The sequence below is a fragment of the Myxine glutinosa genome, chromosome 1 (genome assembly GCF_964187855.1).
Source record: "Myxine glutinosa chromosome 1, kmMyxGlut1.1, whole genome shotgun sequence".
Lineage (NCBI taxonomy): Eukaryota > Metazoa > Chordata > Myxini > Myxiniformes > Myxinidae > Myxine > Myxine glutinosa.
Genome location: NC_136261.1, coordinates 212651984 through 212781438, shown reverse-complemented (window position 1 = coordinate 212781438; position 129455 = coordinate 212651984). Strand labels below are relative to the sequence as shown.

Sequence of the window (129455 nt, the reverse complement as noted above, 5' to 3'; positions counted from 1 at the left end):
TGATGTGGTCACGGGTCCGGGAATGGGTGAGTAGACGGGCAGCGGAGTTCTGAATGTATTGGAGTTTATTGGTGATTGTTGAGGGTGAACCATAAAGGAGGCTATTGCAGTAGTCCAGACGGGAAGTGATGAAGGCGTGGATGAGGGTTTCTGCAGCCACGGAGGAGAGGGATGGATGGAGACGGGCGATGTTTTTCAGGTGAAAGAAGGCTGTCTTTGTGATCTGTTTAGTGTATTTGTCGATATACATATATATAATATATATATGTATTATATACACATATATATATATATATACATATATATATATATATATACATATATATATATATATATACATATATATATACATATATATATATATATATATATACATATATATATATATATATATATATACATATATATATATATATATATATATATATATATATATATATATATTATATATATATATATATATATTATATATATATACATATACGTATATATATATATATATATACATATATATATATATATACATATATATATATATATACATATATATACATATATATATATAATATATATATACATATATATAATATATAATATAATATATATATATATATATATATATATATATATATATATATATATATATATATATATATATATATACATATATACATATATATATACATATATACATATATACATATATACATATATATATACATATATATACATATATATATATATATACATATATATATATATACATATATACATATATACATATATACATATATATATATATACATATATACATATATATATATATACATATATATATATATATATTATACATATATACATATATATATATATACATATACAGTGGTACCTCGGCTTACGAGTGCCCCAACGTACGAGTTTTTCGGGATACGAGCCGTCGCTCGGGCGGTTTGTTGCTTTGGGATACGAGCCGAGATCCGATGTACGAGCTCAAAAAATTTATTTTTTTGAATTTTCCGGTTGTGGCTTCCGGGTTCCGGTCACGTGGTTATCTTGCCGTGAAAGCATCTCTGCTTGGATATAAAACACGCAATCGTCGAAATACATGAGCGAGGAATCTCCTTGCTCCAGCCGGTGACGTCATCGGCGGGGATCCCCGCCTCCAGAGTGGCTGGTCACGTGACCGCCAAAGCGTGTCGCGCGTGCGGGTATAATGAGCTACACCTGTGGATCACGTGACCACGGAAGCACGCCTCGCTTGAGAGGCATGGCTTTCGGTTTGCGTTTTGCTTTATAAGGCGCGATAAATGGGCTTTTGAGTGTTAGCGGTTCATGGCGTTGACGGTTCATGACGGTTCATGACGGTTCATGACGGTTCATGGCGTTGACGGTCAAAAACCCATTAACATCAATTTTACCAGGCACTGTACAGTAAGTACAGTGGACACCAAATGCACGGTGGAAGGCTAGAAGTAGAAGATCGTCCAAGACAAGTGAGAATAAGCCATACTTTGGAGATGACGTCATTCGCTGGTCCGATAACCAAAGATGTGGTATAAAAAAACCAGGTGAGCTAACAATGCAGCAATGAAGGAATTCGGCCAAGGCACCGGCACACAACGACCTACCTACATCGAAAGACTCAATGCCAATGGTGACAGAAGCCAAGACGGCCGGCTTAAACACCGCCGAAAGACCACGGTTGTACCAACTTACGATGCAGAACATCTTGCACTTAATATGATGACAACAGGTGCCATCCTCTGACGTACCATTACAGGTACAGGTACAGTACACGTGAGCACAGAGCAAAAGTTCACTGAAACCGAGATTAAGAAAAAAGAAAAAAACACCTCGTGGTCCGTGCTCGATATCCGAGTTTCAATCTTTTCAAACACATGATGCTCTCGGTCACGGTATCTCCTGCGAGCTGCTTCTCCTTCAACCACACAAACAACAACTTCTCCATATCTTCATGGATAGAGGTCCGGAGCTTTGAAATAATCGTAAATAATCGTAACGCCCTTGGCTGGCGTTATAGCCTTTATGGACTCCTTCTGCTTCAAAATCGTACATATCGTAGAAGGAGTACGATCGTACTGCCTCGCCAAGTCGACAACACGCACACCTCACCTGGCATGCTCTTCTCCTCTGCTTAATAAAACCAGTTTATTTCTTTACATTCTCTTGTATTATGTACAGTATATACGAGGTCGTGCTTGTTTATACATTATTTGTTATTTATAAAGTACATTTTTGTTATTTAAAAGCACCTAACAAAAAAAATTGGTGTTTTTTTTTTGAGGCTGCAACGGATTAATAGCATTTCAATGCATTTGAATGGGAAAATTTGCTTTGACTTACGAGCGATTTGGCTTACGAGCTCCGTCACGGAACGGATTAAACTCGTAAGCCGAGGTACCACTGTATATATATATATATTATACATTTATATATATATATATATATATATCTATATATATATATATATCTATATATATATACATATATATATATATACATATATATCTATCTCTATATATCTATCTCTATATATATATATATTATATACAGTATATATATATATATATATATATATATATATATATATATATATATATATATATATATATATATATATATATATATATATATATATATATATATATATATATATATATATATATATATATATATATATATATATATATATATATATATATATATATATATATATATATATATATATATATATATATATATATATATATACATATATATACATATATATACATATATATATACATATATACACATATATATACATATATATTAGGGTGGTCCAAAAAACATCGATCTCTCCGATTTTGATGCTCTACTGGATTATTGTTAGAAATGGTCTAAAACATTCACCCACCAAATCTTTTCGCTCAATTCCATCTACAAACTCATACACACTTCAATTGAAATATGGCGTTTTTCACCAAATTTGGCTAAATGAGAACAATCCAATAGCAACCTAGGTGGAAAAAGTACATGCACTTTAGTACAAAAAGTACATGTACTAAGCCATTTTGTGGTTCATGACTTTTTGCATGCGCATTGCGCCTGTGAGTGTGAAATCATCATGGTCGAAACATGTTTGACAATGCTTGAAACATGTTTGAAACATGTTCATACATGTCTGACTCATGTTTCAACCATGAGGACTTCACAGGGGTATGTACCATCAATGACATTATTTAGGGAAAAAATATTTCTAAAGCCTTTGTAAGCCTTTCAACATGGACGATTTTCATTAAAATTGACCAAAATGACAAATTTATATGTTGAGTGTGTATGAGTTTATAGATGACTCAGATGCAAAATATTTTTTGGGTGAATGATTTAGACCATTTCTAACAATAATCCAATAGAGCATCAAAATCCAGATAAAAAAGTGATTTTTTTTGCATTTTTGGACCACCCTAATATATATATATATATATATATATATATATATATATATATATATATATATATATATATATATATGTATATATATATATGTATATATATATATGTATATATATATATATATGTATATATATATATATGTATATATATATGTATATATATATATATGTATATATATATATATATATGTGTATATATATATGTATATATATATATATATATATATATATATATATATATATATATATATATATATATATATATATATATGTATATATATATATGTATGTATATATATATATATATATATATATATATATTCTGATACGATGTGGATCATACTCGGATAATATATTCTGAGATAGATAACACCATCTAAGATCGCTGTGTTGTGACACTATCTGTGTTGACAGTTTAAACAACACACGCTAAAGATATTAGGTGTGTGTGTGTGTGTGTGTGTGTGTGTGTGTGTGTGTGTGTGTGTGTGTGTGGTGCGTGCGCGCGCTTTCTTTTAAAACAAACTCTTCTGCATGACTTTGAAAGGCTAATAAGTCTTGTGACAGCAAATTAATATTCATAGGAGAATAACTTGTTTCTCACAGGATTTCTTGAAATTCACCAAGAAAGCCGGTTTACCAACAGAAGAGCTTGAGGTACACTTTAATTATCAAAGGAGTATTAGCAAATTGGACTTATATGTTACTGTTTGCTGGTATTTGGAAAGGGCTTGTAGATTTTCTCAATGTTTACTTTTTAATTATTTTTCTTAAAACCAGCTTGTGTGCATACCTTATCAGATTTAGTATACTAGAAACAGCCACTATCTGTGGGTTGGATAGGGGTGCGCGGCCATGTGGATGTGCACACTATGTGGATGGCGTTAATGTTCCTTTTCTTCTTTAACGGCCACAATTATTCCCACGTTCTACTGGGGTTAGCTGGGAGAAGCTTAGCCAAAGTCTTTCACGAACCGAGTGGCCACGCCTGACATTCGACTACGGTTAGGACAAGAATTTGTAATTTGGCCATGGTGCCGGCAATAACTCACCTACTCATCGCGAAAGACACCGTTGGATCTTTAACATCCACCAATTAATGCCAGTAGACAGGATGTCCAGTTTAATGTCCATCCAAGGGAAGGCACACACACTGATGAATCACCCTGCCTGTGAGACACCAGGATGACAGCTTAGAGGAGAGTGTGGGTACTTCAACGCTATCCTGTAAGCCCAACACACTCGCTGAGACCTCTCATCACGTTTACCCTTCTGCCCAGACCCCTCGAGTGCCAGCACTTTCCTCAAATTTTCCCTCACACACCTGTCCTCTACCACACATTATATATCATGGGTCATACGTCATGGCGTAACTTGTGTGTACACGCGGGCCAGGCTTAAGGAAACTGTACCCATGAAAGAAAAAAAAAAATTATCCTTGGATGGCCGCACACATTATAAAGAGGGTGAAATGATAGCAAAGTGGGAATTTTAATCCAAGATGTAGAAAAGAAAAGAGAGGAAGACAAGGAAGTTAAATAACTAACTTGACACATGGTCCTGGCTTTCGCTAATTGGGCTTATACGGTGCAGACATCTTAATCTGATCGACACATAATTACGAAATAATTATTCAACAATAATAACCCTTCCATCCCTTCGGCCTATCATGGGCGATCTCCGTATTACAGAATGCATAACCTGTCTGCTCGAAGATTAACAAGACAATTACATAAGATAAGAGATTTACACACCTGCATCCCCATAATTACTAATATGGATTTATTTACTGTGTGGAGGTGATTAGTAATTACGAACAATGTTAAACCGGATGGAAAGAGTTTGCAAACATTGACATGACACATTGACACTACCACAGAGTTCAAAATGTAAAACGTGGTTCTGAAAGTTACATCTCCTGCTCTCACGGGTCCGTTGTATTATCATACTAAAATACGCCATTTAAGTTGCTACAACCGCAGCTGTCCATCTGTTTGATGAATTTTTGATGCCAATACATTCCGTCCTTACTTATCCAATCTCAACCAAACTTGAGAGGATGACGAAGGGTTACATAATGAAGGTTGTAGCGCATTCATTTGCCTCCCTCCCCAAAGGGGTTTTCTCCCCCGAGCGAGTTTTCCCCACCATTGCCGTCAATGGGGTTGCATGTTGAGGTGTATGTCAATGTTAAATTAGCTTTATCGTGGTGTTTTCTCAAAGAAGAAGATTTATCGTGGCGTTTTTCCAAAGACGCTTTTAATAACAAAATTAGTGATAATCTCATGTTATTAGTGTTATTACAAAACAATATTAATACTAATAATGTCCCACTTCCCCCAAGGCGTTTTTCCTGCAGTGATAACGTGTATAAATAGCTTGTAGTTATAATGGCGTTTCCGTGAGAGCAACGGCTTCTACAGGAAGTAAAACTATTATAAACCACAAACACATATGCTTAGCTTTTTAAACAGTCGCTAATGCTCTTTATAACACTAAATGAAGAAATTTGGAGGAATCCCGACATCCGTGAAGTAAGGTTTACTTACAGAACTGAGCGAAGATCCACTGTACTCTATATAACCCACATATATTGGGAAATAACATGGCCCTTTATTCCTCTACCGTGGCATTTTTCGTAGCGAACTTTTGAAACTCGCTCCTGCTGTTTGATACAAAAATGAAAGGGAGGAAGACCGGGATGTGCTCATTTACCAAGCAGCTAGCTTGTGCTTGCCAAGCCAGCGTTCCTTAACGGTTTTGAATGGAGTGCTTGCTCGAATGCTTAAATCACTTGGCGATCTCTCCACAACAAACTTGGTAAATGAAGACACCCAATGTTCTTGAGACCTGACCATAGATCGACTGTAATCTATATACCCCAAAGAGGAATGCCCCTTCCTGCCCCTCCCATAATCAGCAGGTGTACTTGTAATTTATATACAGTACAACCAAATGGAGCATAATAACGCTTTTTAGGTGTGTCATTTGGCACCCCATCCACTTCGCACTTGTGGAGGTGGCCCTGTCAGCCCTGCCATCATGACGCCTATGGTCCTCAAGATATAAGTTATAAACAATCCATATACATTCCACATATATTCTGATGGCTGGAGAAATCAGACCGGCAATGGAATACATTATTTATGTGTAAAGACTCATTTAAGCACCTTTATTAGCTAAAGATCATTGCAGCCTATCTAGAGGCCTAGCAAGTCGAGACGATTCAAATCCGTTAGTCTATGGTCGACCTGATAAGCATAAAATGCCTCAAGGACATCGGGTTTCTTCCTAATATCTTTCCGTTTAGTGTTAAGCAATAGTAGCGACTGTTTAAAAAGGTAATCATATGTTGGACAGAATTGACTGAAATGTTTGTGGTTATAATCGTTTTTACTTCCCTTAGATGTGCCCCACAAAATGCCACGATAAGCTATATATACACCTTAAGACGGAGTTCGTCCAAGGGGGAAAACCCCCTTGGGCAGTGGGGGGAGGGCAAATTAAGTTGCTACAACCGCAGTTGTGCGACCCGCTCATCCCCCTGGAAAGTTTGGTTGAGATGGGATAAGTAACGACCGAATGTATCGCAGTCAGACAGACTGACAAATCGACACCAAATTGTGTACTTTTGTATTTGAGTTTTTGATGCTCATATACTGTACATTCACCACATACTAGGCACGGATCCAGGAAATTTAAAGTATGTGGACCGGGGGCTTTAGGGTTGTCAGAAGAATAATATTGTTCATTGGAGTGTTAAAATCCATAAAAAAAAGTGTTAAAAAGTGTTAAATGGCCTCTAAAGGGGGGAGTGTTAAAAGCATTCTTATACTTAAATGCCAATATCCAGAAAAATCGCACCAAAATTTCCTTATCACTTATTGAGAATGAAGAGCATGCACCGTTTTGTCACTCTCGACCAATTTTATCATGAAAGAACAGTTTTGCTCAAAAAATAAAGATTATTTAAAATAAAAAACCTTTTCGGTCATACGTTGAGGAGGCCCAAGTGAAGTCGATGGTGGTCTAGTCCCAGCTACTCAAATTTTAATCCAATCTCAGGTACTCAAATTTAAATCCAATCTCAGGTACTCAAATTTTAATCCAATCTCAGGTACTCAAATTTAAATCCATTCTCAGGTACTCAAATTTAAGTAACCAATATTGTACTCAAATTTAAGTAATCAATATTATACTCAAATTTAACTCAAATTTAAGTAAATAATTTAAGTAACTAAATTTAAGTAATTCAGATTTGAGTAACTCAAATTTAAGCAACCAAGTAACAAATATTGTAGCAACTATGGATGATGCAACTCATTTATGATAAACATCTACTACATAGAACCATAATGAGGACAGATGAGTTAAGCATTTCAATTTTATGTGAGTGTAATTGTTAGGGAAGTCTCTTGGTGGACATAGTGAACAGAAATAAATATGAAGGCGAATAACACAAGATTTGTGGCAAGATAATGAAGTGCTACAATCACACCCTTGGACACAAAGCTGGATAAAATATCGAGAAAATTGTTGGGGAGACAAATGGAGCGATTTTACAGAAAATTAAGTGGTCAGGGAGTAAGTTAGTAATTTTACAGCTAAAAACGAAGAGTTGTAGTTCAATGTCAAAGCTTATATGCAGTACTGTAAATCTGAACCTGAAGAAAAAGACATAAAATGTCATAGCCCCCCTGGTTTTAGTAATTTGGCTGTTCGGAGTTAAATCCCGTCAATCGCCCATATTTGGTCGGATTAAATAACAAAATCTTCTACATATGTATACTCCAATGCCAAGTGCCTTTCTTTGGCAGAATGTAAAGTAATGCCTCTCTTTGTGCCAAGTTTGAACAAAATCAGTCCATGCATGTCGAGAAATGGTTGGGGACACGTTTGAGTAACAAAATGGCTGCCAGTCGGCCATCTTGAATCTGATATCGAAAGAAAATGGCGTGCCTATGTAAGCGTTCATTATTTATCTGTGTGCTAAATTTGAACAAGATCGGTAAATGCATGTCCAAGAAATGTTTGAAGACGTGTTCAACGTCGGGTTTTTTATAACTAAAATGGCCGCCAGACGGCCATCTTTGATCGCATCACGAAACAAAATGATGTGCTCATGTGTTCCGTCATATATTGTCTTCTTTCCAAGGATAAACAAAATCGGTACATACATCTCCGAGATATGGTTGCGGACGCACGCATGCACGGATGGACGAGACCCAATCCATAAGCCCCCGTTTTGGACTAAGTCCAACGGAGGCTAATAAAGTTTTTGACTGCCTTCTTCCCTATTGTATGCCCAAATCTTCTCCTCCCCTCCTTTTCCTCTCACTGCTTTCCTTCCGTCAAACTATTTTGCTCTAATTCACGACCAGCTCTATCCCTCTCACCAGATTCACATAATCATCTGCATATGTAACATGTATTTGGCCCATTACTTTTTTTTCATCTGCAACCCCTAATTACTTCCGCTACCAAAGGTGGATGGAGGTTATGTTTTCACCCCTGTCTGTTTGTCTGTGAACAAAATATCTCAAAAAGTTGTGTACGGATTCGGACGAAATTTGTCAGAGATGTAGCGTATGTGACAAGGACGAAATGATTACATTTTGGTGAAGATCCGGATTCGGATCCGGCTACTATAATTTTTGAAGTGATTCCTCACCATTGGGAGATTGGGCCAAAAACGATACATAGCAGGATATCTCAAAGTTGTGGACGGATTTGGACGAAACTTGGTGGACCGGTTGGGTGTCTGTCAAGGACGATTCGATTCGATTTTGGCGAAGATCTGAATATGGATTCGGATATTAAAATTATTTAAATTTTTTTAATGATTCTTCACTATTGGGAGATAGGGCCAAAAACGATACATAGCAGGATATCTCAAAAAGTTATTGATGGATTTGGACGAAACTTGTTGGACATGTGTGTGTGACAAGGAAGAATCTTCAATTTTGGTGAAGATCTGGATCCGGATGCAGCTAGTATAATTTTTAAGTGATTCTTCACCATTGAGATTGAGTGATATGGCCAACCAGGCAGACGTTTGCTCTCTACTGAGTGCCGTTCTAATTTATGATGGATTTGTAAGCTTACATCATTACCGAAGGTGCAACACACTTCGTTTGAGTTGATGAAAAAGTGTTATAAGTAATAAAGTTTGCCTTACAATGTTCCTTTTGTTATTCCTGGCAGCGAGCAATCCAGGTGATGTGTGTTGTGCCGAAGCAATGTAACGATATGATGAACGTTGGAAGGCTGCAGGGATTTGAGGTACGCAATGACATTGCGCACGGTCTTTATGTGACTTGGTCCATCTTCAAATATTTTCATGTTCTTCCTATCCCATATCCCCCATGTATTTTCCATTAAGCGGAAATACAACAGTAATTTTCCTCTACTGATTGATCATTATTGAGGCAGGAATCTGTTAGAAAAGGCTGAGTTGTTGCCAACTATTGACTCCGGAGGTCCTAGTTGACATACTTGGAAAGCCATGTAGGTCACGTCATAGAGGCAGTCGTAACAACTGAGCGGAATTTCTGGATTCTGAATGCCAGCGCTATCAACTGGATCTCCCCGTGCTAGATTTTCGTCCGAGAATATGCCCCAGCCGATGGATTCAAAATCACACAATTCTAAAGCAAAAGGCACAAATTTATTTTGAACTGTGACTGCAAAACTAATGTTGTTGGGAAACATGAGAAGAAACCTGTTGAAAAAACACAATCAAATAGCAGCCACTTGACTGGGGTCACACAATGCATCAATGATAGTCGGTCCCAAAACTAATTTGATAAATCTCTTTCTAAAGCCAAACTATACATTTCCTTGACTCAATTGTCTATTTTTACACAGGTTCTTATCACTTCCACACATTCAAGGCCACACGATACATTCAGTACAAGGAAAGCAACGGACTTGGGAGCTATTTGGTTTCACTGCCTACGACTTTGGTGTTAATCTTTGGTGGCTTTCTGACTGTCCATTCTCTCAAGAAAGTTTATTCATGGAGCTGCTAGGCACAGGGAAATGGCCGATAAAAGTGGAAGGCCCTGGTTTAAAGGGGGCATGCACCATGCAGAGATGAGTAGACACGATCAGTGCAAAGGAGTTTATGGACTGTGGAAGATGGTCACCAGATATGTGATGGACTGCACCTCGACCCCCCTCCAGCAGCCTACCTAGAGGCCCAGTAAGTCGAGACGACTCAAATCTGTTAGTCTGTGGTGGACCTGATAAGCATAGAATGTCTCAAGGACGTTGGGTTTCTTGCAAATGTCTTTCAGTTTAGTGTTAAACAATAGTAGCGACAAACAAGGATCACACCGCAATGGTCTGGTCCGTTCCCTATGTTCAGCACACCCCTCGATCCATGCACCCAAAGGAAGAGCACGCTAGGCACTTGATGTCCGAGGCGTGAAAGGCAGGAAGTGATCACCCGGCTTCTCCGTCATAGGCCGACTCAGTGGTGTTCCTCCTCTCTGACAGGTTCACATTGGGTTCAGTTTCGCTCCTTGAATCTCTCCCTCTCACTTTCCGCAGCTTATTTTTCCTCCTCTTCTCTCCTTTTTTGTACTTCACCCCGCCTGTCTCTCTTAGGAGGAAATAATTCTCTCAAACAATTCAGCTCTCCCGAAAACAAGCTCATTTACATCCGGCGCAACAGAAAACAATACAAATCTACTCTAACAGATCTTGTGACTCTCTGTTCCATTTATATAAAAAGTAACGCCTTCCTCCCTTCCTGGAGGTGCAACAATAATTGTCTATTAGATGGGACATGATACACTTTAATATATCTTTTAATCTCAGGTTATTTTGTTAGCTGTATTTCCGTCTCTTCCATTCTTGACAGGGAAAGGTCATGGCTCAAGGCCACCTCCTGCTGCAGGACATGTTCCAGGTACTCGAGGGGGAGGGTGGGCTACTCACACGTAGCAAGGAGCGGCGGATCTTCCTCTTCGAGCAGATGGTTATCTTCAGCGAACAAGTGGAAAGGCGACGTGGACCTGCCATTCCAGCATATCTCTTCAGGCACAACATCAAGGTTGGACTTTCGTGAAGATGCATTATTCATGGTCTGGTTAAAATAAATTGGTACAAGCTAGGTTTGGAGATAATGGTTAGTTGAATGGCAAAGAGAACGGATAGTTTGAGGGAGCAAGGTAAGAGGAAAAGTGGTAGATGACGGTTGAGATGGGAGGATTGTGTTAGGAGGGATATCAAAAAGGTGGGGTGGTTGAAGGGTGAGAGAGTTGGCTGAAGACAGAGGGGAGTGGAGGATTATCGTGGTCAATGCAGGAGCTTGGTGCCATTGGACCTCAGCCCTTATAAGGCAAGATTTAAAAAAAGAGTTGGTGATCGTCCCCGCCCGACCCTACGAAACACACCCGACCCGAAACTTTTTTTATTTTTTATTTTGAAAAAAATCATTCAAAAACGATCTTTTCACAGTCAAATTTGGCGCCGTCTGCACCGCATGCTGCGCAGTGCGTGCTGCGCAGTGCATGCTGCGCAGAGCGTCGCAAGTGCCTCAGGCAACTTCACCCATTTTACGTTAGCCATTCATGGCGGCTATTGTGTGAGCTTTTTCCCGCTGAAATCTGTATCGATTCGTGCTAGAATCGGCTTGAAATGCCTATTGTGATCGCATCAATAGCCCGTGAGGGCTCTTCCAAGACGGTGAAGGACTGGTTTGCGTGCAATATCGAGTTGGATGTTACAATCTCGGACTTCTATGCAGAGTTCTCAGACGGCAAGTATGATGGGGATAGGGAGCCATTGCCTGACGATACACGCGGTACTTTTGTCAAAGTATTCGCCGGCCCCAGTAAAACCGACATGACGAAGGTTTCACCAGCTTGCAAAGTTTCTGATGTGACAAAGACTCTTGGCTCATTTCTCAAATTAGTGTTGGCTGCAGACACGGCCACGGATCACAGGATGGAACCCGATAGTCGACCAACTGTTTTTAGTGTCCTCATGAATGCTGCCCGTGATGATGCTTTTTGTACTTGCCTGCCACCTGCCATCTTAAATTTCAAGGTGCCAAGGGCATGGTGTTTATCTGTTTTTCCGATGTCATGGTGGATATACATGTACAGGTGTCTTGCCCTTTCACTACCAAGCTCAGCTAGGACATTCAACATCATCCAAAATCACACAAACACTGTGTTTCATAGAGATTTGGGCAATGTCTGTAAATCTGTGAGATGAATGAAGAAATTAAATCATTTTGAGGAGAAAGGAGTCTTTATTTCATATTTTTCCATGTCAACAAAACTCAATGGAAAGTAGGACAAAAAAATAAAAAATAAAAATAAAAACCTCCCTCCCTACCCGAACTTTTGAGAAAAAAGGACGATCACCAACTCATTTTTTTTATCTTGCCTAAACAGAAAAGGAGGAGAAGAAGAAGAAGAAGAAGAAGAAGAAGATGTAATAATGAGCAATGTTTGCCATCATAATACATTTTAACACTGAACAGATGGTTACCATTGCAAACTTAAATATTACATAAGTTTATTTAAATAAATGTCACAAAGTATACAATACTACTCACATGCACATCCTTGTTTGATGCAGTCCTAACATGACAGCCCTCGTGCTTAACAACAAAATGCTACACTAGTATACCTGTTAAGAGTAAGCAATTTGCCCCATTTTATGTCATTTCTCGTGTTATTGGCATTAATGAAAGTGTTTATAACACAAAATTGATTCGGTATAGGCGTATAGCTATAGTGTATTTACTGTATATCATGTGATGTGGTGGTGCCAATGGGACAGGTCAGCTGCCTTGGACTGGAGGCAAGTTCTGATGGAGACCCCTGCAAACTGGTCTTGACGTCGCGTCAGGAGGACGGTGTGCATGAGCGCTTCGTTTTGCAGTCGAATGGTGCAGAAACATGCCAAGCCTGGGTCCTCGCCATTACACAGATCCTCGAATCTCAGCGAAATTTCATCAATGGTGAGGGAATTCCACAAAGTCTCTCTCTCTTTGTCTGTCTGCCTCTGTTTGTCTCTCTCTGTCTGTGCCTGTCTGTCTCTCTGTCTCTCTTTGGCGCTCTGTCTCTCGCTGACTGTGTCTGTCTCTTTCTGTTGTTCAAATGTTAACCCGCGACAAAAAGTTGAACCAATTGTCTTTACTAACCTTGGCCACAACTGTCCAATCGCTGTTTTTACCTATTTCTTTCTAATTGTTATCATTCTCATGCACGCTTTAAATAAATTTTGGTGCACTTTATTTGTCTAAAGCAGATAGAGTAATTTGTTGTGTAAAACCTCCTGCTTTGGAGCAAGGCCAGGTAAGGAGTTGTGCTTTTACAGAGGCACAGATTCGGCACCATAATATGTGCTTTACAGTGTAGTATGGACACTTACAAAGCACCACGTGTAGGCCTGATGGTTCTGCTGGTACCTAATAAAGGACAACCGGATGAGCAGCAGCCTTATGTGTGGATAGGCCATGGAGGGTGGGTGAGGGGGGGGGGGGCGTCTGTTGGAACAGACGTTGTGGAATGCACCGACCCGTCCTGAAGAACGACCAATAGAGGCCAGCCAAGTGGCAATAGAAACTCTCTCTCTTGGTTTTGTTGTACCGTAAACTGAACTGGATCATGGGTACAGGGATGCTGCCTCCTAATCCATCGTCTCCACCTCATCTGCCTCATCACCATCCTCCTGTCCTATTCTGCAACACCAGCCTGCAGAGGCCATACTGGAGCCACAACCAGCAGCTCTTCTTTTTTGTATACAAGATCGAGGCTCGTGTAAGAGCTAACATTAATCACACACACACACACACACACACAAAAAAAACCGACACACAAAACATACAATAAAGGGAGCGGGAGACAAGATGGGGAGAGAGAGGGAAGCCTCCAAGTACAACAGCAGAGAACAGGGACATCAGGAGGTCTGTGGGAGTCAGTGGGCTTGGGGAGGGAGGAGGCATGGGAAGGGGGGGGGCATGGGAGAGGTATAAAACACATGGACAATGCTAGGACTTCCAGGAAAGAAGTTGGTATTTCAAAAAAGTGGATCTGGGGTGAATTCACAGGGGAAGATAAGAGATGGTGGTGAACAGCTGTTTTAAAGACCTGGAGGGAGGAGTGGGATTGAAGAGAGTGAGGGAGTTTGTTCCAGAAGAGGGAGTAAAGAGGAATGAAAGAGAGAAGGTGAGAAGAGAGTCTTGATTTTGGCAGTTTAACCATAAGAGGGTTGCAGACAGATCTTGTGCGACCTGCAATAATATTTAGGGGACAGAGCCCAGAGAGAGCTGGGGAAGGAGGGCCGGAGAGGAGTCGGTAGAAGACAGAAAGACCACCAACCTGCCTGCGGTGAGTGAGTGAAAGGCCCTTGGAGTTAGCTTCATTGCGGGAGATTCCAATGATTCTGAAAGCTTTGGTTTCAACAGCGTGAAGCCAAGCTCGGTGTGAGGCAGGAGCACCAGCCCAGAGGGGAGAACAGTATTCCATTGAGCTGCGGATAAAAGCCTTTTATGTGGTGAGGAGCTCAGGTGTGCCAGGGAAGGACTTCACACGACGGAGGATGCCCAGTCGGCGACTGGCTTTGGAGGCCATCTTGGAAGTGTGGTTTTCCCAGGAAAGATCATGGCAGATAGTGAGACCCAAAAGCTTGAGTGACAGAACTTCTTGGAGAGGATTGTTGAGAAAGTAGATGGGAGGGTTTTCCAGTCGGTCTCTTCGGAGAGACATAGAAAGAGTGTGAGATTTGTCAGGATTGAAAGACTTGTTCCACTTATTTGACCAGTCTGTGATTTTGTCCACATCTGCAGAGAGTGAGGAGGCTGCAAACTGCTGATCTGAGGGATGTGGAATGGAGCGGCAGAGAGTGGAGTCATCAGCAAAGAGATAGAGAGGATTTTCCAGAGAGTCGGAGAGATCGTTGATGAAGACCAGAAAAAGCACAGTGCCCAGAACACTACCTTGGGGATCTCCAGCCAGAACAGGAAGGGGAGTTGAGAGAAATCCATTCAGGGCCACACGTTGACTACGACCAGAGAGGAAGTCCGCAAGCCATGCGTGGAGATTTCCATGGATACCATAGGAGGAGAGTTTGGTGAGCAGAGCAAGGTGCCAGACCGTATCGAAGACAGTTCCTATTTCCTGTTTGGCATTGAGGACCTCATCCATTGTTGAGACAGCAGAAGCAGCATGTCCAGAGTAGAATGACCTTGTCTGAATCGAAATTGATGATCGGAGATCACGCCATTGGAGAAGAGGAAGGATTTGATATCCAAAGCAATGATGGATTCCATGACTTTGCTGATAATTGGGGGCAGGCTGATTGGTCTGTAATTGCAAGGATCTGTTTAGGTTAAGTTGTTTTGGCACCATCGTTGGGTTAAGCTTTGGTTATTTATCTCCTGTGTACATAAGTTTGTGTTCCCCCATCATCCCTACCTGTGTCTGGCCACCATTTGGTTTGTTCCGTACTATTTTTAGCGTACTGTCACCCCTTTTTCCCCCCTATTCATTATTTTTTAATAAACCGCCCTTTTATTACAAGAAACGTCTTCCCACCTTTTTTCCTCCCATACATTTTGCCCCCAAGTTTGGCTTTGTTTGGGTGATACCTGGGGAATTGCAGTTATATTGAACACTATCTTAATCACCTTTTGGGTCCTTCACAGGGGTATTATACTCCCTGCGCAGACAAACCGTGTTAACAGATCATCTGACATGACAATATCATACTAAAATACGCCATTTGTGTCGGTCTGATGAATTTTTGAAGCCAATACATTTTGTCGTTACTTATCCAATCTCAACCAAACTTGACAGGATGACGAAGGGTTACACAGTGAAGGTTGTAACGTATTCATTTGCCCCCTCCCCTCCCCAAGGGGGTTTTCTCCCCCGAGCGAGTTTGCCCACCATTGCCGTCAATGGGGTTGCATGTTGAGGGCTATATCAATATTAAGTTAGCTTTATCGTGGCGTTTGACCAAAGAAGAAGATTTATCAGCAGTTTTTCCAAGGCTGCTTTGAATAACAAAACTAACGATAATAGCATAATATTAATGTTATGACAAAACAATATTAATATTGTTGCGGATATGGGATTTGGCCTCCATATCCGCTTGTAAATATTCCCCTATTTCCCCAATACTCCCCAACTATCCCCAATCCCCCATTCCCTAGTCCCATTGTCTGTAAACAACACTCTGTAGAACCGACCTTCCCCTTTTTCCCCCATTAAATGTCGTGCCCAGGTCCACCGCATCTCACGTAGACAACTTTCGGACATCCGACGTCCCGACGGCATCAGCCCACGGGTCCTAAAATCCTGCTCTGCTGCTCTATCTCACCCTCTCTCTGTTCTCTTCACCCTCTCTTTTGCTCAAGGTCAACTGCCATCTGCTTGGAAATCAGCCAACATCACCGCTTTGCACAAAAAAGGTGCAAAAACAGATCCTAGCAACTACAGACCAATCAGCCTTCTCCCAATTATCAGCAAAGTCATGGAATCCATCATTGCTTCGGATATGAAATCTTTCCTCTTCTCCAATGGCTTGATCTCTGATCATCAATTTGGTTTCAGACCAGGTCACTCTACTCTGGACATGCTGCTTCTGCTGTCTCAACAATGGATGGAGGTCCTCAATGCCAAACAGGAAATTAGAGCTGTCTCCCTCGACATATCACGTGCCTTCGACACGGTCTGGCACCCCGCTCTGCTCACCAAACTCTCCTCCTTTGGTATCCATGGAAATCTCCACGCATGGCTGGTGGACTTCCTCTCTAGTCGTCGTCAACGTGTGGCCCTGAATGGGTTTCTCTCATCTCCTCTTCCTGTTCAGGCTGGAGTTCCCCAAGGCAGTGTTCTGGGCCCTGTGCTTTTTCTGGTCTTCATCAATGATCTCTCTGACTCTCTCGAAAATCCTCTCTATCTCTTTGCTGATGACTCCACTCTCTGCCGCTCCATTCCTCTTCCCTCAGATCGGCAGTCTGCTGCCTCCTCACTCTCTGAAGACCTGGACAAAATCACAGACTGGTCAAACAAGTGGAACATGTCTTTCAATCCTGACAAATCTCACACTCTTACTATGTCTCTCCGAAAAGATCGACTGGACAACCCTCCCATCTACTTTCTCAACAATCCTCTCCAAGAAGTTCTGTCGCTCAAGATTTTGGGTCTCACTATCTGCCATGATCTTTCTTGGGAAAACCACATTTCCAAGCTGGCCTCCAAAGCCAGTCGCCGACTGGGCATCCTCCGTCGTGCGAAGTCCTTCCTCGGCACACTTGAGCTCCTCACCACATACAAGGCTTTCATCCGCAGCTCAATGGAATACTGTTCTCCCCTATGGGCCGGTGCTCCTGCCTCACACCTAGCTCGGCTTCACGCTGTTGAAACCAAAGCTTTCAGAATTATTGGAATCTCCCGCGATGAAGCCATCTCTGAGGGCCTTTCACTCACTCACCGCAGGCAGGTAGGTGGTCTTTCTGTCTTCTACCGACTCCTCTCCGGCCTTGCACCCCCAGCTCTCTCTGTGCTCTGTCCCCCAAATATTCCTACAGGTCGCACAAGATCTGCCAGCAACCCTCTGATGGTTAAACTGCCGAAATCTCGGCTCTCTGCTCACCTTCACTCTTTCATTCCTCTTTTCTCCCGCCTCTGGAACAAACTCCCTCACTCCCTTCAATCCCACTCCTCCCTCCAGGTCTTTAAAACAGCTGTTCACCACCATCTCTTATCTTCCCCCATCCAAAACCTTGATCTTTTCTACCCCCGCTAATTCACCCCAGATCCACCTTGTTTGAAATTCCAACTTCTTTCCTGGAAGTCCTGGCAGTGTCCATATGTTTTATACCTCTCCCACCGCCCCCTTCCCACGCCCCCCCCCCCAAAGCCCTCGCCCTCTCTCAGATCTCTCGATGTCTCCATGTCTCTCGGTCCCTGCTCTCAAATGTTGTGTTTGTGTCCTTCCCCCTCTCTCCCCATCTTGTCTACTGCTCCCTCTGTTATATGTTTTATGTGTCGGTTTGTCTTTCTGTGTGATTAATGTTCGCTCTTTCACGAGCCTCGATCTTGTATACAAAAAAAAAAAAAAAAAAAAAAAAAAAAAAAACTTGCTAGTTATTCTTAGTCTATGTCAGTTAAGGACTCGTTTCCATTAATTCTGACTCTTCGTTGCACCAGAATGTGATTGTATGGCACCAGTAGTGAGTTTAGGACCTCCCCATACCTCCTCCCATCTTCCTCATGAAACCACAACAACAACTACAACAACAGCGCGCGGGGAGTGTGCGTCCTCACTCCGGCTTGGTTAGCCGCCATTGCCCATGTGCTCCGGCGGGGTTACCACGAAGGGGCTGACTGTCGGCCCCTCGTCAAGGGCGGAGCCCGGTAACCCCCAGCACCCAATAAGAAGCGGCGGGCCGATTCCATCTGGGGCGGAGCTAACAAGCCGAGGGCGTGTCACTCCCCGCCGGATATACGCAGCCACTTACCGGACGTGACGTCAGATGCGCCCCGAGCTTGAAGTGAAGAGAACCAGACGCCACCTCCGAGCGCTGAGAGACCTCCCTGCATCTTTTGGGCCGCGCTATCCTGTCCCTGAGCACAAGGTGCACCTTGTGCTGTCCACCGACTACCTGCCCTTCCTTGCCATCAATCCCGGTGTGAGTCAGTCTTATCCTGTTTATCTGTGGTCTGTCGGGGTTACTATAAGACCGTGATTAAGTGCCTACCTTCCTATGCTGTACCTCTTGTCCTTGTAATCTCAACGTTCCGAAATATTATAACCTCCTCCGGAGGTCTTGAGAACTGTACCCCTGGTGTCGTGTCATTTAACCCAGCCGTTGTGTCCTTTCCTCAATTGATTTAGCGTAGCGCGACTCGGCCAACGTTCGAGTATAATCGGGTAAACTGTGCAGACGCGGTCATACCAAACCGCTCGGTAAACCAACATCCACAACCGCGTCTGTAACATTTGGTGTCGGGAAGTGGGATTCGATCCGGAGCGCGTTTCACCCGCTCGAAATTATAACAGCGAAATTTAATTGTGTTTTACAAAAACAATAAAAACCCGAATTTTGAAAGTCGCGCTATGGCAGACCAAGACGGATGGGTTCCGGTAGAGGAGAGGGAGGCAGGGTCGATCCAGGACCAAAATGAGGGACAAGAGGAGAGCGAAGCAGTGAGGGTAGCAGATTCGCAAAATAGCGTCGTCGCGCACGGGGTTGCGGGCGCGCAAAATGGCGCCTCGCACATGGCCACGGCGACCGCGCCCGCGACCGTGGTAGCGCCGCCGATGGATTGGGGCCTATTTATGGAACAAATAAAGGCCTTTATGGTTAAGTCGGGTGAAGAAATGAAGGACGAGATGAGGGCTAATAGTCAGCAATTGGGAAACCAAATTGTGGGATTGAGGGCTGATAGTGAGCGATTAGAGGGCCAAATGGGGGTAATGAGGGACGAAGCGAGGGGTACCGGTGAGAAGTTAGACAATAATTTTGAGGGGTTAGACAACGGGATAAAAGAGGTGAGAAATGGGTTAATGGGGGTAGAAAACAGAATGGCCGCTCAAGAGAATCAAATGGAAGGGATGCAAAAGGGGTTAGAGGGGTTAGAAAACAGGATGGAAGGCAAATTGAGGGACATGAGGGACCAAGCGGAAAGGGAAGTTAAACAAATGGGGCAGCAGATAGAGGGGGTCAGAATGGGGGTAGAAACCAAACTGGATGCTCACAGGGAGGAAATGGAGCAGATGAGGGTGGCATCTGGGCAGGAGATGCAAGTGATGGGAGAGGAGATCAGAAGAGGTGTGAGTGAGGAGGTCGGAGGAGTGCGCGAGGAGGTGAGGCACTGTAAGGAGCGCATGGAGAAGGAGGTGAGAAAGGGGACTGTAAAATTGCAAGGGGGTATAGAGGAGTTGATGCTGGGAGTAGAACAACTGACAGTGGGACAAAAGGAGTTGGGGGACCAGGTAAAGAAGAACACAGCGGTAATAGAGGGTTTAAAATCGACACAGAAGGAGATGAAAAAGGACGTAGGGGTAATTAAAAAAGAGTGTCAGACGGTACATGAGGACTTGACGAAGAAAATGAACAAGGTGGTAGAGGTGATGGAGGTTAAAGAGCGGGAGGTGCGGGAGCACATAGAAAAAAATTAAGTGGAGTTAGAGGAAGAACTTAAAGGGGCGCACGAGGAGATGAAGGAGGTGAAGCAGAAATTAGAAGAAGTGGAAGAAGGGGTGAGCGAAATTAAGAAGCGACGGAGAGAGGATAAGAAAGAGATAAAGGAGGAGGTAAAAGAATTGGTCCAAAGTCTGTGTTCGGATCGTGATGATGTGCTCATTAACCGGATGAGGGATTCGCAGGTGATGGAGGAGAAGCGAAGAGAAAGAGGACCCGGTGTAAGTGGTGACCAATATGGTCGTGCGTATGATGCGCCAGGTGATTTAATAAGCTTGGGGGTCGAGATAGACCCGGATGTTCGTGAGAGGCCAAGAGTGAGGTGTATGGCTGGTCCGGAGGGTATGGAACGAGAGGTGCGAGGTGTGGGTGAGCAAGGTTGTGGTGGTATGGAATGGGTAGCGGGTTGCGGAGGTGTGACCCATGCATCGACACCAACAGGGGTAGTTGTTGGAGGGACCGGGGAGGCACGAGAGCCCCTTGGGGGTAATGTACTGTGGGGGCCCGGCCGGTTCGGCCCCGCGCTGACCCCGCAAGGGGCGACGCACGGGGTCCGGCAGGCGGGCAACGACTCGCATACGAGGTGGTCCCACAAGGTCCCACTCGCGCCGTATGACAGCAAGAGTGATCTACGCGCGTACCTGGCGCAGTTTGACTGTGTGTGTAAGGGCAACGGTTGGGGTGAGGACGAAGGTGGAGTACACCTGGTGGCCGCATTGCGCGGCGGCGGAGGTGCTGACGGCATTACCAGCGGGTGCTCTCACCCTGCCAGCCCTCCGCGACGCCCTAATTAATCGATTCGGCATTGAACAGCAGAGCGAGCTTGTTAAAGCTCAGCTCGCGCTGCGAAAACGCAAGCCCCAGGAAGCCATCGGGGAACTTGCCCACGACATTCGCCGCGCAGTGGGGATCGCACATGCTAGCATGGCAGCGGATTCCCGGGAAAGCCTGGCGCTGGACCATTTTATCCAGGCCCTCCCGGATATTGAGCTCCGGCAACAGCTCGCCATGTGGCGCCCGCAGACTCTGAGCCAGGCGGCTGACGCTGCGGCCCGTTGGGAAGCAGCGAGGCCCCTGGCCCGGGGGGGCGAGCGTCTCGCAATGGCGGTCCGCCAGGTGGGACCCCCGATGGAGGGCGGACCCCTTAGGGGGCCCGCCCCCGACGTGAGTCCTGACCTCGCGGGCATGGTCCGGAGGCTGGTAGACCAGCGCCTGGCGGGACCTGGACCATGGCAGGCGGCCCCAGAGGTGGCCCGCGGTGGACCACAAGCGGGTAATCCAATTCGGACCTCCAGGGGGGGAAATTTGGAATTCCGGAGACAAGCACCTTATCAGGTGAGGTGCTATACCTGCAACCGTCTGGGTCACCTGGCGCGGCACTGTCGAACTGCGCGCCGGGATGATCCCCGGCGGTTGAGGTCCTCAACTCCGCCCAGGGGGGAGCGGGTTAGCCGACCCCAGACACCCCCCCGCCAGACCCCAGGAAACTAGAAGGTGTTGGGCACGTAGGGCGGTGTTCGGCAGAAGAGGATGGAGGAGAGCCCTCATTGACGCGACAGGTCATTTATTGTGGCCAAATTGGAACCGGTAGCCTGACAATCAGATGCAAAATTGCCGGCGTGGGGGTAGACGCCGTGGTGGACACAGGAGCTAGCGCCACGATCATCAGCCCTGTGGTCCTTGATTCGAGCGCAGGTGGCTGGGATAAGATCCAGCGCCTGCAAAATTATAGTTTGCAACTTGCTACCGGGGTAACGGCCCCGATCATAGGGCGTGGTTCTGTGACCCTCAAGTTAGGGTCGGTAAGGAGGGAGATAGATGTTTGGGTGGCGGAGGTGTGCGACCCATGTTTAATAGGGTTGGATTTGTTGACTGCCAGCGTTTGTAAAATCGACTTGTGCCGGGGGATCCTGCAGGTGGGAGTAGAAGAGCTGCCGTTAGGGGGAGTGAGCACGGCCGAGAGAGCGGAGCTGGAGGCTTCCGAGGCCGTGACCATCCCCCCAAGGGCCGAGGCGATAGTGCCGGCCCGGTGGGCAGCTCGCCCAACATGGCAGGAGTCCTGCGGCCTGGTCGAACCGGTGGCAGCGCAGTCCATACCGGGTTTAATCGTGGGCCGCACCCTTGTAAAAACGGACGGACCGGTAGTGGCCGTCCGAGTAATAAATATGAGTACAGAACCACGCACTATAGTAAGGGGCACGAGGGTAGCTGGCTGCACCCCAGTTGAGGAAGTCGCGACAGTGAGGGGCGAGAACGTCCAGCCGAGCCGACCCCGGGGGGAGCCTTCAATAAGAAGTAGGAATTGGCCCGATCCCATTTACGAGATGGTAAATCGTAGTAGCGTAGAGTTGGGAGGTACCCAGAGGGAGGCCTTACACAAACTGGTTGGGTCCCATTTGGACCTCTTCTCCCTGTCCACCGAGGATATTGGACGTACGGGCCTGGTGAAACATCAGATCCACACCGGTGAGGCCCGGCCTATTCGTCAGGCCGCCTGACGGCTCCCTTGGAGCAAGAGGGCGGAAGCTGACGAGCAGGTTGAAAAAATGCTCGACGCAGGTGTGATCGAGCCCTCGGGAAGTCCTTGGATGTCACCTGTTGTGCTGGTCAAAAAGAAGGATGGGACCACGCGGTTCTGCGTGGACTATCGCCAGCTAAACAACGTGACACTCAAGGACTCATATCCCCTGCCAAGAATTGATGACACCCTCGATGCCGTTGCGGGCTCAAATTGGTTCTCGACTTTGGACCTCAAGAGTGGGTATTGGCAGGTGGAGATGGATAGGGCAGGGAAGGAGAAAACGGCATTTTCCACAGGTAAGGGACTGTATCAGTTTACTGTGATGCCGTTTGGTTTGTGTAACGCCCCCGCCACCTTTGAAAGATTGATGGAGCATGTACTAGGCGGCATGCCATGGCAATCATGCCTGGTGTACCTGGATGACGTCCTAGTACATGCCCAAACGTTCCCCCAGGCAGTAGCTAATTTGGACCAGGTGTTCGGGTGCCTCAGAGAGGCAGGGTTGAAGCTGAACCCGAGTAAGTGCACCTTGTTTGCCAAGGAGGTGGCCTATTTAGGCCACGTCATCGGTTGCGAGGGGGTAAAAACGGACCCAGACAAAATTAAAGCGGTAGAGGAGTGGCCCGCACCACGTACCATCAAAGAGGTGCGGGGATTTTTGGGACTCTGCTCCTACTACCGGCGCTTTGTGGCGAAATTTGCGGAGTTGGCCCGTCCCCTCCACCGGCTTACGGAGAAGGGGACGCGATTTAATTGGACACGGGAGTGCCACGAGGCCTTCCAAAAATTGAAGGGGTGTCTAACATCCACACCCCTTCTAGCTTACCCCACTAGCAACGGGGCATTTACCCTGGACACGGATGCGAGCCAGGAAGGATTGGGCGCAGTTTTGTCTCAGACACAGGAGGGCGTGGAGAGAGTGATTGGTTATTATAGTCGGGCCTTAAGTAGGCCCGAGAGAAATTATTGCGTCACTCGCAAAGAGTTATTGGCTATGCTGGCTGCCATGAACCATTTCCACCCGTACTTGTACGGGCGGAAATTTTTGGTTAGAACTGACCATTCCTCCTTGCAATGGCTCCTTCGGTTCAAGGAACCAGAGGGCCAAATTGCAAGGTGGTTGGAAAAGTTGCAGCAGTACGATTTTGATGTGGCCCATAGGGCCGGGAAGGCCCATGGTAATGCGGACGCACTCTCTCGGCGTCCTTGTCTGGGGGAAAACTGCAAATTTTGTGCGAGACACGAGGAGAGGGAACAATTGGGCGATTCGGACCCGACCCTCGTTGTCCGGGCAACCCGGGTGAGAGGGCCAATTTTGCCACTAACCGCAGATGAGGAATTCGGAACTTTGGCATGGAGCATGGCCCAGCAGGAGGATCCTGTCCTGGGGCCAGTGTTCAATTGGGTCAAATTGGGGCAAAGACCTAAGGGGGAAGAGGTCACCCCCCTCGGGTCACAGACCAAGGCGTATTGGGCTCAGTGGCAGACCCTGGAATTGAAGGATAACATCTTGTATCGCAAGTGGGTGGAGGTTCCCTCTGATAAAACTTCCTGGCTGGTGGTAGTCCCAAATAAATTTAAGACCGATATATTGCAACAGGTGCATGGTACCCGCCCCGGCGGCCATTTGGGCAGGACAAAGACGACATCGCAGGTACGCCGGAGGTTTTATTGGGTGAATATGGGGCGCGACATACAGGACTGGTGTCGGAGATGCGACGCCTGTACTGCCAAAAAGGGACCAGCACGGAGGATGAGGGCCCCCCTTCAATTACACCAGGTGGGGGCCCCCCTAGAGCGGGTGGCCATGGATATCCTAGGCCCACTACCCCGCACCCGCCTAGGTAATAAGTACATCCTCGTTGTGATGGACTACTTCACCAAGTGGCCGGAGGCCTACGCCCTCCCCAACCAAGAAGCAGGGGTGGTAGCGCAGGCCTTCGTGGAAGGATTTGTGTGCCGGCATGGGATTCCACAGGAGTTGCACACCGACCAGGGACGAAATTTTGAGAGCAAATTGCTAAAGGATGTGTGCAGTCTCCTGTCAATTCGGAAAACCAGAACAACGCCTTTAAGACCTCAATCTGACGGGATGGTGGAAAGATTCAACCGAACTCTAATCCAACAACTGGCACTGTTCACCGCCACCCGTCAGGATGACTGGGACGAACATCTCCCTTATTTGCTCATGGCCTACCGAACCAGCCAGCACGGGGCCACCGCATGCAGTCCAGCGTTGCTTATGTATGGGCGTGAGTTACGGGCTCCCGCCGACTTGCTATGCGGTCCCGTGCCAGACACAGTGGTTAACCCGCCGAGGGAGGGGTACGCACGTCACCTAGAGGAAGGCATGGAGCTAGTCCATGCCTTCGCCCGCCGCCAACTCCATCTGGCGGGGGAAAAGATGAAGCGCAGGTACGACGACCGGAGCCAGGGGAGTCAATACGCTCCGGGGATGAAGATTTGGTTCTTTAATCCCCGGAGGCGGAAGTGAAGGTGCCCAAAACTCACCTCCCCCTGGCAAGGCCCAGGAGTCGTCCTGTCGCAAATCTGTGACGTGGTCATAAAGATCAAAATGGGGCCACGAGCCCTCCCTCGGATCGTCCACGCCGACCGGATAAGACCTTACACCGGCGAGCAGGCGCCCCCGTGGATTGCCTCGGCTTTAGATGCCGAGGCGGGACCCAGTACCTCTGAATAAGGGGGGCTCATTAGTGCCAGAGGACTGGGGGATTGATGAGCGATGGGCCCGGTGGGTAAGGGTGGCATCCCTGCCACCCTTCCCATGTGGGGCAAATGCGCAATAGCTTATGGGGTGTATGGCAGTGAAAACTAGCCCGGGTGGGTTAGGTTATATTGTAGGGATCTAGCGAAGATGACATTAGGTGACGTTAAGGTTAGATAGTGACTGATACCTGTAGTGGGGACGCAGGTAGATTAGTATGGATGATAATGACGTGGGAGCGCAATAGTTTAAAGGGACGACTGGGAAGCGCAAGTTTCAGAGGGGAGTAGTTAGATGAGATGATGCTGTGTGAGGATGGAACAGGTGTGATTGCACAGGTGTGCAACTGGACAGGTGTGTGGAGCAGGGTGGAGTAGTGAGTGTTGTGGATCAGCGCGAATGCGCTTGGGGAGAGAAGGGTGCAGGTGGCACCAGGTGTGAGAGCACAGGTGTGCAAGTACAGGTGTGTGGAGAGAGTTGGAGTAAGTGGTACGGAGTGGTGTGCATGGTGCGAAGGTGTGAATGGGGGAAGAGTGGACCCCCATCACGGATACCCGGGGCAGGTAGTGTAAGTGTTAGGTAGAGGGTATAGGTAAATTGTGGTTGGATATTGGCATTTGTGGTGCGGTTGCAGAATGGTATTGTGGATGGGTGCATTAGTGTTGTGGAAATGGCTGGGCGTGTAGCCTGTTAGTGTGTGTAGTTGGTTGGGCACTCCACCACTGTGAGGATGTCGGCCAGGTGAGGCCGCAGGTGGGCTCTGGGAGCCGTTAGTGTCAGTGGGGCCCGAGGATCCGGAGGACGGACCCGGGTAGCCCAGTGCCAGAGAGGGCACCGAGTGGGGAGAGCGCCAGAGGGCCTTCCCCAGGTAGTTAGGTTAGGGTAAGGAGCAGGTAAGCTCGGAGGCAACTGCAGTGGTGGAGGTGTGCAGGTGGGTAGACCCGCTGGGAGAGGTACACGCCACAGCCCAGAAATTGTGCGAGGGCACCGGGAGATGAATCGGGGGAGTGAGACCCCAAATTGAAAAGCACCACAGTTTGGGCAATGGGAATTGGTTTATAGAACCCATAGTGTAAGTTGGCCAATGGATTGGCAGGGAAAGACCCCGGGTAATGTAAAGTTGTTAAAGTCATTTAGGAAATAGTTAGGATTGATGAACCTGTCGCACCATACGCAGCCACTTGCCTGTGGTGATGATGATGACTCCACACCTGTGTTTTCTTTGTTCTGTGTGCAGGAAAGGAGAATTGCTGTTGGATTTGTGAGACGCATCACGACGTGGATGAGACATTGGGGTGATTCCATCTCTCCCTCCCTAGGAGGGACTGATGATGAATTGGTGATGACAAATTATGATGTTGAGGTGGAGATGGCAAATTTTGATGAGAGTTGAAAATGGCAAATTTGATTGGTTAGGAGGGAGAGAAGACGAATTTGGTTTATGGGAGGAACGGGGAAGACAGTAGGGACGTTTGTTGATTTGTAAAGTAGATGTTTATGGGTAGTGTTGTGTTTTGTGGATACAGTAAGGGGTAAGGGAGGGGCCATGTAGGTTACCTGGTGGGGGGGGGGGCGTACGGTAGGAACGTACCTGTCTCACCTGGTTCCCATGTGCCCCCAGTGTGCATCATCTTATATTGCGTGCACTTTTGCGCCCTTACCACCTTACTCACTTGTCTTCTTCTTTTGTCTCCCACCTCCGAGGATCTGGCTTTGGGGCAGAGAGAGAGGAGAGAGAGGTGCTGGCTCCGCAGTTGTGGGCCTGCACTTTCGCTGCTTGCTGCCGGGATCGATACACCATATGGACCGCAATGTTTGTGGCCGCCCACCATGGACCGCAGTCTTTTGCGGGCAAGCACCACCCGTGGATGGACCTATGGGTCAACGTGGCACCTATGCCATACAGGTGAACCACTAATAGTTGGCCCCCTGATGGCCACAAATAGGAAATGGACGCGGTTGGCGCCTTTCTTTATTTTTAAAGAAGCAAGAAGGCCAAGTGCACCACACGAAGGCAAGACCAGCGGCAGAACATCGGCCGGCTGCGACACCACCGGTGACTATCGAACACTTTATTGGTGCACCGGATGGTGCTGACTGTGTTATGGGGTGGTGCTTTTGGTGCTTGGATGGGGTGCTCTGCACATTATTAAAGGCCGTAAGGCCACAGAGCACTCGTGGGTTGGTGTATCGATGCTGGCATGCGTGCTCTCTCTATGCATAACATCTGCATGTGTTCCTCCAAAAACAGGTCCTGGATCGTAGTGTAAATAGCAGCGTAGTCTTGTGTAAATAATGCTCCCTACCGGCTGTATGTTTAGTTTGCGAATTCTTTCCGCGATTCGGTTATCCTGTGGGTGTGTTTCTGTGAGGAGAAGGGTGCAACGTCGCAGGGGGACATATTTACTCATTTGTGAACATCTGTAAAACTGTCGCACTCAGGGTAGAGTTAATAGTAGAGGGAACTACATCTGAGTGCCACACTAAAGTAGGTAAAAATTTATCGGGTCGGGACGCCCCGAGGGTAGAGAAGGGTGCAATGTTGCGGATATGGGATTTGGCCTCCATATCCGCTTGTAAATATTCCCCTATTTCCCCAATACTCCCCAACTATCCCCAATCCCCCATTCCCTAGTCCCATTGTCTGTAAACAACACTCTGTAGAACCGACACTTCCCCTTTTTCCCCCATTAAATGTCGTGCCCAGGTCCACCGCATCTCACGTAGACAACTTTCGGACATCTTGCTAGTTATTCTTAGTCTATGTCAGTTAAGGACTCGTTTCCATTAATTCTGACTCTTCGTTGCACCAGAATGTGATTGTATGGCACCAGTAGTGAGTTTAGGGCCTCCCCATACCTCCTCCCATCTTCCTCATGAAACCACAACAACAACAACAACTACAACAACAGCGCGCGGGGAGTGTGCGTCCTCACTCCGGCTTGGTTAGCCGCCATTGCCCATGTGCTCCGGCGGGGTTACCACGAAGGGGCTGACTGTCGGCCCCTCGTCAAGGGCGGAGCCCGGTAACCCCCAGCACCCAATAAGAAGCGGCGGGCCGATTCCATCTGGGGTGGAGCTAACGAGCCGAGGGCGTGTCACTCCCCGCCGGATATACGCAGCCACTTACCGGACGTGACGTCAGATGCGCCCCGAGCTTGAAGTGAAGAGAACCAGACGCCACCTCCGAGCGCTGAGAGACCTCCCTGCATCTTTTGGGCCACGCTATCCTGTCCCTGAGCACAAGGTGCACCTTGTGCTGTCCACCGACTACCTGCCCTTCCTTGCCATCAATCCCGGTGTGAGTCAGTCTTGTCCTGTTTATCTGTGGTCTGTCGGGGTTACTATAAGACCGTGATTAAGTGCCTACCTTCCTATGCTGTACCTCTTGTCCTTGTAATCTCAACGTTCCGAAATATTATAACCTCCTCCGGAGGTCTTGAGAACTGTACCCCTGGTGTCGTGTCATTTAACCCAGCCGTTGTGTCCTTTCCTCAATTGATTTAGCGTAGCGCGACTCGGCCAACGTTCGAGTATAATCGGGTAAACTGTGCAGATGCGGTCATACCAAACCGCTCAGTAAACCAACATCCACAACCGCGTCTGTAACAATATCATTAATATCCCACCTCCCCAATGTGTTTTTCCTCCTTGAACAAACGGTGAATCGACGTTTATAAATAGCTTATCATAGCGTTTTCGTGGGAGCAACCGCCCAACGGCCTCTTCCAGAAGTATAAATATTATAAACCACAAACATGTATGATTAGCTTTTTAAACAGTTGCTAATGCTTTTTATAACACTAAATAAACAAAATTCGGAGGAATCCCGAGATCCGTGAGGTAAGTTTTACTTACAGAACTGAGCGAAGATCTACTGTACTCTATATACCCCACAATGGTTGGGATAACATGACCCTTCCTGGCGCTAACATGATGTTTTTCGTGGCGGCCTTTTGAAACTCGCTCCTGATGTTCAACACGAAATTGGAAGGGAGGAAGCCCAGTTGTGCTCATTTACCAAGCAGCTAGCTAGCGCTTGCCAAGCCAGCCGTTCCTGAACTGTTTTGAATAGAGTGCTTGCTCGAATGCTGAAACCACTTGGCGATCTCTTCACAAGAAACTTTGTAAATGAACACACACCCAATGTTCTTGAGACCCACCCACAGATCGACTAATATAATTTGTACCCCAAAGATGAATGACCCTTCCTGCCGCTCCCGTAGTGTGCGGGTGTACTAGTATTGTTAAAAACTGAAATAATACATTTATTTACACAAGGTCTCTGTGATATTTGGTTCAAACTACGATTTTATAAAATGCAGTTTTCATGAACAGTTGGGAATCCATGAAGCCATGTTGAAATTGAAACATGTTTTCGTTTTCCCTCTCAGCTCTCTCCTCGCCTATTGAATACCAGCGTGGTTATCTGGGAAAACGGGCTAGCTCTGGGGCTGCTACACCACCTCTGACCACTCGCTCACACTCAGCCTCTTTTGTCGACATCGCTCCAGTGCTGCCTCTCATCACCGGGCAAATCGCTCCAGGCCTCAGGGTGGCTGCTGCAACGCTCAGTGCTCCAGGATCACTTGCTGCTGTGGCCGCAGGCTCTGTCTGTTCTGTGCCCCCAAACAACACTGGGAATTATACAGGACTAGGAGGAAGCCAACTTTTGCCTCGGGACAATACTGAGGCCAACAGGCCTGTGCCTGTTATTAAGACAGCGGCCAGCAAAGCATGTGCACTGTGGGACGGTGGGATTGAAGAAGCTGCTGCCTTGAAACCCTCCAGTGAATTGAACTCCAGTCACATCACTGGAGAACCTACTTCAAACTGCCAGGAACAAGACAGATGAGGATGATGTTCCGTTGCCTGAAACGCAGGGGCGTCAATCACAATTGGTCCAAAGTGATTAAAGTTAAACAAATTATGAAAAACATCAATAGTATCCAAGAATCTTCTTATATGCATCTGATGATACATGAACAGTGTATGACAGAACTTGCAAAGGTGCGGCCCTTGCCAAGTGGCCTCAATCCCTGCACAAGGTGGAGAGATTGTGGCTTTGGCAGCATTAAGGGAATATCTGTGCACACACAGGATGCAGACATTTGACATTTAGTGCTCGTTTCATGTGAATCATAAACAGCTCTTGGTTGGAATAGAGTTTGTTGAATCAAACCCTTGCTCATTACCAAATGGCGAAGGTTAAATTTACATGTTGTGAGCAGAGTGGTAGAAACACTATCTGCGCATGCGCAGGTTCAGAGCAGACATGGATATGACACAGGAACGATGGGCTAAATGTCCTCCTTTTGTATCAAAATTTTCTTACATCATCTAAATGGCCATCAAAGACATATTCATTGACACATTTAACAAAGTTACACATATAAATTTTATTTTAACCAAGGCTGGAGCTGCTAATTGCTCCTGTTTTAGGAGTGTTAAGTGTATGTTCTGCGGAAGGTGGTTGTGGGTTGATATCCAGACCATACACTTTCTCTCCATCTCTTATTAATTTTGGTTGAAAGTGTAATTATGTTGATATATTTACTGCGCAAGTTTTGGAAATTGTTGGTCTGATTGTTTAAATAAAAAGGTAACTTCCCCCGTATTTTCAGAAAACAAATCTTGGGTTTTCAAGAAAGAAAAGAGAAATTATAAATACAGATGATAATTATAATCAGTCAAGAGTGTAAACGTTTTGAATAACGGACATATTTACAGTGCTTTTACCTCCTTGGAGTTATGTTTGTGGTATTTTGATCACCAAGAATCGGTTTTGTATTTTCTTTGTACATTTTGAATAATCGACCAATACCAGGAATCCTTCATGACAGACAATGTGAGGGAACAGATTGTTGGAACAAAATAATACATCGACAGAGACAAGGCCATGATTGGTCTCGATTTTTGACACGCAATGATGTTAAACTTTCAACAATAAAACTTGTCTTTGTTCATTGTAAGTTTGAAACCGTGGATAAAATGAAATTAAAATGTATGAAATGGAAGGAATAGTAAAAGTGTGTGTGTGTGTGTGTGTGTGTGTGTGTGTGTGTGTGTGTGTGTGTGTGTGTGTGTGTGTGTGTGTGCGTGTGTGCATGTGTGCGTGCACGTCTATGGGCGGTAACTTTTTTTCTTTTTTTTTTGGACATTGTTTTGTCATCAAATTTTCAACAAAGCTTTATTATGAGAATATGGAGAAGGCAAATTAATATATTTTTCAAAAGGTCAAAAGTCAGAATCACCTAAAATTGGAAATTTTTATCTGATTGACCTGAAATTTGAAGAATTTTCATATTGCGACACTGAATTGGTTCACCATTCAAAAGCTACAAACCGATTGTTTTTTGTTTTTTTTAGATCAAAAGGTCAAGATTGCATAAAATCATCAATTTCCATCCAGACTCAAATACAGACAAAGGGAAATATAACTGAAAAATAAATGTGTAGTATGTGGCACTTAGCTCAAATCGGCTCTTGAATCTCGTCAGGAATCGTCAAAACCCCCTCGCGTCCTTGGCGGGAAAATGCGCTCGTTGGTGTGAACTAGGCCTCGCCGCGCCGTCCACTCACTCCTGGCTTCGTCGAGAGCACAGCGAGCAGGCCAAGCCCATCCACTCGTCGTTCTTGCTTGGGAAACCGCAGTTCGTGGTCCGCAGTTCCTCCTCACGATCACGATGAAGATGTCGGAACACGACCGTTCGTTATTAATCTTCCTTGTGCAAGAGCAATAGCGACCATTCACTATGGGATCCAGAACGAGAATAAGAAGATGTCGGCCGAGCATTCCTTTATAGTCAAGGCTCTGACGTCATCTCACGATGTCTCCGTTCCTATCAGCGAGTTCCATCTTACCAGTACCTGTGCCAATCAAATCCCGGACCAATCACTTCTCTTCGGGGCGTGGCTCCACTGCCCAGCCTGATTGAGTGGTGATGTCGCGGCTGCACCAGTGGTAGTGTTCGATGCCTGGTTTCTGGTTGGTTTTTAATTAGTGTCATTAATTATGGTGTCGATTGCTTGGCTTGGCTATGGTGTGTAGTGCGGTGACATAAGGAACACAAGCAAAGTTGAGGCAATTACATACAGGGGATCAATTTACCCATAATCCCTCACTAATTAACATACCCCACACCTCTCATAGGATGAAGATACAAGCTTAAACGACATACGGTCTACACAAATTTCCTACTTATGACACATCGAGGTTTCTTCTTCTTCATGACAGTCAGAGCACACTACCTATGCATTCTACCTGGACTAAGGTATTGCCTACCCCCGACAAACATAACAGTACAGAAAAGAAGGAGCATTGCATAGCTTGTAGAAAATTCCAAACAATACAAAATAAGTGACATTCAAAAAATCTCATGTGCATGCTGTACTACCCTTGTGTTCTGAGGGGGAACCAAGTAATGCTCTAGAAAAGTTCATATAAAGGGTGCCAATTTGATTCATGCACCTGTATGAAAAAGTAAATGTATTTTATTTGCCAGATTTAGGGAACACCTTTGTACGAACTTTTCTAGAGCATTACTTGGTTCCTCAGAACACAAGGGTAGCCCAGAATGCACATGAGATTTTTTGAATGTCCCTTATTTTGTATTGTTTGGCATTTTCTATAAGCTATGAAATGCTCCTTCTTTTCTATACTTTGCTACATGGGACATACCCTTATATAAAGGGACCTTTTCTATGCCCCTGGCATTTTACCCATGAATTACAATGAGAAAGAGACAACCTCCAAACCACTCCACATCACCTAGTGTCCGAGCTCAACCAACAGTTTTGAAGCATAAACATGTCTCTAGTTACAAAAACTTTATCACGATCATTAACGAATCTTTTCTTTGTTTAAAAATTCCCCCGAAGGGGGTGCACCATTCCCGGAGGTACTGCAATACCAGGTCGATACGTGGAGCGGACGGAGCAAGCCCCTGATCCAACTCCCGATACCAAAAATCCATTTTATAGACTAGTCCCGCATTGCGAGACATATCAGCTATTAAACTGATAACAGATACTACGACGATTTTTTTATTAAAATGAAAACTAGAACGGGCACTCGGTAGAGCGCATACCTTCGCCGCAGCTACTGTTCTGTACTTGGCATGGGAGTGTAGGGAACAGAACAGTGAACAGTTTGGTGCTGATTTCATGCAAATCGGATAAGAATTGACCGAGTTATGACAAAAAACGCACATTTTGCAAGGTCGTGACCCCCCTGACCTTTGACCCCCAACCGCTAACAAAGGTAATGTCTTCACTGGGTCATGTCGTATATCACAAGATCGGGCATTGAATTCTGAACATTTTGGCATTAGTTGCATGCCAATTGGATAAAAATTGACCGCGCTAGGGTAAAAATACGATGTTGACCTTTTCGTGACCTTGACCTTGACCTTTGACCCGATTGCTCCCAAAATCTAATCAAATGTGTCCCGTATAATAACCAATCATCCCACCAAATTTCATGCAATTCGGTTGAATACTTTTTGAGTTATGCGAATAACATACACACACACACACACACAGACATACAAATAAATACACAGCGATCAAAACATAACCTTCCGCTTTTGCGAAGGTAACCAGCAAACAAGTATCAACCATCAAATCAAATCACAATTGCTCAATTGAAGATCTTCCACAACAATTACAACATATTTCGTAAATCCACATAAAGAAACATCTCTCTCTTAAACAAGGCAAGAACATAGTTCATAGAAAAATGATGCATTCCATAACATGCTGAGACCCTCGCCTTCCACAAGGCCATTTTCAAACAATTCAATATTCTCCAGAACATTATTCGTTTCAGTTTACATTGATTTCCAAACGGACCGTACAAAATCATTTCCCAACTTAAAGTAAACTTAACCTTTAACTTGCACAAAAACTTACACAACACCTCATTCCAAACTAAGGAAGCGAAAACACAATCCCACCAAAAATGCCGAACTGACTCCGATTCATTACATCAAATATATGGGCATTTATTGGTGGAGACATGACCTCTTACTGCTTGCACAGCCCTACATTGCAACCACTGCCACACAGCTAACCAGGCAAGGTCACTTTGAACTCCAGTAAGGGCCTGGGACGAAACGTTCCGCCACACCGCCAAAGTTCTTTCCCTTTGAAGACCACCTATCGGAAACACCTCTTGTACTTTCTTCTCCTTTATCAAGTTTCCAAAACTGCACTCAAATCATCCCCAAAACTACCCTCCCGAACAAATTCTTTCAATACCGAATAGGGATACTTGGGATTCCACTCATACGGTCTACCCAAACCCACACGCTTCCCCCGAACTCTGTTCAGCTCAGGCAGAATATAATACCCAACGGCTGCACGTCTGATGCCTTCCCCGCCATCGTCATGTGCAACGCCATGAAGGCTGCTCTTAAACTAGCTACCAAGTCTGGGCCGCCCCTTCCCCCTTCCAGTTGTCCGACACCTAGCCGGTGCTAAGGCCGATAAAACCATGGCTTACACATAAACTGAAAAACCAAACTCCTTAACATTGTAGCAACTCTTTATGCTGGAGGGAACACCTCTGCTAAAAACCGAAGCAAAGGAAAAATCTGCCCTTTTACAATGGTGCCCTTCTCTATTGACGAGAGGGTTCTCTGCCCCCATTCACTCAACAAATTTTTAACCAAACTTCGTTTTTCTTCCCAATTCTTTGCTATATTGCTGCCGGTCCCCAGCCACACCCCCAGCACTTGCAGGCAACCCTCCACGACCCTAAATCTTTGCAAGAGGGCCTCCACCCATGACCCCCCCCCCCTCCCACCACCAACAAATTTGATTTATTAAAATTCACATTCAGTCCACTGGAACTTGCAACGTCCTCGCACACCCACATTATCTCCTCCAGTTCCCCACTCTGAGCAACACAAACTACCAAATCGTCCATATAAGCTAAACATGGGACCCCAGAACTCCCCCGAACCTGGCACCAATACCCCGCTGACGTGCAAAGAAAACATATATAGCAAGGGATCCAACGCAAGAACAAACAACAAGGGGGACAATGGACATTCCTGTCGAACCCCCCGGGAAATCGCAAACGGCCGCGATAACCGGCCATTCACATTCACTCGCCCAACTGAAGTGGTATACATCGTTTTGATCAACTTGACCAGACTCTCCAAAACCCCATTCCGCTAGAATAGAGGACAAATATTCCCTGGATAACATGTCATACGCTTTCGCAAAGTCCAAGCTTAAAACCCCTGCCGAACGTCCCCTGATTTCCACCGACGTAATCAAATCTCGAAGGAGAAGCAACACATCCGTCGTCCTTCGCCCTTTGACTCCACACCTCTGAAACACACCCAACCGATCTCCTAAAGCTACCTGAAGCCTCCCCAGCAAAACCATCGCAAGAATCTTGTAGTCCCCATTTAATAGCGAAATCGGCCTCCAATTACTCAAGCAGTGCAGATCCCCTTTTTGGGGTATCAAAACAATATTGCACTCGGCCCAAGAGGCTGGACACTCACCCACAAGTAGAACCTCATTGAACAACTCGACAAGTGGGTCTTTTAACTCCTCCCAAAAACACCTGTAAAATTCCAAGGGCAATCCATCTGGCATCTGGTTCGTGAAAACCACCTCAAAACTTTCCACCCCCTGGTAAAACGAACACAAAATCCAACTGACTTGATGAGAATCCCAACTCATGGATCAACAGCAACTTGCAAAACCGAAGTTGGTCCATATCAAAATCCAAGTCTTCTTTAATGGTAAAACGGATAGCGTTCTTCCTGGGAACATTTGCAGGCTGAAACCATTGTGCCGCCGCCCCTGCCGGACGCCGAGTTCTTCCACCAAGCACGGCTGCTCCACTCGCCGCTCCCTGCCGGTTCGGCACCGGAATTTCCCCACGACTCGGTCGTTCCGTATCCGGACTAAGGCGGGTCCCGGCATTCGCACCTCGACTCCCGTCGATGGGTACATCGCTCCGCGGCGCAACCGCAGGTTCCCCAGAACACGAGGTTGGGAATTTTCCCTTCACCCGACCTCCTTCCCCAAATCCAGCAGAACTCCGCCAAGGTTCCCGATGAAGGCCCGAAGGACCGGCCACTGCCGGCTCCTGCTGGGAAGCTCACAATCCTTCCGCCACAACCGAAGGACCCTCCGCCGCCGACTCCACTTCCATGCTCCCCACTCCTCCACCACAACTTGGTCCGACCACACCCTCGCCTTCGCCTTCTCACCTTGCGCAGCCTCCGCACAGGCATTATCTTGAAGCACGTGCAAGTCGAGAGCATCCACATCCGCCCCCTACCATCCGAGCAGTCTTGTGAAACGAGTCCTTCTGAAACCTCTTCCACCACCTCCGAGGTCTCTCCACCCACAGTCTCCACATCTCATCGAACCCCTCCAATATCCCAGCTGGCAACACCGACTCGTCCGCTGCTGCCACCGTCATTGAATCATTGATCGCACCGCCACGATCCTAGATCCTCGACCACTTGATCTTAGCCAAAAGGCCGAGAAGCGATAACTAAAAATAATATTCAATTTCCTTTTCCACGAGGATCACCTTTATTATTGAGCGGCGACGATTCAAGGAAAATCGAAATTCCTTCGAAATGGCCGCTCGTTCGACGCTTCCATTGCAGCTTCGAAGCTCCTTCCATACTCTGATATTAAACAATCCTGATGTGTTATATTTATTTTGTTTATCTTGGGAGAAATATCGAATTTATTGTTGGAGATAACAACCCAAGTTGTGTTACAGACACGACTTTGATGTTAAAGTGGGCCGAGCGGAATGGCCGTCGTGTCCGCACAAATTACCCGACTATACTCGACGTTGACGAAGTCGCGTTACGCTGGCTCAATAAGAAAAAGAAGACACCCGGCTGGGTTATAAAATGACGACACCAGGGATACGGTTCTCAAGACCTCCGGAGGAGATTATATTCGTTACGGAAGGTCAGATTACAGGGACGAGAGGTACAACATAGAAAGACAAGCACTTAGACACAATCTTATATTATTCCCAACAGACGACAGATAAACGGGACAAAGCTGACTCACACGGGGATTGATGGCTAGGAAAGGCAAGGTAGCGATGGCTCCAGGTGCACCTGGGCTCGGGGCAGGAGCAACACGGTTCGGTCCAGAGATGCGGGGAGGTCTCGTCGCAGCGCTCAGAGGTGACGTTCTTTCTCAGGCGGGTCTTTCTCAGGCCTCTCCAAACTCAGGCGCATCTGTTTCAGCGCTCGCAGGTCCGTCTTTCTCCAGCTGGGGGCGCATCTGACGTCACGTCCGCTACGTGGCCGCGTATATCCGGCGGGGAGTGACACGCCCTCGGCTCGCTAGCGCCGCCCCAGATGGAATCGGTCCGCCCTTCTGATTGGGTGCGGGGGGTTACCAGGCTCCGCCCTTGAGGAGGAGCTGACAGCCAGCCCCTCCGTGGTAACCCCGTGGAGCGCGTGGTCAATGGCGCTAATCGAGCCGGTGTGAGGACGCATCCTCCCCCGCGCCGCCGCCATCTCCTCTGTTGTTGTTGTAATTGTTGGGGAAGAAGATGGAAGGAGGTATGGGAAAGGTCCTAAACTCACTACTGATGCCATATAATCACATTCTGGTGCAACGAAGAGTCATAATTAATGGAGACGAGGCCTTAACTGACATAGACTAAGAATAACTAGGAAGATGTCCGAAAGTTGTCTACGTGTGGTGCGGTGGACCTGGGCACGACATTTAATGGGGGAATAAGGGGAAGGTCGGCTCTACTGATTGTTATTTACATGCAATGGGACTAGGGAATGGGGGATTGGGGAAAGTTGGGGAGTATTGGAGAAAATAGGGGAATATTTACAAGCGGATATGGAGGCCAAATTCCATATTCACAACATTGCACCCTTCTCTACCCTCGGGGCGACCCGACCCGATAAATTTTTACCTACTTTAGTGTGGCACGCAATGTAGTTCCCTCTACTATTAACTCTACCCTGAGTGCGACAGTTTTACAGATATTCACGAATGAGTAAATATGTCCCCCTGCGACGTTGCACCCTTCTCCTCACAGAAACACACCCACAGGATAACCGAATCTGGAAAGAATTCTCAAACTAAACATACAGCCGGTAGGGAGCATTATTTACAAGATTACGCTGATATCTACACTACGATCCAGGACCTGTTTTTGGAGGAACACATGCAGATGTTATGCATAGAGAGAGCGCGCTTGCCAGCATCGATACACCAACCCACGAGTGCTCTGTGGCCGACGGCCTTTAATAACGTGCAGAGCACCCTTTCCCAGCATCAAAAGCACCACCCCACCACCAATCGGTGCAGTCACCATTGTTCATTGGAATAAAAATAAATTCGACAACCCCTAACCCTGCAGGTGTCTCTTTCTCTTCTTGTGGTGCACTTGGTGTTAACTAAAAGTGGTTCACCTGTATGGCATAGGTGCCACGTTGACCCATAGGTCCATCCCCGGGTGGTGCTTGGCCGCAAACGAACTGCGGTCCATTGTGGGTGGCCACAAACATTGCGGTCCATATGGTGTATCGATCCCGGCAGCAAACAGCGAAAGTGCAGGCCCACAACTGCGCAGCCAGCACCTCTCTCTCCTCTCTCTCTACCCCAAAGCCAGATCCTCGGAGGTGGGAGACAAAAGAAGCAGACAAGTGAGTAAGGTGGTAAGGGCGCAAAAGTGCACGCAATGTAAGGTGATGCACACTGGGGGCACATGGGAACCAGGTGAGACAGGTACGTTCCTATCGTACGCCCCCCCCCCCCCCCCCACCAGGTAACCTACATGGCCCCTCCCTTACCCCTTACTGTATCCACAAAACACAACACTACCCATAAACATCTACTTTACAAATCAACAAACATCCCTACTGTCTTCCCCGTTCCTCCCATATACCAAATTCGTCTTCTCTCCCTCCTAACCAATCAAATTTGCCATTTTCAACTCTCATCAAAATTTGCCATCTCCAACTCAACATCATAATTTGCCATTACCAATTCATCATCAGTCCCTCCTAGGGAGGGAGAGATGGAATCACCCCAATGTCTCGTCCACGTCGTGATGCGTCTCACAAATCCACACAGCGATTCATCTCCTGCAACAAAACAAAGAAAACACAGGTGTGGAGTCATCATCATCACCACAGGTAAGTGGCTGCGTATGGTGCGACAGGATCTTCAATCCTAACTATTTCCTAAATGACTTTAACAACTTTACACTACCCGGGGTCTTTCTCCGGCCAAACCATTGGCCCTCTTACACTATGGGTTCTAAAAACCAATTCCCATTGGCCAAACTGTGGTGCTTTTCAATTTGGGGTCTCACTCCCCCGATTCATCTCCCGGTGCCCTCGCACAATTTCTGGGCTGTGGCGTGTACCTCTCCCAGTGGGTCTACCCACCTGCACACCTCCACCACTGCGGTTGCCTCCGAGCTTACCTGCTCCTTACCCTAACCTAACTACCTGGGGAAGGCCCTCTGGCACTCTCCCCACTCGGTGCCCTCTCTGGCACTGGGCTACCCGGGTCCATCCTCCGGATCCTCGGGCCCCATCCACAACTCTACCGGCTCCCAGAGCCCACCCGCGGCCTCACCTGGCCGACATCCTCACAGTGGTGGAGTGCCCAACCAACTACACACACTAACAGGCTACACGCCCAGCCATTTCCACAACACTAATGCACCCATCCACAACACCATTCTGCAACCGCACCACAGATGCCAATATCCAACCACAATTTACCTGTACCCTCTACCTAACACTTACACTACCCGCCCCGGGTACTCGTGAAAGGGGTCCACTCTTCCCCCATCCACACCTTCGCACCATGCACACCACTCCGTACCACTTACTCCAACTTTCTCCACACACCTGTACCTGCACACCTGTGCTCTCACACCTGGTGCCACCTGCACCCTTCTCTCCCCAAGCGCATTCGCGCTGATCCACACACTCACTACTCACACACTGCTCCACACACCTGTCCAATTGCACACCTGTGCAATCACACCTGTTCCATCCTCACACACACGGCATCATCTCAGCTAACTACTCCCTTCTGCAACTTGCGCTTCCCAGTCGTCCCTTTAAACTATTGCGCTCCCACGTCATTATCATCCATACTAATCGACCTGCGTCCCCACTACAGGTATCAGTCACTAACTAATCTTAACGTCACCTAATGTCATCTTCTAGGGCCCTATCCATATAACCTAACCCACCCGGGCTAGTTTTCACTGCCATACACCCCATAAGCTATTGCTCCTTTGCCCCCACCTGTGAGGGATGGTGGATTTGCCATCCCACCACATCGGGGGTCTCTCACTACCAATTTTGCACATCAAATTTCAACAAATTAAAAATTTGCCAATCACTGCCCATCATCTGCCAATCACTACTGCCAATCCCTTGCCAATCATCAAATTTTGTTTTTCTCTAATTTTGGGTCCAAAACACTAACCTCATCACCCAGTCGACTCACTAATACCTCTCGGTGCGCCAATCCCTGTCCAAAGCCCGGCTTCGTAAAGCCAAGCAATGGATGCTGGTTGTTTTGTGCCAGCGGCTGGATGCGTCCGGCATTCGGGGCAGGGACGGGGGCTTACCCGGGCCGAGATCCCACGCATCACCTCGGCGTGGAGCCATCCAATGTCCCGATCTCGACCTGCCGGCACGTCTCAACAAAACGTGGTCGCCATAACGACCCTTCCTATCGGGCTGCCCGCTCCGCCTAGTGGAGCACGGACGCGGCCGTTCAAAGCGAGGCCCAGCACGCACCGAGGGCCCGACTCGGCTATAAGTCGTTCTAAACTCTACCCCGTCTAACGTCGATGCTTCACCTGCATGCTTACATCCCGCAGCCCGTTCCTTGCTCACACATCCAGCCGTGCCCATGCTCCTCGTACCCTTCCTTACACACCCAGGTACACCCATTCCACTCACAGCCTTGGTCACACACCTGACCACCGAACACTTTGGCACACATTCGTTGCTCGCACACCTCACCAATACACCGCTTCGCGCCCCCTCCTCGGTCACCTCCTCTGTGACAATCACAGGTGTGCCCTCATTCGCACACCCAACCATGTGCCTCACCACCAACTCCAGCGTGCATTCCCACTCACGCTCTACCATTCCAGGTGTGCATCCTTCCATCCCAGGTGTACATCCTCTCTCACCTGTCACAACGAACTCACGCTCCATGTCACTCTCACTACTCTCACCTCCATTCTTGACAGCGCACTCACCCTTACTCTTGACAGCGCACTCTTTCCTCGTGCACCTGTCCGTCACACACCTTTCTCGCGCACACTCTCCCGTTACACCCTCTGTAACACTCACCACAGGTGGACACTCTTCCTTACTTCTGACAGCGCACTCTTTCCTCATGCACCTGTCCGTCACACACCTTTCTCGCGCACACTCTCCCATTACACCCTCTGTAACACTCACCACAGGTGGACACTCTTCCTTACTTCTGACAGCGCACTCTTTCCTCATGCACCTGTCCGTCACACACCTTTCTCGCGCACACTCCTGCGCACACTCTCCCGTCACACCCTCTGTAACACTCACCACCCCGCGCTTCCATGTGCCCCCTCGCACACGCGCTACGACCGACTCACTCTCGCCAGCACCCTCACTCCTTGGCACACACTTTTTCCTCACACACCCCAGAGTCGGACTTTCTTGCACACCTCCTCTTTCGCACACCAGACCTGTCGCACACTTCACCAACGGCCTCTCACGAACACCCGGGTCTATCTCGACCCCCAAGCTTCTTAAATCCCCTGGCGCATCATACGCACGACCATATTGGTCACCACTTACACCGGGTCCTCTTCCTCTTCGCTTCTCCTCCATCACCTGCGAATCCCTCATCCGGTTAATGAGCACATCATCACGATCCAAACACAGACTTTGGACCAATTCTTTTATCTCCTCTTTTATCTCTTTGTTATCCTCTCTCCGTCGCTTCTTAATTTCGCTCACCCCTTCTTCCACTTCTTCTAATTTGTGCTTCACCTCTTTTATTCCCCGGTACGTCTCCTCAAGCTCATCCTCCAAGGCTACCTTGACCGTTTCCATGTGCGTCCTCACCTGCCGGTCCTTCGTCTCCATTACCTCTATCACCTCGTCCAACCTCGTTGTCAGTCCCTCACGTACCATCTGACATTCCCTCTTTGTCGCTATCAAGTCGTCTTTTAGTTCTTTCTGTGTCGCTTTTAACCCTCCTATTACCGCAGTGTTCCTTTGAACCTGCTCCACTAACTCCGTTTGTCCCACCGTCAGCTGCTCCACCTCCTGCGTCAGGTCCTCTATGCCCCCTTGTAACTTTACAGTCCCCTTTCTCACCTCCTTCTCCATGTGCTCCTTACAGTGCCTCACCTCCTCACGCACTCCTCCGACCTCCTCACTCACTCCTCTTCTGATCTGCTCTCCCATCACTTGCATCTCCTGCCCAGATGCCACCCTCATCTGCTCCATTTCCTCCCTGTGAGCATCCAGTTTGGCTTCTACCCCCATTCTGACCCCCTCTATCTGCTGCTCCATTTGTTTAACTTCCCTTTCCGCTTGGTCCCTCATGTCCCTCAATTTGCCTTCCATACTGTTTTCTAACCCCTCTAACCCATTTTTCACTCCCTCTATCTGATTCTCCTGGGCAGCCATTCTATTTTCTACCCCCGTTAACCCATGTTTCACCTCTTTTATCCCGTTGTCTAACCCCTCAAATTTCTTTTCTAATCCCTCACCGGTACCCCTCGCTTCGTCCCTCATTACCCCCATTTGGCCCTCCAATCGCTCACCCAATCGCTCAATTTGGCTCCCCATACTCATCTGTACAGCTGCCTGTAGCTGCGCAATGAGGGCCTGTATGTCAATCGGCTGCATGTTAAAGCCCGTTGATACAGCGGGCTCGGCTACCGCGCGCTCTTGCGAGGCGCCATTTTGCGTGCCTGCTACCCTCGCTGTTTCGCTCTCCTCATGTCCCTCAATTTGGTCCTGGACCGACCCTGCTTCACTCTCCCCTACCGGACCCCAGCCGTCTTGATCCGCCATAGCGCGACTTGCAAAATTCGAGTTTCGTAAAACAAATCCAAAATTTTTTTTTTTTTTCGTTATAATTTCGGCGAGCGCAGTAACCGCGCTCCGGATCGATTTCGTCGAGCGCAGTACGCGCTCCGAATCGATTTTCCCTCCCAAAATTTGGGCCTAACTAATTTAGTCCCGGGTCCGAATCTCACTCCTCGACACCAATTGTTACAGACACGACTTTGATGTTAAAGTGGGCCGAGCGGAATGGCCGTCGTGTCCGCACAAATTACCCGACTATACTCGACGTTGACGAAGTCGCGTTACGCTGGCTCAATAAGAAAAAGAAGACACCCGGCTGGGTTATAAAATGACGACACCAGGGATACGGTTCTCAAGACCTCCGGAGGAGATTATATTCGTTACGGAAGGTCAGATTACAGGGACGAGAGGTACAACATAGAAAGACAAGCACTTAGACACAATCTTATATTATTCCCAACAGACGACAGATAAACGGGACAAAGCTGACTCACACGGGGATTGATGGCTAGGAAAGGCAAGGTAGCGATGGCTCCAGGTGCACCTGGGCTCGGGGCAGGATCAACACGGTTCGGTCCAGAGATGCGGGGAGGTCTCGTCGCAGCGCTCAGAGGTGACGTTCTTTCTCAGGCGGGTCTTTCTCAGGCCTCTCCAAACTCAGGCGCATCTGTTTCAGCGCTCGCAGGTCCGTCTTTCTCCAGCTGGGGGCGCATCTGACGTCACGTCCGCTACGTGGCCGCGTATATCCGGCGGGGAGTGACACGCCCTCGGCTCGCTAGCGCCGCCCCAGATGGAATCGGTCCGCCCTTCTGATTGGGTGCGGGGGGTTACCAGGCTCCGCCCTTGAGGAGGAGCTGACAGCCAGCCCCTCCGTGGTAACCCCGTGGAGCGCGTGGTCAATGGCGCTAATCGAGCCGGTGTGAGGACGCATCCTCCCCCGCGCCGCCGCCATCTCCTCTGTTGTTGTTGTAATTGTTGGGGAAGAAGATGGAAGGAGGTATGGGAAAGGTCCTAAACTCACTACTGATGCCATATAATCACATTCTGGTGCAACGAAGAGTCATAATTAATGGAGACGAGGCCTTAACTGACATAGACTAAGAATAACTAGGAAGATGTCCGAAAGTTGTCTACGTGTGGTGCGGTGGACCTGGGCACGACATTTAATGGGGGAATAAGGGGAAGGTCGGCTCTACTGATTGTTATTTACATGCAATGGGACTAGGGAATGGGGGATTGGGGAAAGTTGGGGAGTATTGGAGAAAATAGGGGAATATTTACAAGCGGATATGGAGGCCAAATTCCATATTCGCAACAATCGAACCCCTCCAATATCCCAGCTGGCAACACCGACTCGTCCGCTGCTGCCACCGTCATTGAATCATTGATCGCACCGCCACGATCCTAGATCCTCGACCACTTGATCTTAGCCAAAAGGCCGAGAAGCGATAACTAAAAATAATATTCAATTTCCTTTTCCACGAGGATCACCTTTATTATTGAGCGGCGACGATTCAAGGAAAATCGAAATTCCTTCGAAATGGCCGCTCGTTCGACGCTTCCATTGCAGCTTCGAAGCTCCTTCCATACTCTGATATTAAACAATCCTGATGTGTTATATTTATTTTGTTTATCTTGGGAGAAATATCGAATTTATTGTTGGAGATAACAACTCAAGTTATGGAGATAACAACCCAAGTTATGGAGATAACAACCCAAGTTATGGAGATAACAACCCAAGTTTTGGAGATAACGACCCAAGTTATGGAGATAATCACCCAAGTTATGGAGATAACAACCCAAGTTATGGAGATAACAACCCAAGTTATGGAGATAACAACTCAAGTTATGGAGATAACAACTCATGTTATGGAGATAACAACCCAAGTTATGGAGATAACCCAAGTTAAGGAAATAACAACCCAAGTTTTGGAGATAACAACCCAAGTTATGAAGCTAACAACCCAAGTTATGAAGCTAACAACCCAAGTTATGGAGATAACAACCCAAGTTATGGAGATAACAACCCAAGTTATGAAGCTAACAACCCAAGTTATGAAGCTAACAACCCAAGTTATGGAGATAACAACCCAAGTTATGGAGATAACAACTCAAGTTATGGAGATAACAACTCATGTTATGGAGATAACAACCCAAGTTATGGAGATAACCCAAGTTAAGGAAATAACAACCCAAGTTTTGGAGATAACAACCCAAGTTATGAAGCTAACAACCCAAGTTATGGAGATAACAACCCAAGTTATGGAGATAACAACCCAAGTTTTGGAGATAACAACCCAAGTTATGGAGATAACAACTCAAGTTATGGAGATAACAACTCATGTTATGGAGATAACAACCCAAGTTATGGAGATAACAACCCAAGTTATGAAGCTAACAACCCAAGTTATGAAGCTAACAACCCAAGTTATGGAGATAACAACCCAAGTTATGGAGATAACAACCCAAGTTTTGGAGATAACAACCCAAGTTATGAAGCTAACAACCCAAGTTATGAAGCTAACAACCCAAGTTATGGAGATGACAACCCAAGTTATGGAGATAACAACCCAAGTTATGGAGATAAGAACACAAGTTATGGAGATAACGACCCACGTTATGGACATAACGACCCAAGTTATGGAGATAACGACCCAAGTTTTGGAGATAACAACCCAAGTTATGAAGCTAACAACCCAAGTTATGAAGCTAACAACCCAAGTTATGGAGATAACAACCCAAGTTATGGAGATAAGAACACAAGTTATGGAGATAACGACCCACGTTATGGACATAACGACCCAAGTTATGGAGATAACGACCCACGTTATGGACATAACAACCCAAGTTATGGAGATAACAACCCAAGTTATGGAGATAAGAACACAAGTTATGGAGATAACGACCCACGTTATGGACATAACGACCCAAGTTATGGAGATAACGACCCACGTTATGGACATAACAACCCAAGTTATGGAGATAACAACCCAAGTTATGAAGATAACAACCAACAACACACACACGCACGCACACACATCATCCATCTTATTATATTAATTATTCACGGTACTTATCCCACCAAATCTGTCAAGGCTCAAATATCTTGTTTCTTAACAGATGATATGTGCATGACACAGTTGGTCCGATTTTTGCCACCTTTTCTAGACATCGTCGCAATTCACCCCTTCCATGGAGGACGCCATTTGCTGGATATATTCTGCGCTTGTTGTGACAATACTCGCTGATGATTGGCTGGGTGTAAATACTACTACGCCGCGTGACCAACTCACTGCACCCGCGACGGCTACGCCATCAGAAAATAGTGCTCATTATTAACGGGAAATGTTTATCGTTCGACAAAATTCATGAATCGAACTTTTTATATTGATAAAAAATATGTTCCTGAAATTTATTAAAGCAAAGATGTATGAAGTCACATTTAACATCCTTCAACGAATCTTTTCTTTGTTTAACAAGTTCCCCCAAAGGGGGTGCACCACTCCCGGAGGTACTGCAATACCGGGTCGATGCGTGGAGCGGACGGAGCAAGCCCCTGATCCAACTCCCAATACCAAAAATCCATTTAATAGACTAGTCTCGCATTGCGAGACATATCAGCTATTAAACCGATAAGAACAGATACTACACTTGATCTTAGCCAAAAGGCCGAGAAGCGATAACTAAAAAATAAAATCAATTTCCTTTTCCACGAGGATCACCTTTATAATTGAGCGGCGCCGATTCAAGGAAAATCGAAATTCCCTCGAAATGGCCGTTCGTTCGACGCTTCCATTGCAGCTTCGAAGCTCCTTCCATACTCTGATATTAAACAATCCTGATGTGATATATATATTTTGTTTATCTTGGGAGAAATATAGAATTTATTGTGTGAAGAACAACGGCAGGTGGGGGCGCGTTCGGCGAGATCACGTGATTTCCTTCGTGCGTCAGAGCACCGCCCCGTGTGTAAAAACCCACGGAGGTATATACCTCCGTGTAAAAACCCGGCATTCCAGATTAGACCATGAGCAGGTCTGAGCTTTCGTTCACTTTCATTCCATCAATCACATGAATGAAAGAATAAGAAGAAATAATTTCAACATCATCGGACCTGTCATATTCACAATCGCCATGCCACACCTTTGCATTGCTCAACATAAACTTCCAGGAGCAGGCAAGGCAGCGCTTCTTTGCCTATACACCAGCCAAAAAAGGGAGGGTTTTCCTTGGAACTCTATTCCGCGGGTCCCTGCTGGTAACTTATAAACACATGACCCACCACCTGTCACCATCTCCGATATTAGATCCATATGTATTTAAGACTTTATAAAAAACCCAATTTTTTGGGAATTCAACTTGGATGCTTTTATAATTGGTGAGATGGTGAGAGCTCCTATCATCATTTCTGATATCAGATGTGAAAAATAACTGTTAATTCGGATGATTCATGAGATCGTGACCTCTCAAATGCGCTCATCGCTAATTATTCAAAAACTGAAAACAGTACAAACACAACATTTGCATCAATTTAAATGCACTTTTGCTGCTGATAACCACCTCAGCTAACTTCTCCATATACACACCCCACAAAATAAAACAAAAAAGAGCAATTTCGATCTGTATACATGTTCTGGAAACTTGATGAAAAACATTCAAGATTGTCTACCCAAAAGCATTCCAATAATATGTTCAATTTTCTTGATATTTCTGTTCAATATTCCGCAGCTTGAAAAATAAAATGTTTGTCTCTAAATATATGCTGAAATCTGGTCGTCCACATTTGACCAGGTGATGATCAACTGAAGTCATTACAAAGATGGAATTTTGTAAAAACTCTCAACCTGGAGGGAAAAACTCCACTAATAATATGTCATGGTGGCCGAGCGGTTAAGACGTTGGACTTGAGATCCCATGGGGTTTTCCTGCACAGGTTCGAATCTTGTCCATGACGCTAACGTTTTTTTGGATCGTCCACTTTGAGTCTGTGATCTCGGCGTTTAGAATCCGGTCGAGTGGAACCAAAGGCTGAAAAACCAACGATGGATGAGAGTTTTGTTTCCTTTCTTGAAGCTCGCTATTAAAAACAGGATTGAGTGCGGACAAACACCCATAAGATGGCAATAATTAGGCAGACTTTGATGGACCTCATGGTCTCTTCCTGCCTCAAAGTTCCTTATAATGGAACTGCTCTACCAAACATACCACAATGTCTGTTTGTACAGATGTCTGTCCCCATTCATACGGGAAGGTTTTAGAGGCCAACCTTTAAACACGAATGTATGTTCACTTCGGTCTATTTTTGAGGATAAAACAAACTCGAAAAACATTTTCCATAAAAGAGTAATTATGTCTCTTTTATTAAAATAGTAGACGGTGGCTTGCAAACCAAGCTTCAAGGGCGGTGTACAGAAGCATTAAAAAAAAAAACAATGAATACAACAAATACATTAAATACAATAAATACAAGGCACAGAGACGTGAAATACAGTAAAACGAGTGTTCATTTGCATCCATATGATGTCTACACCTCATACGATGTCTGCAGCATACACTTGCCAGACCTCAATATATACATGTGTGTGTGTGTGTGTGTGTGTGTGTGTGTGTGTGTGTGTGTGTGTGTGTGTGTGTGTGTGTGTGTGTGTGTGTGTGTGTGTGTGTGTGAGTGTGTGTGTACTGTGCATGTCTGTGAGTGTCAGTGTGTGTCCTCATTAATCATAACGTATTATTATCTTTACTCACCCTCCCTCCTCTTCCTCCCTTTCCCTCTTTTTTCTCCTCCCACACTCTCTCTCTCTCTCTCTCTTTCTGTCCCCTCCTAATAAAGTGCAGACAGTGCGATGTGTAAGTATATATTTGTGTGTGTGGTCGTGAAGCACAAGTTTACATGAGGAACTCCATGTCATGGTGGCCGAGTGGTTAAGGCGTTGGACTTGAAATCCAATGGGGTTTCCCCGCACAGGTTCGAATCCTGTCCATGACGGAAACGTTTTTTTCGAGCGTCCACTCTGAGTCTGTGATATCGGCGTTTCGAATCCGGCTGAGTCGAACCAAAGATGGCACTTTTTGTTTCCTTTCTTGAAGCTCAGTATTAAAAAAGAATCGAGTGCGGACAAAGACAAAGATGGCAATAATTACCCAGACTTTGATGGGCCTCATGGTCTCTTCCTGTGTCAAAGTTCCTTAAAATGGATCTCATGTTGTTAGACGTCTCCATTCCATTGTATAATGTAATATGTTGACTTGTTTGTTTTACTATTGGAGGATCACAGAATGGCGTCAATGCGAAAATGTTTTAAATTCAGGAATTAATAAAATGCGTAATTTCCTTCTTTTTTTTTTAAAATGCGCCAAGCCGAATGCCTCCACTCTGTGTTTGCCTCAAAATCTTGTGTCCCAAACCTATCTCTGTCTGTACCCACCTTACCCAGTCGAACCCAGCTGCTCCTGGACTCTGTGTCCTGCTCTCCTGACAAGGTGGAGAAGTTTCTGTCAAACCTCAACTCGGATTCTGCAACTGGACCAGACGGCATCAGCCCTCAGGTCTTAAAATCTTGCTCTGCCGCTCTGTCTGTTCTTTTCAGCCTCTCTTTTGCGAAAGGTGATCTGCCAGCATCTTGGAAATCAGCAAACATTACTGCTTTGCACAAAAAAGGTGCAAAAACAGATCCTTGCAACTACAGACAAAGATGGGCTCTTGAAATGGGCGACAGACAAAGGCATGCCACCGCTCCTTTCCTGCTCCCAATAATCAGCAAGGTCATGAGATCCATCATTGCTTCTGACACCAAATCCTTCCTCTTCTCCAATGGCTTGATCTGTGATCATCAATTTGGATTCAGACCAGGTCACTCTACTCTGGACATGCTGCTTCTGTTTTCTTAACAATGGATGGAGGTCCTCAACGCCAAACAGGAAATCAGATCTGTCTCACTTGACATATATCGTGCCTCCGATACGGTCTGGCACCCAGCCCTGCTCACCAAACTCTCCTAATATGGTTTGGATTCAGACCAGGTCACTCTACTCTGGACATATTACACATCCATGGTAAGCTCCACGCATGGCTTGCGGACTTCCTCTCTGGTCGTCGTCAACCTGTGGCCCTGAATGGATTTCTCTCATCTCCCCTTCCTGTCCAGTCTGGAGTTCCTCAAGGTAGTGTTCTGAACCCTGTGCTTTTTATGGTCTTCATTAATGATCTCTCCGACTCTCTGGAAAATCCTCTCTATCTCTTCTCTGATGACTCCACTCTCTGCCTCTCCATATATCAACCCTCAGATCGGCAGGCAGCAGTCTCTTCACTCTCTGCGGACCTGGACAAAATCACAAACTGGTCAAACAAGTGGAACATGTCTTTCAATCCTGACAAATCTCACACTCTCACTATGTCTCTCCGAAAAGACCGTTTGGACAACCCTCCCATCTACTTTCTGAATAATCCTCCTGGGGAAGTTCTGTCACTCAAGCTTTTGGGTCTCACTATCTGCCATAATATTTCCTTGGAAAAACCACATTTCCAAGCTGGCCTCCAAAGCCAGTCGCCGACTGGGCATCCTCCATCATGCGAAGTCATTTCTGGGCATAGTGTTGGAGCGTATGTCACTATATTGGGGCCCGTGGGCATTTTGTGAACATTTGTTTTCTTTGTTGGGATTTGTTATTTCGACCTAGCTGAATAATTTAAAATAGGGCGCCAATTTTTGCATGCATATTTTCGACCATTTCTATGCAAATTAAAGATTACGTCATAATACCTATTGTATAGGACCATATGCTCCTGTTATTGTTCTTGAACACTTCATAGTTTTAAACATTTTAATGTTTCCTTTTGGTAGTTGTTATTTAGAATACGTTTAGCCACTAAAAAATAGTAATTGAAAGCAAATTGCCTAATTTTTGCCGAACACTATTACCTAACAATATTGTATTCATAAGGTGCTTGTGGTGACTGTCAAGCTCATCGTATCGGTGTCCTGGCAGCATGTATTTGCCAATGAAGCAGCATCACGAAGAATTGCATGACCAGTCTCTGGCTCATCCACTTCCGTTGTCAGAAAAACACTTAGATGCAAGTCACACAGTGCTGATAAGGTGATGCTGTGTGCCGTTAAAGCACGTTTCATGTGGCGGCCTTCAAGAATCTGGCGGGTGGTTGCTGATCCATACAAGTCCGCTTCCATCCATGCATCATCAATGCCACTATCCTCTATGAATGACCCAAGTGCACGCAGTGACGTCAATACAGTGTGCATCTCACCAATGCGAAAAACTAGATGATCCAGTGCTGGTGGCGAGTGCATTTGCAATTTCACAGCCTTCTCATAGAGTTGAAGATCAAAGGTAATAACCGTCTTCCGGCCTTCTCCCATGACAATCGATGTGATCGTCTGCGCTTGTTTGAGTATTGTAAGCATTGTGCTCCATTCATGTGCAGGAGCAGCAAGCAGTGGCATTATAGCTACCCTTGTCAGTTTATATGGTGGTGAACCTTTTGCTGAATTAAAAGCACTCCACGTAGGTAAGTGTTGCTTTCCTGTGCCCAATCGTACCAACGACTGTCCTATCGGCCATGCGAAATCATCTTTCTGTGAAGCTTCTGTTACATCAAGTGATGGATTTATATTTATAGGATCATACTTGGGACACGGAGGATGTGTATTAGCAGGAACGTGACAAGGCAACAACTCTGCAGTAAGGCCTGGACCAAGCGGAAGTGATCTGGCTGTGGGAGTCTCATTCACGTCAACTGTTACAGCACTGGTAGCTTCAGTAGTTCGTTGGTACACCACCATTGCTGTAGCATGCAGGGTGCCTTTTCCCTCTGGGGTATCTTCTGAAAAGTCTGAATTGTCAGCAGCAAAGAAGATGAATTCATTTCTAACAAGACTTGGTGACACATATACATCATATTCAGCAGAACGGTTCAGAACAGCCTGTGCTCGTTGCGTTTCAATGCGCAATATACGGTCATAGTCTACAGACAAGCCGAGATGGTGAAGATAGTCTATTAATGTTTTGCTTCTAGTTCTTTGGTGAACAAAGATGCCAGTTCCAACTTGGACAGGGTACTCCCGCCGATGGCGAAATGAAGCTTTTTCTCCTGTTGATTCTGGCCAGTAGCGCACCTGTCTGTCAGATTTTGCTTCATACATAATATGTTGTGCTATCGTTGATGCTTTCTGATTTGCGTAATTTCTGCGCTTTTCAGTTGGGAGCTCAGTTGCCACGCCTCTCATAATCCATTGGAGAAATGTAAGAAGCCTTGTAGGAATGTTTGCACTTAAATCTGACCCTAGTGTGCCATCAAAAGACCAACGTGGATCGTCAAGAATGTCCTTTCGCAGAACTTTGGCACAGTTGAAGATCATTTTCATGTCATCGTTGATATTGGATTCACAGAGAGCTGCTTCAATTGCGGCTATCTTAGCTGCACTGAAACAGGACCGATCTGACTCATTTCGACGTGTGGCAGGGATAAAGTCAATGCCCTCAATATTTTCTGTGAGCAAACGTCGCGTGCTTTTACGACTAGGCGTAATCTCGCAGTTATGTTCTTCTAAGATCGTCAGGTAAGCTGTATGCGCAGCATCCATCGACAGTATCTTACTCTTTTCAAGCAAATCTCGTATGATATCAAGATATTCCACCTTGGCAGCAACCTCTTTCTCATTTATCGACTGTTTCTTAGAGGCGGTACCAGAACTTGAACATCCAGAACCGCGAGCAACGTGACTTTGCCAGCAAATTCGATGATATTTCACATCTATGGAGAGTGCATCTTCGGAATGAATAGCACTACTTAGGTACACTTACAGTGTACTTAGGTACACTTATAGCACTACTTAGGTGAGTTGAACCGCGCTCCCCCCAAAGACTTATACGTGCGCAACGCGTACCCTTATTTACGGAGTTACTTATTCAGCGCTATACGATTCAGATACTTGTTTACTTTGCGAGAAATGACGTCATAAATCATTTGCATAAAAACACACTAAAACTCGCTGAAAAAAATTGGCGCCATATTTCATTTGTTTTCTAACATCCTAAACAACAATTTCCAGCCAAGAAAATAAAATGTTCACGAAATGCCCACGGGAAAACAAATGCTCCAACACTAGCACTTCTGAGTTCCTCACCACATACAAAGCTTTCATCCACAGCTTAATGGAGTACTGCTCTGGGCTGGTGCCCCTGCCTCACACCTAGCTCGGCTTCACGCTGCAAAAACCAAAGCTTCAGAATCATTGGTATCTCCCGAGATGAAGATGATTCTGAGGGCCTGTCACTTGCTCACCGCAGGCAGGTTGGTGGTCTTTCTGTCTTTTACCGACTCCTCTCCGGCTTTGTCTGTCCCCCAAATATTCCTGCAGGATGCACAAGATCTGCCAGCCACCCTCTTCTGGTGAAACTGCCAAAATCAAGCCTCCTTGCTCACTTCACTCTTTCATTCCCCTTTTCTCCCGCCTCTGGAACAAACTCCCCCACTCCCTTCAATCTCACTCCTCCGTTCAGGTCTTTAAAACAGCTGTTCACCACCATCTTTTATCTTCCCCCACCCAAAACCGTGATCTTTTCTATCCCCGTTAACACATTCCAAATCCGCCTCTTTCAATCTCCAACTTCATTCGTGAAATAACTGGTAGTGTTCATTTGCTTTATACCGTGTACCCTTTCCCCCTCCCCCCCAGCCCTCTCCCTTCCACAGATCTACCGATGGCCCTGTTGTACACCGCTCCTTTCCTATGCCATCTCCAGGCATTGCAAAACGTCATTGCCGGGCACCGAAGGGAGCTCGGCCATGACGCACGCTGAAAGGGTGTACGCAGTTTTCACTCTGGTTGTTTGTTTGTTTGTTTTCTTGTTTTCTTGTTTGTTTTCTTGTTTGTTTGTCCAGGCGATATCTCAGCCATCCTTTGAGCTAGGAAGCTGAAATTTCGGCACAATAGTGAGCAGGTCCTTTGTCAAAAACCGTATTTTTTGTTTTTTGATTAATCAATTAATTGAGGAGTTATTTAATTATTTGCGATTAATTAAGTACTTATTTAATTAATTAAATTTACTTTCGCTTCTGGCCATTAACTCAGGCACCTTTTGAGTTAGGAAGCTGATATTTGGACATGCCAATGACCAGGTCATTTGGCTGCAAAGGCTGTTTTGGATTTATTTATTAATCAATTAATCAATTAATTATTTAATTATTCGATTAATGGCTAAAAAAAAATTTTTTTTTAAGTTACAGATTCTGATGAAATGGTGGTGGTTTATGTGTTCGATGACCGAATTGATTAATAATTTAATTTTTTAATGATTATTATTTATTTATTTTCATTATTAATCATTTATTTATTTTATTTCTCATTTGGCCAATATCTCAGGCACCTTTTGAGCGAGGAAGCTAATATTTGGACATGAGTGACCAAGTGATGTGGCTATCAAGGATATTTTTGATTTATTGATTAATCAATTAATTATTTAATTTTTTAATGATTATTATTTATTTATTTTCATTATTAATCATTTATTTATTTTCTTTCTCATTTGGCCAATATCTCAGGCACCTTTTGAGCGAGGAAGCTAATATTTGGACATGAGTGACCAAGTGATGTGGCTATCAAGGACATTTTTGATTTATTGATTAATCAATTAATCGATTAATTATTTATTGATTAATCAATTAATTATTTAATTTTTTATTAATGACGTATTTAATTAAATTTCTAAAAGATACATCTTTGGATGAAGCACTAGTGGTTTAGTTATACTATTAGCCAATTGATTAAGAAAATAGTTTGAGATAATCTTTTATTGATTTTAATTATACAATTAATCAATCAATTTATTGCACACCTCTCCCTCCCAATGCAGCCTCAATGAGCTGCACTGCGGTATTGCCGGGCGCCGCAAGGCGGCCCGGCAATGCCGCGTTGTAGGATATTTAATTATTTGGCTTGGGGACGGTGTACTTTGAATATATCTGTACTTGTTGTCCACCGCACCTGTCCTATGCCATCTCCAGGCGCTGCATAATGTCTATTTTTGTGGACGTCTATTCTGTAGACGTCTATTCAAAAATAGATAAGGTCTATTTTTGTGATTAGCTTCGGCCATAAGGTCAACATAGGCCAAAGGTCAACCACTTTTTTCATATTTATAAAATCCTCAATTTTCATCCGATTGACTTGAAATTTGAAAAGGATTTACATATCGGCTAACTGAATTCAACCACTAACTATTTTTGAAATTAGCTTAGGCCAAAAGGTCAACATTGGCCAAAGGTCAACCACTTTTTCATATTTCTAAATTACTCAATTTTCATCCGATTGACTTGAAATTTGAATAGGATTTACATATCCGCTGACTGCATTCAACCACCAACTATTTTTGAGATCAGCATAGGCCAAAAGGTCAACGTAGGCCAAAGGTCAACCACTTTCTTTTTCTTTTTCTAAAATCCTCTATTTTCATCCGATCGACTTGAAATTTGAAGAGGATTTACATATCGGCTGACTGAATTCAACCACCAACTATTTTTGAGATTAGCTTAGGCCAAAAGGTCAACATTGGCCAAAGGTCAACCACTTTTTCATATTTCTAAAATACTAAATTTTCATCCGATTGACTTGAAATTTGAATAGGATTTACATATCCGCTGACTGAATTCAACCACCAACTATTTTTGAGATCACCATCGGCCAAAAGTGCAACATAGGTCAAAAGTCAACAACAATTTCAAATTTATAAAATCCTCAATTTTCATACGATTCACTTGAAATTTGAATGGGATATACACATCAGTGAACTGAATTCAAACACCAACTATTTTTGAGGTTAAAAGGATGCTCTACTGAGTGCCATTCCACTTTGTTCTGTTTCGCCAAGTGTCGCCCGATGAGTGATTTTTCATTTGTCTGTTTGTCTGTTTGTTTGTTTGTCTGTTTGTTCGCACAGAATAAATATGATTTTCTCTGTAACCGTTGGTCCGATTGACAGGACATTTTCACCATTGGTGCGACTTCACCTGCATAATTTTGTAATGATAATGATGATGTCATAGGTCACGTGGTTCGGCCGCCATCTTGGAAAAACCGAAAAACTTTGCACCTCTGTATCTCCGAAAGCGCTGAATAGAAAAAATTGAAACGTGGCTCATTGTAAAGAACTCTCCATGGTGAATAAAATGTGTAAATGATGATGTCATATGTGCCTCCGTTATAACGTCATAATTCGACAAGTACAAAACTTAATCCGATCAAGATGAAATTTCTTGAGCGTCATGTAGGCATAAATTGGCGGAGAAAAAAAAATGATGACGTCATCGATCACGTGGTTTGGCCCGCCATATTTGTTTTAACACAAAAGACATAAAAACCACTGAAAATACATCCTGGCGAGGGTTTGTAATCTCTGATTGCTCTTTTTATTGTTATCATTGTTATCGTGATGGCTCAAAATGTTCTTCAGGACTTCACAGACTCATTGTAACTCTGATTGGATTTCTGTTTTCGCTTTTCATTGTTGCTGATGTCGATAAAGGTCGCAGTACAATAAATTTGGTGATAATCGGTTCAGCTGTGATTACAGCATTGCGACATGTGGTGAGGCTTCGCTCTCTCCCTCCTCCTCCTTTCTCCTAGCTCTCTCACTGCCAGTGCCCACTCTCCCATCTCCCACCTCGTCTCTCTCCCTTTCTCTCTTTCTCCCCCATCTCTCCATCTTCTCTCCCTTCCCTCTTTCTCTCCCTCCCACTGCCCTCCTCGCACCACCTCTCCGTCCCGGAGTGCAGCAACATGTGGTGAGGCTTTCTCTTCCCTCCTTCCCTCCCTTCCTTAACACCCCCTGACTCCACATGCCCTGAAACCTCCTCAACACCAGTTCCACAGAACATATAAATAACATGACGAAAACATGATCATTAAACAGGTCCAGCCCAATTTGGCCATCAAGGAGGACATTTGGTCCATCTTTCCTGTGTCATATCCATGTATCTGCACTTCCGTTTGGAGCTGCAGTTTGACTGTTCATCTTAACCTCACCTTATCTTCCATCCCTCCCCATGATAATTTATATACTGTTCAATGAGCCTCGACTTCATATTGTCACTCGAGCCAATTGTGAACTTATGCAGTTTCACGCAGAAATGACTGGTTCACCTGGGGAGATTCGGCAGGTATTTGACCAAGTGATGATCAACTACAATGAGAATTTGCGTTGTGGCCTGTCATGGTGGCCGAGGGGTTAAGGCGTTGGATTCGTAAATCCAATGGGTTTCCCTGCACAGGTTCGAATTCTGTCCATGACGTCACCTTTTTTTTTAGAGCGTCCACTCTGAGTCTGTGATGTTGGCGGTTCGAATCGGGCCGAGTCAAACTAACGATGGTACGTTTTGTTTCCTTTCATGAAGTTCATTATTAAAATAAGATCGAGTGCAGACAAACAGCCATAAGATGGGAATAATTGCCCACACTTTGATGGACTTCATGGTCTCTTCCTGCGTCAAAGTTCCTTGTTATGTAACTCGTGTTATAATAATTCTCCATGCCAAGATGTCATGTAAAATTGTGTTTTGTTTCTTTGTTTTACTATTCAGAAAGTTCACATAACGGCTCCAATATGAAAATGTTTGAAATTCAGGAATTAAAGAGACATTGTACGAAGATCTCGAAGCTTCTCATTTGAAACTTGTGATCGAGAAGATTCTCCAATTAAATTTTTAAAATACCTTCATTTATGGCCTGTCAGCAGTAAAACAAGTCTGGCATCCACCATGTTGAAATAAACTAATCCAAGATGAATCCCACAATTCCTTGCAGGAAACACGTTGTGACATCATTGATCTGGCGGCCATTGCTTGAATTTTGTCTCGGCAGAATTTCCTTCTGGTTCAATCATCCTCAGCCTGACGTTAAAACAAATAATCTGCAATGATAATAACCACAAACTCCAAACTTCCCTCCACTATGGAACCTGCTACTGGTGATGTCGGGCTCACATAAACTACGAGCATCTACAATTATATAAAGATTGGTCATTTTTGAACATTGCAGAATGCGAATGCAATGGCAAACCACCCACTGTATCTTGCAGAGAGTTCTTCAGCACTACATAATACCTCGATCAGGGGGATAGTGGAGTAAATAAATTGAATTGGATTAAAAAGATGATTGAAAGTGTCTGAAACTTGGCCACACACTCGGACAAATGAATTGTGTATTTCAGAAACAAAGCAAAAGATGAGTGAAGTAAATTTAGTACTAGCGAAGGTACCCTTTGTTGCAGGTAAACGCCAGGTCCCTCCTCTCACCACTTCCCTTGTCTCCTCCCAACTCCACCCTTTCCCTATCTTCCCGAGGACATTTGGTCCATCTTACCTGTGTCATATCCATTTCTCTGTGGTTCCCTTCAGAGCTGAATGTTGACAGTTCATCTTCACCTCAACTCATGCTCCATCCGCCCCGGTAATATTGTGCGAGTATATCCTCGTAACCACCCTCCACCTCTCTCCATCTACCTGCACGATGCTACCTTTTATTTTCTCTTCTTTTGTTCGTTTGAAACAGGGGTTCCCAAACCCAGGGTCGTGACCTGACCTTGTAACCCCCGTCAAATTTTATGTTTTTGATTGGGGGGTTTCACGTCGAAAGCGTTTTCTCCGATAATTAATATCGCAGGTAGCTACCAAGTAGGTATCGGTACCATTTGGGTCACGAGGCGAAGGTGATTTCAAATTTTGGGTTTTGGACAAAAACCTTTTGGAACCACTTGTGTGTTGTGTCACTTTTGTTACGTCCAGGTGTTGTCCCTCTTCAATGAGCCTTGAATTTATGCCGTATGTCAAAGAACCGTATGTCATGGTGGCCGAGTGGTTAAGGCGTTGGACTCGAAATCCAATGGGGTTTCCCCGCACAGGTTCGAATCCTGTCCATGACGTTTTTTTGTTTTTTTTGGAGACTCCGTTTTGTTTCTGGATGTTGGCGGTTCGGATCCCGACCTCGTTAGCCCAAATTACCCCTCAAACTGAATGAAGTCCTCCTCCAATATTTTACATCTATTTTGAAACGCTTAATAAATGTGATTTTGACAGAGAATCATTGAAATTTTCGATTTTTTTGATCGAAAAAAATGAATTCGTGGCGAAAAAATATTAATATTTTCATAAAACCTATTTGCATTGACCAGTCCTTCATACTCATTAAAGATAAAGTTTTTACAGTGTAGCCCATAGGGCAAAGCCGTCTAGAACAGTGTTTGTCCGTCTGTTTGTCCGTCTGTATGTATGTATGTATGTATGTATGTATGTATGTATGCATGTATGTATGTGTGTGTGTGTGTGTGTGTGTGTGTGTGTGTGTGTATGTATGTATGTGTGTGTGTATGTATGTATGTATGTGTGCATGCGTGTGTGTGTGTGTGTGTGTGTGTGTATATATGTGTGTGTGTGTGTGTGTGTGTGTGTATGTATGTATGTATGCATGTGCGTGTGTGTGTGTATGTATGTATGTATGTATGTATGTATGTATGTATGTATATGTATGTATGTACATATGTGTGTGTGTATGTATTTATGTATGTATGTATGTGTGTATGTATGTATGTATTGTTACGGATTCGTCACTTCCGTCGTTGTGGTTTTCATCCACTGTAAGCATTTTGGTTCCATGTACTATTCTTGGTATAGTTTGAATGAAATGGAGATAACTGTTTTCAAAAGGTGAAAAATTAGTGCTTTAAAAGAAACCTGGAAACCGATCGGGAGAAACCGGAAGAAGAAGAGGAGGAAGCAAAAAGCGGAGCAAGGGAGGTCGGGAAGAAAAGCCGAGCTGCTTTGATGTCTCGAGCAGACGCTGGTGAATGTGGGTCACGAGCGAACTTTGGTTTTCCCGGGAAAGGGATTCCTGTGACAGAGTCATGATCGCTGTGACAGATAAACCTGCGTGACGGGTTTTGCGTTTGATTCCGGAGAGAATCGTTGTTGGAGAGCAGGTACGCCCCCATTACGTGCCCGCCCGCCATTTTGCCTTGCTCTCGCCATTTCGCATCGCTCCAGCCTTTTCACCTCGCTCCAGCCATTTCACCGCGCCCAGCCCTTACCCAGTAGGCACACAGACATTGGATCCACGTTGAATGAACGTCAAGATTCGACGTTGACCTGAGGTTGAAAACGAGTTGGATTTGCAAATTGGATCAACGTCATTTTTCCAATGTTGAATAAACGTCGAAACAACGTCGAATAAACGTTGATACAATGTCACACTTTCAACGTCGATGTAGGGTCGAACAACCAACATTGAAACAATGTCATTTATTCGATTAAATTGGTCTCAGGTTGGGTTTTGGTTGTCCGACGTCGCGACCTCATTCCAACCGTTATTCGACGTTGAAACAACGTCGTGTGCCCACTGGGTAGGCTGGTTTGCGTGTGTAACGTGGATCTTGATTGGGAATTTGCGGTCCTCTGTTTGGGAGCCGTTGAACGTTCATATCCGAAGGTGTGATTTCCCAGTCACCTTTTTGGTGCACCTTTGCGGCTCTTCAGCAGCGTTGACTGTCAGCCGACCTGGATTCTGGTCTCGATACGACATTTTTCTTGCGATCACCGGAGCATGGATCTACTTTGGCCTGGTGCCAGGACAGAGACTTTGGGGAATGTACTTTTCGCTCACGCGGAGCACCGTGAGTTACCGAGGTAAGACACTGATGGTACCATCATAGGAATGATATAATATTTGTTGTACAATTGATTAATATTGTACTTGTGCTGTTATTCTTGTGTGAAATTAATATATTTTGGTAACAATTGGTTGGTGTGGTTTCACCATTGGTCATTGACGCACATAATAACACATCTTTCTGCCGTGACTCCTTTCAGGGCTCGGAGGTACACCATGACCGGGGTTTGGGGAGGAGCACATAACAGAAATTGGGGGCTCGTCCGGAAGAGAATTCCCTAACATTCCCAAAATTCCCAAATTTGGAATTTTCTAACATTCCCAATTTTTTCTAAAAATTTGAAATTTTTTGTGTGAAGGTTAACAGGTGCTAACTAATAGTCACCATGGTGTTTGATGCAGAAAGGTTTGTGACGTCCCCTAACGAGGCACAGTTCCAGGCATTAAAAAGATCGGAACTCATGATATTGGCAAAGCAAAGATGCAGACATTGGTGGTAGAATCTCTAGTGGGACAAGGAACATGGGAAGAGGTAGCCTTGGATTGGTTACCCGAGGAAAAAGGAAATGTGGGAGCTCCGGAAAATGGAGATGCAACTGCAGAGCCAGTATAGGTTAAAAGAGTTGGAATGGAAAGCCGAAAAGGAATGAGCAGAGGAAAGAGCAGAGGAAAGGAGAGCCGAAAAGGAAAGCACAGAACAGGAACAAGAACTCGAGGAATGAAGAGCAGAGGAAAGAGCAGAGGAAAGGAAAGCAGAAAAGGAACTCGAGGAGAGAAGGGCCGAGGAAAGAGCAGAGGAAAGGAGAGCCAAAAGGGAGTTAAAGGAACGGGACATGGATTATCAGAGGGAACTTAAAGTCAAGGAGCTGGAATTACTGGGGGAACGGAGAGAAGTTGTATCCATGCCGGCTCGATCAACAACCAGTCAGAACTCTTGGGATGTTGGTAGGCGTGTGAGGTTTGTTCCACCCTTCAATGAAAAGGAGGAAGCCAAGTTATTTTTACATTTTGAGAAGGTGGCTCAAATGCTAAAATGGCCTGTGGGGTCCTGGACTATGTTAGTACAAAGTGTTCTGGTGGGCAAAGCTCAAGATATCTATTCGGCTTTACCGATTGACCAATGTGCAGATTATAAGATTGTGAAGAAAGCCATTCTCAAAGCCTATGAATTGGTCCCTGAAGCTTACCGACAAAAATTCAGGAATGCCAGGAAGAGGGAGAGTGAGACCCATGTGGAGTTTTCCAGAATTAAGGAAACTATGTTTGACAGGTGGTGTGACTCGAAGGAGATTGGGAAAGACTTCAACCTTTTACGACAATTGATCTTGGTGGAGGAATTCAAACAGTGTGTCCACGTGTATATTAAAGTACATCTGGATGAAAAAAGGTACCGGAGTTGTATGAGGCAGCAACAGTGGCAGATGACTATGCCATGACACACAGGATGGGGTTCCACAAACCTAACTTCCCGCCTAGAGTTAGCCAGGGGAGTTATGGTAAATCAGGTTCGGAGAACAAATTTTCATTGAGGTGGCCGAGAGAGGACTATGGGGACACATCTGATACCGCGACTTTTAGGGATCAGAAGACTGCAGTTCCAAGACATACCTATCTTCCAGGGGGCCCGAGGCAGACCACGAGTTTTTCCTCCGGGCCTACTTGCGCTTTTTACAAGAAACCTGGGCATTTGATGTCCCAATGTTACGCCCTGAAAAGGTCAAGTCAGTTGCGGAGTCAGACTAGTGCACCTCCGAATGTGTTGGCCAATGCGAGAAATCGTCCTTGGAGGACAGTGCCTTGTGAAGGTTCCCATGCCAATGTTACGGCATCACAGAACGACCTTGTCCAAGAGGGTTACAAACCTTTTATTTCCAAGGGGTTTGTGTCACTGGATGGGGACTTAACGAACCAGAGACCTGTTTTGGTATTGAGGGACACAGGAGCACATCAATCTTTGATGCTTGAGGGCATTTTGCCATTGTCGGAGAAGACGGCAACGGGGGTTAGTGTTCTTTTACAGGGGGTTGGTGGCTACGTTAAAGCTCGTCTTCATGTCATCTGTTGTAAATCAGAGATACAACATTGTCCCAAGAGTAGATTTAATCGTTATCGTTCTCAAACAGCATCTAGAGAGAAAACCAATAATCATTGTATCAATATTACTTCAGGTGAATACAGGTGCATACAGGTGGTATCTCGATAAGCAAGCAGATAGTGTACATTGCTGAATCGTTACCATTCTAGGGAAGCCCAGAGGTGCTATAGAGTTACATAGCGATGATGGATGAAGAACTCCTTTCTGCGCTGAAAGGCAGTCTCTTTTATAGGAGCCGCGGTGGTGTCACGTAACCGCAATGAGGAGAATAACATCAGTGTCGTAACTTCGATGACGATTTCATCACATTCTCCCCACGTTTAAAACTTGACTAGCTGGCAATGAACAGTCGGCACATATTGATAAACAGCAGAGGGATACATAGGAATGCAAAGAATCAAAATACATCGGAAAGGCTGTTACTGCCAGTCGAAACGCCCAGGGCATCTTCAATCCCGATTGCAGGGTTACTGCAATTCAACCGCGCACTCATAGTCTGGTTAGCAATCATTTTCCAGATATAGATGTATCGAGAAAGGAAATCCCAAACAAGAAGATATCGAACAAAGCAATCAGTGTACATCCCGTGGGTCCCAGGGAGAAGACGAAGAGCCCGTGGGTCGCAGTAATCTTACAGTGGGGTAGTCGGCACAGTAGCTAGGTTGGATAATTAGTACCTTGTCGAAGAGCAAATCGTCATTTGTCACACGGCGCATTTACAGTAAGCTTCCACGTCGGCCTTTACCTGTACTAAGCTCCCAAGGGTTCATGTTAGATCCATGTTGGGTCCATGTTGTCATGGAATAATAGCGAGGACAGGAGCACACATCGAGGGAGAGAGAGAGAATCAATGAGAGTCATTCGGAGCCAATAGTTCGGAGCCATTAGCTAATGTCTCCCCGGCCGTCTGTCGCGAACTAAAGTCAAAGTATTTATGTTTGCAGCCCCTCACGACCAGGCCTCACCCAGCACAGGCGCAGACGGGCATATCACGTCCCGTCCTGCAGTACAGTGCTCTGTGGATGAGTAATTACCTACCTCGGACGGACACGCACGGCATGCGATGTCATGTGTAACCTAACCTAAATTGCCCTTCCGGTACCTTAATTAGAGTTAAAGCTCGGCGGAACAAAGGAGATCGGCTATACCGATGAATGGCTCAGATATAGCTGGATCGCTCCACGCACTGACGCCATGGAGTTCCGCAATGTCCTGGATGGATTTGCCATCCATCCATCCATTCAATGCTGGGCATTGAATGGCTCAGATCTAGCTGGATTGCTCCACGCACTGACGCCATGGAGTTCCGCAATGTCCTGGATGGATTTGCCATCCATCCATTCAATGCTGGGCATTGAATGGCTCAGATATAGCTGGATCGCTCCACGCACTGACGCCATGGAGTTCCGCAATGTCCTGAATGGATTTGCCCTATCGACAAAACCGAGAGAATGTTCTCATCCACCCCCTCATTCTCATCCACCCCCTCATCCATCCCCTCCTCCGAGATTGCAGCTGTGCGCTGTGTACCGAAGTCGAGCGACCTTCACAGTCTGGGTCAGAGGGAAAGGGAAACAGGCAGCAGCCGGGCGAGGCGTCTCATAGTCTCGATCCCGGCGCGAATGTCGTGGAAACGAGCCAAGACCTCTGTCCTGGAAACAACAAGCCAAGAGTCAAGGGCGAACAGGCAGGATGGCGCCTCCGTGTCGAGCTCAGGAGACAAGGGAGTCGGGCGCTATGCTCAATGTTATCATCTCATGGGTCACCGTGTACCCCAAATGCCCCATGGTCCTAGCGAATAACGGCATAAGTCCCCGTTGAGTGCTAGACGCCCCGAAGGCACTATGGTCTGAGCGAACAACGGCATGAGTCCCCGTTGAGGGCTAGACGGCACGGGCGCGCGACCTCTAGGAAGCGCCGCAGATAACTTTATGACACGCACGTATGCGCCGGGGCGGTCAGGTTGTGTATTTCCGCTAACCATGGAGTTACCAAGGTACCTGGAAACTCGGGTAAACGAACCCCGATGACGAGAGCGCTTGAAGCACGCAATTACGGTAATGACGCCTTAGGGCAAACGCGTGATTTGTTGGTGACGTCATCAATTGGTTCGGGCGCGTGCGGGCGGGTTTGACGGAGAATTGCCCCGTCCTCGGGTTCCCCGAGCTGAGTTCCAGCTGAGCGGTATCCCCACACAGAGCAAAGTGGCGCACCGAAACTATAGACTCGCGTCCATTTGGCACCAGCACTCGAGCGGGCTCGAGATTGGGGTACCGAATACGAACCTGGTCGACGAGTGGATTGTATTTCCTAGGGCACACTGCGTTCGAGGGAAAACCGAAAGTCGAACTCGGCCTGTCGAACCAGCGCGGCACGCCGAGTCGAGTGGGCGAGCACGCTGGGCAGCGATAAATTGCACGTCCTGAAGTAGCGTCTCATTCGATAGCTATCGGGCGGCGTTTGTCAGGATTTAGATGCGGGGAATAGCGTCATCAGTGCGGTAGCCATTCCCGCTATCACCCGAGCAAAGAGGATGGTGGGCAAGACCGTTAGGCGGTCATCCGAATCCATCATGCTATGGTGTATCATCATCTAGCTTGATACGACATTCCCCTGTAGTGCCCGAGTGCCGTGAAAGTCTATGAAGATCCCACTCAATGTCCTCAGAAACTGCCTCCAGACGAGGCTCGCTGCCTGTCCGTTAATCGGGACAGAGATGATGGCGCCGACAAGCTGGGCATCCGTGCAGTGGCGAGTCCTCGAGTGGTGCCAGACGAGCCTCAAGCGTTGAGGCGATTCCGGGCAGCAGATTTCGCCGGCCTCGCTGAGTAGTCACATGTAGGTGGGATTCCTACAAGCAGCAATCGGGGCCGCCGGCCTCGCAGAGTAGGGCCAGCGATGGGAAATGCACGCGATTCGCGTGTAGAAGGGGTTCCATCCAGCGATGGGTGCAGCGCACGCGACTTGTGCGTAAAAGGGGTTCCATCCAGCGATGGGTGCAGCGTGCGCGATTCGCGCATAGAAGGGGTTCCATCCAGCGATGGGTGCAGCACGTGCGATTCGCGCATAGAAGGGGTTCCATCCAGCGATGGGTGCAGCACGCATGATTCGTGCGTAGAAGGGGTTCCATCCAGTGGTGGTCGGATATGCCGGCGGTGTGAGGCACATTAGACAGGCGCGTCGTGAGCACATGCGTAGAAAATCACATCTCGTGCCCGGCACGCAAATCCAAGAGGACTCCGATTTTCGCATAAGCAGCCGCTGGCGTTTCCCGTAACCGAGGCAGTCACAGCCAGACTCGTACCTTCGGCTCCGAGCATGTCCGTCGACCCGACGGGGTTTCTGCTGCAGGACGTTTCCTTGTAGCATTGTTCTCTAGGCGTCTTGCTGGAGTTCGTCACACCTGCTCCAGCGTTCGGACCTCGGGAGAGCAGTTCGTGCTCAGACGGCGTAGTTCCGGCAACGAAATGCTTGCGAGGTTCCAATGCATCCGGTCTCTTCGTGGCAGACCGTTAGGTCTGTAGTTGGCGCTTCGTGGCTAGAGGTGGCTCGACGGGTCCTCCGCTGGTCATTCTTCTCCGAGATGGGCAGTCGCAGGAGCATGGGCATCATCTCGATTCCGAGCGATGTCAAGAGAGGATTATGATTAATTGTTGTAAATCAGAGATACAACATTGTCCCAAGAGTAGGTCCAATCGTAATCGTTCTCAAACAGCATCTAGAGAGAAAACCAAAAATCACTGTATCAATATTACTTCAGGTGAATACAGGTGCATACAGGTGGTATCTCGATAAGCGAGCAGATAGTGTACATTGCTGAATCGTTACCATTCTACGGAAGCCCAGAGGTGCTATAGAGTTACATAGCGATGATGGATGAAGAACTCCTTTCTGCGCTGAAAGGCAGTCTCTTTTATAGGAGCCGCGGTGGTGTCGCATAGCGGCAATGAGGAGAATAACATCAGTGTCGTAACCTGGATGACGATTTCATCACATCATCCATTTAGAGTCTGAGTTGGTGTCAGGACCGGTCACTGTGAGGTAACAAGCCACTCTTCCTGTAGAGGGAATCTCTTTTATTATCGGGAAAGATTTGGCCGGGGGTCGAGTTTCTGGTAATCCGATGTTGGTTGAAAAGCCCAGTATGGAAAATAACACAGCACAGTTAGAGCAGGAGATGCCGGGTATCTTTCCATCCTGTGCAGTGACTCGTGCTATGGGTAGGAAGTGCTCTGAAGAGAAGGAGAAGGAAGGTGATGTGGGTTTGGGTTCCTTCGAGATATTGGAGGAAAAGTCTGGAAGAGATAATAGGAAAGAGAGTGACATCAAGGAACCTAAGGAAAAGGTGGCATCTGGACCAAAAGAGGAAATGGAGTGTCTGTCGGAGACATCTGGGAACGAAGCTGAATAAACGGTGCTGGTCCAAAAAAGACTTGTTGAAGAACAACACATAGATTCGGAGCTCCGGAGTTTGATTGATAAACCCGTTACAGAGGAAGAGGCTATGAATATACTTGTTGGTTACTTCATGAAAGGGGAAATACTCACGAGAAAATGGAGACCACCGGACGTGCCAGCAAATGATGAGTGGAAAGTTCATTACCAAATTGTGGTGCCACCACCGTACCGGAGGAGATATTGAGTTTGGCACATGAGACACCTTTGGCCGGGCACCTTGGAGTGAACAAGACATGTGACAGAATTTTGGTACATTTTTTCTGGCCAGGATTGCGACGTGATGTGGCGGAGTTCTGTAAATCTTGCCATTCTTGCCAGCTGGTGGGAAAACCTAATCAGAAAGTCCGTATTAATTCCCAGGCAACAAACAGGACAGACAAACAGACTTACACAAGGGAATAGCAGGCAGGAATGACTGGAAGAAGGAGAAGGGTCCATGCAGGTGACAGGGTAGGAAGGTCCGGGCCAGTGCGCAGCATCGAGGTTGGCCCCAGTCCACGCTCCGGCTCAAGGCGAAACCCCGGCGGCAGCAGCAAGTATTCGTTTCACGTGGTAGGGGCTTTCCGAAGCAGCTCCGCGCAGATTCGTCTCTCACAGCCAGACCCCACCAAGCGCCGTCTCCAACCCGAGTCGATTCTCGTTTATCTCCTTCTCACGCGACTCGCAACCGCACCTTCTCACCCGACTCATACCTTCTCACGTGTCTCTCTCTGCCTTCTTCCCTCTGCCTTCTCCTCTCTGCTTTTCCTGTAAAAAGGCTTCGCACCCACGCTTATATTACGGCTGATGCAACCAATGCGCGCTTCATGCGCACTTCAGGCATGGTGCCAACCCGAATAAAGGCAAGGAGCAGCGAACGTTGCTGGCAAATGAAGCGCTGTGGCCTATCTTATTTGATTAATGCAATGCAGATTCAACTATTGGGAACAGGTCCTTAACTGAAACACACAATAATGAAATAACTACGAAGAGGTCCTATGGTTCGCTACGTGTTTGTACATGGACTAACTAGGGTGCGATCTTTAACAAACCAATTGATGGGGATATTTACAGGGGAACATTTATAAGGGATGCATTTACTAAAATTCACGAGTGAAGGTTCTAACAACCGTAACGCAATATATATATATATATATATATATATATATATATATATATATATATATATATATATATATTTATATATATATATATATATATATATATATATATATATATATATAGTTACGGTTTTTAGAACCTTCACATGTAAATTTAGTAGTAAATCTCTATATATAAAGGAGGAGTGTCTGTCTGTCTGTCTTGATATCCGCTTATAACTGAAGAACTACACATCGGAGAAAAGTTTTAGACACAGATTCGGAATCAGCATAAAATCCCGGTGGTTATAGGTGACTTTTTATTTTAATATCAATGGTTTAAAAAACCGCGCCACCTGCAATTCCGTGGTGTAGTTTGTGGCGGCGCTATTGCCCCTTTCCGATCCCATGATGCATTGCGGTTCCGATTCGCGATGAGGTCTATGCGCTATCACCGACACTTTTCCACCTTTTCCGTACCTTTTAATCAGATTTACCTTATCGTCCATCGTAACCACATTACGCTTGGAAACACTAGCATTATCCTTCTTCGGACCCATGGCTAACACAGACAGAGTAAAGGAATACTGTACGTCGCCTCTGTTGTGAATGCGAAGCAGCGGTTGCGCGTATGTACAGTATACTGTACGTACATATTTATATATTTTTAATGTGCTTTTTATTGTATTTTAAATTGTTTTTTAGCTTCTTTTATTGTTAATTTATGTACTATTTTATTTATTTAAAATATATTTTTAAGGAAAACAAATGTTTTCACGTCCGTAGGAGTGACGTAAAGTCGCACATAATGACAAAATGCGCGCCATTTTTTCGCGCCAAGAACGAATAAACGGTTTTTTTTTTAGTTGAGATTTTATTCGAATTCAAATGTCATTAAATTTCAACTGTTGGAAACAATAATTATTTCAACTGTTGGAAATCTTTTTCTCTTTGGCTGCTGAACAACGTTTATATTCGAGCTGTTTCGTTCTGCCTGTGGTGATTTTTCATCACAAGTAGATCGTGGCCTGCGTTAAAGTAATCGTTGCTGGAGCAAGGATCGTCTGCTGAAACGTAATTATTGTCATTGTATGTGTGCATTTTCATACGAAATGTACAAATACAGGATTTTCGTTTATCCGTGTCGATTGCCTCAACATTGTGCGAAAGATAACAAACATTTTCATTTATGCATGTGATCTTCTTTTCTTTTTATATAATGACATGACGATCAGGCAGTAAACCTCCCAACTGAGTTTCGCAACAGTCGTCAGCCTCAAGGACTCCCAACACACAGGGTGATTCTCAAGGTGCAAGGTGTGCATGTGCAAGGTGCAAGGTGTAAACGTTCAAACTGATCAATACCCTGAAATTTTGAAATTCATTTGAATTGATCAATTCATGTGGCTATAAATTCAAGTCCACTTTTCTTTCAAGTTCATTTGTATTTGATGTGTTGCACTACAAATGAACAGTATTTCCTGTCATTTGACTTTTGCTCAGAGTATTAATTCATTTGCTTTTTTTTTTTAAGGTCATCATGCCACGGAAAAGACCCAAATCGCTTGGTCGATCTACTGCAGATTCAAGAAGAAAGAAAGCTCAGAGAGCTGATGAGACCGATGATGAGCAACAAAACAGACTGGAGGACAATCGTCTTAGGCACCAAGATAATCAAACTCAGGAAACCGAGGACCAAAGGACAGAGAGACTGGTGGCTGATCGTGTACAGCACAGAGAAAATAGGTCCCGGCAGACTGAGCAAGAAAGACATCAGATGCAGCTTCGTGACAGGTCTCGACGTCAGCTCCGTCGAAGCAGAGAAGCAGAAGAAGAGAGCCTTCAAAGGCAGGAAGAAGATAGGCAAAGGCAGGCTAACAGAAGAAGCAGAGAAGCAGAAGAAGAGAGGCTTCAAAGACAGGAAGAAGATAGGCAAAGGCAAGCTGACAGAAGAACTGCAGAAGAGGATCAAACAAAAGTCAATTGGTTCAAAGGGGCCTTTGCTTACAACCCAAGAAAGAAGTACAGCTCTGACTCTAAGGTGGACATTGGAGAAATGGACAAGGTGTGCAAATATTGCAAGGCCAAAACGTTCAAGGCAGAGACAGCAGGCCTTTGCTGCTCAGCAGGCGAAGTCTGGCTACTCCGCATCGAAGAGCCTCCTGATGTGCTGAAAAGGCTGCTGATTGGCAACACTGCTGATGCCAAGCACTTTCAGAAACACCTTATGAGGTACAACTCAGCCTTCCAAATGACTTCCTTTGGGGCAGAAAAGGATCTCACTGACTACTCTTTCTTTACAACATTTACAATACAAGGTCAATGTTATCACAGGATGGGAAGTCTCCAGCCTGTTCCCAGTGAAAACAACAATACTGTACACAAGTTTGTTCAGGTCTACTTCATGTGCACAAGTGAAGAAGAGGCTGAACAACGGTGCAGGAATGTTCAAATGTCAAATGGTGCACTCAAATTGAACATTGTGGCAGACCTCCAAGAAATGCTGCACCAGCTGGAGTGTGGCGAGAGAATGTGGCGTGGAGGATTCCACACTTCGAATGTGGAGTGTGGCGAGAGAAAAAATAATGCGAGAGAACTGGCAGCAACAAGAACGATGGCATTACAAAATCGTATGGCATTAGATATGCTGTTAGCGGAAAAAGGAGGTACATGTGCAGTCATTGGTACAGATTGTTGTACGTACATACCTGATAATTCAGAAGAAATTTATGACATAGCCGATACAATCAGACAAGAGGGAGCAAGATACTGTAGCGGCTACCGCTGGGTTTTCACAATCGCCTTGCACCTATCAAGGACGCGGAGCGATCACCATGCCGGGCTCGTCCAGGACGCCCGGGCAGGCTCGCCCTCAACTTGCCAAGCCGCAGCCAGGACGCTGGGCCACGCCCCCTCTCGCCTTTCCTGGGCAAACGCTCCTGGATAATATGTATATATATTGCTGCCCGATAAACGGGCTTTTGAGAGTGCCTGAGTGTTTGGTTTGATTAAAGCAACTCGGATGAATTCCAGCTTTTTGTCACGTCCATTCTTCCGATCGACGTGGGAGCCCCAGCTCCTTCAATACCACAATTATATAAAAGGGGGTGCCTTTGCATGGTTGGGAAACACATTTGGAGGAGTGGCAGCTAAGATACTCCAATATTTGTTTGTTGGTTTAGTAGTTATATTGGCAATTGTTTTAGTGGTGGCTTGCTTGAAAGCCTTAGTGACGGTGTGGTTGAATAAGGTAACCAACAACACGATGATAACGCATGGTGACAAATGAGGAAAGAAATGTGGAACCACAAGAGGAAGACTTTTATGGCGACATAAATACTGAGATTAAAAGATTAAATCAAGTGATGTTGCAAATGATTACAGTAGAATTAAGATAATGACATAACGACAATGTTATGAGTTGTGTCAATTACAAGATCAGTGAACTCATATCACCACGAGTGACACACTGTTAAAAAAAAAAAAAAAAAAAAAAAAAGAAGTGGGGAGAAATTATGGTAATAATACATTATGCTTAATTTATTGGTTTGCAAATTTGTTGGGAATTAGATATTCCTGTTTGTGATTGTAATCATATACAATTTATTTTCTTTGAGGAGTGCTAAAATACCTGCATGAGTTAATTTTTGAACTATATTAACCTGAAAGCAATTGTGGATGCTATTCTTAGTTTAGTAGGAAAATACATACCTGATTGAATATTATTTGTGTGACGCATATAAATGAATATAACTTTTGAATGTTTTAAGGAAAAAACAACAAATTGTTGAATGTGAAACTGTCGGAAGATATACATGATTATGCTGATTTCATGGTAAGATGTACCCTATCTGATTCAGTGTGTGTGGAAAGCAGATTCAGATGTGACTGAGCATAAGGATAAGACGAGATCACATTTGAAGGGGGTGCTAACGGAATTGGGAAGAAGTTCGAGAAAGAAAATTTGTGGCTAAAAATGAAGTTAATCGTGGCATACACCCTCTTTCTCAAAGAATGATGAAGACATTCTCCCGTGTAACTTGGAGATGGATGCTTACCTTCACCAAGGAAATTTATGTGACCATTTGCCTGGATCACACTGCAACATATGAAAGAAAGGCGATCACTTACTCTTGTTTGAAGGCTTCGAACATTCATCACATCAGAAGTTGCAGGACAACGACATTTTACCTGCAACCTCTGTGAAATGCGGGGACATGTTATTACTTCACCAACTTCTGGGGAACCAGCATGGAGCTGCAAACAAACGGCTGTGCCCTTGTCACAACAGCTGTGCACGATTCTGCTGGTTGCTCCTGGTATGGACCATGAATGACCTGAACACCATGGTCCCAACATCATTGTGGATGCATCCGGCATCCCTGTTCCACATCTTGCTGGCCAATCAACGTCACACCAATACTTGCTGCCCACTCATAATGAGGGAGGAGGCAAGTCGACTACAACTGGGCGAAGGCCTTGTTCAGGAATTACTATGGTTTACAGCAAGAGTGGCAAGAATGCTACATGGAGAGCAGGGTCAGTCTATGACTCCGTGCAGTTATTACAACAGTAAGACCCTACACGAAGTAGTGCAGGTGCTATGAAGACATTAGGAGAAAATGTGTCATACCTGAATTCAAACACAAGTGATCAGCCCTTCCTTTCAAACAAAGAATCAACATTTGTTTGGAGGCAAACGTTTTTGCCAGATGTTGCAGATGCCTTAAAAACGTGAAAATGGTGAAGTGAAATTGTTGTATCTTGGTGATGGTGAAGTGTTGTTTTGAAAAGATACTTGTGATGCAAATGCAATAGATTGAACAATATGGAAGGAGTCAATGACCAACGAAATGTTTTGTGATTCTTGCAGGATGATGGGGTATGCCTAAGGGAATTGGATTACCAAAGTTATGGTTTGAATACTTGTATTGATGTTTACTTGTAGTGATTGATTGTTTACTTATACTGGTATTGATGTTTACTTGTAGTGATTGATTGTTTACTTATACTTGTATTGATGTTTACTTGTAGTGATTGATTGTTTACTTATACTTGTATTGATGTTTACTTGTAGTGATTGATTGTTTACTTATACTTGTATTGATGTTTACTTGTAGTGATTGATTGTTTACTTATATTGATGTTTAGATTAATGGTTAATATAAACAAAAACAAAAAGATGAGGGAATTGTGGAAATGTAACTCATTGATCGTTGGAAATGGAAAACGAAGCAGATAGACGATTTCGTAAATGAATGTCAGGAATGTGCACGAACGTGGTAATCTCTTGTTCACCTGGTCACAGCCCCGGGCTAGAGCACCCTCCTATTGTGAGGCAAATGGAACTCCCAGCAGGGGGGGAGCGAACCGGCTCCGATGAGGCGATTGTGGATGACCAAGGAGCTTCAGCGCACGGAGGATTAACATTTAGCGCACGGCAGATTAACTCCAATGTGCCCATATAAACGAGAACACACTTTGAGTCGGGAGCACTTGTCATCAGAACCTCTGCCCAACGGAACGAACGAGTACGGAACGAGAAACAGCGCAGAGAGAGGACCGGCCAGGGAAGAAGAAGAACCAACGACTTGAATTAGCTATAATAGTCTTTATTGAATTGAAACAAGTGACTTAATAAATTATAATAAATTATATAATAAATAATAAATTAATAATAAATATATAATTATAAATATATAATAAATAAATAAGTAATTATAATAAATCCTTACTTTGTAAAAACTGTCTCAGTCATTGGCGTCTTGTAGATTGTCCATTATTCCCGGACAGCAGCAATGACACCTTCTGATACTACGTGCACAAAAAGCACCTCAAATGGAACATCTTGTGTGCCCACAAATAGAGCAGGGGCGGTAATGACCCCTTCTGATACTACGTGCACAAAAAACATCTCAAATGGAACGTCTTGTGTGCCCACAAATGGAGCAGGGGCAGCAATGACTCCTTCTTATACGACGTGCACGAAAAGCCCCTCAAATGGAACATCTTGTGTGCCCACAAATAGAGCAGGGGCAGCAATGACCCCTTCTGGTACGACGTGCACGAAAAGCCCCTCAAATGGACCATCTTGTGTGCCCACAATTAGAGCAGGGGCAGCAATGACCCCTTCTGATACTATGTGCACAAAAAGCACCTCAAATGGAACATCTTGTGTGCCCACAAATAGAGCAGGGGTGGTAATGACCCCTTCTGATACTACGTGCACAAAAAGCACCTCAAATGGAACATCTTGTGTGCCCACAATTAGAGCAGGGGCAGCAATGACCCCTTCTGATACTACGTGCACAAAAAACACCTCAAATTGAACATCTTGTGTGCCCACAAATAGAGCAGGGGCAGCAATGACTCCTTCTTATACGACGTGCACGAAAAGCCCCCCAAATGGACCATCTTGTGTACCCCCCTTAAATATAGCAGGGGCGGTAATGACCCCTTGTGATACGATGTGCACAAAAAACGCTGCAGCAGGTTGTTCTTCTGTGCCAAGTAGTCGCAAACTCATTCTTCACCAGAAAACTGCACAAAAGCAGGATTATATTGTGTTTGAACAGAGTAGATGTGCATCTTCTAATAATGGTAGAAAGGAAATGTCAGTAGAAGTCGTGCCTCGTGAGAAGAGAGGATGGAGACCTTCACGGGGAACAAGAGGGGTATGGAGCCACTTGCACAGTCACCTTAAGTAGAGTGGCAATGAGTCAAGGAGGGGCCAAAGCAAATGATCTGAAGCCACTCGGCTGCACCATCTCCATCACATCACTCACTAACCATCCTGTCCACCACCTCATCTGAAACCATCTGAAACCATCCTTCCATTAAACGAAGGCCTGGGATTTCTTGAGACATTTACGATACATCTACGTCCCTCTTTGTACTTCTTCACACTTGAAAGAACTGCAAATTCACTCACGAGTCAGAACTGGAAGAGAAGGAAAAAAAACGTTGTTGAGTTGAAAAACCCTATTGGATTATCTGTAATTCACTCTGTATTATTTATTATTGAACTGTTGAAATAAAACAATTTGAACTCTTTAAAACAAAAATTTGTGTAAAAATGATCTTGTGATTAGGGTTGAGCTTGGGGTGTGAGAGTTTGATGTGGAGTGTGAATCAGGGTTTGGATTTGAATGTGAGGGTTAGCGTTGGGTTTGGGGTGTGAGTGTTGGGTTTGGATTTGAATGTGAGGGTTGGCGTTGGGTTTTGGGCGTGAGGGTTAGGGTTACGTTTGGGTTGGATTTGAATGTGAGAGTTATAGGCCGTGGGCAGTCCGACGGAAAGGGGCTAGAAAACACTTTTCGTTCCGAGGAAAAGGTGTGACTTGAGCTTTTGACTGCTGATGGACAAATATATGTTGGAGTGTGGGGAAAAAGTTCTCCACAATATCCTGGTCCAGGAAAACAGTGAGCAGTCAAAGTTGGGCACCAAAGTCAGAAAAGCAACTTTTTTGGCATTTTCCCCATTTTCATGCCCTTATAGCTCCTCGAATATGCACCTGAAAGCTTCACCTATCCAGGGGCCATCAGACACAGCAACGTAGCTCGCAAATCAGAAGAATTGACCATGCAAACACTTTATTCTAAAAATTACCAAACTGCAACAAGGCTCACTGCAAAGCTGCAACTGCTCAGACAAAATCGCGATTTTCTCAAATCTTCTTCGTTTTTACGAGGCTGTATCTGCCTCAAATATTGATACAGATATACGAAATGAGACAAAACAGGGTGTCGTGCTATCTTACACTGAAGGAAATATCCTGGTCATTCACTGTTTAGGGTATATGTTACAAAGCATGCATTTGGGTATTTCAATAGTGTGAGTGATAAAATTGTTCGCATAAGTACTCATTATTTCGACTTTGAGAAGGCTTTATTTTCCACAGCAATAGACCTCAAGATTCGAAATTGAACACAGTAATACAATCACCTGTTGACTTCACATGAATGGAATGCCAACATCATACTCGGACTAATTGGGGCTAGGTGACCACAGTAAATAGCTACTTCATCATTAAAAGACAGATAAACCTTATCATCATTTTTGATAATCTGCACACAAGTGTGGAAATGGAACAGTGGCACTGATAACTGTCCATCATGTTCTACAAATCAAAGTCTTTTCAGAGTTATCTTCATAAAATGACTAATTAAGGCAGGAAATCAGCTTAATTATCTCTCTAAACAATAATTCTCTACGCTAAAGACTGAACTCTCAAACCTGTCTAACTCCAAATCCTGGTGGCGTGTGGTCAAATCTGTTTCTGGTGTTTGTTTGTGTAGGGGATTTCATCAAGTCCCTATCCTGACGGGGACAGCAGTGTCTTCAGGCTGAAGACACTGTGGCCAATTTCCCTGGTAGCTGGTTGTCTGACTTTGAGAAACTGTTGACACAATATCCCATGCTTTGGCCTTGGCGAAACATTCTTTCCGAATGAGGCTTATCCTGCCCTGTCAACTTTGTATAGTTTCTCTTTGGGGCGGCAGTCTGTGTCTTTGGGAATGGATGAACACAAGATGTATACATCTTTCTTGTATTTTTTGTATACATCTTCAATGCATGTATTCTTATCTGTAATAAACCCATTGTACACTGTCAGAGTTCGACAAAGTGCTTATTCCGTGGAAAGGGATTGAAACCCACGACACTTGTTCCCCTTCCATCCCCTCCCTTACCACAAACAGCTACACAGCTGACACCACACGTGAAAAAGCCGAATGCCTCAACTCTGTGTTTGCCTCAAAATATTGTGTCCCTAACCCATCACTCTCTGTACCCACCTTACCCAGTCAACCCCAGCTGCTCTTGGACTCCGTGTCTTTCTCTCCTGACAAGGTCGAGAAGTTTCTGTCAAACCTAAACTCTTGATTCTGCAACTGGACCAGTCCTCTCTCTGTTCTCTTCACCCTCTATTTTGCTAAAGGTCATCAGCCATCTGCTTGGAAATTAACCAACATTACTGCTTTACACAAAAAGGTGCAAAAACAGATCCTTGCAATGCCAGATCAATCAGCCTGCTCCCAATCATCAGCAAGGCCATGGAGTCCATCATTGCTTCTGACATCAAATCCTTCCTCTTCTCCAATGGCTTGATCTCGGATCATCAATTTGGATTCAGACCAGGTCACTCCACTCTGCACATGTTGCTTCTGCTGTCTCAACAATGGATGGAGGTCCTCAACACCAAACAGGAAATCAGAGTCGTCTCCCTTGACATATTTCGTATCTTCGATCAGGCCTGGCACCCCACCCTGCTATCCAAACTCTCCTCTTAGGGAATCCATGGAAATCTCCACGCATGGCTTGAGGCCTTTGTTTTTTGGGGTTTTTTTGTACACAAGATCGAGGCTCGTGAAAGAGCTCACATTAATCACACAAAAAGTCAAACCGACACATAAAACACAAAATAAGAGGAGCGGTAGATGGGGAGAGAGGGGGAAGGTCACAACACAACATTTGAGAGCAGGGACATCGTGAGAACTGTGGGAGGGAGAGGGCTTGGGGGGGGGGGAGGTATAAAACATATGGACACGGCTAGGACTTCCAGGAAAGAAGTCGGAATTTCAAAAAAGTGTATCTGGGGTGAATTAGCGCGGGTAGAAAAGATCAAGGTTTTGGATGGGGGAATATAAGAGATGGTGGTGAACAGCTGTTTTCAAGACGTGGAGGGAGGAGTGGGATTGAAGGGAGTGGGGGAGTTTGTTCCAGAGGTGGGAGAAAAGGGGAATGAAAGATTGAAGGTGAGCAGAGAGCCTAGATTTTTGCAGTTTAACCATAAGAGGGTTGCTGGCAGATCTTGTGTGACCTGCAAGAATATTTGGGGGACAGAGCACAGAGAGAGCTGGGGGAGCAAGGCTGGAGAGGAGTCGATAGAAGACATAAAGACCACCAACCTGCCTGCGGTGAGTGAGTGAAAGGCCCTCGGAGTTAGCTTCATCGCAGGAGATTGCAATGATTCTGAAAGCTTTGGTTTCAACAGCGTGAAGCCGAGCGAGGTGTGAGGCAGGAGCACCGGCCCAGAGGGGGGAACAGTATTCCATTGAGATGCAGATGATAGCCTTGTATGTGGTGAGGAGCTCAGGTGTGTCAAGCAAGGACTTCGCACGACGGAGGATGCCCAGTCGGTGAATGGCTTTGGAGGCCAGCTTGGAAATGTGGTTTTCCCAAGAAAGATCATGGCAGATAGTGAGACCCAAAACCTTGAGCGACAGAACTTCTTGGAGAGGATTGTTGAGAAAGCAGATGGGAGGGTTTTCCAGTCGGTCTTTTCGGAGAGACATAGTAAGAGTGTGAGATTTGTCAGGATTGAAAGACTTGTTCCACTTGTTTGACCAGTCTGTGATTTTGTCCACATCTGCAGAGAGTGAGGAGGCTGCAAACTGCCGATCTGAGGGATGTGGAATGGAGCGGCAGAGAGTGGAGTCATCAGCAAAGAGATAGAGAGGATTTTCCAGAGAGTCGGAGAGATCATTGATGAAGACCAGAAAAAGCACAGGGCCCAGAACACTACCTTGGGGATCTCCAGCCAGAACAGGAAGGGGAGTTGAGAGAAATCCATTCAGGGCCACACGTTGACTACAACCAGAGAGGAAGTCCGCAAGCCATGCGTGGAGATTTCCATGGATACCATAGGAGGAGAGTTTGGTGAGCAGAGCAAGGTGCCAGACCGTATTGAAGACAGTTCCTATTTCCTGTTTGGCATTGAGGACCTCATCCATTGTTGAGACAGCAGAAGCAGCATGTCCAGAGTAGAATGACCTTGTCTGAATCGAAATTGATGATCGGAGATCACGCCATTGGAGAAGAGAAAGGATTTGATATCCAAAGCAATGATGGATTCCATGACTTTGCTGATAATTGGGGGCAGGCTGATTGGTCTGTAATTGCAAGGATCTGTTTAGGTTAAGTTGTTTTGGCACCATCGTTGGGTTAAGCTTTGGTTATTTATCTCCTGTGTACATAAGTTTGTGTTCCCCCATCATCCCTACCTGTGTCTGGCCACCATTTGGTTTGTTCCGTACTATTTTTAGCGTACTGTCACCCCTTTTTCCCCCCTATTCATTATTTTTTAATAAACCGCCCTTTTATTACAAGAAACGTCTTCCCACCTTTTTTCCTCCCATACATTTTGCCCCCAAGTTTGGCTTTGTTTGGGTGATACCTGGGGAATTGCAGTTATATTGAACACTATCTTAATCACCGTTTCGGTCCTTCACAGGGGTATTATACTCCCTGCGCAGACAAACCGTGTTAACAGATCATCTGACATGACAATATCATACTAAAATACGCCATTTGTGTCGGTCTGATGAATTTTTGAAGCCAATACATTTTGTCGTTACTTATCCAATCTCAACCAAACTTGACAGGATGACGAAGGGTTACACAGTGAAGGTTGTAACGTATTCATTTGCCCCCTCCCCTCCCCAAGGGGGTTTTCTCCCCCGAGCGAGTTTGCCCACCATTGCCGTCAATGGGGTTGCATGTTGAGGGCTATATCAATATTAAGTTAGCTTTATCGTGGCGTTTGTCCAAAGAAGAAGATTTTTCAGCAGTTTTTCCAAGGCTGCTTTGAATAACAAAACTAACGATAATTAGCATAATATTAATGTTATGACAAAACAATATTAATATCATTAATATTCCACCTCCCCAATGTGTTTTTCCTCCTTGAACAAACGGTGAGTCGACGTTTATAAATAGCTTATCATAGCGTTTTCGTGGGAGCAACCGCCCAACGGCCTCTTCCAGAAGTATAAATATTATAAACCACAAACATGTATGATTAGCTTTTTAAACAGTCGCTAATGCTTTTTATAACACTAAATAAACAAAATTCGGAGGAATCCCGAGATCCATGAGGTAAGTTTTACTTACAGAACTGAGCGAAGATCTACTGTACTCTATATACCCCACAATGGTTGGGATAACATGACCCTTCCTGGCGCTAACATGATGTTTTTCGTGGCGGCCTTTTGAAACTCGCTCCTGATGTTCAACACGAAATTGGAAGGGAGGAAGCCCAGTTGTGCTCATTTACCAAGCAGCTAGCTAGCGCTTGCCAAGCCAGCCGTTCCTGAACTGTTTTGAATAGAGTGCTTGCTCGAATGCTGAAACCACTTGGCGATCTCTTCACAAGAAACTTTGTAAATGAACACACACCCAATGTTCTTGAGACCCACCCACAGATCGACTAATATAATTTGTACCCCAAAGATGAATGACCCTTCCTGCCGCTCCCGTAGTGTGCGGGTGTACTAGTATTGTTAAAAACTGAAATAATACATTTATTTACACAAGGTCTCTCTGATGTTTGGTTCAAACTACGATTTTATAAAATGCAGTTTTCATGAACAGTTGGGAATCCATGAAGCCATGTTGAAATTGAAACATATTTTCGTTTTCCCTCTCAGCTCTCTCCTCGCCTATTGAATACCAGCGTGGTTATCTGGGAAAACGGGCTAGCTCTGGGGCTGCTACACCACCTCTGACCACTCGCTCACACTCAGCCTCTTTTGTCGACATCGCTCCAGTGCTGCCTCTCATCACCGGGCAAATCGCTCCAGGCCTCAGGGTGGCTGCTGCAACGCTCAGTGCTCCAGGATCACTTGCTGCTGTGGCCGCAGGCTCTGTCTGTTCTGTGCCCCCAAGCAACACTGAGAATTATACAGGACTAGGAGGAAGCCAACTTTTGCCTCGGGACAATACTGAGGCCAACAGGCCTGTGCCTGTTATTAAGACAGCGGCCAGCAAAGCATGTGCACTGTGGGACGGTGGGATTGAAGAAGCTGCTGCCTTGAAACCCTCCAGTGAATTGAACTCCAGTCACATCACTGGAGAACCTACTTCAAACTGCCAGGAACAAGACAGATGAGGATGATGTTCCGTTGCCTGAAACGCAGGGGCGTCAATCACAATTGGTCCAAAGTGATTAAAGTTAAACAAATTATGAAAAACATCAATAGTGTCCAAGAATCTTCTTATATGCATCTGATGATACATGAACAGTGTATGACAGAACTTGCAAAGGTGCGGCCCTTGCCAAGTGGCCTCAATCCCTGCACAAGGTGGAGAGATTGTGGCTTTGGCAGCATTAAGGGAATATCTGTGCACACACAGGATGCAGACATTTGACATTTAGTGCTCGTTTCATGTGAATCATAAACAGCTCTTGGTTGGAATAGAGTTTGTTGAATCAAACCCTTGCTCATTACCAAATGGCGAGGGTTAAATTTACATGTTGTGAGCAGAGTGGTAGAAACACTATCTGCGCATGCGCAGGTTCAGAGCAGACATGGATATGACACAGGAACGATGGGCTAAATGTCCTCCTTTTGTATCAAAATTTTCTTACATCATCTAAATGGCCATCAAAGACATATTCATTGACACATTTAACAAAGTTACACATATAAATTTTATTTTAACCAAGGCTGGAGCTGCTAATTGCTCCTGTTTTAGGAGTGTTAAGTGTATGTTCTGCGGAAGGTGGTTGTGGGTTGATATCCAGACCATACACTTTCTCTCCATCTCTTATTAATTTTGGTTGAAAGTGTAATTATGTTGATATATTTACTGCGCAAGTTTTGGAAATTGTTGGTCTGATTGTTTAAATAAAAAGGTAACTTCCCCCGTATTTTCAGAAAACAAATCTTGGGTTTTCAAGAAAGAAAAGAGAAATTATAAATACAGATGATAATTATAATCAGTCAAGAATGTAAACGTTTTGAATAACAGACATATTTACAGTGCTTTTACCTCCTTGGAATTATGTTTGTGGTATTTTGATCACCAAGAATCGGTTTTGTATTTTCTTTGTACATTTTGAATAATCGACCAATACCAGGAATCCCTCATGACAGACAATGTGAGGGAACAGATTGTTGGAACAAAATAATACATCGACAGAGACAAGGCCATGATTGGTCTCGATTTTTGACACGCAATGATGTTAAACTTTCAACAATAAAACTTGTCTTTGTTCATTGTAAGTTTGAAACCGTGGATAAAATGAAATTAAAATGTATGAAATGGAAGGAATAGTAAAAGTGTGTGTGTGTGTGTGTGTGTGTGTGTGTGTGTGTGTGTGTGTGTGTGTGTGTGTGTGTGTGTGTGTGTGTGTGTGTGTGTGTGTGTGCGCGCACGTCTATGGGTGGTAACTTTTTTTCTTTTTTTTTTGGACATTGTTTTGTCATCAAATTTTCAACAAAGCTTTATTATGAGAATATGGAGAAGGCAAATTAATATATTTTTCAAAAGGTCAAAAGTCAGAATCACCTAAAATTGGAAATTTTTATCTGATTGACCTGAAATTTGAAGAATTTTCATATTGCGACACTGAATTGGTTCACCATTCAAAAGCTACAAACCGATTGTTTTTTGTTTTTTTTAGATCAAAAGGTCAAGATTGCATAAAATCATCAATTTCCATCCAGACTCAAATACAGACAAAGGGAAATATAACTGAAAAATAAATGTGTAGTATGTGGCACTTAGCTCAAATCGGCTCTTGAATCTCGTCAGGAATCGTCAAAACCCCCTCGCGTCCTTGGCGGGAAAATGCGCTCGTTGGTGTGAACTAGGCCTCGTCGCGCCGTCCACTCACTCCTGGCTTCGTCGAGAGCACAGCGAGCAGGCCAAGCCCATCCACTCGTCGTTCTTGCTTGGGAAACCGCAGTTCGTGGTCCGCAGTTCCTCCTCACGATCACGATGAAGATGTCGGAACACGACCGTTCGTTATTAATCTTCCTTGTGCAAGAGCAATAGCGACCATTCACTATGGGATCCAGAACGAGAATAAGAAGATGTCGGTCGAGCATTCCTTTATAGTCAAGGCTCTGACGTCATCTCACGATGTCTCCGTTCCTATCAGCGAGTTCCATCTTACCAGTACCTGTGCCAATCAAATCCCGGACCAATCACTTCTCTTCGGGGCGTGGCTCCACTGCCCAGCCTGATTGAGTGGTGATGTCGCGGCTGCACCAGTGGTAGTGTTCGATGCCTGGTTTCTGGTTGGTTTTTAATTAGTGTCATTAATTATGGTGTCGATTGCTTGGCTTGGCTATGGTGTGTAGTGCGGTGACATAAGGAACACAAGCAAAGTTGAGGCAATTACATACAGGGGATCAATTTACCCATAATCCCTCACTAATTAACATACCCCACACCTCTCATAGGGATGAAGATACAAGCTTAAACGACATACGGTCTACACAAATTTCCTACTTATGACACATCGAGGTTTCTTCTTCTTCACGACAGTCAGAGCACACTACCTATGCATTCTACCTGGACTAAGGTATTGCCTACCCCCGACAAACATAACAGTACAGAAAAGAAGGAGCATTGCATAGCTTGTAGAAAATTCCAAACAATACAAAATAAGTGACATTCAAAAAATCTCATGTGCATGCTGTACTACCCTTGTGTTCTGAGGGGGAACCAGGTAATGCTCTCGAAAAGTTCATATAAAGGGTGCCAATTTGATTCATGCACCTGTATGAAAAAGTAAATGTATTTTATTTGCCAGATTTAGGGAACACCTTTGTATGAACTTTTCTAGAGCATTACTTGGTTCCTCAGAACACAAGGGTAGCCCAGAATGCACATGAGATTTTTTGAATGTCCCTTATTTTGTATTGTTTGGCATTTTCTATAAGCTATGAAATGCTCCTTCTTTTCTATACTTTGCTACATGGGACATACCCTTATATAAAGGGACCTTTTCTATGCCCCTGGCATTTTACCCATGAATTACAATGAGAAAGAGACAACCTCCAAACCACTCCACATCACCTAGTGTCCGAGCTCAACCAACAGTTTTGAAGCATAAACATGTCTCTAGTTACAAAAACTTTATCACGATCATTAACGAATCTTTTCTTTGTTTAAAAGTTCCCCCGAAGGGGGTGCACCATTCCCGGAGGTACTGCAATACCAGGTCGATACGTGGAGCGGACGGAGCAAGCCCCTGATCCAACTCCCGACACCAAAAATCCATTTTATAGACTAGTCCCGCATTGCGAGACATATCAGCTATTAAACTGATAACAGATACTACGACGATTTTTTTATTAAAATGAAAACCAGCAAACAAGTGTCAACCATCAAATCAAATCACAATTGCTCAATTGAAGATCTTCCACAACAATTACAACATATTTCGTAAATCCACATAAAGAAACATCTCTCTCTTAAACAAGGCAAGAACATAGTTCATAGAAAAATGATGCATTCCATAACATGCTGAGACCCTCGCCTTCCACAAGGCCATTTTCAAACAATTCAATATTCTCCAGAACATTATTCGTTTCGGTTTACATTGATTTCCAAACGGACCGTACAAAATCATTTCCCAACTTAAAGTAAACTTGACCTTTAACTTGCACAAAAACTTACACAACACCTCATTCCAAACTAAGGAAGCGAAAACACAATCCCACCAAAAATGCCGAACTGACTCCGATTCATTACATCAAATATATGGGCATTTATTGGTGGAGACATGACCTCTTACTGCTTGCACAGCCCTACATTGCAACCATTGCCACACAGCTAACCAGGCAAGGTCACTTTGAGCTCCAGTAAGGGCCTGGGACGAAACGTTCCGCCACACCGCCAAAGTTCTTTCCCTTTGAAGACCACCTATCGGAAACACCTCTTGTACTTTCTTCTCCTTTATCAAGTTTCCAAAACTGCACTCAAATCATCCCCAAAACTACCCTCCCGAACAAATTCTTTCAATACCGAATAGGGATACTTGGGATTCCACTCATACGGTCTACCCAAACCCACACGCTTCCCCCGAACTCTGTTCAGCTCAGGCAGAATATAATACCCAACGGCTGCACGTCTGATGCCTTCCCCGCCATCGTCATGTGCAGCGCCATGAAGGCTGCTCTTAAACTAGCTACCAAGTCTGGGCCGCCCCTTCCCCCTTCCAGTTGTCCGACACCTAGCCGGTGCTAAAGCCGATAAAACCATGGCTTACACATAAACTGAAAAACCAAACTCCTTAACCTTGTAGCAACTCTTTATGCTGGAGGGAACACCTCTGCTAAAAACCGAAGCAAAGGAAAAATCTGCCCTTTTACAATGGTGCCCTTCTCTATTGACGAGAGGGTTCTCTGCCCCCATTCACTCAACAAATTTTTAACCAAACTTCGTTTTTCTTCCCAATTCTTTGCTATATTGCTGCCGGTCCCCAGCCACACCCCCAGCACTTGCAGGCAACCCTCCACGACCCTAAATCTTTGCAAGAGGGCCTCCACCCATGACCCCCCCCCCTCCCACCACCAACAAATTTGATTTATTAAAATTCACATTCAGTCCACTGGAACTTGCAACGTCCTCGCACACCCACATTATCTCCTCCAGTTCCCCACTCTGAGCAACACAAACTACCAAATCGTCCATATAAGCTAAACATGGAACCCCAGAACTCCCCCGAACCTGGCACCAATACCCCGCTGACGTGCAAAGAAAACATATATAGCAAGGGATCCAACGCAAGAACAAACAACAAGGGGGACAATGGACATTCCTGTCGAACCCCCCGGGGAAACCGCAAACGGCCGCGTTAACCGGCCATTCACATTCACTCGCCCAACTGAAGTGGTATACATCGTTTTGATCAACTTGACCAGACTCTCCAAAACCCCATTCCGCTAGAATAGAGAACAAATATTCCCTGGATAACGTGTCATACGCTTTCGCAAAGTCCAAGCTTAAAACCCCTGCCGAACGTCCCCTGATTTCCACCGACGTAATCAAATCTCGAAGGAGAAGCAACACGTCCGTCGTCCTTCGCCCTTTGACTCCACACCTCTGAAACACACCCAACCGATCTCCGAAAGCTACCTGAAGCCTCCCCAGCAAAACCTTCGCAAGAATCTTGTAGTCCCCATTTAATAGCGAAATCGGCCTCCAATTACTCAAGCAGTGCAGCTCCCCTTTTTGGGGTAACAAACTAATATTGCACTCGGCCCAAGAGGCTGGACACTCACCCACAAGTAGAACCTCATTGAACAACTCGACAAGTGGGTCTTTTAACTCCTCCCAAAAACACCTGTAAAATTCCAAGGGCAATCCATCTGGCCCTCGAGCAGACCCCTTCTTCCCATCTTGAACCACCCGCTCCACCTCTTCAATGGAGAAAGCTGTGAGTGGCTCCCCATTCACCCGGTCATGACTCCAGCCTGACAGGAATGCCTCCCTCCTATCCAGATCCCCTGGAACTTGGGAAAAGAAATCCGAAAAATAACTCATCACGCCTTCCTCCATGTCTGACCATGACTCATACAACACTCCTTCATCGAGCAATCCCTTCATAGCCGTCTTATTCTTCACCAACTTCCGAAAGAACGGTGACGAGCAAGGCTCTTCCCTCTCCCTCAAACCGCTCCTAAACTGAACCCTGTTAAATTGCTGCAGAAAAAATTTACTAATCTGCTGCTTCAACTCACTTATCTCTCTACCCACATCAAACCCATGCACACCAAACCTACCCAATCTCTGTAAACATGCCGACTTAGCTCGAAAGGACCTGAGAGCCCTCTCACTCTGTACCCTCGAGACTCTGACACATATCCTTAATCCGATGTTTCACCTCTTCCCACCATTCCCTCACTGAACTAAAAAGAGGATTCAACTCCTTCCAAGCTTTAATTCTGCCAGAAATCATCTCCTTTATCCCAGGACTCTTCAACAATGAGGTATTTAGCCTCCAAACTCCTTTTCCTCCAAATAAAAACTCAAACGAAAAAACTACTTTGAGTAAACAATGATCAGAAAAACTGTTCCAAATCCTCTGCACTTCAACCGTTGTTACTTCTCTTGAAACAAACACGTAATCCAATCTTGACCTCTGTGAGCCCCCCACATTCGTCCATGTGAACCCCGGATCTCCACAAAAGAAGTAACAAAAGACATCTTTTAACTTAAAAATCTCTATTAATTCCGTCACCCATTTTGCCACTGCACGACCGGTAGGTTCCTCCAATGAGATGTTCAAATCCCCACCCACAACCAAAACTTTGTTGGTGCAGAGCCATGGTTTCACCCGCTCCAGCAATTTCTTCTTCTCCCACGGCTGCTGAGGGAGGTACATATTGACGAACCGAAAGTACTTTCCTTGAATCTCTGCGTCCACGATAAAGATTCTCCCTGGCTCTATATCCACCACCTTCACCACCCTCCATGCTAATCTACTCCCAAAGAGCACCGCCACACCATCATTTTTGTTTTTCCCACGACCTGAAAAATGGCACAGACCCCCCCTCCCCCCCGCCCCCCATGCCTGCTCCCATTGCTTATACTCAGCACCACCTGGCAAAAAATATTCCTGCAAAAATAAGATGTCTAAATTCCATGTTTTTAGCTCAGCAAATACGCACTGACACCGACTTTCACCAAGAATACTCCTCACATTCACCGACCCCACCCGCAAATCAAACTTCGTCATCCGAAGATAACGTGAGGTCTCTCCCCAATGGCTCCACCTTTGAGGCAACCTGGAGCGATTTCCTCACACCCTTCCCTTTATCTGCCTTTTGGAACATCCGCTCATCAAAAACAGTTTGACCATCGCCACTTAGCCAGGTCTTTTTCACGATGCCCACAGAAGTTACCTTCGCCTCCCGTTTACCCCTTCGCCGCACCACCCTCATTGGATCGGGTTCATTCCCCTTGTCCATCTGCTCAAATTCCTCTTCACCTTCTTGGGTCACAAAACCCCCTTTCACCTCCATTACTGGAGATACCACCCCACACCCTGCCCCACTGCCCCAGCATCCTTCAATGCTCCAGCCGGCTCCCCAGCTGTTCCCTTCTCCACCTCCATGGCCCGTTCCGCCTCTCACCCACTCACAGCGGCCCGTTCCGCCTCAGCGGCCCGTTCCACCACTCGCCCACTCACAGCGGCCCGTTCCACCACTCGCCCACTCAGTGCTGTTCCCCGTTCCTCCTCCCTGTCATCTTGGGAACGCCTCAAGGCATTTGCAAAGGATTTGGGGCAGTTCCTAAACACATGCCCTACTCCCCCACATAAATTGCAGGTGACACTCTCCATGCAGTCACAAACCACATGCCCCACCTACCCACAGCGAGGACATCGAGGGTTTCGGCAGCCAGAGCTGAGGTGTCCAACCTCATTACATCTGTTGCACCTCCAGATTTGGCCGGGATAAAACGCGAATCCTCGAAAAGGACCAATACTGATCCGATTCGGAATGTGCACAAGGCTGCCAGGCTTGCTCGGGTCATCCCGCAGCTGCACCTTCACCCTCATTGCCCCAGTCTTGATCCACACCGCATTTTTAACGTGGTCGATGGACCCCAGAGGTAACATTTACTACTCCCCTTTCACACAAACTTTCCACACAAAAGGAAGAAAGTGTTTTTTATTCTTCACCTTTTCCCAAAAGAATATATAAATCACAATGTTCGTGAAAACCACCTCAAAACTTTCCACCCCCTGGTAAAACGAACACAAAATCCAACTGACTTGATGAGAATCCCAACTCATGGATCAACAGCAACTTGCAAAACCGAAGTTGGTCCATATCAAAATCCAAGTCTTCTTTAATGGTAAAACGGATAGCGTTCTTCCTGGGAACATTTGCAGGCTGAAACCATTGTGCCGCCGCCCCCTGCCGGACGCCGAGTTCTTCCACCAAGCACGGCTGCTCCACTCGCCGCTCCCTGCCGGTTCGGCACCGGAATTTCCCCACGACTCGGTCGTTCCGTATCCGGACTAAGGCGGGTCCCGGCATTCGCACCTCGACTCCCGTCGATGGGTACATCGCTCCGCGGCGCAACCGCAGGTTCCCCAGAACACGAGGTTGGGAATTTTCCCTTCACCCGACCTCCTTCCCCAAATCCAGCAGAACTCCGCCAAGGTTCCCGATGAAGGCCCGAAGGACCGGCCACTGCCGGCTCCTGCTGGGAAGCTCACAATCCTTCCGCCACAACCGAAGGACCCTCCGCCGCCGACTCCACTTCCATGCTCCCCACTCCTCCACCACAACTTGGTCCGACCACACCCTCGCCTTCGCCTTCTCACCTTGCGCAGCCTCCGCACAGGCATTATCTTGGAGCACGTGCAAGTCGAGAGCATCCACATCCGCCCCCTACCATCCGAGCAGTCTTGTGAAACGAGTCCTTCTGAAACCTCTTCCACCACCTCCGAGGTCTCTCCACCCACAGTCTCCACATCTCATCGAACCCCTCCAATATCCCAGCTGGCAACACCGACTCGTCCGCTGCTGCCACCGTCATTGAATCATTGATCGCACCGCCACGATCCTAGATCCTCGACCACTTGATCTTAGCCAAAAGGCCGAGAAGCGATAACTAAAAATAATATTCAATTTCCTTTTTCACGAGGATCACCTTTATTATTGAGCGGCGACGATTCAAGGAAAATCGAAATTCCTTCGAAATGGCCGCTCGTTCGACGCTTCCATTGCAGCTTCGAAGCTCCTTCCATACTCTGATATTAAACAATCCTGATGTGTTATATTTATTTTGTTTATCTTGGGAGAAATATCGAATTTATTGTTGGAGATAACAACCCAAGTTATGGAGATAACAACCCAAGCTATGGAGATAACAACCCAAGTTATGGAGATAACAACCCAAGTTTTGGAGATAACGACCCAAGTTATGGAGATAATCACCCAAGTTATGGAGATAACAACCCAAGTTATGGAGATAACAACCCAAGTTATGGAGATAACAACTCAAGTTATGGAGATAACTCATGTTATGGAGATAACAACCCAAGTTATGGAGATAACCCAAGTTAAGGAAATAACAACCCAAGTTTTGGAGATAACAACCCAAGTTATGAAGCTAACAACCCAAGTTATGAAGCTAACAACCCAAGTTATGGAGATAACAACCCAAGTTTTGGAGATAACAACCCAAGTTATGAAGCTAACAACCCAAGTTATGAAGCTAACAACCCAAGTTTTGGAGATAACGACCCAAGTTATGGAGATAATCACCCAAGTTATGGAGATAACAACCCAAGTTATGGAGATAACAACCCAAGTTATGGAGATAACAACTCAAGTTATGGAGATAACTCATGTTATGGAGATAACAACCCAAGTTATGGAGATAACCCAAGTTAAGGAAATAACAACCCAAGTTTTGGAGATAACAACCCAAGTTATGAAGCTAACAACCCAAGTTATGAAGCTAACAACCCAAGTTATGGAGATAACAACTCAAGTTATGGAGATAACAACTCATGTTATGGAGATAACAACCCAAGTTATGGAGATAACCCAAGTTAAGGAAATAACAACCCAAGTTTTGGAGATAACAACCCAAGTTATGAAGCTAACAACCCAAGTTATGAAGCTAACAACCCAAGTTATGGAGATAACAACCCAAGTTATGGAGATAACAACCCAAGTTTTGGAGATAACAACCCAAGTTATGGAGATAACAACTCAAGTTATGGAGATAACAACTCATGTTGTGGAGATAACAACCCAAGTTATGGAGATAACCCAAGTTAAGGAAATAACAACCCAAGTTTTGGAGATAACAACCCAAGTTATGAAGCTAACAACCCAAGTTATGGAGATAACCCAAGTTATGGAGATAACAACCCAAGTTATGAAGCTAACAACCCAAGTTATGGAGATAACAACCCAAGTTATGGAGATAACAACTCAAGTTATGGAGATAACAACTCATGTTATGGAGATAACAACCCAAGTTATGGAGATAACCCAAGTTAAGGAAATAACAACCCAAGTTAAGGAAATAACAACCCAAGTTATGAAGCTAACAACCCAAGTTATGAAGCTAACAACCCAAGTTATGGAGATAACAACCCAAGTTATGGAGATAACAACCCAAGTTTTGGAGATAACAACCCAAGTTATGAAGCTAACAACCCAAGTTATGAAGCTAACAACCCAAGTTATGGAGATGACAACCCAAGTTATGGAGATAACAACCCAAGTTATGGAGATAACAACCCAAGTTATGGAGATAAGAACACAAGTTATGGAGATAACGACCCACGTTATGGACATAACGACCCAAGTTATGGAGATAACGACCCACGTTATGGACATAACAACCCAAGTTATGGAGATAACAACCCAAGTTATGAAGATAACAACCAACAACACACACACGCACGCACACACATCATCCATCTTATTATATTAATTATTCACGGTACTTATCCCACCAAATCTGTCAAGGCTCAAATATCTTGTTTCTTAACAGATGATATGTGCATGACACAGTTGGTCCGATTTTTGCCACCTTTTCTAGACATCGTCGCAATTCACCCCTTCCATGGAGGACGCCATTTGCTGGATATATTCTGCGCTTGTTGTGACAATACTCGCTGATGATTGGCTGGGTGTAAATACTACTACGCCGCGTGACCAACTCACTGCACCCGCGACGGCTACGCCATCAGAAAATAGTGCTCATTATTAACGGGAAATGTTTATCGTTCGACAAAATTCATGAATCGAACTTTTTATATTGATAAAAAATATGTTCCTGAAATTTATTAAAGCAAAGATGTATGAAGTCACATTTAACATCCTTCAACGAATCTTTTCTTTGTTTAACAAGTTCCCCCAAAGGGGGTGCACCACTCCCAGAGGTACTGCAATACCGGGTCGATGCGTGGAGCGGACGGAGCAAGCCCCTGATCCAACTCCCAATACCAAAAATCCATTTAATAGACAAGTCTCGCATTGCGAGACATATCAGCTATTAAACCGATAAGAACAGATACTGGTTTAGGGCCGCAGTCAGGGCCTGCCTTTTTTACGTGTGAAAAAAGGTAAAAAGTCCAAACATTTGAACAGCCTCGGACGTGCACCTTGACCCCATGGCCAAGACACAACGTCAACAAGGCTGTCCCCATAACAATACACATGCGCCTCAACCCCGAGGGGGAAGCACATGGTCATTCAAACGCATGCATCATGCCCCCGAAGGGCCACAATGCATGGTCATACAGTTGGGACCACTCCTCTTAATAGGAGTAAGACCCCTTAATCCACCAGCAGGGCATTACTCCTGCCAGGTCGATCGTTTAGGGCCTGACCGAAGGCCTGCCTTTTTTACAAGAAAAAAGGTAAAAATTCAAACATTTGAACAGCCTCGGACGTGCACCTTGACCCCATGGTCAAGGCACAGCGTCAACAAGGCTGTCCCCAAAACAATACACATGCGCCTCAACCCCGAGGGGGAAGCACATGGTCATTCAAACGCATGCATCATGCCCCCGAAGGGCCACAATGCATGGTCATACAGTTGGGACCACTCCTCTTAATAGGAGTAAGACCCCTTAATCCACCAGCAGGGCATTACTCCTGCCAGGTCGATCGGTCTCCCAGCCAAAAGGCCGAGAAGCGATAACTAAAAAAAAAAAAAAATTTCCTTTTCCACGAGGATCACCTTTATAATTGAGCGGCGCCGATTCAAGGAAAATCTAAATTCCCTCGAAATGGCCGTTCGTTCGACGCTTCCATTGCAGCTTCGAAGCTCCTTCCATACTCTGATATTAAACAATCCTGATGTGATATATATATTTTGTTTATCTTGGGAGAAATATAGAATTTATTGTGTGAAGAACAACGGCAGGTGGGGGCGCGTTCGGCGAGATCACGTGATTTCCTTCGTGCGTCAGAGAACCGCCCCGTGTGTAAAAACCCACGGAGGTATATACCTCCGTGTAAAAACCCGGCATTCCAGATTAGACCATGAGCAGGTCTGAGCTTTCGTTCACTTTCATTCCATCAATCACATGAATGAAAGAATAAGAAGAAATAATTTCAACATCATCGGACCTGTCATATTCATAATCGCCATGCCACACCTTTGCATTGCTCAACATAAACTTCCAGGAGCAGGCAAGGCAGCGCTTCTTTGCCTATACACCAGCCAAAAAAGGGAGGGTTTTCCTTGGAACTCTATTCCGCGGGTCCCTGCTGGTAACTTATAAACACATGACCCACCACCTGTCACCATCTCCGATATTAGATCCATATGTATTTAAGACTTTATAAAAAAAACCAATTTTTTTGGAATTCAACTTGGATGCTTTTATAATTGGTGAGATGGTGAGAGCTCCTATCATCATTTCTGATATCAGATGTGAAAAATAACTGTTAATTCGGATGATTCATGAGATCGTGACCTCTCAAATGCGCTCATCGCTAATTATTCAAAAACTGAAAACAGTACAAACACAACATTTGCATCAATTTAAATGCACTTTTGCTGCTGATAACCACCTCAGCTAACTTCTCCATATACACACCCCACAAAATAAAACAAAAAAAAGCAATTTCGATCTGTATACATGTTCTGGAAACTTGATGAAAAACATTCAAGATTGTCTACCCAAAAGCATTCCAATAATATGTTCAATTTTCTTGATATTTCTGTTCAATATTCCGCAGCTTGAAAAATAAAATGTTTGTCTCTAAATATATGCTGAAATCTGGTCGTCCACATTTGACCAGGTGATGATCAACTGAAGTCATTACAAAGATGGAATTTTGTAAAAACTCTCAACCTGGAGGGAAAAACTCCACTAATAATATGTCATGGTGGCCGAGCAGTTAAGACGTTGGACTTGTAGATCCCATGGGGTTTTCCTGCACAGGTTCGAATCCTGTCCATGACGCTAACGTTTTTTGGGATCGTCCACTTTGAGTCTGTGATCTCGTCGTTTAGAATCCGGTCGAGTGGAACCAAAGGCTGAAAAACCAACGATGGATGAGAGTTTTGTTTCCTTTCTTGAAGCTCGCTATTAAAAACAGGATTGAGTGCGGACAAACACCCATAAGATGGCAATAATTAGGCAGACTTTGATGGACCTCATGGTCTCTTCCTGCCTCAAAGTTCCTTATAATGGAACTGCTCTACCAAACATACCACAATGTCTGTTTGTACAGATGTCTGTCCCATTCATACGGGAAGGTTTTAGAGGCCAACCTTTAAACACGAATGTATGTTCACTTCGGTCTATTTTTGAGGATAAAACAAACTCGAAAAACATTTTCCATAAAAGAGTAATTATGTCTCTTTTATTAAAATAGTAGACGGTGGCTTGCAAACCAAGCTTCAAGGGCGGTGTACAGAAGCATAAAAAAAAAAAACAATAAATACAATAAATACAATAAATACAACAAATACATTAAATACAATAAATACAAGGCACAGAGACGTGAAATACAGTAAAACGAGTGTTCATTTGCATCCATATGATGTCTACACCTCATACGATGTCTGCAGCATACACTTGCCAGACCTCAATATATACATGTGTGTGTGTGTGTGTGTGTGTGTGTGTGTGTGTGTGTGTGTGTGTGTGTGTGTGTGTGTGTGTGTGAGTGTGTGAGTGTGTGTGTACTGTGCATGTCTGTGAGTGTCAGTGTGTGTCCTCATTAATCATAACGTATTATTATCTTTACTCACCCTCCCTCCTCTTCCTCCCTTTCCCTCTTTTTTCTCCTCCCACACTCTCCCTCTCTCTCTTTCTGTCCCCTCCTAATAAAGTGCAGACAGTGCGACGTGTAAGTATATATTTGTGTGTGTGGTCGTGAAGCACAAGTTTACATGAGGAACTCTATGTCATGGTGGCCGAGTGGTTAAGGCGTTGGACTTGAAATCCAATGGGGTTTCCCCGCACAGGTTCGAATCCTGTCCATGACGGAAACGTTTTTTTCGAGCGTCCACTCTGAGTCTGTGATATCGGCGTTTCGAATCCGGCTGAGTCGAAACAAACGAATCCGGCTGAGTCGAACCAAAGATGGCACTTTTTGTTTCCTTTCTTGAAGCTCAGTATTAAAAAAGAATAGAGTGCGGACAAAGCCAAAGATGGCAATAATTACCCAGACTTTGATGGGCCTCATGGTCTCTTCCTGTGTCAAAGTTCCTTAAAATGGATCTCATGTTGTTAGACGTCTCCATTCCATTGTATAATGTAATATGTTGACTTGTTTGTTTTACTATTGGAGGATCACAGAATGGCGTCAATGCGAAAATGTTTTAAATTCAGGAATTAATAAAATGCGTAATTTCCTTCTTTTTTTTAAAAAATGCGCCAAGCCGAATGCCTCCACTCTGTGTTTGCCTCAAAATCTTGTGTCCCAAACCTATCTCTGTCTGTACCCACCTTACCCAGTCGAACCCAGCTGCTCCTGGACTCTGTGTCCTGCTCTCCTGACAAGGTGGAGAAGTTTCTGTCAAACCTCAACTCGGATTCTGCAACTGGACCAGACGGCATCAGCCCTCAGGTCTTAAAATCTTGCTCTGCCGCTCTGTCTGTTCTTTTCAGCCTCTCTTTTGCGAAAGGTGATCTGCCAGCATCTTGGAAATCAGCAAACATTACTGCTTTGCACAAAAAAGGTGCAAAAACAGATCCTTGCAACTACAGACAAAGATGGGCTCTTGAAATGGGCGACAGACAAAGGCATGCCACCACTCCTTTCCTGCTCCCAATAATCAGCAAGGTCATGAGATCCATCATTGCTTCTGACACCAAATCCTTCCTCTTCTCCAATGGCTTGATCTGTGATCATCAATTTGGATTCAGACCAGGTCACTCTACTCTGGACATGCTGCTTCTGTTTTCTTAACAATGGATGGAGGTCCTCAACGCCAAACAGGAAATCAGATCTGTCTCACTTGACATATATCGTGCCTCCGATACGGTCTGGCACCCAGCCCTGCTCACCAAACTCTCCTAATATGGTTTGGATTCAGACCAGGTCACTCTACTCTGGATATATTACACATCCATGGTAAGCTCCACGCATGGCTTGCGGACTTCCTCTCTGGTCGTCGTCAACCTGTGGCCCTGAATGGATTTCTCTCATCTCCCCTTCCTGTCCAGTCTGGAGTTCCTCAAGGTAGTGTTCTGAACCCTGTGCTTTTTATGGTCTTCATTAATGATCTCTCCGACTCTCTGGAAAATCCTCTCTATCTCTTCTCTGATGACTCCACTCTCTGCCTCTCCATATATCAACCCTCAGATCGGCAGGCAGCAGTCTCTTCACTCTCTGCGGACCTGGACAAAATCACAAACTGGTCAAACAAGTGGAACATGTCTTTCAATCCTGACAAATCTCACACTCTCACTATGTCTCTCCGAAAAGACCGTTTGGACAACCCTCCCATCTACTTTCTGAATAATCCTCCTGGGGAAGTTTTGTCACTCAAGCTTTTGGGTCTCACTATCTGCCATAATATTTCCTTGGAAAAACCACATTTCCAAGCTGGCCTCCAAAGCCAGTCGCCGACTGGGCATCCTCCATCATGCGAAGTCATTTCTGGGCATAGTGTTGGAGCATATGTCACTATATTGGGGCCCGTGGGCATTTTGTGAACATTTGTTTTCTTTGTTGGGATTTGTTATTTCGGCCTAGCTGAATAATTTAAAATAGGGCACCAATTTTTGCATGCATATTTTCGACCATTTCTATGCAAATTAAAGATTACGTCATAATACCTATTGTATAGGACCATATGCTCCTGTTATTGTTCTTGAACACTTCATAGTTTTAAACATTTTAATGTTTCCTTTTGGTAGTTGTTATTTAGAATACGTTTAGCCACTAAAAAATAGTAATTGAAAGCAAATTGCCTAATTTTTGCCGAACACTATTACCTAACAATATTGTATTCATAAGGTGCTTGTGGTGACCGTCAAGCTCATCGTATCGGTGTCCTGGCAGCATGTATTTGCCAATGAAGCAGCATCACGAAGAATTGCAAGACCAGTCTCTGGCTCATCCACTTCCGTTGTCAGAAAAACACTTAGATGCAAGTCACACAGTGCTGATAAGGTGATGCTGTGTGCCGTTAAAGCACGTTTCATGTGGCGGCCTTCAAGAATCTGGCGGGTGGTTGCTGATCCATACAAGTCCGCTTCCATCCATGCATCATCAATGCCACTATCCTCTATGAATGACCCAAGTGCACGCAGTGACGTCAATACAGTGTGTATCTCACCAATGCGAAAAACTAGATGATCCAGTGCTGGTGCCGAGTGCATTTGCAATTTCACAGCCTTCTCATAGAGTTGAAGATCAAAGGTAATAACCGTCTTCCGGCCTTCTCCCATGACAATCGATGTGATCGTCTGCGCTTGTTTGAGTATTGTAAGCATTGTGCTCCATTCATGTGCAGGAGCAGCAAGCAGTGGCATTATAGCTACCCTTGTCAGTTTATATGGTGGTGAACCTTTTGCTGAATTAAAAGCACTCCATGTAGGTAAGTGTTGCTTTCCTGTGCCCAATCGTACCAACGACTGTCCTATCGGCCATGCGAAATCATCTTTCTGTGAAGCTTCTGTTACATCAAGTGATGGATTTATATTTATAGGATCATACTTGGGACACGGAGGATGTGTATTAGCAGGAACGTGACAGGGCAACAACTCTGTAGTAAGGCCTGGACCAAGCGGAAGTAATCTGGCTGTGGGAGTCTCATTCACGTCAACTGTTACAGCACTGGTAGCTTCAGTAGTTCGTTGGTACACCACCATTGCTGTAGCATGCAGGGTGCCTTTTCCCTCTGGGGTATCTTCTGAAAAGTCTGAATTGTCAGCAGCAAAGAAGATGAATTCATTTCTAACAAGACTTGGTGGCACATATACATCATATTCAGCAGAACGGTTCAGAACAGCCTGTGCTCGTTGCGTTTCAATGCGCAATATACGGTCATAGTCTACAGACAAGCCGAGATGGTGAAGATAGTCTATTAATGTTTTGCTTCTAGTTCTTTGGTGAACAAAGATGCCAGTTCCAACTTGGACAGGGTACTCCCGCCGATGGCGAAATGAAGCCTCTTCTCCTGTTGATTCTGGCCGGTAGCGCACCTGTCTGTCAGATTTTGCTTCATACATAATATGTTGTGCTATCGTTGATGCTTTCTGATTTGCGTCATTTCTGCGCTTTTCAGTTGGGAGCTCAGTTGCCACGCCTCTCATAATCCATTGGAGAAATGTAAGAAGCCTTGTAGGAATGTTTGCACTTAAATCTGACCCAAGTGTGCCATCAAAAGACCAACGTGGAGCGTCAAGAATGTCCTTTCGCAGAACTTTGGCACAGTTGAAGATCATTTTCATGTCATCGTTGATATTGGATTCACAGAGAGCTGCTTCAATTGCGGCAATCTTAGCTGCACTGAAACAGAACCGATCTGACTCATTTCGACGTGTGGCAGGGATAAAGTCAATGCCCTCAATATTTTCTGTGAGCAAACGTCGCGTGCTTTTACGACTAGGCGTAATCTCGCAGTTATGTTCTTCTAAGATCGTCAGGTAAGCTGTATGCGCAGCATCCATCGACAGTATCTTACTCTTTTCAAGCAAATCTCGTATGATATCGAGATATTCCACCTTGGCAGCAACCTCTTTCTCATTTATCGACTGTTTCTTAGAGGCGGTACCAGAACTTGAACATCCAGAACCGCGAGCAACGTGACTTTGCCAGCAAATTCGATGATATTTCACATCTATGGAGAGTGCATCTTCGGAATGAATAGCACTACTTAGGTACACTTACAGTGTACTTAGGTACACTTATAGCACTACTTAGGTGAGTTGAACCGCGCTCCCCCCAAAGACTTATACGTGCGCAACGCGTACCCTTATTTACGTAGTTAATTATTCAGCGCTATACGATTCGGATACTTGTTTACTTTGCGAGAAATGACGTCATAAATCATTTGCATAAAAACACACTAAAACTCGCTGAAAAAAGTTGGCGCCATATTTCATTTGTTTTCTAACATCCTAAACAACAATTTCCAGCCAAGAAAATAAAATGTTCACGAAATGCCCACGGGAAAACAAATGCTCCAACACTAGCACTTCTGAGTTCCTCACCACATACAAAGCTTTCGTCCACAGCTTAATGGAGTACTGCTCTGGGCTGATGCCCCTGCCTCACACCTAGCTTGGCTTCACGCTGCAAAAACCAAAGCTTCAGAATCATTGGTATCTCCCGAGATGAAGATGATTCTGAGGGCCTGTCACTTGCTCACCGCAGGCAGGTTGGTGGTCTTTCTGTCTTTTACCGACTCCTCTCCGGCTTTGTCTGTCCCCCAAATATTCCTGCAGGATGCACAAGATCTGCCAGCCACCCTCTTCTGGTGAAACTGCCAAAATCAAGCCTCCTTGCTCACTTCACTCTTTCATTCCCCTTTTCTCCCGCCTCTGGAACAAACTCCCCCACTCCCTTCAATCTCACTCCTCCGTTCAGGTCTTTAAAACAGCTGTTCACCACCATCTTTTATCTTCCCCCACCCAAAACCGTGATATTTTCTATCCCCGTTAACACATTCCAAATCCGCCTCTTTCAATCTCCAACTTCATTCCTGAAATAACCAGTAGTGTTCATTTGCTTTATACCGTGTACCCTTTCCCCCTCCCCCCCAGCCCTCTCCCTTCCACAGATCTACCGATGGCCCTGTTGTACACCGCTCCTTTCCTATGCCATCTCCAGGCATTGCAAAACGTCATTGCCGGGCACCGAAGGGAGCTCGGCCATGACGCACGCTGAAAGGGTGTACGCAGTTTTCACTCTGGTTGTTTGTTTGTTTGTTTTCTTGTTTTCTTGTTTGTTTTCTTGTTTGTTTGTCCAGGCGATATCTCAGCCATCCTTTGAGCTAGGAAGCTGAAATTTCGGCACAATAGTGAGCAGGTCCTTTGTCAAAAACCTTATTTTTGTTTTTTGATTAATCAATTAATTGAGGAGTTATTTAATTATTTGCGATTAATTAAGTACTTATTTAATTAATTAAATTTACTTTCGCTTCTGGCCATTAACTCAGGCACCTTTTGAGTTAGGAAGCTGATATTTGGACATGCCAATGACCAGGTCATTTGGCTGCAAAGGCTGTTTTGGATTTATTGATTAATCAATTAATCAATTATTTATTTAATTATTCGATTAATGGCTAAAAAATGTTTTTTTTTTAAGTTACAGATTCTGATGAAATGGTGGTGGTTTATGTGTTCGATGACCGAATTGATTAATAATTTAATTTTTTAATGATTATTATTTATTTATTTTCATTATTAATCATTTATTTATTTTATTTCTCATTTGGCCAATATCTCAGGCACCTTTTGAGCGAGGAAGCTAATATTTGGACATGAGTGACCAAGTGATGTGGCTATCAAGGATATTTTTGATTTATTGATTAATCAATTAATTTTTTAATTTTTTAATGATTATTATTTATTTATTTTCATTATTAATCATTTATTTCTTTTCTTTCTCATTTGGCCAATATCTCAGGCACCTTTTGAGCTGGGAAGCTAATATTTGGACATGAGTGACCAAGTGATGTGGCTATCAAGGATATTTTTGATTTATTGATTAATCAATTAATTATTTAATTTTTTATTAATGACGTATTTAATTAAATTTCTAAAAGATACATCTTTGGATGAAGCACTAGTGGTTTAGTTATACTATTAGCCAATTGATTAAGAAAATAGTTTGAGATAATCTTTTATTGATTTTAATTATACAATTAATCAATCAATTTATTGCACACCTCTCCCTCCCAATGCAGCCTCAATGAGCTGCACTGCGGTATTGTCGGGCGCCGTAAGGCGGCCCGGCAATGCCGCGTTGTAGGATATTTAATTATTTGGCTTGGGGACGGTGTACTTTGAATATATCTGTACTTGTTGTCCACCGCACCTGTCCTATGCCATCTCCAGGCGCTGCATAATGTCTATTTTTGTGGACGTCTATTCTGTAGACGTCTATTCAAAAATAGATAAGGTCTATTTTTGTGATTAGCTTCGGCCATAAGGTCAACATAGGCCAAAGGTCAACCACTTTTTTCATATTTATAAAATCCTCAATTTTCATCCGATCGACTTGAAATTTGAAGAGGATTTACATATCGGCTAACTGAATTCAACCACCAACTATTTTTGAGATTAGCTTAGGCCAAAAGGTCAACATTGGCCAAAGGTCAACCACTTTTTCATATTTCTAAAATACTCAATTTTCATCCGATTGACTTGAAATTTGAATAGGATTTACATATCCGCTGACTGAATTCAACCACCAACTATTTTTGAGATCACCATCGGCCAAAAGTGCAACATAGGTCAAAAGTCAACAACAATTTCAAATTTATAAAATCCTCAATTTTCATACGATTCACTTGAAATTTGAATGGGATATACACATCAGTGAACTGAATTCAAACACCAACTATTTTTGAGGTTAAAAGGATGCTCTACTGAGTACCATTCCACTTTGTTCTGTTTCGCCAAGTGTCGCCCGATGAGTGATTTTTCATTTGTCTGTTTGTCTGTTTGTTTGTTTGTCTGTTTGTTCGCACAGAATAAATATGATTTTCTCTGTAACCGTTGGTCCGATTGACAGGACATTTTCACCATTGGTGCGACTCCACCTGCATAATTTTGTAATGATAATGATGATGTCATAGGTCACGTGGTTCGGCCGCCATCTTGGAAAAACCGAAAAACTTTGCACCTCTGTATCTCCGAAAGCGCTGAATAGAAAAAATTGAAACGTGGCTCATTGTAAAGAACTCTCCATGGTGAATAAAATGTGTAAATGATGATGTCATATGTGCCTCCGTTATAACGTCATAATTCGACAAGTACAAAACTTAATCCGATCAAGATGAAATTTCTTGAGCGTCATGTAGGCATAAATTGGCGGAGAAAAAAAATGATGACGTCATCGATCACGTGGTTCGGCCCGCCATATTTGTTTTAACACAAAAGACATAAAAACCACTGAAAATACATCCTGGCGAGGGTTTGTAATCTCTGATTGCTCTTTTTATTGTTATCATTGTTATCGTGATGGCTCAAAATGTTCTTCAGGACTTCACAGACTCATTGTAACTCTGATTGGATTTCTGTTTTCGCTTTTCATTGTTGCTGATGTCGATAAAGGTCGCAGTACAATAAATTTGGTGATAATCGGTTCAGCTGTGATTACAGCATTGCGACATGTGGTGAGGCTTCGCTCTCTCCGCCCTCCTCCTTTCTCCTAGCTCTCTCACTGCCAGTGCCCACTCTCCCATCTCCCACCTCGTCTCTCTCCCTTTCTCTCTTTCTCCCCCATCTCTCCATCTTCTCTCCCTTCCCTCTTTCTCTCCCTCCCACTGCCCTCCTCGCACCACCTCTCCGTCCCGGAGTGCAGCAACATGTGGTGAGGCTTTCTCCTCCCTCCTTCCCTCCCTTCCTTAACACCCCCTGACCCCACATGCCCTGAAACCTCCTCAACACCAGTTCCACAGAACATATAAATAACATGACGAAAACATGATCATTAAACAGGTCCAGCCCAATTTGGCCATCAAGGAGGACATTTGGTCCATCTTTCCTGTGTCATATCCATGTATCTGCACTTCCGTTTGGAGCTGCAGTTTGACTGTTCATCTTAACCTCACCTTATCTTCCATCCCTCCCCATGATAATTTATATACTGTTCAATGAGCCTCGACTTCATATTGTCACTCGAGCCAATTGTGAACTTATGTAGTTTCACGCAGAAATGACTGGTTCACCTGGGGAGATTCGGCAGGTATTTGACCAAGTGATGATCAACTACAATGAGAATTTGCGTTGTGGCCTGTCATGGTGGCCGAGGGGTTAAGGCGTTGGACTCGTAAATCCAATGGGGTTTCCCCGCACAGGTTCGAATTCTGTCCATGACGTTACCTTTTTTTTTAGAGCGTCCACTCTGAGTCTGTGATGTTGGCGGTTCGAATCGGGCCGAGTCAAACTAACGATGGTACGTTTTGTTTCCTTTCATGAAGTTCATTATTAAAATAAGATCGAGTGCAGACAAACAGCCATAAGATGGGAATAATTACCCACACTTTGATGGACTTCATGGTCTCTTCCTGCGTCAAAGTTCCTTATTATGTAACTCGTGTTATAATAATTCTCCATGCCAAGATGTCATGTAAAATTGTGTTTTGTTTCTTTGTTTTACTATTCAGAAAGTTCACATAACGGCTCCAATATGAAAATGTTTGAAATTCAGGAATTAAAGAGACATTGTACGAAGATCTCGAAGCTTCTCATTTGAAACTTGTGATCGAGAAGATTCTCCAATTAAATTTTTAAAATACCTTCATTTATGGCCTGTCAGCAGTAAAACAAGTCTGGCATCCACCATGTTGAAATAAACTAATCCAAGATGAATCCCACAATTCCTTGCAGGAAACACGTTGTGACATCATTGATCTGGCGGCCATTGCTTGAATTTTGTCTCGGCAGAATTTCCTTCTGGTTCAATCACCCTCAGCCTGACGTTAAAACAAATAATCTGCAATGATAATAACCACAAACTCCAAACTTCTCTCCACTATGGAACCTGCTACTGGTGATGTCGGGCTCACATAAACTACGAGCATCTACAATTATATAAAGATTGGTCATTTTTGAACATTGCAGAATGCGAATGCAATGGCAAACCACCCACTGTATCTTGCAGAGAGTTCTTCAGCACTACATAATACCTCGATCAGGGGGATAGTGGAGTAAATACATTGAATTGGATTAAAAAGATGATTGAAAGTGTCTGAAACTTGGCCACACACTCGGACAAATGAATTGCGTATTTCAGAAACAAAGCAAAAGATGAGTGAAGTAAATTTAGTACTAGCGAAGGTACCCTTTGTTGCAGGTAAACGCCAGGTCCCTCCTCTCACCACTTCCCTTGTCTCCTCCCAACTCCACCCTTTCCCTATCTTCCCGAGGACATTTGGTCCATCTTACCTGTGTCATATCCATTTCTCTGTGGTTCCCTTCCGAGCTGAATGTTGACAGTTCATCTTCACCTCAACTCATGCTCCATCCGCCCCGGTAATATTGTGCGAGTATATCCTCGTAACCACCCTCCACCTCTCTCCATCTACCTGCACGATGCTACCTTTTCTTTTCTCTTCTTTTGTTCGTTTGAAACAGGGGTTCCCAAACCCAGGGTCGTGACCTGACCTTGTAACCCCCGTCAAATTTTATGTTTTTGATTGGGGGGTTTCACGTCGAAAGCGTTTTCTCCGATAATTAATATCGCAGGTAGCTACCAAGTAGGTATCGGTACCATTTGGGTCACGAGGCGAAGGTGATTTCAAATTTTGGGTTTTGGACAAAAACCTTTTGGAACCACTTGTGTTGTGTCACTTTTGTTACGTCCAGGTGTTGTCCCTCTTCAATGAGCCTTGAATTTATGCCGTATGTCAAAGAACCGTATGTCATGGTGGCCGAGTGGTTAAGGCGTTGGACTCGAAATCCAATGGGGTTTCCCCGCACAGGTTCGAATCCTGTCCATGACGTTTTTTTGTTTTTTTTGGAGACTCCGTTTTGTTTCTGGATGTTGGCGGTTCGGATCCCGACCTCGTTAGCCCAAATTACCCCTCAAACTGAATGAAGTCCTCCTCCAATATTTTACATCTATTTTGAAACGCTTAATAAATGTGATTTTCACAGAGAATCATTGAAATTTTCGATTTTTTTGATCGAAAAAAATGAATTCGTGGCGAAAAAATATTAATATTTTCATTGACCAGTCCTTCATACTCATTAAAGATAAAGTTTTTGCAGTGTAGCCCATAGGGCAAAGCCGTCTAGAACAGTGTTTGTCCGTCTGTATGTATGTATGTATGTGTGTGTGTATGTATGTATGTGTGTGTGTGTGTGTGTGTGTGTGTGTGTGTGTGTGTGTGTGTGTGTGTGTGTGTGTGTGTGTGTGTGTGTGTGTGTGTGTATGTATGTATGCATGTGCGTGTGTGTGTGTATGTATGTATGTATGTATGTATGTATGTATATGTATGTACATATGTGTGTGTGTATGTATTTATGTATGTATGTATGTATGTATTGTTACAGATTCGTCACTTCCGTCGTTGTGGTTTTTATCCACTGTAAGCATTTTGGTTCCATGTACTATTCTTGGTATAGTTTGAATGAAATGGAGATAACTGTTTTCAAAAGGTGAAAAATTAGTGCTTTAAAAGAAACCTGGAAACCGATCGGGAGAAACCGGAAGAAGAAGAGGAGGAAGAAAAAAGCGGAGCAAGGGAGGTCGGGAAGAAAAGCCGAGCTGCTTTGATGTCTCGAGCAGACGCTGGTGAATGTGGGTCACGAGCGAACTTTGGTTTTCCCGGGAAAGGGATTCCTGTGACAGAGTCATGATCGCTGTGACAGATAAACCTGCGTGACGGGTTTTGCGTTTGATTCCGGAGAGAATCGTTGTTGGAGAGCAGGTACGCTTTACCTGTACCATTACGTGCCCGCCCGCCATTTCGCCTTGCTCTCGCCATTTCGCATTGCTCCAGCCTTTTCACCTCGCTCCAGCCATTTCACCGCGCCCAGCCCTTACCCAGTAGGCACACAGACATTGGATCCACGTTGAATGAACGTCAAGATTCGACGTTGACCTGAGGTTGAAAACGAGTTGGATTTGCAAATTGGATCAACGTCATTTTTCCAATGTTGAATAAACGTCGAAACAACGTCGAATAAACGTTGATACAATGTCACACTTTCAACGTCGATGTAGGGTCGAACAACCAACATTGAAACAATGTCATTTATTCGATTAAATTGGTCTCAGGTTGGGTTTTGGTTGTCCGACGTCGCGACCTCATTCCAACCGTTATTCGACGTTGAAACAACGTCGTGTGCCCACTGGGTAGGCTGGTTTGCGTGTGTAACGTGGATCTTGATTGGGAATTTGCGGTCCTCCGTTTGGGAGCCGTTGAACGTTCATATCCGAAGGTGTGATTTCCCAGTCACCTTTTTGGTGCACCTTTGCGGCTCTTCGGCAGCGTTGACCGTCAGCCGACCTGGATTCTGGTCTCGATACGACATTTTTCTTGCGATCACCGGAGCATGGATCTACTTTGGCCTGGTGCCAGGACAGAGACTTTGGGGAATGTACTTTTCGCTCACGCGGAGCACCGTGAGTTACCGAGGTAAGACACTGATGGTACCATCATAGGAATGATATAATATTTGTTGTACAATTGATTAATATTGTACTTGTGCTGTTATTCTTGTGTGAAATTAATATATTTTGGTAACAATTGGTTGGTGTGGTTTCACCATTGGTCATTGACGCACATAATAACACATCTTTCTGCCGTGACTCCTTTCAGGGCTCGGAGGTACACCATGACCGGGGTTTGGGGAGGAGCACATAACAGAAATTGGGGGCTCGTCCGGAAGAGAATTCCCTAACATTCCCAAAATTCCCAAATTTGGAATTTTCTAACATTCCCAATTTTTTCTAAAAATTTGAAATTTTTTGTGTGAAGGTTAACAGGTGCTAACTAATAGTCACCATGGTGTTTGACGCAGAAAGGTTTGTGACGTCCCCTAACGAGGCACAGTTCCAGGCATTAAAAAGATCGGAACTCATGATATTGGCAAAGCAGAGATGCAGACATTGGTGGTAGAATCTCTAGTGGGACAAGGAACATGGGAAGAGGTAGCCTTGGATTGGTTACCCGAGGAAAAAGGAAATGTGGGAGCTCCCGAAAATGGAGATGCAACTGCAGAGCCAGGATAGGTTAAAAGAGTTGGAATGGAAAGCCGAAAAGGAATGAGCAGAGGAAAGAGCAGAGGAAAGGAGAGCCGAAAAGGAAAGCACAGAACAGGAACAAGAACTCGAGGAATGAAGAGCAGAGGAAAGAGCAGAGGAAAGGAAAGCAGAAAAGGAACTCGAGGAGAGAAGAGCCGAGGAAAGAGCAGAGGAAAGGAGAGCCAAAAGGGAGTTAAAGGAACGGGACATGGATTATCAGAGGGAACTTAAAGTCAAGGAGCTGGAATTACTGGGGGAACGGAGAGAAGTTGTATCCATGCCGGCTCGATCAACAACCAGTCAGAACTCTTGGGATGTTGGTAGGCGTGTGAGGTTTGTTCCACCCTTCAATGAAAAGGAGGTAGCCAAGTTATTTTTACATTTTGAGAAGGTGGCTCAAATGCTAAAATGGCCTGTGGGGTCCTGGACTATGTTAGTACAAAGTGTTCTGGTGGGCAAAGCTCAAGATATCTATTCGGCTTTACCGATTGCAGGGTTACTGCAATTCAACCGCGCACTCATAGTCTGGTTAGCAATCATTTTCCAGATATAGATGTATCGAGAAAGGAAATCCCAAACAAGAAGATATCGAACAAAGCAAGCAGTGTACATCCCGTGGGTCCCAGGGAGAAGACGAAGAGCCCGTGGGTCGCAGTAGTCTTACAATGGGGTAGTCGGCACAGTAGCTAGGTTGGATAATTAGTACCTTGTCGAAGAGCAAATCGTCATTTGTCACACGGCGCATTTACAGTAAGCTTCCACGTCGGCCTTTACCTGTACTAAGCTCCCAAGGGTTCATGTTAGATCCATGTTGGGTCCATGTTGTCATGGAATAATAGCGAGGACAGGAGTACACATCGAGGGAGAGAGAGAGAATCAATGAGAGTCATTCGGAGCCAATAGTTCGGAGCCATTAGCTAATGTCTCCCCGGCCGTCTGTCGCGAACTAAAGTCAAAGTATTTATGTTTGCAGCTCCTCACGACCAGGCCTCACCCAGCACAGGCGCAGACGGGCATATCACGTCCCGTCCTGCAGTACAGTGCTCTGTGGATCAGTAATTACCTACCTCGGACGGACACGCACGGCATGCGATGTCATGTGTAACCTAACCTAAATTGCCCTTCCGGTACCTTAATTAGAGTTAAAGCTCGGCGGAACAAAGGAGATCGGCTATACCGATGAATGGCTCAGATATAGCTGGATCGCTCCACGCACTGACGCCATGGAGTTCCGCAATGTCCTGGATGGATTTGCCATCCATCCATTCAATGCTGGGCATTGAATGGCTCAGATATAGCTGGATCGCTCCACGCACTGACGCCATGGAGTTCCGCAATGTCCTGGATGGATTTGCCATCCATCCATTCAATGCTGGGCATTGAATGGCTCAGATATAGCTGGATCGCTCCACGCACTGACGCCATGGAGTTCCGCAATGTCCTGAATGGATTTGCCCTATCGACAAAACCGAGAGAATGTTCTCATCCACCCCCTCATTCTCATCCACCCACTCATCCATCCCCTCCTCCGAGATTGCAGCTGTGCGCTGTGTACCGAAGTCGAGCGACCTTCACAGTCTGGGTCAGAGGGAAAGGGAAACAGGCAGCAGCCGGGCGAGGCGTCTCATAGTCTCGATCCCGGCGCGAATGTCGTGGAAACGAGCCAAGAGCTCTGTCCTGGAAACAACAAGCCAAGAGTCAAGGGCGAACAGGCAGGATGGCGCCTCCGTGTCGAGCTCAGGAGACAAGGGAGTCGGGCGCTATGCTCAATGTTATCATCTCATGGGTCACCGTGTACCCCAAATGCCCCCATGGTCCTAGCGAATAACGGCATAAGTCCCCGTTGAGTGCTAGACGCCCCGAAGGCACTATGGTCTGAGCGAACAACGGCATGAGTCCCCGTTGAGGGCTAGACGGCACGGGCGCGCGACCTCTAGGAAGCGCCGCAGATAACTTTGTCACGCACGTATGCGCCGGGGCGGTCAGGTTGTGTATTTCCGCTAACCATGGAGTTACCAAGGTACCTGGAAACTCGGGTAAACGAACCCCGATGACGAGAGCGCTTGAAGCACGCAATTACGGTAATGACGCCTTAGGGCAAACGCGTGATTTGTTGGTGACGTCATCAATTGGTTCGGGCGCGTGCGGGCGGGTTTGACGGAGAATTGCCCCGTCCTCGGGTTCCCCGAGCTGAGTTCCAGCTGAGCGGTATCCCCACACAGAGCAAAGTGGCGCACCGAAACTATAGACTTGCGTCCATTTGGCACCAGCACTCGAGCGGGCTCGAGATTGGGGACCCGAATACGAACCTGGTCGAAGAGTGGATTGTATTTCCTAGGGCACACTGCGTTCGAGGAAAAACCGAAAGTCGAACTCGGCCTGTCGAACCAGCGCGGCACGCCGAGTCGAGTGGGCGAGCACGCTGGGCAGCGATAAATTGCACGTCCTGAAGTAGCGTCTCGTTCGATAGCTATCGGGCGGCGTTTGTCAGGATTTAGATGCGGGGAATAGCGTCATCAGTGCGGTAGCCATTCCCGCTATCACCCGAGCAAAGAGGATGGTGGGCAAGACCGTTAGGCGGTCATCCGAATCCATCGTGCTATGGTGTATCATCATCTAGCTTGATACGACATTCCCCTGTAGTGCCCGAGTGCCGTGAAAGTCTATGAAGATCCCGCTCAATGTCCTCAGAAACTGCCTCCAGACGAGGCTCGCTGCCTGTCCGTTAATCGGGACAGAGATGATGGCGCCGACAAGCTGGGCATCCGTGCAGTGGCGAGTCCTCGAGTGGTGCCAGACGAGCCTCAAGCGTTGAGGCGATTCCGGGCAGCAGATTTCGCCGGCCTCGCTGAGTAGTCACATGTAGGTGGGATTCCTACAAGCAGCAATCGGGGCCGCCGGCCTCACAGAGTCGGGCCAGCGATGGGAAATGCACGCGATTCGCGTGTAGAAGGGGTTCCATCCAGCGATGGGTGCAGCGCGCGCGACTGGTGCGTAAAAGGGGTTCCATCCAGCGATGGGTGCAGCGTGTGCGATTCGCGCATAGAAGGGGTTCCATCCAGCGATGGGTGCAGCACGTGCGATTCGCGCATAGAAGGGGTTCCATCCAGCGATGGGTGCAGCGCGCATGATTCGTGCGTAGAAGGGGTTCCATCCAGTGGTGGTCGGATATGCCGGCGGAGTGAGGCACATTAGACAGGCGCGTCGTGAGCACATGCGTAGAAAATCACATCTCGTGCCCGGCACGCAAATCCAAGAGGACTCCGATTTTCGCATAAGCAGCCGCTGGCGTTTCCCGTAACCGAGGCAGTCACAGCCAGACTCGTACCTTCGGCTCCGAGCATGTCCGTCGACCCGACGGGGTTTCTGCTGCAGGACGTTTCCTAGTAGCATTGTTCTCTAGGCGTCTTGCTGGAGTTCGTCACACCTGCTCCAGCGTTCGGACCTCGGGAGAGCAGTTCGTGCTCAGACGGCGTAGTTCCGGCAACGAAATGCTTGCGAGGTTCCAATGCATCCGGTCTCTTCGTGGCAGATCGTTAGGTCTGTAGTTGGCGCTTCGTGGCGAGAGGTGGCTCGACGGGTCCTCCGCTGGTCATTCTTCTCCGAGATGGGCAGTCGCAGGAGCATGGGCATCATCTCGATTCCGAGCGATGTCAAGAGAGGATTATGATTAATTGTTGTAAATCAGAGATACAACATTGTCCCAAGAGTAGGTCCAATCGTAATCGTTCTCAAACAGCATCTAGAGAGAAAACCAAAAATCACTGTATCAATATTACTTCAGGTGAATACAGGTGCATACAGGTGGTGTCTCGATAAGCGAGCAGATAGTGTACATTGCTGAATCGTTACCATTCTACGGAAGCCCAGAGGTGCTATAGAGTTACATAGCGATGATGGATGAAGAACTCCTTTCTGCGCTGAAAGGCAGTCTCTTTTATAGGAGCCGCGGTGGTGTCGCATAGCGGCAATGAGGAGAATAACATCAGTGTCGTAACCTGGATGACGATTTCATCACATCATCCATTTAGAGTCTGAGTTGGTGTCAGGACCGGTCACTGTGAGGTAACAAGCCACTCTTCCTGTAGAGGGAATCTCTTTTATTATCGGGAAAGATTTGGCCGGGGGTCGAGTTTCTGGTAATCCGATGTTGGTTGAAAAGCCCAGTATGGAAAATAACACAGCACAGTTAGAGCAGGAGATGCCGGGTATCTTTCCATCCTGTGCAGTGACTCGTGCTATGGGTAGGAAGTGCTCTGAAGAGAAGGAGAAGGAAGGTGATGTGGGTTTGGGTTCCTTCGAGATATTGGAGGAAAAGTCTGGAAGAGATAATAGGAAAGAGAGTGACATCAAGGAACCTAAGGAAAAGGTGGCATCTGGACCAAAAGAGGAAATGGAGTGTCTGTCGGAGACATCTGGGAACGAAGCTGAATAAACGGTGCTGGTCCAAAAAAGACTTGTTGAAGAACAACACATAGATTCGGAGCTCCGGAGTTTGATTGATAAACCCGTTACAGAGGAAGAGGCTATGAATATACTTGTTGGTTACTTCATGAAAGGGGAAATACTCACGAGAAAATGGAGACCACCGGAGGTGCCAGCAAATGATGAGTGGAAAGTTCATTACCAAATTGTGGTGCCACCACCGTACCGGAGGAGATATTGAGTTTGGCACATGAGACACCTTTGGCCGGGCACCTTGGAGTGAACAAGACATGTGACAGAATTTTGGTACATTTTTTCTGGCCAGGATTGCGACGTGATGTGGCGGAGTTCTGTAAATCTTGCCATTCTTGCCAGCTGGTGGGAAAACCTAATCAGAAAGTCCGTATTAATTCCCAGGCAACAAACAGGACAGACAAACAGACTTACACAAGGGAATAGCAGGCAGGAATGACTGGAAGAAGGAGAAGGGTCCATGCAGGTGACAGGGTAGGAAGGTCCGGGCCGGTGCGCAGCATCGAGGTTGGCCCCAGTCCACGCTCCGGCTCAAGGCGAAACCCCGGCGGCAGCAGCAAGTATTCGTTTCACGTGGTAGGGGCTTTCCGAAGCAGCTCCGCGCAGATTCGTCTCTCACAGCCAGACCCCACCAAGCGCCGTCTCCAACCCGAGTCGATTCTCGTTTATCTCCTTCTCACGCGACTCGCAACCGCACCTTCTCACCTGACTCATACCTTCTCACGTGTCTCTCTCTGCCTTCTTCCCTCTGCCTTCTCCTCTCTGCTTTTCCTGTAAAAAGGCTTCGCACCCACGCTTATATTACGGCTGATGCAACCAATGCGCGCTTCATGCGCACTTCAGGCATGGTGCCAACCCGAATAAAGGCAAGGAGCAGCGAACGTTGCTGGCAAATGAAGCGCTGTGGCCTATCTTATTTGATTAATGCAATGCAGATTCAACTATTGGGAACAGGTCCTTAACTGAAACACACAATAATGAAATAACTACGAAGAGGTCCTATGGTTCGCTACGTGTTTGTACATGGACTAACTAGGGTGCGATCTTTAACAAACCAATTGATGGGGATATTTACAGGGGAACATTTATAAGGGATGCATTTACTAAAATTCACTAGTGAAGGTTCTAACAACCGTAACGCAATATATATATATATATATATATATATATATATATATATATATATATATATATATATATATATATATATATAGTTACGGTTTTTAGAACCTTCACATGTAAATTTAGTAGTAAATCTCTATATATAAAGGAGGAGTGTCTGTCTATCTGTCTTGATATCCGCTTATAACTGAAGAACTACACATCGGAGAAAAGTTTTAGACACAGATTCGGAATCAGCATAAAATCCCGGTGGTTATAGGCGACTTTTTATTTTAATATCAATGGTTTAAAAAACCGCGCCACCTGCAATTCCGTGGTGTAGTTTGTGGCGGCGCTATTGCCCCTTTCCGATCCCATGATGCATTGCGGTTCCGATTCGCGATGAGGTCTATGCGCTATCACCGACACTTTTCCACCTTTTCCGTACCTTTTAATCAGATTTACCTTATCGTCCATCGTAACCACATTACGCTTGGAAACACTAGCATTATCCTTCTTCGGACCCATGGCTAACACAGACAGAGTAAAGGAATACTGTACGTCGCCTCTGTTGTGAATGCGAAGCAGCGGTTGCGCGTACGTACAGTATACTGTACGTACATATTTATATATTTTTAATGTGCTTTTTATTGTATTTTAAATTGTTTTTTAGCTTCTTTTATTGTTAATTTATGTACTATTTTATTTATTTAAAATATATTTTTAAGGAAAACAAATGTTTTCACGTCCGTAGGAGTGACGTAAAGTCGCACATAATGACAAAATGCGCGCCATTTTTTCGCGCCAAGAACGAATAAACGGTTTTTTTTTTAGTTGAGATTTTATTCGAATTCAAATGTCATTAAATTTCAACTGTTGGAAACAATAATTATTTCAACTGTTGGAAATCTTTTTCTCTTTGGCTGCTGAACAACGTTTATATTCGAGCTGTTTCGTTCTGCCTGTGGTGATTTTTCATCACAAGTAGATCGTGGCCTGCGTTAAAGTTATATTTGGCTGCTGATCAACGTTTATATTCGAGCTGTTTCGTTCTGCCTGTGGTGATTTTTCATCACAAGTAGATCGTGGCCTGCGTTAAAGTAATCGTTGCTGGAGCAAGGATCGTCTGCTGAAACGTAATTATTGTCATTGTATGTGTGCATTTTCATACGAAATGTACAAATACAGGATTTTCGTTTATCCGTGTCGATTGCCTCAACATTGTGCGAAAGATAACAAACATTTTCATTTATGCATGTGATCTTCTTTTCTTTTTATATAATGACATGACGATCAGGCAGTAAACCTCCCAACTGAGTTTCGCAACAGTCGTCAGCCTCAAGGACTCCCAACACACAGGGTGATTCTCAAGGTGCAAGGTGTGCATGTGCAAGGTGCAAGGTGTAAACGTTCAAACTGATCAATACCCTGAAATTTTGAAATTCATTTGAATTGATCAATTAATGTGGCTATAAATTCAAGTCCACTTTTCTTTCAAGTTCATTTGTATTTGATGTGTTGCACTACAAATGAACAGTATTTCCTGTCATTTGACTTTTGCTCAGAGTATTAATTCATTTGCTTTTTTTTTTTAAGGTCATCATGCCACGGAAAAGACCCAAATCGCTTGGTCGATCTACTGCAGATTCAAGAAGAAAGAAAGCTCAGAGAGCTGATGAGACCGATGATGAGCAACAAAACAGACTGGAGGACAATCGCCTTAGGCACCAAGATAATCAAACTCAGGAAACCGAGGACCAAAGGACAGAGAGACTGGTGGCTGATCGTGTACAGCACAGAGAAAATAGGTCCCGGCAGACTGAGCAAGAAAGACATCAGATGCAGCTTCGTGACAGGTCTCGACGTCAGCTCCGTCGAAGCAGAGAAGCAGAAGAAGAGAGCCTTCAAAGGCAGGAAGAAGATAGGCAAAGGCAGGCTAACAGAAGAAGCAGAGAAGCAGAAGAAGAGAGGCTTCAAAGACAGGAAGAAGATAGGCAAAGGCAAGCTGACAGAAGAACTGCAGAAGAGGATCAAACAAAAGTCCATTGGTTCAAAGGGGCCTTTGCTTACAACCCAAGAAAGAAGTACAGCTCTGACTCTAAGGTGGACATTGGAGAAATGGACAAGGTGTGCAAATATTGCAAGGCCAAAACGTTCAAGGCAGAGACAGCAGGCCTTTGCTGCTCAGCAGGCGAAGTCTGGCTACTCCGCATCGAAGAGCCTCCTGATGTGCTGAAAAGGCTGCTGATTGGCAACACTGCTGATGCCAAGCACTTTCAGAAACACCTTATGAGGTACAACTCAGCCTTCCAAATGACTTCCTTTGGGGCAGAAAAGGATCTCACTGACTACTCTTTCTTTACAACATTTACAATACAAGGTCAATGTTATCACAGGATGGGAAGTCTCCAGCCTGTTCCCAGTGAAAACAACAATACTGTACACAAGTTTGTTCAGGTCTACTTCATGTGCACAAGTGAAGAAGAGGCTGAACAGCGGTGCAGGAATGTTCAAATGTCAAATGGTGCACTCAAATTGAACATTGTGGCAGACCTCCAAGAAATGCTGCACCAGCTGGAGTGTGGCGAGAGAATGTGGCGTGGAGGATTCCACACTTGGAATGTGGAGTGTGGCGAGAGAAAAAAGAATGCGAGAGAACTGGCAGCAACAAGAACGATGGCATTACAAAATCGTATGGCGTTAGATATGCTGTTAGCGGAAAAAGGAGGTACATGTGCAGTCATTGGTACAGATTGTTGTACGTACATACCTGATAATTCAGAAGAAATTTATGACATAGCCGATACAATCAGACAAGAGGGAGCAAGATGCCACAATTATATAAAAGGGGGTGCCTTTGCATGGTTGGGAAACACATTTGGAGGAGTGGCAGCTAAGATACTCCAATATTTGTTTGTTGGTTTAGTAGTTATATTGGCAATTGTTTTAGTGGTGGCTTGCTTGAAAGCCTTAGTGACGGTGTGGTTGAATAAGGTAACCAACAACACGATGATAACGCATGAAGTGACAAATGAGGAAAGAAATGTGGAACCACAAGAGGAAGACTTTTATGGCGACATAAATACTGAGATTAAAAGATTAAATCAAGTGATGTTGCAAATGAAACAGTAGAATTAAGATAATGACATAACGACAATGTTATGAGTTGTGTCAATTACAAGATCAGTGAACTCATATCACCACGAGTGACACACTGTTAGTAAAAAAAAAAAAAAAAAAAAAAAAAAAAGTGGGGAGAAATTATGGTAATAATACATTATGCTTAATTTATTGGTTTGCAAATTTGTTGGGAATTAGATATTCCTGTTTGTGATTGTAATCATATACAATTTATTTTCTTTGAGTAGTGCTAAAATACCTGCACGAGTTAATTTTGAACTATATTAACCTGAAAGCAATTGTGGATGCTATTCTTAGTTTAGTAGGAAAATACATACCTGATTGAATATTATTTGTGTGACGCATATAAATGAATATAACTTTTGAATGTTTTAAGGAAAAAACAACAAATTGTTGAATGTGAAACTGTCGGAAGATATACATGATTATGCTGATTTCATGGTAAGATGTACCCTATCTGATTCAGTGTGTGTGGAAAGCCTTTCTTTGGCAGAATGTAAAGTAATGCCTCTCTTTGTGCCAAGTTTGAACAAAATCAGTCCATGCATGTCGAGAAATGGTTGGGGACACGTTTGAGTAACAAAATGGCTGCCAGTCGGCCATCTTGAATCTGATATCGAAAGAAAATGGCGTGCCTATGTAAGCGTTCATTATTTATCTGTGTGCTAAATTTGAACAAGATCGGTAAATGCATGTCCAAGAAATGTTTGAAGACGTGTTCAACGTCGGGTTTTTTATAACTAAAATGGCCGCCAGACGGCCATCTTTGATCGCATCACGAAACAAAATGATGTGCTCATGTGTTCCGTCATATATTGTCTTCTTTCCAAGGATAAACAAAATCGGTACATACATCTCCGAGATATGGTTGCGGACGCACGCATGCACGGATGGACGAGACCCAATCCATAAGCCCCCGTTTTGGACTAAGTCCAACAGAGGCTAATAAAGTTTTTGACTGCCTTCTTCCCTATTGTATGCCCAAATCTTCTCCTCCCCTCCTTTTCCTCTCACTGCTTTCCTTCCGTCAAACTATTTTGCTCTAATTCACGACCAGCTCTATCCCTCTCACCAGATTCACATAATCATCTGCATATGTAACATGTATTTGGCCTATTACTTTTTTTTCATCTGGAACCCCTAATTACTTCCGCTACCAAAGGTGGATGGAGGTTATGTTTTCACCCCTGTCTGTTTGTCTGTGAACAAAATATCTCAAAAAGTTGTGTACGGATTCGGACGAAATTTGTCAGAGATGTAGCGTATGTGACAAGGACGAAATGATTACATTTTGGTGAAGATCCGGATTCGGATCCGGCTACTATAATTTTTGAAGTGATTCCTCACCATTGGGAGATTGGGCCAAAAACGATACATAGCAGGATATCTCAAAAAGTTATTGATGGATTTGGACGAAACTTGTTGGACATGTTGTGTGTGTGACAAGGAAGAATCTTCAATTTTGATGAAGATCCGGATCCGGATGCAGCTAGTATAATTTTTAAGTGATTCTTCACCATTGAGATTGAGTGATATGGCCAACCAGGCGGACGTTTGCTCTCTACTGAGTGCCGTTCTAATTTATGATGGATTTGTAAGCTTACATCATTACCGAAGGTGCAACACACTTCGTTTGAGTTGATGAAAAAGTGTTATAAGTAATAAAGTTTGCCTTACAATGTTCCTTTTGTTATTCCTGGCAGCGAGCAATCCAGGTGATGTGTGTTGTGCCGAAGCAATGTAACGATATGATGAACGTTGGAAGGCTGCAGGGATTTGAGGTACGCAATGACATTGCGCACGGTCTTTATGTGACTTGGTCCATCTTCAAATATTTTCATGTTCTTCCTATCCCATATCCCCCATGTATTTTCCATTAAGCGGAAATACAACAGTAATTTTCCTCTACTGATTGATCATTATTGAGGCAGGAATCTGTTAGAAAAGGCTGAGTTGTTGCCAACTATTGACTCCGGAGGTCCTAGTTGACATACTTGGAAAGCCATGTAGGTCACATCATAGAGGCAGTCGTAACAACTGAGCGGAATTTCTGGATTCTGAATGCCAGCGCTATCAACTGGATCTCCCCGTGCTAGATTTTCGTCCGAGAATATGCCCCAGCCGATGGATTCAAAATCACACAATTCTAAAGCAAAAGGCACAAATTTATTTTGAACTCTGACTGCAAAACTAATGTTGTTGGGAAACATGAGAAGAAACCTGTTGAAAAAACACAATCAAATAGCAGCCACTTGACTGGGGTCACACAATGCATCAATGATAGTCGGTCCCAAAACTAATTTGATAAATCTCTTTCTAAAGCCAAACTATACATTTCCTTGACTCAATTGTCTATTTTTACACAGGTTCTTATCACTTCCACACATTCAAGGCCACACGATACATTCAGTACAAGGAAAGCAACGGACTTGGGAGCTATTTGGTTTCACTGCCTACGACTTTGGTGTTCATCTTTGGTGGCTTTCTGACTGTCCATTCTCTCAAGAAAGTTTATTCATGGAGCTGCTAGGCACAGGGAAATGGCCGATAAAAGTGGAAGGCCCTGGTTTAAAGGGGGCATGCACCATGCAGAGATGAGTAGACACGATCAGTGCAAAGGAGTTTATGGACTGTGGAAGATGGTCACCAGATATGTGATGGACTGCACCTCGACCCCCCTCCAGCAGCCTACCTAGAGGCCCAGTAAGTCGAGACGACTCAAATCTGTTAGTCTGTGGTGGACCTGATAAGCATAGAATGTCTCAAGGACGTTGGGTTTCTTGCAAATGTCTTTCAGTTTAGTGTTAAACAATAGTAGCGACAAACAAGGATCACACCGCAATGGTCTGGTCCGTTCCCTATGTTCAGCACACCCCTCGATCCGTGCACCCAAAGGAAGAGCACGCTAGGCACTTGATGTCCGAGGCGTGAAAGGCAGGAAGTGATCACCCGGCTTCTCCGTCATAGGCCGACTCAGTGGTGTTCCTCCTCTCTGACAGGTTCACATTGGGTTCAGTTTCGCTCCTTGAATCTCTCCCTCTCACTTTCCGCAGCTTATTTTTCCTCCTCTTCTCTCCTTTTTTGTACTTCACCCCGCCTGTCTCTCTTAGGAGGAAATAATTCTCTCAAACAATTCAGCTCTCCCGAAAACAAGCTCACTTACATCCGGCGCAACAGAAAACAATACAAATCTACTCTAACAGATCTTGTGACTCTCTGTTCCATTTATATAAAAAGTAACGCCTTCCTCCCTTCCTGGAGGTGCAACAATAATTGTCTATTAGATGGGACATGATACACTTTAATATATCTTTTAATCTCAGGTTATTTTGTTAGCTGTATTTCCGTCTCTTCCATTCTTGACAGGGAAAGGTCATGGCTCAAGGCCACCTCCTGCTGCAGGACATGTTCCAGGTACTCGAGGGTGAGGGTGGGCTACTCACACGTAGCAAGGAGCGGCGGATCTTCCTCTTCGAGCAGATGGTTATCTTCAGCGAACAAGTGGAAAGGCGACGTGGACCTGCCATTCCAGCATATCTCTTCAGGCACAACATTAAGGTTGGACTTTCGTGAAGATGCATTATTCATGGTCTGGTTAAAATAAATTGGTACAAGCTAGGTTTGGAGATAATGGTTAGTTGAATGGCAAAGAGAACGGATAGTTTGAGGGAGCAAGGTAAGAGGAAAAGTGGTAGATGACGGTTGAGATGGGAGGATTGTGTTAGGAGGGATATCAAAAAGGTGGGGTGGTTGAAGGGTGAGAGAGTTGGCTGAAGACAGAGGGGAGTGGAGGATTATCGTGGTCAATGCAGGAGCTTGGTGCCATTGGACCTCAGCCCTTATAAACAGAAGAGGAGAAGAAGAAGAAGAAGAAGAAGAAGAAGAAGATGTAATAATGAGCAATGTTTGCCATCATAATACATTTTAACACTGAACAGATAGTTACCATTGCAAACTTAAATATTACATAAGTTTATTTAAATAAATGTCACAAAGTATACAATACTACTCACATGCACATCCTTGTTTGATGCAGTCCTAACATGACAGCCCTCGTGCTTAACAACAAAATGCTACACTAGTATACCTGTTAAGAGTAAGCAATTTGCCCCATTTTATGTCATTTCTCGTGTTATTGGCATTAATGAAAGTGTTTATAACACAAAATTGATTCGGTATAGGCGTATAGCTATAGTGTATTTACTGTATATCATGTGATGTGGTGGTGCCAATGGGACAGGTCAGCTGCCTTGGACTGGAGGCAAGTTCTGATGGAGACCCCTGCAAACTGGTCTTGACGTCGCGTCAGGAGGACGGTGTGCATGAGCGCTTCGTTTTGCAGTCGAATGGTGCAGAAACATGCCAAGCCTGAGTCCTCGCCATTACACAGATCCTCGAATCTCAGCGAAATTTCATCAATGGTGAGGGAATTCCACAAAGTCTCTCTCTCTTTGTCTGTCTGCCTCTGTTTGTCTCTCTCTGTCTGTGCCTGTCTGTCTCTCTGTCTCTCTTTGGCGCTCTGTCTCTCGCTGACTGTGTCTGTCTCTTTCTGTTGTTCAAATGTTAACCCGCGACAAAAAGTTGAACCAATTGTCTTTACTAACCTTGGCCACAACAGTCCAATCGCTGTTTTTACTTATTTCTTTCTAATTGTTATCATTCTCATGCACGCTTTAAATAAATTTTGGTGCACTTTATTTGTCTAAAGCAGATAGAGTAATTTGTTGTGTAAAACCTCCTGCTTTGGAGCAAGGCCAGGTGAGGAGTTGTGCTTTTACAGAGGCACAGATTCGGCACCATAATATGTGCTTTACAGTGTATTATGGACACTTACAAAGCACCACGTGTAGGCCTGATGGTTCTGCTGGTACCTCATAAAGGACAACCGGATGAGCAGCAGCCTTATGTGTGGATAGGCCATGGAGGGTGGGTGAGGGGGGGGGGGTCTGTTGGAACAGACGTTGTGGAATGCACCGACCCGTCCTGAAGAACGACCAATAGAGGCCAGCCAAGTGGCAATAGAAACTCTCTCTCTTGGTTTTGTTGTACCGTAAACTGAACTGGATCATGGGTACAGGGATGCTGCCTCCTAATCCATCGTCTCCACCTCATCTGCCTCATCACCATCCTCCTGTCCTATTCTGCAACACCAGCCTGCAGAGGCCATACTGGAGCCACAACCAGCAGCTCTTCTTTTTTGTATACAAGATCGAGGCTCGTGTAAGAGCTAACATTAATCACACACACACACACACACACACACACACACACACAAAAAAAACCGACACACAAAACATACAATAAAGGGAGCGGGAGACAAGATGGGGAGAGAGAGGGAAGCCTCCAAGTACAACAGCAGAGAACAGGGACATCAGGAGGTCTGTGGGAGTCAGTGGGCTTGGGGAGGGAGGAGGCACGGGAAGGGGGGGGGGCGGGCATGGGAGAGGTATAAAACACATGGACAATGCTAGGACTTCCAGGAAAGAAGTTGGTATTTCAAAAAAGTGGATCTGGGGTGAATTCACAGGGGAAGATAAGAGATGGTGGTGAACAGCTGTTTTAAAGACCTGGAGGGAGGAGTGGGATTGAAGAGAGTGAGGGAGTTTGTTCCAGAAGAGGGAGTAAAGAGGAATGAAAGAGAGAAGGTGAGAAGAGAGTCTTGATTTTGGCAGTTTAACCATAAGAGGGTTGCAGACAGATCTTGTGCGACCTGCAATAATATTTGGGGGACAGAGCCCAGAGAGAGCTGGGGAAGCAGGGCCGGAGAGGAGTCGGTAGAAGACAGAAAGACCACCAACCTGCCTGCGGTGAGTGAGTGAAAGGCCCTTGGAGTTAGCTTCATTGCAGGAGATTCCAATGATTCTGAAAGCTTTGGTTTCAACAGCGTGAAGCCAAGCTCTGTGTGAGGCAGGAGCACCAGCCCAGAGGGGAGAACAGTATTCCATTGAGCTGCGGATAAAAGCCTTTTATGTGGTGAGGAGCTCAGGTGTGCCAAGGAAGGACTTCACACGACGGAGGATGCCCAGTCGGCGACTGGCTTTGGAGGCCATCTTGGAAGTGTGGTTTTCCCAGGAAAGATCATGGCAGATAGTGAGACCCAAAAGCTTGAGTGACAGTTTTGGAGAGGATTGTTGAGAAAGTAGATGGGAGGGTTTTCCAGTCGGTCTCTTCGGAGAGACATAGTAAGAGTGTGAGATTTGTCAGGATTGAAAGACTTGTTCCACTTGTTTGACCAGTCTGTGATTTTGTCCACATCTGCAGAGAGTGAGGAGGCTGCAAACTGCCGATCTGAGGGATGTGGAATGGAGCGGCAGAGAGTGGAGTCATCAGCAAAGAGATAGAGAGGATTTTCCAGAGAGTCGGAGAGATCATTGATGAAGACCAGAAAAAGCACAGGGCCCAGAACACTACCTTGGGGATCTCCAGCCAGAACAGGAAGGGGAGTTGAGAGAAATCCATTCAGGGCCACACGTTGACTACGACCAGAGAGGAAGTCCGCAAGCCATGCGTGGAGATTTCCATGGATACCATAGGAGGAGAGTTTGGTGAGCAGAGCAAGGTGCCAGACCGTATCGAAGACAGTTCCTATTTCCTGTTTGGCATTGAGGACCTCATCCATTGTTGAGACAGCAGAAGCAGCATGTCCAGAGTAGAATGACCTTGTCTGAATCGAAATTGATGATCGGAGATCACGCCATTGGAGAAGAGGAAGGATTTGATATCCAAAGCAATGATGGATTCCATGACTTTGCTGATAATTGGGGGCAGGCTGATTGGTCTGTAATTGCAAGGATATGTTTAGGTTAAGTTGTTTTGGCACCATCGTTGGGTTAAGCTTTGGTTATTTATCTCCTGTGTACATAAGTTTGTGTTCCCCCATCATCCCTACCTGTGTCTGGCCACCATTTGGTTTGTTCCGTACTATTTTTAGCGTACTGTCACCCCTTTTTCCCCCCTATTCATTATTTTTTAATAAACCGCCCTTTTATTACAAGAAACGTCTTCCCACCTTTTTTCCTCCCATACATTTTGCCCCCAAGTTTGGCTTTGTTTGGGTGATACCTGGGGAATTGCAGTTATATTGAACACTATCTTAATCACCGTTTCGGTCCTTCACAGGGGTATTATACTCCCTGCGCAGACAAACCGTGTTAACAGATCATCTGACATGACAATATCATACTAAAATACGCCATTTGTGTCGGTCTGATGAATTTTTGAAGCCAATACATTTTGTCGTTACTTATCCAATCTCAACCAAACTTGACAGGATGACGAAGGGTTACACAGTGAAGGTTGTAACGTATTCATTTTCCCCCTCCCCTCCCCAAGGGGGTTTTCTCCCCCGAGCGAGTTTTCCCACCATTGCCGTCAATGGGGTTGCATGTTGAGGGCTATATCAATATTAAGTTAGCTTTATCGTGGCGTTTGTCCAAAGAAGAAGATTTATCAGCAGTTTTTCCAAGGCTGCTTTGAATAACAAAACTAACGATAATAGCATAATATTAATGTTATGACAAAACAATATTAATATCATTAATATCCCACCTCCCCAATGTGTTTTTCCTCCTTGAACAAACGGTGAGTCGACGTTTATAAATAGCTTATCATAGCGTTTTCGTGGGAGCAACCGCCCAACGGCCTCTTCCAGAAGTATAAATATTATAAACCACAAACATGTATGATTAGCTTTTTAAACAGTCGCTAATGCTTTTTATAACACTAAATAAACAAAATTCGGAGGAATCCCGAGATCCGTGAGGTAAGTTTTACTTACAGAACTGAGCGAAGATCTACTGTACTCTATATACCCCACAATGGTTGGGATAACATGACCCTTCCTGGCGCTAACATGATGTTTTTCGTGGCGGCCTTTTGAAACTCGCTCCTGATGTTCAACACGAAATTGGAAGGGAGGAAGCCCAGTTGTGCTCATTTACCAAGCAGCTAGCTAGCGCTTGCCAAGCCAGCCGTTCCTGAACTGTTTTGAATAGAGTGCTTGCTCAAATGCTGAAACCACTTGGCGATCTCTTCACAAGAAACTTTGTAAATGAACACACACCCAATGTTCTTGAGACCCACCCACAGATCGACTAATATAATATGTACCCCAAAGATGAATGACCCTTCCTGCCGCTCCCGTAGTGTGCGGGTGTACTAGTATTGTTAAAAACTGAAATAATACATTTATTTACACAAGGTCTCTGTGATGTTTGGTTCAAACTACGATTTTATAAAATGCAGTTTTCATGAACAGTTGGGAATCCATGAAGCCATGTTGAAATTGAAACATATTATCGTTTTCCCTCTCAGCTCTCTCCTCGCCTATTGAATACCAGCGTGGTTATCTGGGAAAACGGGCTAGCTCTGGGGCTGCTACACCACCTCTGACCACTCGCTCACACTCAGCCTCTTTTGTCGACATCGCTCCAGTGCTGCCTCTCATCACCGGGCAAATCGCTCCAGGCCTCAGGGTGGCTGCTGCAACGCTCAGTGCTCCAGGATCACTTGCTGCTGTGGCCGCAGGCTCTGTCTGTTCTGTGCCCCCAAGCAACACTGGGAATTCTACAGGACTAGGAGGAAGCCAACTTTTGCCTCGGGACAATACTGAGGCCAACAGGCCTGTGCCTGTTATTAAGACAGCGGCCAGCAAAGCATGTGCACTGTGGGACGGTGGGATTGAAGAAGCTGCTGCCTTGAAACCCTCCAGTGAATTGAACTCCAGTCACATCACTGGAGAACCTACTTCAAACTGCCAGGAACAAGACAGATGAGGATGATGTTCCGTTGCCTGAAACGCAGGGGCGTCAATCACAATTGGTCCAAAGTGATTAAAGTTAAACAAATTATGAAAAACATCAATAGTATCCAAGAATCTTCTTATATGCATCTGATGATACATGAACAGTGTATGACAGAACTTGCAAAGGTGCGGCCCTTGCCAAGTGGCCTCAATCCCTGCACAAGGTGGAGAGATTGTGGCTTTGGCAGCATAAAGGGAATATCTGTGCACACACAGGATGCAGACATTTGACATTTAGTGCTCGTTTCATGTGAATCATAAACAGCTCTTGGTTGGAATAGAGTTTGTTGAATCAAACCCTTGCTCATTACCAAATGGCGAAGGTTAAATTTACATGTTGTGAGCAGTGGTAGAAACACTATCTGCGCATGCGCAGGTTCAGAGCAGACATGGATATGACACAGGAACGATGGGCTAAATGTCCTCCTTTTGTATCAAAATTTTCTTACATCATCTAAATGGCCATCAAAGACATATTCATTGACACATTTAACAAAGTTACACATATAAATTTTATTTTAACCAAGGCTGGAGCTGCTAATTGCTCCTGTTTTAGGAGTGTTAAGTGTATGTTCTGCGGAAGGTGGTTGTGGGTTGATATCCAGACCATACACTTTCTCTCCATCTCTTATTAATTTTGGTTGAAAGTGTAATTATGTTGATATATTTACTGCGCAAGTTTTGGAAATTGTTGGTCTGATTGTTTAAATAAAAAGGTAACTTCCCCCGTATTTTCAGAAAACAAATCTTGGGTTTTCAAGAAAGAAAAGAGAAATTATAAATACAGATGATAATTATAATCAGTCAAGAATGTAAACGTTTTGAATAACGGACATATTTACAGTGCTTTTACCTCCTTGGAGTTATGTTTGTGGTATTTTGATCACCAAGAATCGGTTTTGTATTTTCTTTGTACATTTTGAATAATCGACCAATACCAGGAATCCCTCATGACAGACAATGTGAGGGAACAGATTGTTGGAACAAAATAATACATCGACAGAGACAAGGCCATGATTGGTCTCGATTTTTGACACGCAATGATGTTAAACTTTCAACAATAAAACTTGTCTTTGTTCATTGTAAGTTTGAAACCGTGGATAAAATGAAATTAAAATGTATGAAATGGAAGGAATAGTAAAAGTGTGTGTGTGTGTGTGTGTGTGTGTGTGTGTGTGTGTGTGTGTGTGTGTGTGTGTGTGTGTGTGTGTGTGTGTGTGTGTGTGTGTGTGTGTGTGTGCGTGCGTGCACGTCTATGGGCGGTAACTTTTTTTCTTTTTTTTTTTTGGACATTGTTTTGTCATCAAATTTTCAACAAAGCTTTATTATGAGAATATGGAGAAGGCAAATTAATATATTTTTCAAAAGGTCAAAAGTCAGAATCACCTAAAATTGGAAATTTTTATCTGATTGACCTGAAATTTGAAGAATTTTCATATTGCGACACTGAATTGGTTCACCATTCAAAAGCTACAAACCGATTGTTTTTTGTTTTTTTTAGATCAAAAGGTCAAGATTGCATAAAATCATCAATTTCCAGCCAGACTCAAATACAGACAAAGGGAAATATAACTGAAAAATAAATGTGTAGTATGTGGCACTTAGCTCAAATCGGCTCTTGAATCTCGTCAGGAATCGTCAAAACCCCCTCGCGTCCTTGGCGGGAAAATGCGCTCGTTGGTGTGAACTAGGCCTCGCCGCGCCGTCCACTCACTCCTGGCTTCGTCGAGAGCACAGCGAGCAGGCCAAGCCCATCCACTCGTCGTTCTTGCTTGGGAAACCGCAGTTCGTGGTCCGCAGTTCCTCCTCACGATCACGATGAAGATGTCGGAACACGACCGTTCGTTATTAATCTTCCTTGTGCAAGAGCAATAGCGACCATTCACTATGGGATCCAGAACGAGAATAAGAAGATGTCGGCCGAGCATTCCTTTATAGTCAAGGCTCTGACGTCATCTCACGATGTCTCCGTTCCTATCAGCGAGTTCCATCTTACCAGTACCTGTGCCAATCAAATCCTGGACCAATCACTTCTCTTCGGGGCGTGGCTCCACTGCCCAGCCTGATTGAGTGGTGATGTCGCGGCTGCACCAGTGGTAGTGTTCGATGCCTGGTTTCTGGTTGGTTTTTAATTAGTGTCATTAATTATGGTGTCGATTGCTTGGCTTGGCTATGGTGTGTAGTGCGGTGACATAAGGAACACAAGCAAAGTTGAGGCAATTACATACAGGGGATCAATTTACCCATAATCCCTCACTAATTAACATACCCCACACCTCTCATAGGGATGAAGATACAAGCTTAAACGACATACGGTCTACACAAATTTCCTACTTATGACACATCGAGGTTTCTTCTTCTTCACGACAGTCAGAGCACACTACCTATGCATTCTACCTGGACTAAGGTATTGCCTACCCCCGACAAACATAACAGTACAGAAAAGAAGGAGCATTGCATAGCTTGTAGAAAATTCCAAACAATACAAAATAAGTGACATTCAAAAAATCTCATGTGCATGCTGTACTACCCTTGTGTTCTGAGGGGGAACCAAGTAATGCTCTAGAAAAGTTCATATAAAGGGTGCCAATTTGATTCATGCACCTGTATGAAAAAGTAAATGTATTTTATTTGCCAGATTTAGGGAACACCTTTGTATGAACTTTTCTAGAGCATTACTTGGTTCCTCAGAACACAAGGGTAGCCCAGAATGCACATGAGATTTTTTGAATGTCCCTTATTTTGTATTGTTTGGCATTTTCTATAAGCTATGAAATGCTCCTTCTTTTCTATACTTTGCTACATGGGACATACCCTTATATAAAGGGACCTTTTCTATGCCCCTGGCATTTTACCCATGAATTACAATGAGAAAGAGACAACCTCCAAACCACTCCACATCACCTAGTGTCCGAGCTCAACCAACAGTTTTGAAGCATAAACATGTCTCTAGTTACAAAAACTTTATCACGATCATTAACGAATCTTTTCTTTGTTTAAAAGTTCCCCCGAAGGGGGTGCACCATTCCCGGAGGTACTGCAATACCAGGTCGATACGTGGAGCGGACGGAGCAAGCCCCTGATCCAACTCCCGATACCAAAAATCCATTTTATAGACTAGTCCCGCATTGCGAGACATATCAGCTATTAAACTGATAACAGATACTACGACGATTTTTTTATTAAAATGAAAACCAGCAAACAAGTGTCAACCATCAAATCAAATCACAATTGCTCAATTGAAGATCTTCCACAACAATTACAACATATTTCGTAAATCCACATTAAGAAACATCTCTCTCTTAAACAAGGCAAGAACATAGTTCATAGAAAAATGATGCATTCCATAACATGCTGAGACCCTCGCCTTCCACAAGGCCATTTTCAAACAATTCAATATTCTCCAGAACATTATTCGTTTCGGTTTACATTGATTTCCAAACGGACCGTACAAAATCATTTCCCAACTTAAAGTAAACTTAACCTTTAACTTGCACAAAAACTTACACAACACCTCATTCCAAACTAAGGAAGCGAAAACACAATCCCACCAAAAATGCCGAACTGACTCCGATTCATTACATCAAATATATGGGCATTTATTGGTGGAGACATGACCTCTTACTGCTTGCACAGCCCTACATTGCAACCATTGCCACACAGCTAACCAGGCAAGGTCACTGAGCTCCAGTAAGGGCCTGGGACGAAACGTTCCGCCACACCGCCAAAGTTCTTTCCCTTTGAAGACCACCTATCGGAAACACCTCTTGTACTTTCTTCTCCTTTATCAAGTTTCCAAAACTGCACTCAAATCATCCCCAAAACTACCCTCCCGAACAAATTCTTTCAATACCGAATAGGGATACTTGGGATTCCACTCATACGGTCTACCCAAACCCACACGCTTCCCCCAAACTCTGTTCAGCTCAGGCAGAATATAATACCCAACGGCTGCACGTCTGATGCCTTCCCCACCATCGTCATGTGCAGCGCCATGAAGGCTGCTCTTAAACTAGCTACCAAGTCTGGGCCGCCCCTTCCCCCTTCCAGTTGTC

The 129455-nt window shown here is 45.0% G+C and overlaps 1 protein-coding gene, 12 non-coding genes and 1 pseudogene across 17 annotated transcripts in view; 9 read left to right on the top strand and 5 right to left on the bottom strand.

Moving 5' to 3' along the window:
* Positions 1-31905, top strand: part of LOC137433788 (rho guanine nucleotide exchange factor 25) — a 278788-nt gene extending 246883 nt beyond the window's left edge. For 3 of the 5 annotated variants that reach the window (XM_078783275.1, XM_078783260.1, XM_078783264.1), the window contains 5 exons: positions 4062-4112; positions 9660-9737; positions 11323-11514; positions 13257-13437; positions 30275-31891. In XM_078783275.1, the coding sequence (XP_078639401.1) occupies positions 4062-4112; positions 9660-9737; positions 11323-11514; positions 13257-13437; positions 30275-30735 (963 nt within the window). In that variant the 3' untranslated portion in view covers positions 30736-31891. Of the gene's footprint in view, positions 1-4061; positions 4113-9659; positions 9738-11322; positions 11515-13256; positions 13438-30274 lie in introns of all 5 variants that reach the window. The other 2 variants (XM_078783280.1, XM_078783268.1) reach the window with 2 other exon arrangements.
* A 1854-nt stretch (positions 31906-33759) lies between these two features.
* On the bottom strand, positions 33760-33945 carry LOC144889936 (U2 spliceosomal RNA). The gene has a single exon (XR_013622152.1). It is a non-coding gene; the product is annotated as a U2 spliceosomal RNA (small nuclear RNA).
* Positions 33946-47464: 13519 nt separating this feature from the next.
* LOC144889923 (U2 spliceosomal RNA) lies at positions 47465-47656 on the bottom strand. The gene has a single exon (XR_013622142.1). It is a non-coding gene; the product is annotated as a U2 spliceosomal RNA (small nuclear RNA).
* Positions 47657-48847: 1191 nt separating this feature from the next.
* Positions 48848-48929, top strand: TRNAS-UGA (transfer RNA serine (anticodon UGA)). Its single transcript has one exon. It is a non-coding gene; the product is annotated as a tRNA-Ser (tRNA).
* Positions 48930-49879: 950 nt separating this feature from the next.
* TRNAS-UGA (transfer RNA serine (anticodon UGA)) lies at positions 49880-49961 on the top strand. Its single transcript has one exon. It is a non-coding gene; the product is annotated as a tRNA-Ser (tRNA).
* Positions 49962-58198: 8237 nt separating this feature from the next.
* On the top strand, positions 58199-58280 carry TRNAT-CGU (transfer RNA threonine (anticodon CGU)). Its single transcript has one exon. It is a non-coding gene; the product is annotated as a tRNA-Thr (tRNA).
* Positions 58281-59826: 1546 nt separating this feature from the next.
* On the top strand, positions 59827-59908 carry TRNAS-CGA (transfer RNA serine (anticodon CGA)). The gene has a single exon. It is a non-coding gene; the product is annotated as a tRNA-Ser (tRNA).
* Positions 59909-85197: 25289 nt separating this feature from the next.
* On the bottom strand, positions 85198-85387 carry LOC137419676 (U2 spliceosomal RNA). Its single transcript, XR_010982981.1, has one exon. It is a non-coding gene; the product is annotated as a U2 spliceosomal RNA (small nuclear RNA).
* Positions 85388-92916: 7529 nt separating this feature from the next.
* On the bottom strand, positions 92917-93125 carry LOC137420189 (U2 spliceosomal RNA; annotated as a pseudogene).
* Positions 93126-94892: 1767 nt separating this feature from the next.
* TRNAT-UGU (transfer RNA threonine (anticodon UGU)) lies at positions 94893-94975 on the top strand. Its single transcript has one exon. It is a non-coding gene; the product is annotated as a tRNA-Thr (tRNA).
* A 949-nt stretch (positions 94976-95924) lies between these two features.
* On the top strand, positions 95925-96006 carry TRNAS-UGA (transfer RNA serine (anticodon UGA)). The gene has a single exon. It is a non-coding gene; the product is annotated as a tRNA-Ser (tRNA).
* Positions 96007-103939: 7933 nt separating this feature from the next.
* TRNAT-CGU (transfer RNA threonine (anticodon CGU)) lies at positions 103940-104022 on the top strand. Its single transcript has one exon. It is a non-coding gene; the product is annotated as a tRNA-Thr (tRNA).
* A 1544-nt stretch (positions 104023-105566) lies between these two features.
* TRNAS-CGA (transfer RNA serine (anticodon CGA)) lies at positions 105567-105648 on the top strand. The gene has a single exon. It is a non-coding gene; the product is annotated as a tRNA-Ser (tRNA).
* A 22764-nt stretch (positions 105649-128412) lies between these two features.
* LOC144889937 (U2 spliceosomal RNA) lies at positions 128413-128602 on the bottom strand. Its single transcript, XR_013622154.1, has one exon. It is a non-coding gene; the product is annotated as a U2 spliceosomal RNA (small nuclear RNA).
* Positions 128603-129455: the final 853 nt, after the last annotated feature.